The sequence below is a fragment of the Brassica napus genome, chromosome C1, assembly GCF_020379485.1.
Source record: "Brassica napus cultivar Da-Ae chromosome C1, Da-Ae, whole genome shotgun sequence".
NCBI classification, from domain to species: domain Eukaryota; kingdom Viridiplantae; phylum Streptophyta; class Magnoliopsida; order Brassicales; family Brassicaceae; genus Brassica; species Brassica napus.
In genome coordinates, this window is record NC_063444.1 from 10,990,280 (window position 1) to 11,108,600 (window position 118,321).

Consider the following 118,321-nt stretch of genomic DNA (forward strand, 5'->3'; position numbering starts at 1 on the left):
CTCTTGCTACAAAACAAACATAATTTAATAAGTAAATATATTTAAAAAAATGTAAAAACTTTAAAAAAATGAAGAGTTACTATACCGCAAACTGACAAAACCACAACTCTCGTTTGTCGGAAGGGATCACACTCCACTTTGGATATCCAAAACGGAGCATGGAGTACATCATCTGGTTGATGCTCCGGCTAATGCCATTTTTCGACTTGGTGAACCTTTAAAAAAAATACAAGTTAGCAAGTTAATTAAAGGAAAAAAACATAATGGTACAAATAAAAAAAATACTAACAAAGTGCTATGTCCTCGTCGTGGGTTGGGTTGGAGAACCGGGAGATGCTCTCGACCTGGTTGTTGAACCAATAGTTGAACTGGCATGACCCCCAGATCCTGTTGAGCAGCAGCGCGAGGGGCAGCGGGAGCTGGAGCGGGAATATATGCGGGAACCGAGTCATGAGACAATCCCGATGCACGGGAACTGCTCACCGAACTACGTCGAAGACGGGCTCCGGGGCGGGGTTCATCCTCGGCCCTAAAAAAAATTAATACATCAAAAATATTTTCAAATCATTTCTATTTTTAATGTTTTCATTTATATATTTACAAAACGTTTTATAAACGTTTTAAAAAAAACTATTAAACCTTTTATTATACATAGTTTATTACTAGAAACTTATAAAAAATAATAAAAAATTTAAAATTTTTTATTATACATGATTTATATATATATATATATATATATATATGTATACAAAATTATAAAAAATTTATAAATGTAGAAAAATGTTGTTAAATATTTATAAATTTTTTTTAAAAAACGTTTTATTATACATAGTTTATTAGTGGAAACTTATAAAAAATTATAAAAATTTTTAAAATTTTTATTATACATGATATATATATATATATATATATATGTATACAAAATTATAAAAATTTTATAAATATCGCAAAATGTTGTTAAAAAACGTTTTTAAAAAATCAAAAAACGTTTTATTATATATATTTCATTACTGGAAACTTGAAAAAAGTTTTTAAAAATCAAAAAACGTTTTAAAAATATTAAAACGTTTTGAATTTTAACAAAAAAAAAAATTCCAAAAAAAACTAAAACAACAATCCAAACAACAATCCTAACTTATATATCCTAAACTATCCATTCAATCCTAAAATTTTCAATCAAACAACCTAAAATCCGAGATCTAACTTCCAAAACCCTAAACAATTGATATAAAAGAAGGTTTGGGATGATTCTTACATGATTTGGGGTTTGGGGAAGAGATATGAGGGTGAGAAGAGGATTCGCCGGTGAAGAGAGGTGGAGAAGGGCCGGAATCGCCGGAGAGATGGAGAAATCGCCGGTGAAGAGATCGTTTTGAGAGAGGCGGAAATAACGAAGAAGGAAGAAGAAGGGTTATTATATCCGAAGATTCCGACGGACACGGGTTCGTCAGTATTCCGTCGGTATAATTAAAATATACCAAATGGCGATTCGCGAAAATTTTCACGCGGTTTGGTTCTCCCGGGCAAATTGGATTTCCGACGGAATGTGTCCGTCAGTATGTTCCAACGGAATGTGTCCGTCAGTATATTCCGACGGAATTCCGACGACTTAGTGTTTAGGGTGTTGATTACAAGTTTCTAAATGCAAAATCCATATCTTTGATAAGATATATAGTATTTGCATAAAGATTTAACAATAAAAATGTTTTTATAACATGATTTTACACAACAACATTTTTTGTAATGTAAGATTATATGAATATGATTGTATAAGTATATGAGTGTTAAGATGAGATGTTATGAAAACAATGATATGCATACATAAATATTTTAATGAGTTGTTATATTTGAACGGTTGTGATCTAATACTATACTAAACACTTATTATGTGTTATTTTCATAGTTTTGGCATCTAAATTTATAGATTTTTATGATTGAAATTTTTTAGAAGTAAAGGTCGTCGGTATATTTCGACGAATTACCGACGACCTCTACAAACTTCAACGAAACCCTTGGTCGTCGCTATGTCGTCGGTATATTGGGAGGGATTTCCGACGGACCAATAAAAAAAAAACTAATCAGAATCTTCTGAATCTTCATCAAACTCCCCAACCTCGGCTTCTGGCTCCGAATGTACAACAACATCATGTCCAAACACAGTCAAATTCTCAACAAGTTGAACATTTTCCAAATCTTCAACTGCCTGGGCGTTGCTGGTAGACTCTGGTTGCAATGGTTCATCATCATCAGAAGTTCCATCCACTCGTCCTCTTGGGTTGATTTGCGTTACAGTAACCCATGGATCGTCTCTGTACGTCACCCGAGGGTGACATATGTAGCACACCTATACATATCAATTATACAAGTATTAGTAAAATATATAACATTAATTAATTATATTGGTAAAAAATTATGAATAGATTGACATACCTGATCAGCTTGCGAACCAAGAATGAAGGGATCATAATATTGAAGTTTCCGCCGCGAATGAACTGATGTAACACCAAACGCATCAATCTTCACTCCTCTATCTGGGGTGGTGTCATACCAATCACAATAGAATACTACACAACGCAATCCAACCATTCCAGGAAATTGGATTTCCAATATTTCTTTTATGTTGCCATAGTAGACATCGTCATCGGAAGAAGATGAAACACCAGCATCATATGTTGTCTTAGAATGACCTTTCCTTGTGAATGCATATCCTCGCGTACAAAATTTAGGATATGATTTGACCACATAGTTTGGTTCCTGCACAAATTCGCGTATCCAATCATCGAACACAAGACCTCTGGCCAAACCATCATTCACCTATAAATTAAAAACATATATGATTGAAAAATTAATTAGTTTATATTAAGTTTAAACTAATCATTTGCATAGGGTAATATGATATATGACTCACATAACTACGAAGCCACACAGCAAATCCGTTATCTCTAAGTTGTCGAAGCTCATCTTCTGTTGCATGCCTGTGAGTCATACGCAACTCCGCTATATATACACTATATACAAAAATATTATCAATATGAAATAAATTTATTGAATATTAATCTAACAATAAATGAATAAATATTTTTACCTCTCATATTGTAGAACATCTTCACAGTTGGTGAGCAAATATGTTTGCAAATGAGCGTGCTCAGTGTCCGTAAGTCTCCGCTTCATGAATTTTCCACTAAGTCGTCCTATTTCCTTGAACATGCTTGGGACAGTAACATGATATGTTGCTATCTCCCCTCTATCATCATGCCGAGCAGGTCTTCGGTGTTTTGTATGCACTTCTGGTGGAAAATAATTTTCAGCAAAGATTGCAGTTTCTTCATTGATCACCTGTGCCACTATAGATCCTTCCACCCTGCTTTGATTTTTGACCATCTTCTTCAGATGATGCATATAACGCTCAAAAATATACATCCATCTGTACTGCACAGGACCACCAAGTTCCAATTCTCTTGCGAGATGAATAGCAAGATGTTCCATTACATCAAAAAATGATGGAGGAAATATCTTCTCAAGGTTGCACATGCTGACTGGTGCGTTTGTTTTCAAATTATTAATACCCTCTTCAGTCACTACTCTGCTGCATAAGTCGCGGAAGAAAACACTAATCCCTACATAGATAAAAGACGTAATTTTCGTAAGTATTAAGTTTTTATAAGCATAATTGTTAAATATAAAAATAAATTAAATTGTAAAAATATAAGATACCTGCAATTGCTTCATGAACATTACGTGGCAATAATGCTGAAAAAGCAAACGGAAGGAGGCGCTGCATAATTACATGACAATCATGACTCTTCAAGCCAGTAAACTTTCCTTCGCTTCTATCAATGCAGTTCCCCAAATTTGATGCATATCCGTGAGAAAATTTCACTTTATCTGTAATCCAATCGAAGAACTCTTCTTTTCTAGCACCATCCAGCCGATAAATGGGAAAAGGGGCCGTACCGTTCTCATCAACGTGAAGTTCAGAACGATCACAAATATCGACTAAATCCAACCTTAACTTCAAATTATCCTTCGTTTTACCTTGGATGTTAAGGACTGTGTTCATCAGATTGTCGAAGAAGTTCTTCTCAATATGCATGACATCTAAATTATGTCGCAATAGATGACTCTCCCAATATGGCAGATCCCAGAAAATACTCTTTTTGTGCTAGTTATGTAGCTCTCCAACCGCACTGACTCGAATGTTTTCATGTCCACCTACATTTGGCGTCCTTTCTGCATCAAAATACCTAAACTGCTTCAACAAATCTTTCCCACTAATTCCTCAGGTGGATCATCAAACACCTGCTTGTTCTTCGTAAACGAAGTCTTACTCCTGCGGTATGGATGATCAGGTGGTAGAAATCGTCTGTGACAGTCAAACCAACACGTCAAACCAAATCGTCTGAAATTCGGTGTGTTATTTATAAAATAAATTATAATCACTATTATATATAGATTTATAAAATTTAAATATTTTAAATTAGATAACTATTTGAGAAATATCATTTTAAAACTAGATTGAATAATTTATGAAATATCATTTTTTATTTTTATTACATGTATAAAAGTGTTAAAAACTTTTATATGGATGTTATAAATTGATTAGGCGTTTAAGCACACACCAATTGACCTAATATGCCAACAATACCACAATCGAATGGTATGTCATTGTAGCATTTTAGGGTCGAATCCACGAGGAACTAATGATTTATAACACCAAGAATACACAAGCTTCCTTAATCTAAGCAAACAAGAATATGAATGATTTTGTAACAAGCTAATGTCCCAGGAAAATAAACAACGTGATCTCAAATCCAATCAAGAAATACATGCAAAAACTTTCAATCAAGTGCTAAGGATGGATCCATGGACAAAGATAATTGATATAAGGTGATCAAAGTTCAATCTAGGATGTTCAAACAAAACAATCAACAAGTCTATAGGTCTAGATCTCATTCAAAATAGATTAATCCACTCCCGTGATAATAATCCCTATGCTAGTCATGCATCAAACATCAACTCCCGTTGGCTAACACATTCAAGCATGCATAAATCACAAGTCTACTAACCACTTAAACATCTCGGACATCAACTGTCGTTGGCCAAATATGTAAAAGACAATGCTAACTTCATTCAAGCATTTTAACAAACATCTTCCGGACGTAAAATAGCTTAAGGTCTAGATGAGAGTGATCAAGTCTAATCTAGCATTAAGAACACTTAGCAAGCATAAAACAATGTTAATCGTAATAAACATCCTAAATATCGACTTAATTACCCTAATCTATCTAACCCATGAATCACAAGGTGACTACTCACTAATCTCCATAAGAAACCTCCATAAGAAACCTTAAACGCATGTAAGGATCAAGGCTAATCATGTTAACGAACAAGAGAAATACAAATATAAGATGAAGTACTTCCTTAGATTATCAAAAGATTCAAGCTTTTACAAGTTTAGACAAAGTCTTGAGAGAAAATGAGATAAGAATAAGATTTTTAGGTCTAAATCTATTTATAGAGGTCTAAAACTCGTGTTGGTTTGATTGAATTAAACCAAGTCAAACCGGAATAAACCGGTCAACATTTTGAAATCGCATCTTGGCTTCTCCATCTCGACTGAACCGCGGACTGCCCACCTCCGCGACGTCTGGCCGCGGTGTCACCTCATATGAACTCGACTCTCTGCCGTGAATCCCCGGATGGCTCTCTCCCGCGTCGTATACCGCGGGTTGCTCTAAGCCGCCTCCGTCCTCCGCGGTTCTCCCTGGAACTTCTCTGCCACTAAACTGCGGCTCGCCTTAACCTGCGGTGGTCATCCGCGTCTTGATCTTCCAACACTGGCTCGATTCGTGAAAAAACCACAGCAAGAAAGCTCCAAATCAAACTTCTTCGACGAGTCTTTGCTCCACCTCGTGTTAACCGTCGCGGCCAAGCTTCTTCGTTCTCGCCGTAACCGGAGACGTCGCAGATCAGTTCATCTACGCCGCTTATCTCCACCACGGAAGCTCATGTTCAGGCCTGTCTCTGCTCCTCTGTTGCCGTCGTCACCGTGGTCTCAGCCAATCGCCGGTGTCACGTCTCTCGCAGGTGAAAGCTTGAGGAGCAATAATGACCAACTCTTGGCCTTTTGCAAAACAGGTCCTCAACTTCTGGTTCTTTACAACTCGGCCCCAAACTTCAAAAATAGCAGAAACGTCCTTAATTTCTCCCCTTCACTTTGATTGTGACAAATAGACCCGCGAGTATTCTGTCTTTTGCACCATTGGTCCCTGCATTTTCTTCTTATTTTGTTATGGCCCCAGCAGTTTCTAAATTGCGTAAATAACCCTCCAATGTCTCCCCAAAACTTCTAATTGGGCATTCCAAACCCTAACGCACATAAATGAACAAATGTATGCAATGTAGACACCTAAATGCAATCTAAAATGATCATAATAAGCTAAATTTTGAATCTAAAACTCTTCAAAATCACTAGATATCATAAATTTAATAAGGATACAATAGAATTGTCGTTGCATAGTGGTAAGTAAGACTATAATATCTCTGCGAGACCAATGTTCGATTCCCAACAAGCAAACTTTTTTAAAAGTTTCTCCATTACACTAACATAACTATTGACTAGCGCGGTGTTAGTCAATGTAGATTTATGCACACGATTCAGAGTTCAGGTCTATAATTTAAATTAATATTTAGTTTATGTCGTATTTATCTTTTGTTTAGGTATAATAAGGCACGATACGAATAGCAAGGGTCGAAAAAATGCTCTTTTCCCGAAGTCACACCGTTCAAACATCTGTTAAAAAGCATGAGGATTAAAAATAACCAGAAACTATGGAAACGTTAATTCCTATTGACTTCTGTAGTTGAAGAAGAAAAACATTTAGCCGCCTCTATCTCTGTTCCACATCCACGGTTCCCTCGTCCGCGATCCGTTAATTGTAAGCGAGCCTTTCTAGCGCCCTTTATTGAATTGTTATTTTTTTGTTTTCACCTTCACTACAAGAAAACACATGCTTAACGACGAAAATTAACGAGGAAAAACAATCCTCGTAAATTTGCGTCGAGTTTACGATGAATTTACGTGAAAAACTAAAGTCATCGTTATTTCCTCATAACGTAACGACAAAACTGTTTCGTCGTAAAGTGGATGTAACTTTACGAGTATTTTACGAGGAAAAACTATTTCCTCGTAAATACGACGTAAACTTTGCGTGGTATTTACGAGGGAATAGTTTACGTGTATTTAGCGAGGAAATTTTTGAATCCACCAACTTTATAGGTGTTACACGTTTTTTTTGCCCACCTAATTAATTTTCGTCGTAAATTCATAGCAAAATTACAACTACCAGATTCTAATTTTCCTATAAATATGGATGTTTAAACATCATTTTAAACACACCAACAACAAAAAACGTGAAAGAAAAAAAAATGGCTGGCTCCGGGAATATTTACGAGTTGCGGAAGTGGATGTATATGCATAGAGATGCTAACGGGAGAGTGACGAAAGAATACCTTGCGGGTCTGGAGACATTTATGCATCAAGCAGATTCAACACCGCTCGCCCAAGAAAGTGGTAAGATGTTCTGTCCTTGTCGGAAATGCAACAATTCGAAACTGGCAAACCGTGAAAATGTTTGGAAGCATTTAATAAATAGAGGTTTCACGGCAAATTACTATATCTGGTTTCAACATGGAGAAGGTTTTAATTATGATCAGAATGAAGCTAGTAGTAGTAATAGCAATTTTCAGGAAAAAGAACCGGTTGATCATCATTTGCATAATGAACATAGTTACCAGCAGGAGGAGATGGTAGATTATGATAGGGTTCATGATATGGTAGCTGATGCATTCGTAGCTCATGATGGAGATGAAGAACCTAATATAGATGCAAAAAAGTTTTACGAAATGTTAAACGCGGCGAATCAACCACTTTACAGTGGTTGTAGAGAAGGTCTCTCTAAATTGTCGTTAGCTGCTAGAATGATGAATATTAAAACTGATCACAATCTACCTGAAAGTTGCATGAACGAATGGGCGGACTTGTTTAAAGAGTATTTGCCGGAAGACAATGTGTCTGCTGATTCTTATTATGAGATTCAGAAACTGGTTTATAGTCTTGGGTTGCCTTCGGAGATGATAGATGTTTGCATCGACAACTGCATGATCTATTGGGGAGATGATGAGAAGCTAGAAGAATGTCGATTCTGCAAGAAGCCACGATTCAAGCCGCAAGGACGGGGACGTAATAGGGTACCGTACCAAAGGATGTGGTACCTACCAATTACAGACAGATTGAAAAGATTGTATCAATCAGAGCAGACTGCTGGAAAGATGAGATGGCATGCCGAGCATACTCAGACGGATGGTGAGATGACTCATCCATCAGATGCAAGAGCCTGGAAACATTTCAACAAAGTACATCCAGATTTCGCTAGCAATATCCGGAATGTGTATCTCGGATTATGCACAGATGGATTTAGTCCGTTCGGAATGTCAGGGAGACAATATTCATTGTGGCCAGTCTTTCTTACTCCATACAACCTGCCACCGGAGATGTGCATGCAACGGGAGTTACTATTCTTGACCATATTAATACCTGGTCCGAACCATCCAAAAAGGTCCCTGGATGTTTTCCTACAACCACTGATAAAAGAGTTGAAGGATTTGTGGTCAACAGGGGTGAGGACGTATGACTGTTCAACGAAGACGAATTTTACGATGCGAGCGATGCTTTTGTGGACCATAAGTGATTTCCCTGCCTATGGGATGTTGTCTGGATGGACTACACATGGGAGATTAGCTTGTCCATATTGTAATGGAACGACAGATGCGTTTCAACTGAAGAATGGTAGGAAGACAAGTTGGTTTGATTGTCACCGTCGATTTCTTCCCATTGGCCATCCTTACCGAAGAAACAAGAATTTGTTTAGGCACAAAAGGGTTGTGAGAGACACTCCTCCTCCATATCTAACTGGAGAACAAATTGAAGCGCAAATCGACTACTACGGAGCTAACGAAACAGTTCGTTGGGGTGGTAATTGGCATGTCCCTCGTAATATGCCAGATTCTTACGGTGTTCATCACAACTGGCACAAGAAGAGTATATTTTGGGAGTTGCCATATTGGAAGGATCTTCTTCTGCGCCACAACCTCGATGTGATGCATATAGAGAAGAATTTCTTTGAGAACATCATGAATACAATATTGAATGTCCCAGGGAAGACAAAAGACAACATAAAATCGAGGTTGGACTTGCCGGATATTTGCTCAAGAAGCGAGTTACATATTAAAAGCAATGGACAAGTTCCCGTTCCGATATTCAGATTATCTTCAGAAAAAAAGTCGGTGTTGTTCAACTGGGTGGCATCAGAAGTGAAGTTCCCCGATGGGTATGTTTCGAATCTCTCTAGATGTGTTGAAAAGGGTCAAAAGTTCTCCGGGATGAAGAGTCATGATTGTCATGTATTTATGCAACGACTACTGCCCTTTGCATTTGCGGAGCTACTTCCAACAAACGTACATGAAGCACTTGCAGGTACGTAGTGTATTATATCACAATAATTTACAAAATAATATATGACTAACAATGTGTTTAATTTTTTTTGAATATAAAAGGCATTGGAGCATTTTTCAGGGATCTGAGCACACGCACTCTTAAAGAAGAAGTTGTGGAACAGCTTCAGGAGAACATTCCCATCTTATTGTGCAACTTGGAGAAGATATTTCCTCCCGGATTTTTTGACGTCATGGAGCATCTAGCTGTCCACCTCCCATATGAGGCATTGCTTCGTGGACCTGTACATTACGGATGGATGTATCAGTATGAGCGAGCCATGAAATATTTGAAGGGAAAAGCAAAGAACCTCGCCAAAGTTGAAGGTTCTATAATTGCTGGAAGTTTGACGGAAGAAGTTTCTCACTTCACATCGTACTACTTTGCGTCAAAAGTACGTACACGGAGAAGAGCTCCAAGAAGATATGATGATGGTGGTGTTGCGCCAACATATGCAGTTGCTGGTGTTCCAGACATCTTTAGCCAGATTGGGCGACTCGGTGGGAAGTGTAAAGAGGTTTGGTGGTCGAGTGAAGAAGACGCTCATAGTGCACACACCTATATTCTACTCAATTGCGAAGATCCATTGATGCGTTATTTTGAAAGGTAACATATATTGACACTTCGAAACACATATAAGTATAATTAATTGTATAATTGCGAGAGATTCATTCCTATAAAATGTGATTTTACAGCCTATTTGTTTCTCAAGTCGAAGAAACATTTCCTGGTATATCCACAAGTGACGTAGACAAAAGGAAAGATCAACACTTCATTAAGTGGTTGCGGAATCAGGTATTAACTAAAACTTTTTTTTCATACATTATCTGTATTTCATTAACATTCTCTTTATTTTTGCAGGTTGATTATGACGACGACGATGCAGATTATCCTAAGTGGTTACACGAAGTAATTCAATCTCCACTTGTAAAGGTCACCACATCACAGATGTATTTCACACGAGGCTATACTTTTCATACATATGACTATGGTAGACAGCGGGCGACCAGTAACTATGGAATATGTGTGAAAGGGGAAACAGATTTCTACGGGATCTTGACGGAGATTATTGAAGTCGAATTTCCAGGGATACTGAAGCTGAAATGCGTCCTCTTCAAATGTGAATGGTTCGACCCCGTCGTCAACAGAGGTGTTCGGTCTAACAAATTCGGTGTAGTTGATGTCAACGGTGGACGAAGGTACAACAAATTCGAGCCTTTCATCTTAGCTTCACAAGCAGACCAAGTTAGCTTCCTTCCATACCCTCGGATGAGAGATTCAGGTATAAATTGGTTAGCAGTGATCAAAGTTACACCTCGAGGACGAATCATCAGTGGAGAAGAACCACCATTGCAAGAAGAACAGATAAATGAAGTCGAGGAACCTGAACAAGAAATTGATGACATCCTTCTCATTGATCCGCATAATCACGAGTACGAAGATCTTACCGATGATGCCACAGACGAAGCTGTTGAAGACGAGTTTAATGAAAATGATGATGTTTCTAGTGATGACGAGAATGTCGATGTATCCGATTGATGTATTTGTTTTATGAATAAGATGAGGGAGTTTGTTTTATGAATAAGATAATGTGGGGTTTGTTTTATGAATAAGGTAATGCCGGGAGTTTGTTTTATGAATAAGCAAATGTGGGAATTGTGGTTTGGAATGGAAATAAAGATGGAGTTTGGAATATATGAAGTAGAAAATAAGGAATATGGGGTTTCGGGTTTTTGGTTTCGGGTTTCGGGTTTTGGGTTTTGGGTTTCGGGTTTGGGCTTTCGGGTTTCGGGGTTTGGGGTTCTAGGGATATATATATGAAGTAGAAAATTAAAGATGGGGGTTTGGAATATATGAAGTAGAAAATTAAAGATGGGGGTTTGGGTTTCGGGTTTCGGGTTTGGGGTTTCAGGTTTGGGGTTTCGGGTTTGGGGTTTCGGGTTTAGGGTATGGGGTTTGGGGGTTGGGGTTTCGGGTTTCGGGTTTCTGATTCTAGGGATTTAAACATAACACTCGTTAATTCCACGTAAGCACAAATCGTCGTAAAGTCCACGCAGGATTAAATCGTCGTAAAGTCCACGTAGGATGAAATCGTCGTAAAGTCCAAGTAGCATAAAATCGTCGTAAAGTCCACGTAGGATTAAATCGTCGTAAAAACCACGTAAGACAACGAGGAAATAACGACGAAACCTAAAATTAAATATGGGGTTTGGAATATATGAAGTAGAAAATTAAAGATGGGGGTTTGGAATATATGAAGTAGAAAATAAGGAATATGGGGTTTGGGGTTTGGGGTTTTGGGTTTCAGGTTTCGGGTTTGGGGTTTCGGGTTTCGGGTTTCAGGTTTCGGGTTTGGGGTTCTAGGGATATATGAAGTAGAAAATTAAAGATGGGGGTTTGGAATATATGAAGTAGAAAATTAAAGATGGGGGTTTGGGTTTCGGGTTTCGGGTTTGGGGTTTCGGGTTTGGGGTTTCGGGTTTCGGGTTTTGGGTTTCGGGTTTCGGGTTTAGGGTTTCGGGTATGGGGTTTCGGGGTTGGGGTTTCGGGTTTCGGGTTTCTGATTCTAGGGATTTAAACATAACACTCGTTAATTCCACGTAAGCACAAATCGTCGTAAAGTCCACGCAGGATGAAATCGTCGTAAAGTCCACGTAGGATGAAATCGTCGTAAAGTCCACGTAGCATGAAATCGTCGTAAAGTCCACGTAGGATTAAATCGTCGTAAAAACCACGTAAGACAACGAGGAAATAACGACGAAACCTAAAATTAAATATGGGGTTTGGAATATATGAAGTAGAAAATTAAAGATGGGGGTTTGGAATATATGAAGTAGAAAAAAAGGAATATGGGGTTTCGGGTTTCGGGTTTGGGGTTTCGGGTTTCGGGTTTGGGGTTTAGGGTTTCGGGTTTCGGGTTTCGGGGTTGGGGTTTCGGGTTTGGGGTTTCGAGTTTCGGGTTTCGGGTTTGGTGTTTCGGGTTTCGGGTTTCGGGTTTCGGGGTTGGGGTTTCGGGTTTGGGGTTTCGGGTTTCGGGTTTGGGGTTTGGAATATATGAAGTAGAAAATTAAAGATGGGGGTTTGGAATATATGAAGTAGAAAATAAGGAATATGGGGTTTGGGGTTTCAGGTTTCGGGTTTCGGGTTTGGGGTTTCGGGATTCGGGTTTGGGGTTTGGAATATATGAAGTAGAAAATTAAAGATGGGGGTTTGGAATATATGAAGTAGAAAATAAGGAATATGGGGTTTGGGGTTTCAGGTTTCGGGTTTCGGGTTTGGGGTTTCGGGATTCGGGTTTGGGGTTTGGAATATATGAAGTAGAAAATTAAAGATGGGGTTTGGAATATATGAAGTAGAAAATAAGGAATATGGGGTTTGGGTTTCGGGTTTGGGGTTTCGGGTTTCGGGTTTGGGGTTTCGGGTTTGGGGTTCTAGGGATTTAAACATAACACTCGTTAATTCCACGTAGGATGAAATCGTCGTAAAGACCACGTAAAAAGATTTAAACATAAATCACGTTAATTCCTCGTAAGCAAAATCGTCGTAAAGTCCACGTAAAGAAAAACACGGGCCTTTGTGATTCCTCGCCATTTCCTCGTAAAAAAAAACATGGGCCTTTGTAACTGCTCGCTATTTCGTCGTAAATTTACGACGAATTTGCGACGATATGTAATCTTATATATACACCCGACCGCTCACTCTTTCTTTCCTCTCTACTTTCTCTCTACTTCCTCTCCATTTCGTAGCAATGGTAAGCCTCTCTGATTCCTCTCTAATTTGGTTAGTTTAGGATAGATTAGGTGGTTAGTATAGGGAATTTAGATAGGTTTGCGGATTTTATGTTATTTAGTGTTGATTAGGTGGATAATGTTGGAAAATATATTGTTGATGTTAATTTTAAAAATTTCATTTTTTTTCCAGGTTCGAAAAGGAAGACTTACTGCCCATTACAGAGAGATCTTCGGTGAGTCGGGTAGTCGTTTAGACCCGGCCTCTTCTTCCGCTCCCAGTTCTTCGGGCCAGGAGACTGTCCCCGAGACTCAGTACACTCAGAGAGTCTCTGGGTCTACTTCTTCTAGTGCACCATCGGCTCCTCATGTGCCTCCTCCGATGCCTCCTCCTGTGCCTCCTCCGATGGCACCTCCGATGGCCGCTGATATTCATCCTGATCTGATGGTGCCTCCGAGTGCTCCTTACTCGCAGTACACGGTAGAGGACATTCTCAGTCTGCCAGGCAGAGAAGGTTTACCAGTCATCGACCCAGACCGACCGGACGGAACGTTGTGGTATGTTGCATTAATTTTTTTAATTCGTTTAAATATCTTTTATAACATTAAAAAATAATTTATATTTTAAAATTGTATTTTCCAGGTGGGGGGTTGACGGATGTCTTGCATCGGACGTAACCGACACGATCAAGGGTTACTTCTCCATGGCACATCCAAACTGGAGTAAGACGCCTCACTACGTCAGAAAGACGTGGTTCAAAATTTACGCTGTAAGTTTCTATTAATTAATTATATATATTTTAATTTTTTCATGATTTATATATATACTTTCTAAAAAACTAATTGTTAATTTATTTTTTCCAACAGCAAAAATATAATTGGGCTTTGGGGATCACTGAGAGGGTGAGGAAGAAGTTTAACGCGAAAGCGAAAGTTCGCTTGTTGGACACGGTCTCCAACTGGAAGGGTGACTGGATCGTGAAGGGGTATGAGCGTGGCAAACCCGCTGAGCTCACCACGGACGTGTGGGATGGCCTCATCCGTTATTGGCGCCTTCCTGATTCGATTAGAATCGCCCAGGCTTGCTCTAACTCCCGTAACACGGTCGATGAGCACGGGAACGGGCCGATGCTTCACACTACGGGCCAAAAACCCCACGCCGGTGTCCGTTTGGAAATGGTAATTAAATATTTTATTAAATAATTTTTTAATAATTATATTAATTTATTCTAACTTTCTTAACTGTTTTTTAGGCCAAAGAGACGGGACATCTCCCGTCTCTTATGGAACTTTACGAGAGGACCCACAAGAACAAGGCGGGCGTATTTGTAGATGGCAAGTCCGAGCAAATCTACAACGACGTAGTTGCTCGGGTTGAAGACCGCCAGACTCAGCTGACCCAGCAGTCTACCGACGGATTACCCGTCACCTTATCCACACTTGAAGTGGATAAGATTTACGAGGAGGTAAATTTTCAAAAAAATTAATTTTTAATTATTCATTTAATTTAACTTTAAATATTTACTTACAATGTTCATTTTTTGTTTTTAAGGTTGTCCCTAAAAAAAAGGGACGGACGTTGGGTATTGGTTCCGTCAACGATGTTCCGAGAGCGACATCGTCTTATGGTCAGCGACGGGATGATGAAGTCACGGAGCTGCGTAGAGAGTCCGCTCAGCTGCGTAACGAGTTGACCGCGACAAAATCTCGTATGGGTGGAGTTGAGGGCTTCTTAGACGTTATTGCGGCCGCAAATCCGGAATGGGAGTCCATGTTGAGGAACATGCGACAACAACATCCCATTCATGGCGAGTCATCCGACGACGTACATAACGAGGCGGATGTTACGAGGAGGAGTGATGAATTCTACCGGGCGATGAACGACCCTTAGTTTTTTTTTTGTTGTTGTATTATATAAATTCAAAACTTATTTATTTATAAAATATTTTCATATGAATTTATTTTTATTTTGAATTTTAATTTATTATTAAATTAAATAATTTTAATTATTTTTTAATTATATTTTAAAATTCTGTAAAATAATTAAAACGAAGTAAATTTGTAGCTAATGTACGACCTCTTTACGTGGAAATCTTACGAGGAAATGACGAGAAACAGTTTACGAGTATTTTACGAGGAATTATTTACGAGGAAATAACGAGGAAATGTTTACGACCATTTTACGAGGAAATCATTTCGTGGTTGTTACGTGTATTTTGCGAGGAAAATCTTTCAAGGTATTTACTTGTAGATTACGAGGAACTGTTTTCGAGTTATTTACGAGGAATTGTAGCGACGTCCTTACGAGGAATTGTAGCGACGTCTTTACGACGAATCGTTTTACCTCGTCTTTACGACGAAATATATTTCTCGCTAAGTTACGACGAATTAGCGAGGAAATATGTGTTACGACGGACGTGTAACGAGCAAACGCGTTTCCTCGCTAATTCGTCGTAAAGCCTCTTTTACGACGAAATAACGAGGAAAACCGCCCTCGTTAAGATTATGTTTTCTTGTAGTGCTTTTTAGCCCGCCTTGAAATGTTACGAAAATGCACGTTCATTCGTTGGAATATGGTTGAAGCTGCAACAAAAAGATTCCAATGCGAAGGTGGATTCCGGCGAGGTTAGCTGGATGAGTTAAGTTTCTATAACATGTTACAAAAGTTAAAGAGTTCATGGGCGAGGTTCACTTAGTCACTTCACTTAAACCGGTTAGGATGCATGCAACCTCCGAAATTGGACGGATACGGCACGAATACATCCGTATATGAATTAAAGATTTTTTTAACTGAATGTTATATTATTCAATATGTTATATTATTCAAATAAAGTCGTTTGGTTAGAAACTGAATGGTTGAGGACTTGGTCTCGCTAGAAACTAGAGCTGAAAAATACCATACTCTCCGGGGGAAAAAATCAATAAAGCATCAACATCATATCATCTTGTAGTGGAACGCGTAATTTGGGCAAGAAGACTTTTCGAGTCACTTCGGTCCACTTGATTTTAGGCCAGCCTTTACATCCAGTGTCGGTCCAACATTTTCAAAATTTTCTTGATGCCCTAAGTTCATTTAAAATTTTATGTCCATGCTATTTGTGTAATTTTTTTTATAGTACCAAATATATGCCTAAAATTGTTTAAAATCATGATACCCTAAGTGGTCAGTTGCTTTGCCTATACTTCGGACCGGCCGGCCATGTTTACATTAGAGGCTTTCCAGCACTAAGAAGCTGTTGGCTTAACGATTCTTTCTTCAAACCTTTTGCGCCCGCCTGTCTCACTTTTGCGCCGGAGGGAATGGGATTCAAACCCATGATACAATATTCTTGTATGTCGATTTAGCAAACCAATGCCTTACCTCATATGATAACAAGCACCCACATAAAAGATGGCGCAAATCATGACAATCATACATAAAACAAAATTTGAAAGTGGGAGTCAATTCTACGCAACGCAACTATTCTCACGCCTACAATAAAAATTGATATCTGTAATGATCACCATCTGTCTTTTATCCATTGGCTTCTAGCAATTTAGTATACCACCCATGTCGTCAGTATTCTGGGTCCAAATTAGAAATTCAAGATTATTATTATATAACGTTGACTTTTGACTTACCGTGCCGTTTGAAAGTTTGAGGATCACTGATTTCAGAGAAACTTCCATTTGCTGTTTTAAGCTTGTAAGAAACGAACATATACTAAAGCAAAATATTTTGCTTTCGCTACAATCTTAAAGAGATTATGAAGCAGTGGAGTTTGTTTTCAATCCTCTGTTTTGTCCTAATAAGCTTTGGCATTGCTTCGGTTTCAGCACAAACATGTATGGATAATGATGGGCATTTCAGGCCCAACGGTACTTACGACACAAACCGGCGTCTTATCCTCTCTTCACTTCCTTCCAACGTCACGACTCAAGAGGGCCTCTTCTTCAACGGTTCCATCGGACAAGAACCCAACCGTGTCTACGCAATAGGGATGTGCATCCCAGGCTCAACTCCACAGGACTGTTCTGATTGTATCAAGTCCGCGTCTGATGGTTTGATACAGAGTTGTCCTAACCAAACAAACGCGTTTACATGGCCCGGTGACCCCACGCTTTGCTATGTTCGCTACTCCAACACTTCTTTCTTAGGATCTTCGGATCTGGACCCGCGTCCACTGTTCTTCAACACAGGAGATATAACCTCAAATCTAACCGAGTTCACGACAATATGGGAAGGCTTAGTTGTTCGTATGATTGATGCAGCCTCCACCGCAAAAAGCACACCATCCTCTAGTAATAATCATTATAAAGCTGATATGGCACTCTTGACTGCTCTTGAGAACATATATGCTTTGATGCAATGCACGCCAGATCTTTCCTCTGGTGATTGTGATAACTGTCTGCGGCAGAGCGCAAGGGACTACCAGTCATGCTGTGGTCAGAAGCAAGGAGGCGTTGTTATGCGGCCAAGCTGCTTTTTCAGGTGGGACTTGTATAAATACTCTAAGGCCTTTGATAATATCACGGTGGCTTCTTCTCCTCCTCCTCTTCCTCCTATGGCTTCTCCTTCTCCTGGAGATGATCAGGCCAGAAGGACCAATAATGGTAAGTTTTTCAAACTGAAGAAAAATTTATGATTATATGAATAACTGAAACATATGACATTATTTATTATGTGATTATGAGAAGATAGCAAAGGAATCTCACCTGGAGTTGTCGCGGCTATTACAGTTCCAACCGTCATTATACTTCTTGTTCTAGGAGTTGTTCTTTGTAGGAGAAGAATGTCAATGCAAAGAACTGACGTCGAATGTTAGTTTCTTGTGTTTAGCTCTCGTTGTTTCCTTTCATTATAAGCATATATTGCTCCTTAATCCAAGAGAAAAACATGAAGCAGAACTAATACACATTTGCATTGCAGCTGATAGTGATATCTCAACTGCACAATCATCCCAATACGACTTAAAAACAATTGAAGCTGCAACAAACAAGTTTTTGATGAGTAATAAGCTTGGTGAAGGTGGATTCGGCGAGGTTTACAAGGTAAAGAGGTCTCTGTTTTTCATTTTTCTAATTTACTGTACATTATTTTTATGCAACATTTCTCATAGTTTGTAATATCATACTCTTCCAGTGTTAAAAATAAAGAAGTTATTATAGGTTATGAGAATAACCAGCTATGCTTGTTTCATTCATTGCATTGTAGGGTACACTTTCAAATGGAACTGAAGTGGCTGTGAAGCGACTGTCGAAAAAGTCAGGACAAGGGATAAGAGAGTTCAAGAACGAGGCCGTCCTTGTCTCAAAACTTCAACACAGGAATTTGGTTAGACTTCTTGGATTCTGTTTGGAAGGAGATGAAAAGATTCTGATCTACGAGTTTGTCCCCAACAAAAGCCTTAACCATTTCCTATTTGGTATGGCTCCAATAGTTTTTTCTTAATTTTGGAAGGATTCTTGTTCAGTTTTAAAGTGACTGATCGTACATGGACATGAGCAGACCCTAAGAAGCAAAGCCAACTAAACTGGACTAAGCGATACAAGATCATTGGAGGGATAGCTAGAGGAATTCTTTATCTTCATCAAGATTCACAGCTCACAATCATACACCGTGACCTCAAAGCCAGCAACATTCTGTTAGATGCCAATATGAACCCAAAAATTTCAGATTTTGGGTTGTCGACAATCTTTGGAATGGAGCAAACTCGAGGAAATACCAGCAGAATTGCTGGAACATAGTAAGTTCTTCTCACAATAGCTGACAACACACAGAGTTTATCTAACCTTTTTAACGGCATATTAACCCGAGTTGAATGTTTTCAGTGGTTACATGTCTCCTGAGTATGCAATGCATGGTCAATACTCCATGAAATCTGATATTTACAGCTTTGGAGTCTTAGTACTCGAGATTATAAGTGGCAAGAAAAACAGCAGAGCTTACCAGATGGATGAAACTAGCACTCCTGGCAACTTGGTCACTTATGTGAGTATGAAGAAAAACAACAATTTTTGTCTCTATAATAACATATAACAACGTATGACCGAGTTTCTTGATTGTTCATTATGTTAGGCTTGGAGGCTTTGGAGAAATGGATCGCCACTTGAGCTGGTGGATCCGGCTATTGGAAGGAACTATCAGAGTAATGAAGTCACTAGATGCATCCATATCGCACTCTTATGTGTACAAGAAAATCCAGAAGACCGACCAATGTTATCAACTATCATCTTGATGCTCACTAGCAACACAATCACTCTACCAGTGCCTCGCCTACCAAGTTTCATCCCTCGGAGCAGGGACGAACTGGACCAGATATCTGAGGGACTAGAATCAAGTCAATCTACAGGAAGATCTGTCGGTCATTCTGTGAATGACGTGTCAATAACTGATTTAGACCCTCGTTAAAGATAGAAGTATTCTCTATGTGCAAACTTGTATGGGACTTGTATAATCTTATTTCATGTATTCTCTCTGTTTAGAATTTAAGTATTTAGCATTCATATAGATGACTGGAATATTCTCTTTTCAATGCAAAAATCATAGTAACACGTTTTAGGCTGTTTTAGCCATTGGAAAATCTTTAGTATCCAAAAGCGGAAAGTATATCAATATATGAAACAGGACAAAAACAGAAGTAGTAATGTTTGTGAGTTGTCTTTTAATAAGATCTCCTTGTTTCACACGGCAACAATTCTGTTACTCCCAACGCTGTTTCTTAAACAAGTGTTGCACTCAGCATTTGATTATAAAGCAGCTGATATCTTATTACTTAGCACATAAGTGACTGGAGTATTCTCCTTTCAATGCAAAAAAAAAAAGTGTAACACATTTTCGCCATTGGAGGATTTTCGATATCAAAATTGGGAAAGCATATTCATTCTATGAAACAGGACAAAAACAGAGTGTTTAGTACTGTTCTTGAATTGTTATTTTTGTTTTCACCTTTTTAGCTCGCCGTGAATCTTACGAAAATGCACGTGCATTCGTTGGAATATGGTTGGAGCTGCAACAAATAAGATTCCAAAGTGAAGGTGGATTCCGGCGAGGTTAAGCAAAGTTTCTATTACATGTTAATGAAAGTTAAGACGCTTGTCTGTGCGAGGTTGACTTAGAGCATCATTATCCCTGAAACCCAGATGCGGTTTCTTAATTTTTTTTATTTTTTTTTTTACTTTTTCAAATTAAAAAAAAAAACGAATCAATCGTGAGCTGCCACGTATTAGTGGGACCCGCGAACAGTGTAAGAAACCCTTAAGAACCGACTACTATTTAATAGTTTTTGTAACCGGTTTCTTTAAAAAAAGTGGGTCCTACGCGGGACCCACACGCTAAGAAACCCTCTAGTATCCCCGGATAAAGATGCTCTTAGTCACTTCACTTAAACCGGTTAGGATGCATGCTATATCCGTACATGAATTAACTTTCTTTTTTTTTTTTGATTGAATGTTAGATTATACAAATAAAGTCGTTTGGTTAGAGACGGAATCGTTGAGGACTTGGTCTCACTATAAACTAGAGCTGGAAATTTGAAAGTGGGGGTGGTCAATTCCACACAACGCAACTTTTCTCACGTCTACGATAAACGTTGATGTACGTAACGATCATCGTATGTCTTTTAGTCAAAATGGCTTCTAGTAATAATAGTATCACCTATGTCGTCAGTATTATGGATCCACACTAGAAAATCCAACATTATCGTTACTGATGTTGACTTTTGACTTATCGTGACGTTTCTGAAAGCTTGAGGATCATTATCAGATAAACTTCCATATACTGTTTAAAGGTTGTAAGAAACGAACAGATGCGTTTGCTTTTGCTACAACCTTATAGTGAATCATAAAGCAGATGAGTTTGTTTTCTATACTCTGTTTTGTCCTAATAACTAGCTTTGGCGTTGCTTCGGTTTCAGCACAAAGATGTATGAATAGAAAAGGGAATTTCATGCCCAATGGTACCTACGACGTAAACCGCCGTCTCATCCTCTCTTCACTTCCTTCCAACGTCACAAGCAAAGAAGGCCTCTTCTTCAACGGTTCCATCGGACAAGAACCCAACCGTGTCTACGCAGTAGGGATGTGCATCCCTGGATCAACTTCAGATGACTGTTCTGTTTGTATCAAGCTCGCATCTGATCGTTTGATAAAGAATTGTACTAACCAAACAAACGCGTTTGCTTGGCCAGCTGACCCCACGCTTTGCCATGTGCGCTACTCCAACACTTCTTTCTTAGGATCTGCGGATCTGAAACCGCGTGTACTGCTTCCCAAAGAAGGAGATATCATCTCAAATCTAACAGAGTTCACAAAAACATGGGAAGACTTAGTTGTTCGTATGATTGATGCAGCCTCAGCAGCAAAAAGCACACCATCATCTAGTAATAACCATTACAGGGCTGATGTTGCACCCTTGACAGTTCTCCAGAACATATACGCTTTGATGCAATGCACGCCTGATCTTTCCTCTGGTGATTGTGATACCTGTCTGCGACAGAGCGCAAGGGCCTACCAGTCATGCTGTGGTCAGAAGCAAGGAGGCGTTGTTACGCGGCCAAGCTGCTTTTTCAGGTGGGACTTGTATGCATTCTCTAAGGCCTTTGATAATATTACTGTGGCTTCTCTTCCTCCTCCTCGTCTTCCTCCTGTGGCTTCTCCTCCTCCTGCATATGATCACGCCAGAACGACCGATAATAGTAAGTGTTTTCACATTGAAGAAAATTTATGATTGTATGAATAACTGAAACATATGAAATTATTTTATGTGATTATGAGAAGATAGCAAAGGAATCTCATCTGGAGTTGTCGCAGCTATTACAGTTCCAACTGTTGTTACCGTCTTTATACTGCTTGTTCTAGGATTTGTTCTTTGTCGGAGGAGAGAGTCAATGCAAAGAACTGAAGTTGAGTGTTAGTTTCTTGTCTTGTTGTTTCCTTTCATTATAACCATATTTTGTTCTTTAAGCCAAGAGAAGAAAACATGAAGCAGAACTAATAAACCTTTGCTTTGCAGCTGATAGTGATATTTCAACTCCACAGTCATCCCAATACGACTTTAAGACAGTTGAAGCTGCAACAAACAAGTTTTCGAGGCATAATAAGCTCGGTGAAGGTGGATTCGGTGAGGTTTACAAGGTGAGGAGTTATCTATTTTTCATTTTTTGGAAGTTAGTATAGATAATTAAAATAACTGGCTGTGCTTGTTTCATTCAATGGTTATTGTAGGGTACACTTTCAAATGGAACAGAAGTGGCTGTGAAGCGACTGTCAGAAAAGTCAGGACAAGGGATAAGAGAGTTCAAGAACGAAGCTGTTCTTGTCTCAAAACTTCAACATAGGAATTTGGTTAAGCTTCTTGGATTCTGTCTGGAAGGAGAAGAAAAGATTCTGATCTATGAGTTTGTCCCCAACAAAAGCCTTGACTATTTCCTATTTGGTATGGTTCCTTTCAATAGCTTTTCTTATTGGAATGATTCTTCTTCAGGTTTTAAACTGATTAATCTTACATATGGAGATGAACAGACCCTGAAGAGCAAGACCAGCTTCATTGGACTCAGCGGTACAAAATTATTGGAGGCATTGCTAGAGGGATTCTTTATCTTCATCAAGATTCACAGCTCACAGTCATACACCGTGATCTCAAAGCCAGCAACATTCTTTTAGATGCCAATATGAACCCAAAAATTTCAGATTTTGGATTGTCGACAATCTTTGGAATGGAGCAAACTCGAGGCAATACCAGCAGAATAGCTGGAACCTAGTAAGTTCAGCTCACAATGTTTGTTGAACTTTTTTTCTAATGGCATATTAGCCCTGAGTTGCATGTTTTTAGTGGTTACATGTCTCCCGAGTATGCAATGCAAGGTCAATACTCCATGAAATCTGACATTTACAGCTTTGGAGTCTTAGTTCTTGAGATTATTAGCGGCAAGAAAAACGGCGGAGTTTACCAGATGGATGAAACTAGTACTCCTGGCAACTTGGTCACTTACGTGAGCATAATGCCCAATTTTTTTAAATAACATATTTCAAGATATGACTGATTTTCTTGATTGTTCATTGTGTTAGGCTTGGAGGCTTTGGAAAAATGGATCACCACTAGAGATGGTGGATCTAGCCATTGGAAGGAATTACGAGATTAATGAAGTCACTAGATGCATCCACATTGCGCTCTTATGTGTACAAGACAATCCAGAAGACCGTCCAATGTTATCAACTATCATATTGATGCTCACTAGTAACACAATCACTCTACCAGTGCCTCGCCTACCAAGTTTCATCCCTCGGAGCAGGCACGAACTGGACCAGGTATCTGAGGGACTAGAATCAAGTCGATCTACAGGAAGATATGTTGGTCATTCTGTAAATGACGTGTCAATAACTGATTTAGAGGCTCGTTAAAGATGGAAGTATTCTCTATATGTACAAAGTTGCGTGATGCTTTGTATAATCTTATTCCATGTATTCTCTCTGTTTAGAATTTAATATTTAGCATTCATATAGGTGACTGGAATATTTTATTTTCAGTATTAAAATCATGGTAACACATTCTCGCCATTGGAGGATCTTCACTATCAAAATCCGGAAAGCTTATCAATATATATGAAACAGGATGAAAACAGAGTAGTAATGTTTGTGAATCGTCTTTTAACAGACCTCCTTGTTTCACACCACACGGCAACAATTCTGATGATCCCCAAAGCTGTTTCTCAAACAAGTGTTGCAATAAACATTTGATTATAAAGTAGATGATAACCATACCTTGAAGTTGAAACTACACGTTCATTCGTTTCAATATGGTTGAAGCTGCGTGCAACAAACAATATTCCAAGGTGATGGTGGGTTCCACCGAGGTTAAGCTAAGTTTCTCATTGTATAACCACTCTTGGTACAGAGGGTTATTCTTTAGATCGGAATATCTAAAAGTTAACTCGGATACTGAGAGAGTTTATGACTTCCACCATTGCTTTGCTAATACATATAGATGCTAAACCTTGTTACCAGATTTTTTTTTTTTTTTTTTGTTGTTGCTCAAACCGGTTAACTGCTAAACCGAGATGGCATGAACCGGACACAAAAGCTATTAACCATGATTTCTGCCCTCTCCCTCCCCCAGCCCCGCCTCAAATCGTTCCTCTAGCGGATTCTCATTCTTATGCGGTAAAGAGAGAGGGAATAACATTCTGGTTCGAATGGTGTTTTTAGGATATTGCTTAGGGTTTGGAGTTTCAATTCATCGAAACTAGGTTATCATCTGTCTGTTTAGAACTCTCCATTGCGGCTCACACTAACACTTACTGTGCTGCTCTGTTTGCATCCATTGAAAGTTGAAAACTTTTGCAGAAGAATTAAACGCCTGAGTAAATCTGGAATCAATTACGTTGAAATCCGATGTTAGGAGAATACTAAATGAGCAAAGTTCAGTTCTTGTAATTAATTTGCATTTGAAATGTCTTCTTTTTGATGTTCCACTTTTGAACAGGTGGAATCTTGCTAAGTCTTGTGATGATAAAGTCTGTGGCTTCTCCTTGCAGTGTATGTAATAGAATCTCTTTCCACTCTTGTGTCTTGTTATTCAATCAACGTGGTCTAATTAACTTTTAATTTAATCCAGAAGCTTGTCGTTGACCATTTGAGTCTTGTGATGATGACACACCTTATATATTTACTACTTTGTTTAGGGATTTGTATCTCAGAAACTCAAGTTTGACAGATCTTGTAAGAAAGTGAAGCAGAGAGCAGTAAGAATGGAACTCACAATCACTCAACCTGATGACTGGCATCTTCATCTCCGTGATGGCGATCTTCTTCAGGCTGTTGTTCCCCACAGGTCTTATAACTTCCTGCATTTGCATTTGTTTTTTACTGATGTATGGTTTCTCTTGATGGAGTTTAATTGTGTCTTGTGCTGTTGTGCATTTTTCACTTCACTGCTTTGATGCTTGTGTTTTGTCTGATGGGGTGTGGGTTGTGTTGCATTTGTGTGTAGTGCGAGTAATTTTAGGAGAGCGATTGTGATGCCGAATCTGAAGCCGCCTGTTACAACCACTTCAGTTGCCATTACTAACCGTGAATCTATCATGAAAGCTTTGCCACATGGGAGTAGCTTTGATCCGCTAATGACTCTTTATTTGATTGACAAAACCCATCCTGATGAGATCAAGCTTGCCCGTATGTTCCTTTGCCATTGTTTCTTCCTCATGCTTCAAGTAGTCAGATACATTGAATTGAGATTCTATTGGAGGGAGTTTCAGTTTATGTTCAATATAATCTCATTTTTTTAAAGGAGAAAGTGGTGTGGTTTATGCGGTGAAGCTGTACCCTGCTGGAGCAACAACCAACTCTCAAGATGGTGTCACAGACCTCTTTGGAAAATGCTTACCAGTACTAGAAGAGATGGTCAAACAAAACATGCCTCTCCTGGTAAAATAAATCACACACAGCAGCAGACTAGACTTTGTATATTTTAGACTTTCTTGTCTAAGGAATGTTTTTGGTTAGGTTCATGGGGAGGTCACAGATCTGAAAATCGATGTCTTCGACCGCGAGAGAATATCTTCATTGAGACAGTTCTGCAGCCTCTAATCCAGCGCCTTCCACAGCTTAAAGTAGTGATGGAACACATCACCACCATGGATGCTGTGAACTTTGTTCAATCTTGCCAAGAAGGTTTTCTAACTCACCTTAGCTTTCATTCATTGTCTTTTTGGTTTTGTGCTCAAACCCCTTTAGTTGGGGTTTGTGGGAGCAACAGTCACACCACAACATCTCCTTCTCAACAGGAACGCTCTTTTCCAAGGAGGATTACAACCGCACAACTACTGCCTTCCCGTTCTCAAAAGAGAGATTCACCGTATGTTCTGTTCTTCACTCTCCCTCATTGAGATTCACTGAGGTTTCATTTCTTACAGCTTTTACTTCAAATTTTAACAGGAGAAGCCATTGTTAAAGCTGTAACTAGTGGAAGCAAGAAGTTCTTCCTAGGCACAGATAGTGCACCACACGAACGAAGGAGAAAAGAATCATCCTGCGGATGTGCTGGTATTTACAGCGCTCCCGTTGCCTTGTCCTTATACGCAAAGGTCTTTGATGAGGTGAAGCAACAAACAATAGTGTGCTTTCTCATTTTTGAAGTTTCCTTCTTATGTTTCATATCTGTTCGTTAATGTATATAGGCTGGTTCGCTTGACAAGTTGGAAGCTTTCACAAGCTTCAATGGACCTGACTTCTATGGCCTACCGAGAAACTCGTCAAAGATTACTCTCAAGAAAGATCCTTGGAAGGTTCCAGAGGCTTTCTCCTTCTCCTTTGGGGATATCATTCCCATGTTTGCTGGAGAAACCCTTCAATGGAAACCATTCTTCGAATGAAATTGTCCAAATAGGAGTACTTGTTTTGTATCTTTTGGATTGGATTCTCTTATGAATGAGGAATAAAAAGCAAGAATGTTGTTTATTATGTGTGTTTTGAATCTGTAGTTTTTCTCCATTGAATCTAATTGACAGTAGTACAAATGTACAATCCTCAATCAGAGTGTGCATGATGCCTACTCTCTCCGATCCGAAGAAGATGTCCCATTCTCATAAACTCTAGATGGACTCATTGGCCAAGGTATGTCGTCCTCCATATTCACCGATCCAGCTAGATTCTGGCTGTGTCCATATGGAGACGTGTAAGAGTCTTCTGCTCCAGTTTCATCATCGGTTGTCATGTCCGTAGCTGTTTGCATTTGTCTAGGAGTCTCGTCTTCCTCGTAAGACTTTGTATATGAAGTTTCTCTGCTCGTGGATTCTGAACACGTTCTCTGCAACATATATGCATCATGTTTTACATATTTCTTCTTGAAGAAACCTAAAGATTAGAGATACCTGAAGCTGCTGTGTGAGAGAAGAATCTTCTTGAATTGGCTCTACAGCTTGAGATTCGTTTGTTCTTCTAATTTCTGAAGCTTGTTTTCTAGTTTCATCGCGCTTCTTAATGTCCATTTCTTTACTGGGAGTGTACTTTGGTAGAGAAGATGGATCACAAGCCAATGGCTCAGTGTTGAAGTACTGTTTCACGGTGGAAGAAGCTATTAAGAACAACAAAACCAAGGGAACATGTAAAAGATTCAAATCCAAGTACCTCGCTGTTGAGAGCAGTAGCTGCAGTGCCTCGACGATCTGGATCTATTGAGAGCAGAGTCTCTAGAAGAGAAATAACAGGAACCGGAAACTCTTTGAATGTCTCTGCTATATTTGATCCATATGGAAACATTGGTCTTAACGGAGCCGAGAGCTTTATCTTAGTCCAATAATCCTCTGAAGGTGATCCACACAACTCAAATATCTTTTGCAGTTGGTCTGTCTTAACACAGATAAAAAAAAAAAAAAAAGGTTCTGAGACTTTGCTTATCTGGTTAAAAGAACAAGACTGGTTTTGAATGTAATAATTGCTTACCTCTTTTTTACCAGGAAGGATAGGCTTTCCAGCGTATATCTCACCTATTACACAGCCTGTGCTCCACATGTCGATGCCAACACTGTAACGAGAAGCTCCAAGCAAAAGCTCAGGAGGTCGGTACCATAGAGTTACAACGTTTGTAGTCAAAGGAACACTGTTGTGAGGATCAAAGAACGTTGATAGTCCAAAATCAGCAATCTTGAGGACTCCATGTTGGTTTATGAGAAGATTAGAGCTTTTTATATCTCTATGGAGTACATGGTTAGTGTGACAATGATCAAGCCCTCTTAAGAGCTGCGTCATGTAGCATTTAACCTGAAAGAGATTGATAAGAATAGAGAGATGTGGTGATTGATGGGTACAAAGATGTTATGAAAAAAGGTACCTGAGGTTCTGAGAATTCAACACCGAGTAGTGAAGAGAGTCCTAAGAGGTCATGCTCCATGTATTCGAAGATCATGTAGAGGATAGAGGAGTCGTGTTCTACAAGCATTAGCCCTTCTAGTTTGATGATGTTTGGATGGTCTAGCTTGCGGAGGATTGTGATCTCTCTGGCTATGCACTTGATGCTTTCTGAGTCGGTGACATCGAATCTGATTCTCTTCAGAGCTACGGTCTTGTTGCGGAGAAGATCTCTAGCTTTGAACACCTTGCTGAATGTTCCTCTCCCAATCTGTTTATCAAACGAGAATCAATAAGGAGAGGGAGAGTCTTATAAAGAGAAGGGAGAAGAGAGAGAGACTTGTTCTTGCTTCTCGAAGTGAGATTCACGGCGAGGAATCCAACCAACCAGAGCTTCACCAGCGACGGAGATAAGCCACGGCGGCCAACCGGAGGCAGCTAACTCCGTTGAGCGAGGAGGAGGATTAACAACAAGAACGCTCTCTTCTCTCTTCAGCTCCTTAAGACCTAACTTATTATCACTTACCTTCAACAACTCTGAAACATTTTGAGCTTGATCATCACCATCACCCTCAGCTATAACCATTCTTGATGGAGGCATGTGGAAGCGAGGACGGTGTTCCGGCGACTCTTGTGTTGCCGGTTTCTTTCTCCGAGAAGAAATGATACAACCCATGATGATAAAAGCTTGAAACACACGGCACTGAATGAATGTGTTAACATTGTGAATATGATGGAGAAGAGACAGAATATAGAAATTGCCAATAAAGTAACACAAATAAAAAAGCGGAAAGGAGGAAATGTCTGAAGGCTGTTCAGAACCAAATTCGCCGGAAAGTGACAGGACCCAACCTTAACTTTTTCCTTTTAAAGGAAAACAAACATATTTGTTTGGGATGAATTTGCATCTCCTCAAGGCCCATTAGACATTGACCTAGGCTCGTATTGCTAGGAAGCTCTAGGCTTCATCTTTCTATAAATAAGAAACTACTTTCTTCTTAGAAAGGATCTTCTTCTCCCTTTCATCTAGACTTATAACACTTCTTACAAAAAGTTTATGGATTCTTAGATTTAATTTACATTCGTAATCATACATGTAATATAATCTTTGATCAATAAACTCTTTTTGATATTCATTTTTCATTTGATTTCTATGTTAATTTCTCTTAAACCTCAAGAATCTAAGAAATCTATTTCTTAAATTCTTTATTGTAAGAAATCAAGATCCACGGTTTGGAGCCAGAAGAGAGATGAAGACGACCATGATTCGAACTTCGTTGATGTTATTGGTTTCAGAACGGTGATGTCATCCTTCTCGGGTGAGAGAAACAGAGGCGGTTGTGGGCTGTTTCTCCACACATCTTGTCGACAAATTGACTCAGGAGAGAGCTTTATCAGCTCACGATGAAGCTTACGAGATAGAGAAACTGTCCATGAAACTAGAGTTTTCTCTTAATCATTTGTTGAAGTTCAAGAGAGCTCCCATGCTCGGCCAAGCGGTGTGACGATGTTCGGATCGAGACTTCAATGCTCTCATGTCCGTCAACAGCATCAGGTTGCCGAGATTAGTTCTGAGAATGAGGCCTCCACCAACGGCAACGTCTCCGAGTTCTCCGCGAGTTACAACAGAGACCACAGTGGTTTTCAGATAAAGGAAGAAGCTTTCTCAGAGATTCAATGGTTTGTCGATGTCAGGGCATCGAACTCGTGGCCACAGGAAGAGGACGATGACATAGATCGACGAAGCCAAAGTCGTAACTTCTCTGATACGGAACGTTGAGAAAGACGGTCAGAAGCGCTCAGACGCCATTGATAGACAGGTCATAGGCTCTGAGGTTCCTCAGAAGCTCGTGTTGAACAAGATGAAGAGCGGCCTTTTCCAGAGCAAAGAACATGAGAGAGATGCTGAGGAAGTTCTCGATTTTGGGTCTGCACACGCCTTGTTTGACGAATTGACTCAGAGAGCTTCTAACTGCATTGCTTCTCCTACTTCCTCCGATGTCACCACCGCGACCACACTTGCGCCGGCTGTTTCTCTGGCGAGTTTGGTTTATTCAGATAAGGCCTCTGTCAAGTCTATGGAGATGTTCACACGCGATACGTTTGCGACCAAGGTGGTAGAACACGAGAACGTCTACGTCAGGATGCGAAGAAGGCTCCATCATCAACAAAGATGGTCTACATGATTCAATACTATCTACGGCTCTCGATCCTGAGTTCTCTGCACGATCTCATCAAGCTCTTGCCTCTACGTCACAAAATCTCCACGACTTGAAGAAGAACATGAAGAAGTGTGGTCACGTTAGGCCTGGGCGTTTGGGTCTTCGGGTCTTCGGGTCGGGTTCGGGCCGGTTCCTTTCGGGTCCGGGTCTTTTCGGGTCCTAAATATTTAGACCCAATAGGTACTTAGAAATTTTCGGTTCGGGTTCAGGTCGGTTCTTCTCGGTCCGGGTCGGTTCGGGTCGGTTCTTCTCGGGTCCGAGTCGGTTCGGGTCTATAATTAAAATACCCATGAAATACCCGTAATTTTTCGGGTCCATATCGGGTCCGGGTCGGGTTCGGGTATTTAGGATCTGAAAATGACATGATATACTCAATTCCATCAACTTTAGTTGAATATTTGTCATATATATCTAAAATTTTACAAAACAACTTAAATGAAACTATTAATAATTAAAATAAAACATTTTAAAACTCTAAATTTTACATTTTAAAGCTTTTTATTACTTTAAAAATGTTAAAAAATAATAACAAATGTTGTTAACAAAAGATATTTCAACTAAATCATAAAATAATATATATAAAATAGAACACAAAAACATCATAGTTTTAGATATACATGTTTTTAAGTCGGGTACAAATCGGTTCTTATCGGGTCGGGTCTATTCGGGTCGGTTCTTTTCGGGTCCGGGTTTATTCGGGTCGGTTCCTTTTCGGTTCTGGTTCTTTCGGGTAAAAAAATTTAGACCCAAAAGGTACTTGTAAATTTTCGGTCCGGTTCCGAATCAGGTATTTTTGGGTCGGTTCCGGTTCGGGTCTTCGGGTCCAGGTTAAAATGCCCAGGCCTCACGTCAGCTCTGGATACGGTTTTAGCGGAGAGCATCGCCACCTTAGCCCTCACAATTTGATCTCCGCATCATGATAAGCTTACCGCAACCGGTACGAGCTTCTCATCAAAGTGTAAAGGAGGCACAACCTCTTAGCATCTATCAGTGACGACGTTCTCAAGCTCCATCCCGAGCTCTGTTTTTAGAATCTTGGTGCATTATCTTCCAACTCCAAAATCTTGCAGTCACAGTTACGATTTGTTTCATCTCCACCGCAAAGTTATGACAACACCAAGGTCTTGAAGCGATGTCTGCGATAGCTTCTTCACCAAGAAACAAACAAAGCTCGACGGACGTTTGTTTCATCTTAAGCCAAAGATAAATTATTCTTATTAAATCATCACATGCTTTAGTCACTTTTAAATTAGTGTTACGGTTGACATTGTGGCTTTGGTTTAAATTATTAAACAACTCATTTTCATATAATTTTTATGAGATGACTTCGTGTTATTGCTTTGATGTTGGTAGTCTATGATATTAATAAGTTGACAATTATTATATCATGATGCACAACTCACTAGCTTAAGTAAAATCAAGTTCAATCGGTTGTTTGTTAATTATGCAACTGTTGGTTATTTCTTTTGGTTCATATTGGTCTAATCATGATCATGCTTTTTGTGAACCAGAGTCAAAGAGAAAAACAGAGCCAACAACCGGTTGCCACCACCATATGTCCTCATGCTTCAAAAGATGGCTCTCAGCTACGAGCTTGTCAGAAGCAGCACAAGCCGGCGCTTTCTCACGTCATCATGCCTGACGAACACACAAGCCAACAACTTGCTCGGCACACACGATCTCAACACGAGACTTCGGGTCGGCAATAGTTCGGTAAATTTGTATTTTAGGCATGAGTTTAAATTGAACTTGCTTGTTATTAGGCACGAATTTGCAGGCGACTCGCTTATCGTTAGACACGAGTTTACAAAAACTCATCTTTGGCTAGGCATGAGTTTACAGAAACTCTCCTTCTACTAGGCACGAGTTCTCAGTAAAATCGCCTTTGTCTCAGCATGAGTACAGTAAACTCGTCTTTCGCTAAGCACGAGTTTAAAGCAAATTCGCCTTTTACTAGGCACAAGTTCAAAGTAAACTCACCTAAATATTCATAGGCATGAATGTGTCTAGTTAATTGTCTAATAAACCCTATTCGTAAAATTCATAGAGATCGATTTCATCTCTCTCTACGAACTTGGGGGGCTTACTGTTGGGGGTGGATTTACATCCTCCCTCAAGACCCATTAGACAATAAATTAGACACATTTTAATGTGAAGCCCTAGGCTTCTTCCTTCTATAAATAAGGAATTATCTCCTTATTAGAAAGGCTCTTCTTTTCTCTTTCATCTAGACTTAGAACACTTTTTACAAAGAGTTTATGGATTCTTAGACTTATTTACACTTGTAATCATACATGTAAAACAACCTTTGATCTATAAATTCTTTTTGATGTTCATTTCTCATTTGATTCTTTCAAAATTTCTCATAAACTTCAAGAATCTAATCTTTTTATCTTTAGATTCTTTATTTGATTGATTCCAACAATAATCACCAGCATAAACACCATTTTTGGATCAAACAGTTGGAGCTAGAAGGAGGTTGCTAAAGACACTATCTTCAAAGCATATCAATCTTGGAAAAATCCTAAATCTAGGGTAAAAAAAAATCAAAATCAAAATCGACTCTAGATCGGGGAAGATACGAGTCTACAGAAGGGAGGAAGCTTTCTTCGAAACCTTGCTGTTGAGGTCACGAAAGAGCCCAAGATTCTCATGAGCTCGCCGGCTCGTCAAGCTGAGAACTTGTCGTTATGGTCCCATCTCGGCATCTCGCCTCCATGGGTGACGAACTCGTCAATTCGCTTCTCCACCACCACGTCGAGTCCAATCACACGCCAAACTCAACCCGTGTTTGATCCCGGCCTGTAACATCCATGCGATCCACAATGAAACTTGCCAAGAACAGGTCGCACATGAACAATCGCGATCTGCTCCAGGTCATTAAATCTAATGGCGAAGAAACCAGCGGTGGAGAGTGACGGGGTCGCATCCTCAGCTCTTCACGAAGAAGCTGTTCGCGGCGGAGAAGTACGGTGTCGGGGTTGTGATCGGGAAATCTGAAAAGACCATGATCGGCGGCTGTGGAGCTGGATTCGTTGGGTTTAGGAGCATCTAAACCAAAAGACTTCTCCTCTTCTCGTCATGTTGATGAGATGACCTTTGTTGCCAAGAGCAACTCTTAGCTTTGTCGGGAGAAAGTCTTGAGCTTCAGAGACTCTGTTCACAAGAGACCCAAGCGACCTTATCTGGCTCAAAAACAAGTCTTAGTATCTGAAAGAGATGGCGTAGATTGAATCAGCTTCAGTTACTTGATCTCTCTCATAACCACCTCAAAGGCTGATTGCCTTCAGAGATCCCCAAGCTGCGGCAGCTTCAACATCAAGGCGAGCTCAGTGGTTGCAAGGCCTTGTGTCTTCGTTCAAGGTCTCAAGACAAGCATTACACCGAGAACTTCAAGCTTACCATCCGTTGCAAGATGAATCGGTTCTCTGTCATGATCTCCCGAGCAGCTCAAAGGTGTTATCAGCTTTCCTCTCCATGGCTCTTCCGCAAGCTCCGAGATGAGAACAAGCTCAAGCTCAGTCGCGATCTCTAGAGCAGTTCAAAAGTTCGAGGACGCCAACACCGAGAAGCCCAAACTGGACGTCAAAAACAGAGCTCAGATCTTATCTTGGGGTTAAAGAGCTTTGGTGAAGGTGTTATGGTATCATCAACCTCTCGATTCTATTTCAAGAAAGCTCTCCCAAGAGACATGACCACAACATCGGGTCCACCTCGAAACAATTCTCCTCCAGCTAAAAGATAAGTGTTTTATTACTTATGAGATAACCCATATTATTATTGCTCGTAGCCTATACATGTTAATAACTAATAATTGTCATGTTAACGAGAAACTAGCTCCACCGCTTGCTTAATATTGAAACAAAACTTGTTCTTTTTTTTTGGATTTTGTTTGATCTAATCATGATTGTGGTTTTGATGAACCAGAGTCAATCACGATTGTCAAGCCCAAAAGAAAAATCAGAACCGGGAGTAACGCGGAGTCCTAAAGCCACCTCGCCACAAGAGACGTCCGGAGGCTCGAGACGAAACCTTCTCAGCATATTTGTGATCTCTACAATCGAGAAGCAGACAAGTGACCCGCACCAAGAATGACGAGCTCAAATTCTCTCAACGAGCTTGCCGCAACCGGCACAAGCTCAAGACGAACTCATTTTAAGCTCGGCTTGGATAAGAGATAACCACACCATCTCATCTCGGCGAGGTCTCTTCTTGATCCATGGCTGTCCATCTCGGAGAGGTCTCCTCTCGATTCATAGCTATCCGTCTCGACAAGATCTCCATCTCAGCAAGTCGTTCGTTGGTCTCTTTGGTGGCTCTTCATTCCGGTCGTGTTAGCACCGTCACTACTGATTTAGTGGACTTGCTCAAGTGGTCAAGTGATTCAGAGTAACATCACGTTCTGGTCAAGTGGAAACCAAGAAGGCTTTCGGTAACATGTGTGGTGGAGATGATGACTCGATCACGGTTCATACGGTTGCCTACATGAGACCGAAGAAGAAAGGAGTTCGAGCTCATTGTCTCTCTCTCGGCAACCACTCCATCTTCTCCACCGCAAAAAGATAAGTTCTTGTCTTGAATTATCACATGTTTTAATAACTTTTAAATTTATGCTACGGTAAACATTGTGGCATTAATCTAAATTATTAAACAATTTTGAGCAGTTCATTCTCATATAATCTTTATGAGATGACTGCATCTCATGTCATCGCTTTATTGTTGGTAACCTATGATACTAATAATTAATGATTATCATGTCATCATGTGCAACTCACTACCGTTAAGTGAAAACAAGTTCAACCTAGCTTGCTTATTAATTATGCAACTGTTGGTTATTTCTTTTGGTTTATATTGATCTAATCATGATCAAGCTTTTTGTGAACCAGAGTCAAAGAGAAAAACAGAGCCAACAAGCGCTCACCACCGTCATATCATCATGCTTCGAAAGACGGTTCTCAGCTTCGAGCTTGTTGAAAGCAGTACAAGCAGCATAAGTCGGCACATCTCTCAGCATCATCATACCCTGACGAGCATACACACCAACTACTTATTCGACACACACGATCTCAACACGAAACTTCGGGTCGGCAATAGTTCGGTAAACGTGTACTTTAGGCACAAGTTTAAATTGAACTTGCTTTTTATTAGGCACGAGTTTGCGGTCGACTCGCTTATTATTAGACATGAGTTTACAAAAACTCGTCTTTGACTAGGCATGAGTTTACAGAAACTCTCCTTCTACTAGGCACGAGTTCTCAGTAAATTCGCTTCTGGCTCAGCATGAGTCAAGTAAACTCGTCTTTCACTAAGCACGAGTTTAAAGCAAACTCGCCTTTTACTAGGCACAAGTTCGAAGTAAATTCGCCTAAACCATCATAGGCATGAATGTGTCTAGTTCATTGTCTAATAAACCTTATTCGTAAAATTCACAGAGATCGACTTTATCTCTCTCTACGAACTTGGGGGGACTTACTGTTGGGGATGGATTTACATCCTCTTCAAGGCCCATTAGACATTGAACTACGCTCATATTGCTAGGAAGTCCTAGGCTTCATCTTTCTATAAATAAGAAACTACTTCCTTCTTAGAAAGGATCTTCTTCTCTCTTTCATCTAGACTTAGAACACTTCTTAGAAAGAGTTTATGGATTCTTAGATTTAATCTACACTTGTAATCATACATGTAATACAATCTTTGATCAATAAACTCTTTTTGATGTTCATTCCATTTGATTTCTATGTTGATTTCTCTTAAGCCTCAAGAATCTAAGAAATCTATTTCTTAAATTCTTTATTGTATGAATCTGACAAACGCACTGTTTTCGGTTCAAACAATATTGACGTGGACCCCAATCCAGAAGGCTAAGTGGCTTATCATTTTTATTCTCTTTAGGTTACGTTAACTTGAAGAACAATCTAATGGTTAACCGATTCGGTTTAGTTCAGTTTGTTTGATGTATGCTGGTACTTTGAGAATCAGAGTTACTTTGTAGTTTTTTTTTGAATTGAATGTTTAATTTAATTTAAAAGCAAAAGATTTTTTTTACATCACGTATGTTCTTTTTTAATCTTGAATCAAAATAAAAACTCTAACTTTCTCCTCCTATATTAACTTCTCAAATAAACTTTAAAATGAAACTTCTATCTTGTATCAAACTAATGTTACATCCCTTCTCCAATCTCTCTATCTCCATTTCTCTGAATTAATGTGAGCTTGTTTCTCATATTTTTTTGTAAAGAAGCTTTATCAATAGGACTGCTGGAGCTTCAACTTCCCCATGTCTCCTTCTATTCTGCTCTCTCCAAACCATATACAGTCGCTTGAAACATATACTTAATGAGAAACAAATGCATATTCCTCCTCGTCGAGTCCCTCATAATTCTCAGTAACTCTTCCCATCTCACTGTGTACTTATCTCTCAAAATATCCTTCATCAAAGCCTCCCAAATCTGAGCAGAATAAGCACATTCAAAAAATAAATGCTCAAGAGTTTCCAATGGCTCAGTGCATAAGACACAAGAAACATTGACATTCCCATTCCAATGTCTCATCCGATCTCCAGTAGCAAGTCTTCCTTTCATTGCCGTCCATAATATGAATGAATATTTCGGTGTTGCATATTTGAACCACACTTCATTGTACCAATCAGCAGAGTTGATGTCTTTCTCTAGTGAACTGCCATGTTTCTCTCGATGAGAAAGACCTTTTATAGTTGATGCTTTTTTTTTTCAAATTAGAAGTGTTATGAAATTAGTACATGAGGTTCTGAGAATTCGACACCGAGTAGTGAAGAGAGTCTTAAGAGGTCATGTTCCATGTATTGGAAGGGATCCTTAGTAATATATAAGATGGATGAGCCACTCCACTTATCACCAATTGGTTTTAGATTGGAAGCCCATCTAGCTTAACATGGTATCAGAGACCGATCCATGCAGTCCAATCCGATCCATCATCGATCCAGCCCAAATTCGGCCCATCGATCCTTACCCGAACATTCCGAGATTGACGCTCAAAGAGCAATCATCTCAAGGGGGCGTATTAGGGATAAATGTCCCACATCGGATATTGGAAAGGATCCTTAGTAATATATAAGACGGATGGGCACTCCACTTATCACCAATTGGTTTTAGGTTGGAAGCTCATCTAGCTTAACACCATGTACTCGAAGACCATGTAGATGATCGAGAGTCGTGTTCTACAAGCATTAGCCCTTCTAGTTTGATGATGTTCGGATGGTCTAGCTTGCGGAGGATTGTGATCTCTCTGGCTATGCACTTGATGCTTTCTGAGTCGGTGACATCGAAACGGATTCTCTTGAGAGCTACGGTCTTGTTGCGGGGAAGATCTCTAGCTTTGAACACCTTGCTGAATGTTCCTCTTCCAATCTGTTTATCAAATGAGAATCAATAAGGAGAGGGAGTCTTAAAAAGAGAAGAGAGAGAGAGAAAGACTTGTTCTTGCTTCTCGAAGTGAGATTCACGGCGAGGAATCCAACCAACAAGGGCTTCACCAGCGACGGAGATAAGCCACGGCGGCCAACCGGAGTCAGCTAGTTCCGATGAACGAGGAGGAGGATTAACAACAAGAACGCTCTCTTCTCTCTTCAGCTCCTTAAGACCTAATTTATCACTCACCTTTTCTGAGACTTTCTGTGCTTGATCATCATCATCATTAGCGATGATTGTTGCTGGTGGAGAAACTTGGAAGCGAGGACGGTGTTCCGGCGACACCGGTTTCTTTTTTCGAGAAGAGATGATGCAACCCATATGTTGACAAAAGCTTGAAACCCACGACAGTGGAGATACATTGTAATATGAGTGAATATAGAAATTGCAGTTAAAGGAAAGCCAAAAAAAAAAAAGGCAGGTAAAGAGAGGGAGATGTCTAAAGTCTGTACAGAATCAAATTCGCCGGAAAGTGACAGGCACTTGAATGTCTTCACTTTTTCTTTTATGGAAAAACACACACATAATTGACGTGGACCCAAATCCAGAAGGCTTAGTGGTGGGCTAATCATTTTTATTCTCTTTAGATTTACGTTAACTTGAGAAACAAGCTAATTGTTAACCAATTCGGTTTAGTCCGCGTTATTCTCTTTAGACTACGTTAACTTGAAAAACAACCTAATGGTTAACCTATTCGGTTTACATGAAACATTTTTTTTTTATTTTAACTCCTTAACCAGTTAAATACACAATGTAATAGGTATTTAACTTATTGACATCTCAGACTTTTGGAAGAAAATATATATAATAAGGTTCATAAATAACACACGTTCTTGATGATTAGTTTTGAGGAGGGATTTTCTTCCATTGTCTTGTCTCAGGAGGTCCAATGAACAAACCGGTCTCCACTTCCATGTTGCCATTGTCATCCATGTTCACTTCTGCTGATGATAAGGTTGATGATGATGATGCTACTACTATTGCTCCCATCCCATGCAACTTTTATTTACAATTCACCAAAGCTCTTAATCAGCAAACATTTTCATTTCATTACAGTAGTAACATTTACCACTAGAGGAAAACATATGCATACCTTCTCCTTCAGCTCTGTATTTTCCTTAATGAGATTCCTCTCCTAAGATTTTGACAAGGAACAGAGAACTTTTTCTTACTTAAAGTATTGAAAATCGGAAAAAAAACATTACTTACTTATATTAGTATATAAATAGATGTGTTCATACGAATTAGAGAAATAATAAGAGTAAATGTGAATTTTGTTTTACCTCTTCCTTCAACTTCTCGATTTCTTCACGGAGTAGTTGGTACTGAAAACAATTGAATATACAAATATATGTAAGCAAAAATTTGCATAGTTAAATAATTTAGTGAATATATACACCTTCGCATGTACATTCCAGTGTATCTTTAAGCCATATATCCACACTAGATGTAGTTGCGTTGTAGATACTCTTTATTAATTACAATATTATCTTGAGATTGATAACATCATTAGTGAAGGCATGCAAATCATGCACATAGACGGCAACGATATACTCAAGCATGGAACTCCACAGACCGAAATTTAATATCATTAGTGAAGGCATGCAAATCATGCACATAGACGGCAACGATATACTCAAACATGGAACTTCACAGACCGAAATTAAACAGCATATTAGATGTTTAATAGAAGGACATATATTGTTCTACATAAATATATATATAAAAAATCATATATACATTTATAGTGTGATTGTCAATAAGATTTACCTTCTTGGCTCTTATCCTGGTCAAGCCTCGCTCTAATTGATTCTCTAACTGTTGCAGCTCCTCAATAGAACATGCATCAATACCTTCTCCAAGCAATTTCCTGCAATTGATATACAAGTTACATGATATGACAGTTTCTAATTCAAATCAGTAAATAATTTGCTCATCCGATATTAACAGTTCCAAACCGTTTAGATATCTCTAGCTGCTCAATTTTTTTTGTTAAACCATATATCTCGTCTCTTGCTTGCTGTCAACCAAAATATGAATGAGAATTAATTCGAAGCATAACTAAAATCAAAGATTCATAAAGAGTTATGATTACCTGAGAATTATCATCTCTCTTGTGATTAAGTCCAGTTTCTTTGACTCGTCTCTGGTATCGTTCTATTGTGTTTGCGATACTGAAAATAATTAAGTGAAAACCAAAGAGAGTCAAAAACAAAACTTAATTAGGATATGATCTCATGTTGTGATAAGAAAAACAAAGAGAATTAATCATGTAAATAATGCTTAGTTGCATTGTTACCAAAAGTTAGGATATGATCTCATGTGTTCGAGGATGATATGTTATATATATGACTAATATATTTTAACCATTTTTCGTTTCGGATACCCTCTAATTTTGAAACAAAATCTTCTCATTTGATTAAATGAAAACAGAAAATTCGTTCCTCTTGTTCTATGTAAAGATTTGTTCCCATTTACTTCAAAATGCAAAAGATAGTAAATACCATAGCAACACATACATACAGACTGTATATATAGATGCACATGGACATGCTCAAATCGATGCTGAAATAAATAACCTTCGCCCTTTAAATATAATTAAACACTGTGTTAACACTATGATTATGTGGTTAAGAATGCCTAGTTAATTGTGATTAACCTCTCTTGGCTTTGCTCAAAAGACACGTGAGTACACGTATATTCTTGAAGTGTCTAATCGTTTTACTCTATATATATGTTTAATCAGCATCAAACAAAATGATCAGAAAAATTATAACTAAATTAAATACATAAAAATAAGAGAAAACATAGAATGAATATAATTCTGATCTACACACATGCGCCGACTCCTTCACTGTCATTGCTGAAGTAAAGCGTTTGTGTGTGAAAAGTGAAGCAAAATCTCTCTTTGTTGCCACATTTTCACATATTTATATACATTTAGATAATACATTCATATACACACATATCAAAAGAAGCATGTAGCCTCGCATATTTATCAGAGTACAAATGTTTTACATCATGTACTCACCATGCTTACACATGTCTGTTCATACATAAATGAGTAATCCATCCATTATTTTCAAACGTTCGTAAGAAAAAAAAACATATATGTATATACTAATGTGTATATTTTATATATAATTACCTATAGAGAGAACCCCACACACACACACTTGTAACATGTCTAAATAAGGAAACATACTGGTACTTCCAAGTATGGTATTTTGCCAAATTCATGAGCATTCTGATAAAAACATATAGGCCTAGTTTGAGTAACTAGAGGACACTACTACTATGCTCAAAACTCACATATAAGAAACTAACTCGATTTTGCTCAAAAAGAAAAACTAACTAGATATCATATGTAGGATAGCATTGACTTTTCTTTGTTATACTTATAAATGGATAAACATTAAAGTTTCCAGATCAAAAATATCTCATCAGAGAGAGAGAGAGAGTGTGTGTGTGTTAGTCGGATAGATCAAGTCATCTACAGCAAGAAGTGGATGGCTCACACAAGTACACATATATACATATATATACATCATAGGTTGCAGTGCCATGTAAATCTGGTTACTAAACTACAATCCTACCAAAAGTACTCCAGTTTCTTTCTCCGATCTACTTTTAATAACAAAAATCACCACTGAAACACTCTCTATCACGACTTTGACAATCACATAACCAAATTTAATCCATTGAATCTCTGGTAACATCGGACCGGATTACCCCTAAGTCCTAATCGATCGGTGAGGTTTAGCTCAAGTAGATGGATAAAATAGAGAAGAGGATAAGATACACATATGTACGTACCCAGAGCTAGAGAACTCATAGAGTTTGGAACTTGGAGAGAAGATGATCAAAGCAACTTCAGCATCACAAAGGACTGATAACTCGAAGGCTTTCTTCAAAAGTCCATTTCTTCTCTTGGAGAAGGTCACTTGCCTGCTCGTTGCGTTCTCTATCCTCTTCATCTCAGTCTTTCCCCTCACCATCCTTATTTAATCCTTATCAAAATAATCTTCTGCTTTTTAGTTTAATCACAAAACAGATTAATTTCACTCTATAAAATAAGAATACTATCTAAATGTTAAAATTAATTAGATGAATTATGTATGGTTCACAATAACATGAACAGCGAAAAGGATGAAATCTTAAAACTAAAATCGACTTGTAGAAGGAAAAAGGAAGCTATTTATAAATAGAAATTAATGGATCAACGAAAAACTTAAAGACGGATATCAAGATTTAACCTCTTGATTTGTATGTGTATGCGCTTGGATTGATGTGTTTTTCTATTTGTGTGTATATTTATATCTATTTATCTTATCGATCGGTAGAGGTAGATAAAGAGAAGAAGAGAGATTTTGGGAGGAGGGCGTGTGATACAGATTTCTGGGAACTTCTCTCAGAAACCCTAGATTTATCATGAATGAGGGGAGAGAGAAAACAAAATAAAATTTGATATTTTTATGCTTAATATTCGGTAATCGTCTTTATTATTATTATTATTTCAATGCTTTTTATTAAATTTGCCATTTTATGTTATGCCTATAGTGATCTATATAACCTAGACCTGACTCACTAGTAGTCTTGTACATTGCACTTATATTTTTAGAAACAGCATTACGTAATTTCTTTCTTCTTTTGGTAAAAGCTTTAAATTCATTTTAAGGCCACTACGTTTTTTTTTTTATCAAAGGGCCACCGCATATAATTGTATAGCATAGTGTAATCATTCTGTGCGGGGAATAAAAAAGCTTCCAATAGATAACAAGTTTGATTTCACTATTGTGAAAATTTTCTTTTGGATTTTAATTTTTCAGTTCAGTAGTTTTTTTTTTTTTTTTTCAGTTCAGTAGTTATTAAATTATAACTTTGTCTTGATAGTACGACGCATATATATCTGTTTATACATAAGTAATAAAATCAGAATTGCTTATAACATTCTAGTATATCATTCCGTGAACACTATGGTATTAGTAAATGATGCTCTTGTAGTTGCAGATTTAGCATCTCTGCAAGTAAGAAGTGAGGTAAAGGGGTCTTAGAGCACCATTATCCCTCAACCCCATAGATATCTTATTTTTTTTAATTGTATTTAATCAATAAAGTTGATTAAGAGACTTGATTAAGAAACTATATATTTGTATGCCTCCATTACAAGTCTCTTATTTTGTGTTTCTTAAAAATAAAATAATGTTAAACATTTTATTAAAATTAAAAATTTTATATTACATAAAACATAATAAAAGATAACATTTTAAACAAAGACTTTAAAATAAAAACATGAAAACAAAGATTATTACAATAAACGAACAATATTTGAAAGAAGCATGGGAGATTAGTTGTTGTCATCGTCACGTCCAAATCTACGCCAAATATGTTGAACCAAATCATATTTCAGTTGTTGATGCATTTATCTATCACGAATCTTTGTTCGAACACCCACCATATTTGCGATATTTGAAGGGATATATGTAAAATATGTGAGGTCGACATGTGAACTTTCGTGGTCTTCTCCTTGTTGGAACTCTAAAACATTAAATTGAGTGTATCCATCTCGTTCGTCTTGTACAATCATATTATGGAGTATGACACATGCTCTCATTATCTTTCCAATTTTGGCTTTATCCCAAAACAACGCTGAATTTTTAACAATGGCAAAGCGAGCTTGCAAGACTCCAAAAGCACGCTCGACATCTTTTCGGACAGCTTCTTGACGTTGAGCAAATAAAACTGCTTGCGGACCTTGTGGTATTGGAATAGATTGGATAAAAGTTGCTCATTTCGGATAAATACCATCGGTAAGATAGTAAGTCATATGATACTCTCTTCCATTGACGGTGAAAGTGACATTTGGAGCTTGACCTTTTATTATGTCATCAAAAATAGGTGAGCGATCAAGAACATTGATATCATTTAAGGTACCTGGAGGTCCAAATAACGCATGTCATATCCAAAGATCATACGAAGCAACCGCCTCTAAAACGATTGTTGGTTTACCCGAACCACGAGGATATTGCCCTTTCCAAGCGGTGGGACAATTCTTCCACTCCCAATGCATACAATCGATGCTGCCTATCATCCCGGGAAATCCACGATACTCTCCAACATCAAGTAGACGTTGAAGATCAGCCGGTGTAGGTCTTCGTAAGTACTCATCGCCGAACAAATATATTATCCCTTCCACAAAATTTTCCACACATAACCGAGTTGTTGTTTCACCGAGCCAGAGGTATTCGTCGACCGTATCAGCTGCGGAACCATACGCCAAGACACGAATGACTGCAGTACACTTTTGAAGGGGAGATAGACTAATCCTTCCGATAGCATCTTTCGTTTCCCGAAAATATTCAACTTCGTTGGAGAGTCGATCAACAATGTGCATGAACAATGGCTTGTTCATTCTAAAACGGCGTCTGAATAAATTATCAGGATACGTTGGAGTATCACTGAAATAATCATTCCATAAACGAATATGCCCTTCTTCACGATTTCTTTCGATTTAAGCTCGTTTTTTTCTTTTTTTTCTTCGTTCTTCTCGGTCTCCTTGAATAGTAAACTTCTCAAACGCTTGATCAAAATATTGATCAAATTGTTGATCAAAGAGCTCATCAAATGCATCATCAAACTCCTCGTGTAAAGTGTTTTGAGAAGAAGAAGCCATAGGGGTGAAAAAAAAATATAGAGAAACTTGTGAAAAAGAGTTTATATAGAGAGACTTGAGAGTTTGTTTAAGAATAATAAGAGAGAATATAGAGAGAGTTGAGAGTTTGTTTAAGTTTTCTTCTCGGTTTATAGAAGATAAAAGAGAATATAGAGAGTGTTGAGAGTTTATTTAAGAATCAAAAGAGAGACTATAGGGAGACTTGAGAGTTTGTTTAAGTGTTCTTCTCGGTTTATAAATGATAAAAGAGAGAATATAGAGAGTGTTGAGAGTTTATAAATGAGTTACAAGTCGAGAGATATGTGAGTGTTGAGAGTTTATAAATGAGTTACAAGAAACGAGTCACAAGACATTACAAAAGTGACATTACAAGAGTCACAAGACACTACAAGACACAAGTCTTAACACGACACAACCAGTACAAGACACTACAAGAGTACAAGACACAAAGTCCGTGACACTACACCACTTCAAACAACAAGTCCGTGATCCTTCAAACGTTTCTGATCTTCTCTATACTTGTCTCTTCTGACACTACACCACTTCAAACAACAAGTCCATGATCCTTCACTTTTCTGTCATCGACCAATGCTCCTGCAATGAAGATGAACAAGACCATTTTAAATAAAATTGACCGGAACATTAATATAAACACAATTTTAAGAACAAGAGCAGAGAACATTATATTAAGACAAGCGTTTATATTAAAACTAGAGAACATTATACATAAGATGAAACAGGGAAACCAACATGAAGATGAAACATACCGAGACTTAACATGAAAATTAAAGATGAAACAATACATAACATGAAACTTAAACATTACACTTAATCTAACTAGGAATCAACTCAGCTATGAGTTTCTTCTTCAAAGCTTCATCATAATCAGCTAACGGTGATGGCTTTGCAACAAGACTCTCAAGCATCCTCATCTTGGAAAGCCTTTCCTTCAGTTGCAAATCCGCCTTCTTAAGGCTCCACATAGACTGGAAGTCAGACAGCTCCTTCCCCTCAACCACCGGCCTCTTTCCACGGGCCTTTGCTGCCTTAACACCTATGGAATGATTCGTTCCCTCATCGTTTTCATTTACTTGCGAGCTTGCAGAATGTGAACCATCCCCACACTTTCTCCTTTTCGAGCTGCTTTCATTTTTAGTTGTAGAAGATTCACACCACTTCTGGTCATGGCGAAGCTCATGCCAAGCATGTTCAAGTGTGAACCTCTTCTTATGGTTGGAGACGAAGATCTCGTGGGCTAATTTTATAACATCATTCTCGTTCATACCACTACTTTTCTCCCTGGTAGCTGCTTCACAAGCCCCGCAAAACTTGCAAACTAGATCATTTAGCTTGTGCCAACGTTGCTTGCACGTAGATCCCTCTCGTCTTTCACAGCCCGCAAGCTTAGGACTATAGGACAAGTATGTTGCAACTCGCTCCCAGAAGGCGAGTGACTTTTGCTCATTGCCAACAACGGAGTCTTTGCTAGTGTTAAGCCATGAGCTGATTAGCACTATGTCATCTGTTGGCGTCCAGGTCCTTCGTTCCTTACGCTCTGGACGAGGCTTGCCACCTTTTTTAGGAACTTCCGATGATGAGAGGGAAACGGTATCTGATAAGTTACCGAAGATAACTTTTTGTTGACTATTTAATAGTTCAACAAAGTTAGAAGAGTCCTCAAACGGATTGAAATCCATTTGCGAAGTGAAAGAGAGAGGAGAAAGAGGAGAAAGAGGAGAAAGAGGAGAAAGCGGAGAAAGAGAAGGCAGAGGAGAAAGAGGAGACAGAGGAGAAGGAGAGTGATTGTGCATTCAAGTTTCGTATGTGGAAGAGAAACACATAGATTCGAATTTATGCAAGAAAGAGGGAGAAAAGAGATTGCGCATTCAACACACTCAACCAACGCATTCAACTTTTCTATTTCAAAAGCATCAACTAGAACATCGCTTCTATTAATTACCAACAACCAACACTCAACCAACACTAAATTCAATTCGAAACTAAAGTAATTCGTTTCAGACAAGAGAACAAAACCAATTCAATTCAAAACTAAAGCAATTGAAAACTAAAAACAACCAATTCGTTTCAGACAGTATCACAGAACCAACTCAAATCATCACAGAAGAAGCTAACTAAATTCATCACACAATTCCTAGCTTACCATTAATCACACAAGATACATAACCAACTCATCACGGAACCTAACTCAATTCATCACATAAACACACTCAAAACATCACAGAATGGTAGCACTAACCTGTATTGTAATTGTAGTCCTTTGTTCGAAGAACCTTCCTCGTGTCTCATTCCACAGAACAAATCAAAGCGTATGTGATCCAACCATCCCAGAACACAAAGACAGAAACAAAAAATTGAATCAACATCCACAAACCAAATCAATATTAATAAAGTAGCAACAAAATGTCAATCGATCCAACACAACAAACAAATCAATCCACAGACAGTATCGAACACAACTATAAAATCAATCTCCTAACAGAAGAACCACAATCTAAGACATGCACTACAAGAAAACAGCGGTATTCTGACGGACATTCCGACGAAAAATGAAATCCTCGGAATATCCCGAGGAAATTCCGAGGAAACACAAAATTTGGTTTCCTCGGAATTTCCTCGGAATATACCGACGGAATTACGAGGAAATATTAATCCGTCGGAATATTCTTATGGAATACCGAGGAAAAATGTATTCCTCGGAAAAAAACGATGAATTCCGAGGATATATTATAGCCGTTAGAGAGCCGTTGGGAGATTTTAAAAATTCCGAGGAAATTCCGACGAACTAGCCGTTGGCGTCGGAATTCCGACGGAATTTCCTCGGGCTGTCGGTAGGATTTCAACTACAAATACAAGCACCACTCTTCCTCTTCATTCACTCCATATCTTCATCCTCCCTCTTACTCTCTTTACACACGAATTTGATTCATAAAAAACATGTCTTCTTCAAATTATTTTCGTTCTTGGATCGATCGACCTCATTTGGATCCGAACACAAGATTGCTTACGGAAGAATACCAACGAGGTATTACCGAATTCATGGGGTTAGTTCACCGACAACCGGAAGCAAAAACAGGTATGTTAAGATGTCCTTGCTCTAATTGTAAAAATAGAAAGGTTATTAAAGAGTGGGATGTTTGGACTCATCTATATTTGAGTAGGTTTACACGAAGTTACAAAATTTGCTATCATCATGGGGAAACTGATTATGAACATGGTACTACTAGCGAACCTCAGCCAGCGGTTAGATTAGAAGAACTAATTAGAAGGGATGTAGATTATGGTGTAGGTACTGTGCAGATGGTAAATGATCATTTTAGAGGGAAAGATTTACCCAATGCACAAGCTAGGAGATTTTATGATATGTTGGATGCTGGAAAGCAATCATTGTACGAAGGTTGCAGAGATGGTCATTCAGCTTTATCATCTGCTACAAGATTGATGGACATTAAAACAGATTATAATTTGGCTGAAGACTGTGTAGATGCGATTGCTGATTTTGTAAAAGGTATTCTACCCGAGGATAATGTAGCTCCTGGTTCATACTACGAGGTTCAGAAACTCATAGCTGGTCTTGGTTTATCGTATCAGGTAATAGATGTATGCAGCGATAACTGCATGATTTATTGGAGGGCGGATGAACAGCGGGTTACATACAAATTTTGTGGAAAGCCTCGTTATAAAGATACGAGTGGAAGAGTTCCAGTGCCATATAAAAGGATGTGATATTTTCCTTTGACGGAAAGGTTACAGAGGTTGTATCTGTCTGAACGCACAGCGCAACCAATGAGATGGCATGCGGAGCACTCAACAGATGGTGAGATCAGACATCCTTCAGATGCAAAAGCGTGGAAGCATTTCCAATCAAAGTATCCCAACTTTGCGCATGAGAGAAGAAATGTCTACCTTGGATTATGTACTGATGGTTTCAGCACGTTTGGCAAGAGTGGAAGACAATATTCTTACACCATACAACATACCCCCAAACTTGTGCTTGCGACGAGAGTTTTTGTTTCTCTCGATTCTCGTTCCCGGACCAGAGCATCTTAAGAGATCACTTGATGTGTTTCTTCAGCCACTAATATATGAGTTGCAACAACTATGGGCTCAAGGTGCTGAAACATACGATGTTTCGTGTAAAGAAAACTTTCAAATGCGGGCAGTACTAATGTGGACAATAAGTGATTTTCCAGCATATGGTATGTTATCTGGATGGACAACGCATGGAAGGCTATCATGTCCATATTGTCAAGATAACACTGATGCTTTCCAACTAAAACACGGAAGAAAAACGTGTTGGTTTGATTGTCACAGGAGATTCCTACCACCTGATCATCCATATCGTAGGAGTAGGAATTTGTTTACGAAGAACAAGAGGGTGTTTGACAGTCCACCTCCGGAAATTTGTGGGAAAGATTTGAAGACACAACTAAGAGATTTTGGTGCAGAAAGGACGCCAGACGTCGGTGGACATGAGCGTTTTCCGGTAGATGCTGTTGGAGACCTACATAACTGGCACAAAAAAAATTATTTTCTGGGATCTGCCATACTGGGAGGATCATCTACTAAGGCATAATTTAGATGTCATGCATATTGAGAAGAAACTTTTTGACAATCTCATGAACACGATCCTTAATGTTCAAGGTAAAACAAATGACAATTTGAAGTCAAGACTAGATTTAGTCGATATATGTGGTCGTTCAGAACTTCATGTTGATGAGAATGGTAGGTCTCCTTTTCCCATATACCGACTTGATGCAGAGGGAAAAGATGCGTTCTTTGATTGGATTTTAAACGATGTGGAATTTCCAGACGGTTACGCATCTAATTTGTGTAACTGTATCGACAGAAAGGAAGGAAAGTTTACTGGCTTGAAAAGCCACAATTGCCATGTAATGATACAGCGCCTCCTTCTGTTTGCCTTCAAGGAAATATTACCACAAAATGTTCATGAAGCAATTGCAGGGATAAGTGGTTTCTTCCGCGATTTATACGAGATCAGTGACTCTTGAAGGTATTAAAAATTTAAAGACTAACATAGCTGTGATTCAGTGCAACCTTGAGAAGATATTTCCTCCCTCATTTTTTGATGTTATGGAGCATCTTGTTATTCACCTGTCAAGAGAATTGGAACTTGGTGGTCCTGTGCAGTATAGATGGATGTATCTGTATGAGCGGTATATGTTCCATTTGAAGAAGATGGTGAAAAATTTAAGTAGGGTGGAAGGTTCTATAGTCGCACAGATGATCAATGAAGAAACTTCAAACTTTGCCGAGTACTACTTTCCAGCAGAAGTTCAGACCAAAAATAGAAGACCTGCTCGGCATGTTGATAGAGGCGAATGGGCAACATATCATGTTACGGTTCCAGACATTTTCACAGACGTTGGACGACTTAGCGGAAAACCAAATGACCGTCGACTTACTGAGCAGGAGCGCAGTAATTTGCAAACATATTTGCTCACCATCTGCGAAGATGTTCTTCAATATGAAAGGTAAATAAATTAGCTTACAAATTTTTATTTTAACAAGTTGAAATTTAAATCTTAATTAATTACATTATTGTCATCATATGTACAGGATTTTCATGGCAGAAAAGCGGTTCGAATATAGATACGCTACAGAGGACGAGCTAGAAGAAATGAAGCAGATAAAATTTTCTGGATGGATGTTTACTTATGTGAGTGCTTTAAACAAATTAAAATATCATTTATCACATATTTATACTAATTCAAATTTATTGATATAACATATATATGTGTTATTAATATAGGTGTCTGCTGGTTTGGCCAGAGGTGAAACATTTGACGATTGGATACGCGAGATGGTTGTTGGACCAAAATTTGTTGTGAAGTCATATCCGAGATTTTGTACTCGAGGATATGCATTCACAACTCAGAAGAGGAGACGTTCGAGTACGACTTATGATGCTGGCGTTTGTTCTGCATCAGGAGATGATGTATACTACGGACACATACGTGAGATTTTGGAAATCAAGTATTTGGGCATGGTTGGATTGCGCTGTACTGTTTTTTATTGTGATTGGCACGACAACACTCTAGATCGATGTGTGAGAACAGATGCATTTGGTGTTACATCAGTAAATTCGAGGCGAAAGCTGCAATATTATGATCCTTTCATTCTTGCTTCTTAGGCCGATCAGGTAATTAAATGTTAATTATTTAGAATGATTCATCATCATGTGTATTAATTTATAATTTTACTAATAATTTTTTAAATGTTACAGGTTTGTTATATCAAGTACCCCCGGGTAAGGAACAGAGATGTTCCATGGGTTACTGTTACAAGACTCAACCCGAGAGGCCGAGTTCAGGGAAGTTCTGAGCTGGAAGACCCACTACAACCAAGCACATCCGGCAACTTAAGTGCAGCAGAAGATTTAGCTGGAGTTGGCCTTGTAGTCGATTTAACCGACTTCGGAGAGGAATCCGTCGTTCACGTAGAGGATGAACCAGTGATTGGAGAGTTTCACCAAGATCCAGATTCAGATTCATCTGTTGATGATGACTCGGAAACAGACTAGCATCGATTTTTTTTTTTTTAATAGATATTCCTACGGAATTCCGAGGAAGATAAGGGTTTCCTCGGAATTCCCTCGGAGTATTCCGAGGAAATTCCGAGGAAATAAGGTTTTTAAACCGAAAACAACGTTTTGCGGTTTGAATAACACTTATATAACCCTTATTAAGTGTCTTAGACTAATTATGAAGTCAAAAATTTGTTCCTTACCCTATAATAAACACTTTTTCGATTGTATGAACGAAATCCCCACAACATAAGAGAAACACTTATACACTTTAATGAACAGTAAAGGGAATACTTTCAATTCGTTTTGAAATTTGTTCTTTCATGGTTTATGATCATCTATACAAAGAATCCTCAATGGTATGCATTACAATTGTATAAGAAATGAAATACGGCAAAAAAAATTGATGTTTTGAAACCCCAAACACTAGTTCCTCGGAATTTCCTCGGAATATTCCGACGGAATTCGGAGGAAGATAAGGGTTTCCTCGGAATTTCCTCGGAATATTCCGAGGAAATAGGGATTTAAAACCGAAAACAACGTTTTGCGGTTTGAATAACACTTATATAACCCTTATTAAGTGTCTTAGACTGATTATGAAGTCAAAAATTTGTTCCTTACCCTATAATAAACATTTTTTCGATTGTATGAACGAAATCCCCACAACATAAGAGAAACACTTATACACTTTAATGAACGGTAAAGGGAATACTTTCAATTCGTTTTGAAATTTGTTATTTCATGGTTTATGATCATCTATACAAAGAATCCTCAATGGTATGCATTACAATTGTATTAGAAATGAAATACGGCAAAAAAAATTGATGTTTTGAAACCCCAAACACTAGTTCCTCGGTATTTCCTCGGAATATTCCGACGGAATTCCGAGGGATATTTAAGTATCCGTCGAAATTTCTTCGGAATATTTTCATTTAACCGGGCAAATATTTCGCGAAAATTGAAATTGGAATTCCGATGGAATTCCGACGGATACTATCCGTCGGACCCTAGGTTTTATAACCACGAGCCGCTTCTTCTTCCCCATTTCTCTCTTCTTCCTCTGCGCCTCCTCTCCCTCCTCTCCGGCGATTTGCCCCTTCTCTCCGACGATATCTCCGGCGATCTCCCCCTTCTCTTACACAAATCATGTAAGGACCCTATCCCACTCTCTTAGGTTCTATTTGTTAGGTTTTTGTGTAGATTTGATAGATTTTTGTTAGGGTGATTGGTTAGGATTGTGATTTGGTTGTATAATAGGTTTAGAATTGTGATTTGGTTGAATAATTTGTTTTGTTGAATTGATTTAGAATTTTTTTATAAATTTTTTATTTTTTTGTATTTATAAAATCGATTTTTGTATATCAATTCGATTTTTGTGTATAAATTCGATTTTTGTATTATTCAAAACGATTTTTGTATATAAATTTGATTTTTTAGATTTTACAAAACGTTTTTTGTATATAAATTCGATTTTTTGGATTTTACAAAACATTTTTAATATCTATAAAACTTTTTTGTGATTAAAAACTATTATTTGGGATTTAAAAAAATATATATATATAAATATATGTATTTAATATAAATTTCTATATTTTATTAAACATTTTTAATATTATTATAACTATTTTTTGTAATGATTAAACTATTTTTTATTTATTAAAACTATTTTTTGTTTATTAGAACTATTTTTATATATTTATTAAACATTTTTAATGTCTATAAAATTTTTTTTGTGATTAAAAACTATTATTTGGGATTTAAAAAAAAAATATATTTTATATTATATAAATTTCTATATTTATTAAACATTTTTAATATTATTAAAACTATTTTTTGCAATTATTAAACTATTTTTTATTTATTAAAACTATTTTTTGTTTATTAGAACTATTTTTATATATTTATTAAACATTTTTAATATCTATAAAACTTTTTTTGTGATTAAAAACTATTATTTGAGATTTTTTGTTTTTTAAAAATAATTTCTATATTTCTATATTTATTAAAAAAAAATTTTAATTTACAGGTCGCATGATGATCATACCCGGCCTCGACAGCGTCGTGGTCGTGGTGGTACGGGGAGCCAGTCTCGGGATTCCAGCCATTTTCAGGATTCCCCTTCGCCCCACAGCTCCTACCATACATCTCCCTCTGCTGCACCCGCTCATGCTCCTCTCGCTCCCGCTGCTGCACCCGCTCCTGCTCCTCCGGGTCCTCTGAGCGTGATGAGTGTTGCGGAGTTGGTTCGACAGCCCGGTCGTGACCATCTTCCCTATCTCACTCCGTATCCACATGGACGGAGTCAAACATGGTAATTAAACATATTTTTTTTTCATTAAAATTTGATTCATTATTAAGTGTTTGTTCTTTTTATTAGGTTCAACCGATCCAGGAATGGGATCAGCGCATGGATCAACCGTATGATGTACTCGACCCTCGACAAGGGACATCCGACTTTCACTGACTTCCCTACCGACAAGCAGCATCTGTGGTTTCGTCAGTTTGTGGTAAGTATTCTAATTTTTTACTCAATTTTTAATCTTTAATATAAATTTTCTACTAATTGTGTTTTTTTTTCCAGCAAGAATTCAACTGGAATTCCGATGAGACGCTCTTTATTTATCACCACTTCGTCCATAAAGTTATGGACAACTATGGGAAGCAGATCCACGAGTGGAAGAAGAAGTGGGAAATCAATATGGTTCGATTTAATTTATTAAACAATTTTTTAATTTATTAAACTATTTTTTAATTTATTAAACTATTTTCTTTTTTTTTTTATTAAAAGGTCCCAAAGTCGATAAACAACACGGTCTGGACGGAGTTGTGTGCGCATTGGGATAAGGAAGAGACGAAAGAAACTTCTTCCACCAACTCCACCAACCGCAGGTAAAGGGAAGGACGTCTTCAAGCATAACTTGGGTGCTCAATCTATTGCATCTCTGGGAGATCGCATGGTAAGTTCAGCTGCTTTTTCTTCAATTATTTAAGTTTTGAAATTTTATTTTTTGTTCATTTCTTCTAATTTCTAATGTTTCTTTAATTTATGTTTTTTTTCAAGGCGGAAGAAAATGATGGCGAGTCGGTTGATGATCTCGCCCTAATGAAGAGGGCGTATACCAACAAGAAGACCGGCCAGATTGATGACGGTCTTGTGAGGGAAGTGGTCAGCCTGGTCCAAACTCAGGTGCAAGACGAAGTCTCTCAGCTTCAAACCAAGGATGATGCTTCGACGGCTTCGACCAACTTGTCCCGGTTTCGAATCAACGAAATCGTTGAATCCGTAAGTTCTTTTTTTTTTTTAAGTTCAATTCATTTATTTCTTGATTTAAATTTGTAAATTTGGCTATTTTCTATTTCAGTCGGTTCCAAAGAAGAAGGGACGTTTGGTCGGTTTGGGTCGTCGCACCCGGTCGGTTCCTCCTTCTTCTGCACCACCGTCCTTTGTTGATCCAGAAGTACTTACGGCTCAGTTGAAGGACAAGGATGATCGCATATCCTTGTTGGAGACCCAGATGGCGGCTCAACAGGCGGGCTATGAGGCACAAAGGAGGCTGAACCAGCAAAAGATGGAGATGATGCAGAGGATGTACCCGAACGAGGTGTTCCCGGACGTGCCAGACCCGTAGTTTTTTTTTTTCCAAAAACTCGGAATGTTTTATTTTTATTTGTACAACTTTGAATATTAACTAATATGATTTCAATTTTAATTTTAATTTTATATTTTCAAATTTAAATTTCAAAATTTTATTTTTTTAAAAAAAATTATTTTTTTTAAAATTCCGAGGAAATGAACCCTCGGAATATACCGAGGGTTCATTTCCTCGGAATTTTCCGATGAAAATTCCGAGGAACATTTCGTCGGAACTTCCGAGGATTGGACCATCGGAAAGTCCATCGAAATATCCCGAGGAAGTTCTCCCTCGGTATATTCCGAGGAGCTTTCCGACGAACTGGTGGTCTTCGGAATTTCCTCGGAAATTTATTTCCTCGGAATTCCGTCGGAAAATTCCTAGGGATTTCCGAGGAAAAATGAATTTTCGAGGAGTTATTTTCGAGGACTTGTTTCGTCGGTATGTCGTCGGAATAACGTTATTCCGACGACATACCGACGATTTTTTCCCTCAGTATGTCGCTGTTTTCTTGTAGTGATGCTTGATTCAAGAAGGCGATTCATAAGGTTTACCTTTTGATTCGAACTGACCCACCGCAGAGAGCGATCGTCGCCGCCGTAGAGAGCCACCGAGAGACAGAATCTAACCCACTAAAACATATCAAACATTCGATCAGAGCAAGAAGAAGCCTCATCAAAGACGTGCATGATTGAACACCACAAGAACAACTTTACCTTTCGATTCGCGGAGCGAGACAGAGATATAGAACCGTCGACGTCGAGGAGAACCACGGCGATGGACAGAAACAGCCGGAGCCGTTTCGTCAAGGAGCCACCGAAAGCGACAGAGTCGCCTTTTCCATCGCATGCAGAGAAATTTCGAGAGAGAGAGAGAGAGAAGAATGAAACGACGCCAATGGAAGAAACCGCTCCTCTGGGCTCCCACATGCCTACACGTGTCCACGAACATACGCCTCTTCCGTCCCCATATTAAGACAGTCCCCATATTAAGACACGGCTCCACCTTAATTATGTGTTTTCCATTTATTTTTAATCACAAAATATCATAAGATACACCCTTAAATACGGTGATAATGATGCTCTTACAGATATAAAATGAGATGTGGACAAAAAGAGATATTCTATAAGATCTTGACACGTGTCCATGATAACTGACAACCTACAGATCCGGTGTCCGTCAAAGTGAGTTTCCCCAGTACATCTGTGGACAACCAGCATCTCTGTCGGTTGCCAGCTCCTCTCGGACAAGATGTGCTTAATTATTTAATCAAAACAAATTGAATTAGTACTAAGTTTTGAAGTAAATGGGTAAAAGTTTAAGATAAAAAGTCACGGAAACAATCGTAATTTATTAACATTGCTTTGTTTGGTGCGCTTTCTTGCTTTTGCTTTATTCGTTCCCGGCGTTTTTTTTAGTCATTTAATTATTGTAACTAGTCTGCGTGACCAAGTGGTTATCCACTATTGGATGTTTTTTAAGCTAATAGTATTTAATACATTTAAATACTAACATTTGCATTTATTCATCTTTTCATATCTCGGTACAGGTGTCGCACGCTGCAAGGACCACATCGTTTTCACAGTTTTGAGTTCAGTATTGGGGATTTTGCCTTTACTTACATTAAAAAAAACAAAACCTATCCAACTTTTACTTTGCACAAAAAAAAACTATCCAACTTTTACAAATAATTATAATGATAACAGCATTTGCCGATAAACGAAAACAGATCTTGTATAAGTAGTAGTTACATCAAATGATCAAATGAACGTATTGCCACATTTATTCTCTCTGTATAATTTTGAAAATCTAACACAAGTATTTTCTTTTGTTGAGTTTCATCATATGCTGCTGATTCTTAGACTATTGATCAGCACCAATGTAAATCTATAATATGATCATTAGATCACAGCTAAGTTTGTGCTAAGTGATTATTTATGGTTCAAATTAATTTTTAGTGGATGGAGAAATTAATGAGTATAGTATGTATATCAACAGTTGTTTGCCTGATAAATAAATTAACAAGTCAAAAGAGAGAGATCAAACAACAATCTCAAAGGAGAACTAGAAATTAAAATAACGACAACAAAATCAAGAAGCCAAATCCGAATGAAAGTATTAAGTAAATCACAAATGTAGTGATGACTTAACAACTTAGGAAACTAAAGATTAACAATGCAACTTGCGTGCTTCCCGAAAGTAGTCGCCTTAATATGATTTGAGCCTTGCTCAAACTTCAACATGGTTTCATCGCAGTCATAGCTCAGTGTACCTTCCTCTGTCTCCTCCCTACAATCCGTAAGTGACAACCGCGATCCAAACCGCAAATCAGTCCTCTCTTTTATAGCCTCCATAATCTCTCCCATGCCAGCTGCACCTCCCAAATCTTCTTCAGTAGCAGCCGCAGAAATATTGAGAAGTTGAGGCATGCCTACTTCGAGTTTCCCGTAACTACAAATAAATCATACATAAGATTTGAAATCAGGATATTAAAATGGTTTCAAACAATAATAACTACCAATAAAAAATGAACTTCCAATAAAACCTTTGGACAGAGGACGTAACAAGAGTAACATTCTTGTAAAGAAAAGAGGCTTGGAGGTTTCCTTGGAGGCATATGTAATCACCAACAAGTTTTCCAGGCACTCTTATCAGTAAATCCCATCTAGCACTAACTAGAGGAAGATAATGAACTTGTTGTGTTGTACTATTATTATTAAGCTCGGTTGTAAAACTCATATGAACTATTTTGATCTCGGGCACTAGCATACTGAAAAGTATCAAAAACCAACATATCACGAGGACAAAATAGCAGAGTATGAAGCATGCTCTCAGGTCCTCTTTTCGTTGTTTCATCTCTTCTACTGTAAGGGGTTTTGGCTGATCTTCTAGTGTTTCAGATTCCGATCTCATTGTATTATTTTGACTGATCAAAAGAAAAGAGGAGAAAGAAGATATGATAACAGAGAGATTGATATTTAATTGAAGTCTTAGGAAATCCTATAATGATGATTTCTACATATATATACAATAAACAAGAGGATACAGCATGCCCAATTAACCACAAAATTTATTGGTTCAATTCATTGTAGAAAGATATATTTAGAAAAAAACTAAATGATATAACTAGTTGACAAAAAGATATAGTAAATAATAGGGTTGATTGGTTAGTGATGTAACTTTGTTTTTTTTTTTTCCTTTTAAAGACTATGCTGTAGATATTTTGACTGATTTAATTAAAAATTGCTGTGATTTCTTTGGAAAGATATCCAAAGCACTAAAATAAAAGCTATAGAAAATCTGATTTCCAGAACTAGTATATTTTCTTTTCTAATTTTTTTTGGCTCTAAAATTCATTTTTGAAAATTACAGCATGATTGCCTACAGTCCTTTTCCAAAAAATATTTTTGTTTAGATTTTATTTTATAAGAAGGGTTTAAACTTTACTGTCTATTTAGTCTAATTTAATGTGTATTCAGTTTCAAAGACTTAATGAAAAAACAAGATATTTAATACACTGAAATTAATAGATTATTTAAAGTAAAAAAACTTACAAAATACAAATGAACCAATAGAGTGAGACTAAAATCCATATTTTATAAAAATGATTATGTTAGATTTAAATTTAGTTTAACCAATTAATTAAGTGAAATTACCTTTTTTCTTATAAAAATGAAAATCCTCAACTGTTGTAAGTTGTAACCAAAGTATAGTTTGAGTTTTAATTTAAATTTAGTTTAACCAATGTATAATTTTTTTTAAAAAAAATATATAGTTTGAGTATTAAATAAATTATATTTTACTTTGAAGCAAAATAATAAAATAATGAGTAGTAAACAAGATTACCTATTTTTGTAGTGAAAATGAAGTGAATTTAAAAAAGATTTTACTGTAAAGTGTGGAGTGAAAACTAAAGTAGTGTCGAATGTGAAGTCAATATCTCTGTAAGCGGTTGAGTAAACCATAGATGCTATTAATATCGGTTTGGTTAGTCCCGGTTTTGTATCGTGGCCAAACCATTCGAAAATCAATACTCTCGTTGCTTATATCGTCTTATGTACTTCCTTGCTTCCTTTGACTCAATTTCTTCACAAATTCCACGAAAGAAAAAATCGCTTCTCCGATTGAAACTGACTTTGACGTAAGAGGAGGCGATTCATCAAAGCACTTTGTAATGGCGATCGATTTCTCCCAACTTCCTCCTCCGACTTCGAATTTTCCCGCCAAAAAGAAGCAGACGAATCAGATTCAGGCCTCCTCGCAGAACGAAGCTGGGAAGAATCTCAGTTACAAAACGAAGGAGATCAAGTTTCGTAAGCGAGATAGGCAGATCGTTCTCCAGAGCGAGAACGGACCGTGTCCTCTGATCGCCATTTGTATGCGCCTCTTCTTCTCTCCCTTTAGTTTTCGCTTTCGCTAGGGTTTATGAACTTTGATCGAATAGGGAAGAACAAGTGCCCAATCGGCTGTGTCATCGTTTGATTTGTGTTGTATGCAAATGCAACAGGTAACGTTCTGATCTTGAGAAACGAGATGAATCTATATCCTGATCGTGATCGATTCCAAGTATCTCAAGAGAGGCTGCTGAGTCTTGTGGCAGACGTATTGTTTGATGTAAAGTTTTTCTTTGCTTCATTATCTTAATCTCTGACCATATGATGATGATGATAGTACATGAGAGAATCTGTTTTATTTCTCATTCTCATGGCAGAGCGATCATGATGATGATGATGATGAGTTTACTGAGAACCAGCAACACAGAATTGCTGACGCCATTAATCTCCTTCCACGTTTGGCGGATGGCATTAATGTCAATATTAGATTCAGGAGGTTTAATCTAATCCTCTCTATCCTCTGTTTAGTAATGGAGATTTCATAATCGTTAACCGCAAAATGTTTCCTTGCTTGCAGGATTGATGACTTTGAGTCTACACCTGAGCTAGCTATATTTGATTTACTCAGTATTCCCTTATTTCACGGATGGATTGTTGATCCCCATGTTATGATTCTTTCTTTATCCAATAGCATCCTCCATTTGTAAATTTTGAATGCTGACTGATTCTCCTCTGTTTGTCTCCAGGATTTTGAAACCGCTAATGCAATTGGATGCAAATCTTATAATGATTTGATGACTGGACTTGTTACTTTGGAGACACAGACTCTAAAGGCTCGAATCGGCTCTAAAGAATGCTCTCTTGATTTTACTGCTACGTTTACTCCAACTCAACGTTGTTTGAAGAAAACAAGATCTTTTGCTGACTCTACACCTACATCTGCTGAGCATAGTCAACTCGGAAGGGGAGATATTGAAGAGGAAAGAGTGTTGCTGCGAGCCTTGAGGTTCTCTGAAAGGGAAAATCTGGGTATTTATACTCGCAGAGACTCGAGCAGTGGAGGAGACTCTGTGTCTGGATACTCAGATGTATATCTTATGTCTGAGAGTGACTCATTAGTAGATTCTATGGACGCTGGATCTCCTTGTACTAGCACCCCTGGAAGTGGTAATACCTGTCAGAAGTCTAAATGTAATGATCAGGTTTCTTCTAAGGAATCAGGAGATGAGACAGTTTGTGTTCTTGGGAATAAGTTTGATGTGGCGGAAGAGACACATTCTTCAACACCAGGCGCTCTTGCAAGTGAGCAGCTGTCTTCAACGGAATTGGGAGATGAGACGGCTTCTGATGTCGAGAGTAACATCAAAATGGTTGATGTGCATGTTATTTTGGAGAAGAATAATCAGGAGTCAACCAAAAGCGCTAGCAGCTCTGAGATTCAATTCAAGTCTGAAGCTGTAACTTTTGTTAACACAGGTAAACTCATTAAGCTATGTTTATGAACTGGCTCATAGTACAGTATGAATTTGTGTTTGATCTGAAGTTTCTTACTCAATTATGATCACTGTATTCCCAGATCTTACGGACAGATCCCAGGATGATGATAATGTAGCCATGTATGAAGCTGAGAAATCTGTAACCTTAGGCTCTCCAGTGTATAAAGGCCAGTCACCTCTTGGCCAAAGCTCTTCTGAAGGGAAAGATACAAATGGGGTCACGCCAAGAGAGGGTAAGTTTCAAACATATGAGTTATATCTATTGCGCATAGAGACAACTCTGTACGTGTTTCTTTCTTAAGAAAACTTCACCATGGTTGAATTTTCAGGTGAAGTGATCAAGAACTTCTTGAATAATAATGCCAGCCAATTGACGTTTCCCGGGTGCGTGATGGCATTGTTTTCTTAGGGAAGATTGTATGTAACTGGATACATTGTTTTTATCTTTTATAGTCACTGACTTATCATTTCCTCCAGTCTCTTTTTCTTAGAACAAGGCGTTGAAGAAGGTGAACTTTGTGTCTTCTTTCGCAACAATCACTTCTACACCATGCTTAAGGTTATTACACTTATATGTAAAGCTGTAGCTTTTCTTTCCCTGGTATTTTGGATCGATAAGAGGCGATTTCAAGAGTTTATACATTAACAGATAACAGTCTAGAAGGTTAATTCTGATTGGATCTCTCTTTTCTTTTTTCATTTTGCAGTATGACAATGAACTCTATAATCTGGTTACTGATCAAGGCTATTTGAATGAGCGAGACTTGGTTTGGGAGAAACTAAACGAGGTATTTGCGAATTATGTATATGTTATATTTTGTAGAAAGAAGACTGAGTTTTGGTGTATTTTAAAGTCTCACTGATTACTATTTGCTATGTTGTATGGTTTCAAAATTTTCAGGTGAATGGCGATTCAGTTTTCGTGGATGGTGACTTCAAGGTCTTCAGGTGTGAGAGTGGCAACTGGGATCAACAATATGCACTTAGTAGTACTGCGGTATGAACACACTTCCTCTCCTGCTTCTGGAGTATTTTTTAACACGTTCTTGGCATTTACTAATTTTGGATCTTTGCTTTATCAGGATTATATCTACAGCATCAACAGTGCATCAAAAGAAGGCATGGAGGTTGAGTATGTATTCTGATCTCTGATCTTTTTAGACCATTTTCCCCTTTATGTCTAAACCTATAATCATATTCAATAAGTTCATTTTCTTGGTTATACGCAGTCCCGATCTTAAAATGGCGATGGAGTTGCAGGAACAAGAGTTGGGTGAAGACATTGGTTTTGAGGTACTTTAAAGTGATTTCAATGATAACAAAGTCCTCATAACATCAGAATTTAGATCTATACTAAACATGTTGAGAAGGTATAAGGAAAACACGTCTCATTTTACATACATACTCTGTTACTTTTTAGTACAACCATATACGTTTTCTCGTCTTTCCACAAAACATAAGAAGACAGAAAGAAACTTATGCCCATTTTATCCTCTTTTGTCTCCTAAGCTTCTGCTTGTCTTTTGTTATGTTTAACATGAAGAACATGACCAGGGACCTCTTGGTGCAGAGTATGTTCTTGTACCAAAACCTACCAAAATTTCAGTAACGAATAAAATTCCAAAACTCGCAGAAGAATTACCTTAATATCTAAACGAAACTTACCTCAAAAATATCCAACCACAAGATACCAATTAAACTACAATGTAACATGGAGTCATTAACGAAACCAAAATAGCGTTTGATTACATTTCTTCTGCGTAAACTTCAGGAGGATTGTGAAATATTACACACCAAATGACCAAGCATTCTATTCGTGATAAGTTGTGTGTTCAAGGGAGACTGATTGAAGAGGGATGAATGTTAGTCATCAGATGTGTAAACGTGTGTAATATCTCTGCAGGTACCAATGAAGAAGCAGTCACATGTCTTCTTCTTCTTCTTCAGTACAAGAAGTGAGAGCAGTCCAACGATGGTCCAAAGATGGCATATGTACAATCATGAATGTAAATTCTCCTCCTTGCCCTGTAAAGGTTAGCTTCTTTTTCTTTCCATTGATTTTGATTGTTTGGGTTTACAAATAAATTATAGATTTAGCTAAATCAATCAGAGCTTTTCGATTCTTGCTTGGTTGTAGTTGACTATCATTCCTTGGTCCTTTGTAATTTTGTTTCTTTAGTCAAATTTTTGTAGTGAATTTTTATTCAATCGTGTAAATGGAATCAATGAATGTATGAATATTTTGAGAGTACTTTTTGCAATTGTATCAAAAAGTAAGGTGGATTCAGTTCATTGTGAGAATCCCTCTTTTCCTAATATGTCTGTTGAAAAGAAAACGATAAGAAGATAAACATACCTTCAAATAGCTTGAATTCAGCTGTATCATACTCATCTAACGTTCGATGGCTGACCAACACTCTACCAAGATGCTAAATGTCATATAATTCACATGTTCTACTTCGACGAGACAGTGTGATGAAGCTGATATAGAACAGTCAATTCATAAAACAAAAAAAAATTATAGCTGTAACCTGAATAATCAATGTATGTTAAATACACACAAATTGATCTGTGAATTACTAACACTTATATAACATGAAATTCTAAGAGAATTGTAAACCATGTGATAATCTTTTTACAAATTGATCAGAAATAAGAAAAAAGAGAGGTGGAATATCTTCTATATCTCTATACTCTTTCTTTCCCTTGTGTTGGATATAACCCTCAAGTCTAAGAAGATGAAGATGAAGATGAAGAAGAGCTTCAACTCGTTTTTTCTTCATACCCGTTGAAGAACCCTCAAGTCTAAGAAGATGAAGATGAAGGAATAAGAGCTTCGAGTCCTTTTTTCCTTGTGATACCAGTTGGTACACCATAACAGACCGGCGCAGCCCCAATCAAGTATGGCAACGTACACACTTCTCTAGCCGCAGCCATGAACGAACCTATTTTGCGTTCATGCTTGTGGTTGCACTCAGTCTTCCCTGACCTATCAACATTCGATTGAGCTGCCTTGTTACGCGAAGACGGCTTCCTTGTCCTTTTGGTGTTGTTGCCCTTCAGATTCATGGCTGCAAGTTCGTTAGCTAATAACTCACACTGGCTGCAACCACCCTCTGAAGGAGAAGAAGAAGAATCTGATCTCTCTCTCAACCAAGCTTCCAACAACGCTTTCCCAAACCGATCAATGTCTCGGTCTGTTACGTCCCACAGGTTCGCCACAATGGCTGGAGATCCAGCTAAGAGATATGAGAGTGGTATGCCTTGTGGGATGTAGCAGCCTTTTAGCCATAGTGAACCACTACTGCATCCCATAAGAAAAGTTGCAGAACAGTTATCTAGCTTCTCTATTTCGCGACTAGACAGATACTGTGCTCCTGCAGTAGAAGATCTGATTAGAAAATAAGTAAACGAACATCGCATCAAAGATTTACTGTAACGATTAAACGGCTAAAGAATTTTTTTTCAGGAGTGTTCAAGGAATCATCATACCACTTCCATGACCGAAATATAGAAATAGATCATGATTTTGTAATGCTTCTGTCAACTCTTCAGCACTTGGTACTGATCCAGCTTTCCCCTGAAAGTATACGCAAAAAAAAGTAAGCATCAAGAAAAAGGTTAACTACAAGCATGCTGGCTCTATTCATATGTTACCTCAAAGTTTTGATCTCTGAACCAACTCTCAAATTCTCCTTGTGTCTCGCTGAGATCACCACCAGGATTCAACAAGTAAAATGAATCTAGCGGATCTATAAGAGGGAAGGAAGCAGCATGAGCTCTTGCTGGCTCTCCTTGGAGAAAGCGCTTCTTTAGCACAGCAGATATGCTACCAACAGAAGGCATTCGGTACACCTCCTGTTTCCTTAATATTGGAATATTCTCCCAAGGAAGCATCTAACCAAAAATCAGAAGAAAGTTGCAGGTAAGCAAATCTATACACGCACGGAAAGATATACTCTTCTTTGTCATAGAAACCAATACACATAAAACTAAGCCTGTCAATATTTTACATTCATCAAACACAATGACTGATCTCATGCAATAACTATAGTATATTTCACTGGTAAGATATACGTTGTTCAGCCTTTGAACCGCAACAGATAAACCAAGCAGAGAGTCAAACGTTGTAATACATATGCAGTGAAGTGATAAGGATGTAAATTACGAACCTGAACCTCAGGATCTAACACCAAAATGATAGGCTCTCTATTTTCATTTTCGTCATGTTTCTCTAGTTTGGTTGCTGCTTCATGTATCAGCTGTAATGCCAACCCATGCCTGCTTTCAGAAATATTAGGCGCGGCAGTAGGAGTTTTGCAGCTATCTTCTTCATAAAGATAGCCCCCTCTACCTACATAGCAACCATTTCTTAAAGAAAGCTGAGCCACACATGCTTCTCCTTTAAAGTCTTCCACCCCACCTCCAAGAATAACCTTCAAAAGCATCTCATTAACTTCCATTTTGCACTTGGACTTGAGATCTTTTACCAGTTTTTTCTGTACAGAGTCAGGCAAGTTGAAGTTTGACAAGTCTCCAAGAAGCAGACATCTCCAGGGACCCAGCCAGGAATCTTCTAGAGTCCTGGAACAAAAGAGTGGATACTCAAAGTTGTTAACAAAAACGCAGACTCGTGCTTAGTTGTGGATTGGATTACAAACAGTCCTGTGTATGTCATAGTTTGAAATTTTAAGAAGACACATTAAGATATAAAATCTTTTGGTGGCATGACATTACAAATGTCAAGAAATACGTCAAGAAGTGATCGATCTTTTCTGAACTGTTTAATAGACCGATATCTACACGAGTTATAGAAAGAAAGCCAGCTAACCTTACGAACTTCCTGAGATGATGATCAAGTTTCTTTCTCTTTTTCCACCACAAATGTCTATGCACTCTCGTGTCTTCTACGAGAGATCCAGAAGATGCGTGGCTTTCCTCCAATATTGATCTAAATACTGGAGCTACATCATCTACCACGGAGGAACCCCATGGACAAAGCCAGCGACTCTCCAAATTCTCGACTTGAGTCGCTTCCGTAGAACTAAGATTTCTGCTGTCATCGGACATGTCTACTGATCCAAAAAAATCATGAGTACAAATAGGAAACTCAATAAATCAACCAGTAAGCAGTTCATCTTGTACCTCCTATAACCGAATCTACAGGCAGGAGAGTGGCTACCGGTTGACTTTTCAAGTTGAGGCGTGATATGAGCACCCAGGCACAAACAGGTGAACGGATTCGCATTAGCTCCTGTAACAATTGACAGAAAGCGCCTCCAAGCAAACTAATGCAGACGATTGTTGAGCTTGGAAGATTGTTAAAGAACTCTTCAGCAAATTGTACAAGATCTTGAGTACGCTCAGGAGCAAGCCTACAGTAGCAAGGAAGAAAGAAAATAGAGTAAGCCAACAGAAAAGTATATAGCATGTCTAGTTGCTTAAGGTAACTCATCTCATACCTGGGTAAGTCCAACGCCCCAGGAACCATGCAACTCAAGCAAGTAGCTTCTGTACCCTGAAAATACAAGATGTCAGATAAGAGAAGCAACACGTACTTCTAAATATGAAATTGAAAGTACATAAAATATCATCAATAATACTGAGGCTACAGGAGTTAATCCACCAACTGACAAGTTGAAAATACCTCTCCAACCTCTGTCTCTTACCTCTTTATCTGATTGGCACCGTGATTTGTGTCTTCGGCTCAAATTCGAAATGAATTGATAACTAATATGGGTACCAAGCGAGCCTTGATGGAAATATGAAACCCAGTGACTTGCAGACAGCTCCTTCCCATCACATTCGAATGAGAATTCATCACTTGAGGAAGAAAGCATGTATAAAGAAGCAAGCAATCTTGAAACCTTCGGGAAACAAAAAAGAGAGAGAGTAGTTACACCAGAGAGTAATTAAGACTGAAACAGAGGGCCATCAAATAAGCTGACCATTTACCTTCTGAAATACTATTGGAACCTCTCTGCTGAGTATAAATGCTAACTTCAACCATGCCACCAGTTTTGTGAAAGGAACATGAGACAGATCACAGCAAATAGACCTGTTAGAAGCAACAATCAGGAGGCCAAGGAGGATGATATGTACACAATATTAAAGGGTATATTTGATCAATTTAGTATACGACTTTTATCATGCCACAAAAAATTCGCATAAGAAAGGGCAAAGCTTAAGCATGACAAAACTGACAAGAGTACAACCAATAGATGTCACACATACCTGCTCTCCGTGCAATGGTAATTCCGCAAACTCAACCAGCACAAGTTGTAAAGTATTACTGCCCGATCAATGGCAAATACATCCCTTGTAGCTTCTTTCCCAATAAATTCCAGCAACTGACTGACAGAAGGTTGGTTGTGGCTGAACCGGTTACTTTTAAATAAAACACAGATACTATGCAGTAATGCTTCATGAGCTAGATGAACTCTACCAGAGTCCGCCAAACATTTTCCTGAAATGGAAAATGAGATTGTAAGCAGATATACACTTCTTCTAACGATTCTCAGTGACTGAGATGTTTTTGCCAGAGAATAAACAAAAGAGCGGCAGGCACATCTGTCATGCTTAAACAGGGGAATGGCCAGAAAAAACACAAACATGGAAATGGAGAATAAGATCAAACTAGTGTTGGCTCGAAACTCCCTCAAGGTTTCCATGACCCTTTACTTTTTTATCAACAATGGGCGAATTTAAAGGTTACTACAAATACTGAAACTCAGTTCTCATCTACCCCATTAAGCTATTAGATTGTTTTCAACAGGAAACGGTCAAAAGGCCAACTTCATATTGCATGAGCAGATTCATAAAGTGTAAGAGCATACCGAGGTCAACAAGTATTGAGGACGCAAGCCTCCTATGGCAGAGTTCCCATTTCAGACTTACTAAAGTGTTGAGAGACCCTGGTTCCGTTACTTTCTCAGAGAGGCACTGCATACATTTTCCCTTGTAGCAAATGCAAAAGCCATGGCCTGTGTTTTTTGTGTCTAAGAACACCCTTTCACACCCAGAACCATCAGATGTATCACAGAAGCCAGCCTTCCTTGAACCAACTTCATGCACATTAGAACGATTTTGGCATTGCTCTTTAAGTGACTGACGCATTGAGCGAGTTAACCTTGAAGTTGGCTCAGATATTAAATCATGATCCTTTGACACACGAGTTTGGGAACTTCTAGCTCTCCGACCCCTCCTGGAGCCTTTGCTTTCAGTTGGCTCCTTATTTATACGGAGTTTTGTTTTGCCTGAATTATATCCTATAGCTTCCCCTCCATTTTTATCAATCGCTTTAACCTCATCAAGTTCTTCTCCATCAGATCTAATGAAGCTTTTCCATGCTGGACAACAGATTTTCCCGAGGGCAGCAGTAAGCAAGCCTTCAGCATGCAAGAATCCATCTGTCTGGGAAACTCTTTCAAGTTTTTTTCGAGATATCTCTCCAATTTGCTTATCCAATGTAACTTCTAACTTCAGTTTGCACTTTCCGCACGAAAAATCTCGCTTATTGGCATTCAATATCTCTTTTACATTTTGGAGTTCCTTTTCTGCCAGATCCAAACTCTGCCTTTTGTGGTAAAAAGTTCCTTGTGAAATTAAAGAAGAAAGACAATAAAAAAGATCAAGTGGCTTACAGACAAAAGTAATAAGTAAAGATACAAGAAAAGACAGTACAGTTGAAAAAAGAGCGATTTCATACCTAAAGCAGAAGAAAAAGCAACCACAAAAGGGAATAGACTTTGAGAGCATGAAATGGCTTTGCCCCATGATAGAAGGGATTCTGCCTCTAGCCCATTCCCTATCAGCTCATTAACAATTCCAACCTGCACATTTTAGCACCAAATTGAGAAACAGAGAAGTGATGAAACCCTACTAGACTAGAAGCTCTGAGCATAAATAGAACCTGAAGGGTGCTTTCCAAATAACATTGGAGTACATTCCAACGACTTAAGTAGCAGCGATTGATGTCCCAAGAAAAATCTCCGCATGGCCAAAAATCAGTTGCTAACGATCTGTACACTTCGAAATTTGTAATGCTATAAGTCCGTATCTCTGATATTTTCCCTGCGTCATTGTGTTTTTCCAGCTGCTTCTCAGCTGTATACTTATATTTCTCTTGAAATAAAAGAGTTCGTATTCTATAGGCTTCTTTTGCATAAGAAAGAGCCTGCAAAATAAAACCGCTTAACATCAAGAGACTGCAACAATGAACCTGGAAAAAATTTTATTGCAATATTTTTTTGGAAAAAAATGTAAAATACGTATAATAATTTCACCTCAGAAAGCTTTCCAAATGACATGAGCCTTTCACAGAGATCATAATAGAGATATGCAGCTACGAAAGATGAATGACCAGAGAGTGAGGCCTGAAATAACATTCATTAGCAAAATCTGATATCACCATGAATAATATTTGGTGACAAAAAAATTTACAGATAAGATAAATCTCTTACACTTGAAATAAGTTCTGAAGCTGCATCTGTAATATCATCTATCGTGATGTCTGATTGAAAGGGGCCTTTATCCTTAACGGAGGTACGCAAGAAATCGTTATATAATTCATGAAAGTTCTGCTGGAACCCAATTAGCTTTGCTTTTGAATCTTTCAGGCAATCTATCCAGAAATCCATGCACGTGGATTTGTCACCACAATTCTCTGATAAGCTCAAGATAAAGGCATTACTTATGGGGGAAGGGCATAAGGCGTGACTTAGCCTTCTACATTCCCACAGCATTGCAAGACAGGTCTCCAATTTGACATGCTTCTGTTTAAATAATCGGAAAATCAGCTGGTATGTATGATGATGGAGCTCCGTGCATCCCTAGACATGGAAAAAGGTATCAAGGGCCAGATAGATATAAACCAGGTACACAGTATGCCACTAAAAACCCATAATCCAGATAGATTATAGGAAAAAGATACCTTCACTGACATCAAATCGATCATATTGTAAAGTAACGGAATTATGTCTTCTGTTGGTAGACTGTCCCCACTATCATCTAGACTTAGCATCCCCAGCCATAGATTTAGGGAAGTGCTAATGTCTTGAAAGACTATCTGCGCAAAGGAGACGAGGCAAAATATTTCGAAGTTAAATTAAAAAGTGATCCACAAACCACCAAATGAAAAATAAACTATTAACAATTAGAGACTATTTTTTATGTTTGCACCTTTGAGTTTGGTTCAGCTTCATGGGTACAAAAAGCTCTCAGGCAATACGCAATAGGTAACTGGTGTGAAGATGGAGCACCCTCTTTGTTTGGTCCATGATGTACCTCACTCTGCTTTCGTACATAGAAGAAATCGGTCAAGAAATATTTCAAGTAATTAACGAGCTGTTAATTCTGACGTAGTGAGAGGTATACCAATATAGAGATTGCTTCTGATAGAAAACGAATGCAGTAAACTAGATGTTCAGTTCCAGATGCCCTTGCCATTCTTGCTTTCCATATTAAGACTGTTGCTCTCTCTATATGCATATCCTCTGTGACATAAACATTCTTCAAAAGGATATCTGCTATTTCGATTCGCATTTGTTGACCTAGATTTGAGCTCAAAGAGAACATTTCATAGGCCAGAAGCTCCTGCAAGCATTAATAGAGAAGAGAAAAGGCAAATTTAAAAAGAATACCAATATCATCTTCATAAATTTTACAAATGTGTAAAGTACAAACTTTATCCAAACAATAACTGAAAGGCTGTTAGGATCCCACCTGCTGTAGAATTTTTCCAAAAGCCCTATTTGACCGTCTTTTGGAAGATGATAGCAATGAGTACAAAGTTGTACAAGAATCAACCGCATCCAGATTCGTGTGACATTCCCGTTCTATCTGTTGACAGCACACATTCAGATGCTTGAAGTTCAAGATATTATATATGCAAAGGAAAGTAAGTAATTAACAATTTACCTTAACCCACTGTTTTACAACTGCCGCAGGCCCTGGTAGCCTTCTGATCAGATGTTCAGCTGAAAGCCAATTTTCTAGAATATATACGATAGTCTGTCTAATCTTACATCTGCTACATTGCTGGAGTACATCCAGGTAGAATGCACTCCTTTTACATGTTTCGCCCACAAAATCCACAATGGCATCTTCTGACAGGTCATTTTCAGATGAACTAGATTGATTTACAAACATATGACAATCTAGTTCAACACATCTCCATGAGGCCTTCGAGCACAGCTTGAGCGCCTCACATGCCTGCAAGGTAGAACACTTAATCTATAAAATGTACGAAGAAAAAAAAGGAAGAATATATTATAAAGCAGAAAAGTAGAATACATCGTAAGTTTGTAACGCATAAGTCCACACAAATAAAGCAGGAGCAGATTTTTATCCAGTCTTCTACTTGTTTGCATGTAAAATATATAAGAAGTCGAAAAGCAGGTACTCACCTTTTTTAGCTCCTTATTTCTGTACAAAACGACACCAACATTGTATAGCGACGCTAATAGATACTTGAGTTCTTGAGATCGGATCCATGGACTGTCAATTACACCCTCAAGTAGATGGACACTGATCTGGAAAGGCAGATGTTGGATCACTAAGTTAGATAATGATGACATGTTCAGTAACTTGAACAAGATACTTTCCATTGAATTATATGCACTGCAAATAAATACCAAACCTCCAATTTAAGCTGGATTCTCAATGAGACAATGAAAGCAGCCATAGCCACGTTTAGCAAAGCTTTATTATTGTCAATTTCTCTACCTCCCTTGTCAGCCGTGCATCTAAGAAGTGGGCAAAGGAGAGGTGAGAAATGCATTCAACCCATATACAAAGACTTCACAAAATAATTAAGATAATTTCCAGTATCCAAGCGCATTGAAGATTTAAACCTCATCTCAACTGCCAATGTTTTGCATATTAACATGATAAAAAGGGGAAAATATAGTAGACAGATAATGCATTTACAGTTGCATGAAATCAACAACTTGAAAGAAGTACGATTCTAAAATTCCCTCAAATATATTTACGTTATTTCCACCATGTGACAAACAAAACAATCTTCCCGAAGAGCACGATCCTGATTAAAAGCTACAGAATTTAGCGTAAGAGAGAAAATGATGGTCACCTTACCTCTGAAGGAAGAGACACCCATCACAAAATTGGAGAAAGGCATCATGAATAGTAGACAAATGAGCCGAAGCGTAGGACATCTCCGAGTTCAACACAATCTTTCTTTTCACTGAATTTATTAAGTTCGCAAGCGGTTGGCACAAGAATTTCATGGCATCTACATATTGTACCGAATAAGCCTTCTTGTTTATGTCTGTACATCTATCATTTGTTTTCTTTGTATAGTTTCTATGTCCACCAACCAATGATAGATCAGTCTGGTTGCCCTCATTCCCTGAGTAACTATCAACCATACCAAGTAAAGAAACTAAACTATGCCATCTAGTCTCATCCTCAAGCAAAGCTTGAATCTTCCAATCATCAGTTGCATCTTTAACCTTGCTGTCTCCAAACTTGGAATCGTAAACCGTGATGGACAACCCGGACGAATAAAGTCTAAGAATCAGAGTAAGTTGTGGTATTGCCTGCAAAACAGTAAAACTATAAACTAACTCCCTGAATAAGTTGAGGCGGGTTTACATGCCAAAGAGAGTAAAATTACCTCGGAAAAAATAGCTGCCATCTCATTTAACTTTTTTGAAACTTTAACGCAGTACATGTCTTCTGCTGATCGAAACTTGTGAGCACAGTAAGAGACTAGCTCAACAAAATCCACAATATCCTCATCAGTCCCAGCCTGAAAAAGGAGCAGAGTATTATAAGACATTGCAAGTCTGCGGTAGAGCTTCAACTAAGAAGCTAGCAAAAACCTAAAAGTCACCCAGTTCCAGCAATAGACACGAGAGTAGGCGACACCACAACAAATGGAAGAGTTACAATACAACGCAAGGCCTTTTGTACAAACCTCGAGCTGACAAGATAAGCTGCGCAGCAAAGACATTGAAATGTCAATGGTCACTGACATTCTTCTTTCCTTAACTCCAAACAGAACAGAAAGCACCTCGCGCGCAAACTGGAAACAGGCATTGCGTTTACTTTAATTCATCAAATGATAGCAGCTAAAAGAGAAAAAAAATCAAAGTACGAAAGTCACCTTAAAAATTCTATCTTTAGACACTGCAAAATCATAATGTTCCTTCACAGTCGTGTTGCAGAAAGAACGCACAAAGTCCAAATCAAAACGTTCAGCTTCTCTAACCAGAGAAACAGCACACTTACCCAAATTCGTCACGAGCAATCTAAGCAACTTCTCATACGCCTTCGCATCTAAAACCCTACACAGTAACAAAACTTCAATCTCTACAACTTCTTAAAAGAAAGCAGCACTGATCTATAATAATAATAATCCCACACTAACCTGAACCAAGCTCTAACCTCATCAAGCAAGACAACTACTTTTCTATACATCTTATCATCCCTTTGCTGACTCATCGCCACAGCCTTAAAAATAGCCGTTACAGCCTCTACCAAAACCATCGCCAGCTCCGCCTCTCCGTCTTTAACCTCCGGCAACAACCGGGACTTAACACCGGATCCCCTCAGCTTCTCCAGAACCTTAAACGCTTGAGTATTAACACTCTCGTGAAACCCCCAAGCATCGAGACAGCAAACCATTCTCAGCCGCTGAAGCTGAACGGTGTGAGGCTTGCAAGCTAACTGCGCGGAGAACGACTCTAAGCAATCCAAGCAGAGCTCGTACGCTCGGAAGAGATCTCTCGCTGAATCGCGAGATTTCTCGTCGGAATTCGCGGCGGTGGAGGAGAGGCGTCTGGGTAGAATCGAGATGGATTTGTTGAGGAAAGGGAGGAACTGCTTGCCGAGTGAGCGGAGGTTAAGCGCTGGGTCTTCCTTGCGGGAATTTGATTGGAGAGTGGTGAAAGGTCGGAGGTAATCGGAGACGGAGGCGAAGACGTCGCCGGCGTGGGAGGATTCGATTAGAGAGAGGAGACGGACGTCATCGGATGACGTCATCTCTTTGTGGTTTCGAATTGTGTGAGAAGTTTCGGAACTCCCGCTAATCAAAGATTGCACATTTGTGGATTTGAATATGGGCTTCTTGTACAAAGATTGTTTCCGTTTTCTGGGCTCGGATATGACTTTAAAGCCCATTCTATGTGTTTCATTAAAAAAATTCCTTTTTGACATGCTAAAACTAAAAGCATCCCAATTCCCAACCTTAAAACTTCAATGTTAACTTTTATACTTATCATTTTAGTCTTAAAAATTTATATTATTAATAGTACATCAAATAAAATATTCTTTATTTTATATCCAAACTAAATGAAATAAGTTTCTGCTTGTAGAATATAAAATAATTAGTTTTGATATATATCAAAAAAATATTATAAAATTTTTGACTTGTAAATAATTACAATGAAAAAAATGTCATAATTTGAATAACCAACAATTTTACAACACATGTTTTAGCTCTTAATTGTTTTAAAAGTAAATTCCATCCTCGATACCGATGAAACACATGTCATTGTCTATAAGTAACCAAACTGCTTCAGATACGACTGGTTTGGAGTTTTAATTTTAATACGATATACTTGTAGGTACAGATTTTAATTTTCGACTGGTTTGGACTTTTCAACAGAACTGAATTCACGTAATTATAGGACATGTTCTGTTCTGAGCTGCTGAGAGAAGAAGATAAACTTGGATTGGTAGATCATGTAATGCGCAATAAAAGGTACGACCGTACGAGGTTAAAAGATATCATAACTTGGTGCTTGTCAATATGTGCTTGTCAAACTCACTTTTCAATCAACCAAATATTTAATCTTGAGAGAACGTAATGGCAGTTTGAACAAGCAGCCTCGTCACTCAGTAAGTGAATTACCAGACATCATTTATAATCATATCAGCAATTGAATGAAGTCATTAAAGCAAAGCTTTCAGATACTGAGGATGAAAACAAGTCAGTTGGGTTATAGGCTCAAGAATTCCAAGTCAATTGAAAATCATTGTTAAAATTCAATTTTAAACTTCTAAACAGTTTTTTATCTGTTTTTGTAAACTATCTTTTATTGTTATATATGGATATTACATTTTCAGCAGAAAAAATGTAAACATAACTTAAAAATGCTTAACTCCTAAGAAAAGGGTATAGCTCATACCTTACATTACAGTCTGTGCCCAAAACTCTCGCTCCTTTTTTAATGTCATCGTTCTTGAAAAGCTTTGTGATACTCCATGCCAAACATCTTTTACAATCTATTCTTAGATCTAAACATTGCACCATTGCATATAATTTATTTTTACCGAGCTTCTTTTCCCCCGCAGAGTAAAATATGAGTCTATACTTGGTGGTTTTCTCGACTTGAAGTATTAGCTCAGACAAAAAATCCTTCGCCCTCATGGCGAACAGTTTTGCGTCCCCTCTCACGTTATTTGGGTTGTGCATAGAAAAAATATTCTTGTAATTAGTCTTGATTGGAATTTTTTCTTTGATCGTACTAATATAGAGAAGACATTGATTGTACCATATTATTCCTCCTTTGTTACTTGGACATCTCTGACGAAACTGCAATATAGAACCATATATGTTTTATATAATTTTAAATGATGATTTAATATTTCAGTGAAAGATTTCTTCTCCTAATTATTTGTATAGGAAATGATTGTTTTGATGATTTGGAGAATGTTAAAAATTAAGGATTTACAGAAACCACTGTATAAACAAACCTTTAGTAACATAGTTGCACTTAATAAAAACATCTTCGATATAATTTGATTTCTACACAATTTATGATAAATTTTAATATCTATATAACTAGGGTGAAGAAAAATTTGGATATATGAAATTTCAGGATTTTCAGATCCATCAAAATATCCATATCCGAATCCGTGATTTTGTGATATTTAGATAATAGATATCAATCTAAATTTGGACACAAATACATAAAAATAATGATAAATCATTTATAATAATATTAAACTAAATTTTTATAGCATAATATAAAATAAAAAGAAATATTCCAAAATAAAATATAATATTTTAAAAAGTAAAAGTAATATTACAAAATGATTTAAAAATAAATTTTATCTATAGTATTTATGTTATTTAAAAAAATATTAAAAATATATATATTAAACATACTTACAGAATCCGAATATCCAGATTTTAAATTAAGGCGTCCGAATCTGGATCTGGTATTTACTGAACGAAATTATATTATACAGATAAAAACTTCAGGATAGATGGATATTTGGTAATTGTCTCATCGCTATCTTTAACAAATGTCAAAATTTGTCATCTGATATTTTTTCAAATAAGTGTAATCTGGTTTTTGTTTCATGTACACATTTCTGTTTTGGCTCAAAGATAAGATTTTACATCACTGAAAATGATGTGTTCTTCATATCTAAAAATATGACAACTCATTTACCCCTGTAATTGCTGTGTCAATGCATGCACGGCAATTAGACTCATAAGTGTCACCACGACACTGGGAAGTGACGACAACAAAATCGGTTGTCGTTTTTCCAACACTTATGTGTGAGAAACCGGTAATAGCATAAAGACCTGTACGAATTTCACGGAAGATCCAGTTGAGGTTGTCCTCGTACTGACTTCCAGAGTTATATTTCCCTTGATTAAGAATGCATTTGTGGTTGAGATACTCATTGGTAAGGTTTAATGACGAAACACTATGTATGATGAGGAATTGTATAGCTAAAATAGGAGGAAAAGATCGCTTGGATAGGGAATATGAAAATTTCATTGTTATTGATTGTTTATTACTTTTAAGTAAAGGTTTACTTTTATAATGAAGTGTTAATATTGGCATGTTTATATAGGAACTCAGAAGAATTTTAATTGATTTTCTCATTGGATAGAAGAGAAAAGAGTTTGTAAATTTTCTCGGCGACGGAAATGAAGGAACAAAGAAAAAGTCTAAAGTAAAAATGTTTTACTAAGTTTAAACTGCTATAAATATAAACATCTTGTGCACCAATCTTAAATTGAGTAGGCTTTTTGATATTTCCTTTGTTTTAAAATGATTTATATTTTAGAATTTTTAATAATAAATATATTACTTTGTGATAAACACTATTAATTTTACAAGGTTTACATTTTTTTATTAACTCATTCTTTTGGTTTTTCTTTTAATCTCTTATACATTAATACCAAATCATTTTTAAAATGACAACATTTAGTATAATATTTAGATGTCAGTCTCACAGCTATATTGAGATTCCCTTATTAAATATAAAGAAACCAAAATTTATGCATATGACACTGTTAAACTATCATCTTATTTTTGTTATTAAAAATCTATTATAAGTTTTGTACTTCTATTCATTTTAGATCTAAAATTTAATGTTATAATAATTTTATTTAATTATTTGTTATCTTATTTTAACCAAAGTTCTTATCTGGTATTAAAAATTAATTAAAAAATTTATTTTATGGTGGATGAAAATTAAAATACCTGATAAAATTTTAAATGTTTATTATATTTTGTAAATAAAATTTGGTATCATCTTATATTTTTAATAGTTAATAATATTATGTTTATGTATGGGAAAATGTCATTTAAATCCTCAACTTTTAAATTTAGTTGAAATAAAGCACCAACTTTTAAGTGAACTAAAAAAACATTTAACTTTTGTTGACAAACCATTTTAATCATAAACATTTGTTGAACATATCATTTTAGTCTTATCATTAGTCAACATTTATAGTTGACTAACAATAGGCCTAAAATGACTTTTAAAGTTGATGATTTTTTTGGCACTAATATATTTTTAATAGCTATAACACTAATAATAAAACTTTAGATATGAAATAACTCAAACCAAAATATATAAGTTTTTCATTTTCTCAGAGTAAAAATTTCCTTTTATTTTCATTTTTATTATAAAATAATTAGTTAACATATAGTTAATTGAGTATTTAGTTATAATATGAGCATGAAGAACTCTTATTATTACTTAAGATCAATTTTCGTAACTAATTATACAAACTTATTTGGATTATGTTTTATACAAAACTTCAATCTCTACAATTTCTTTAAAAAAAGCAGCACTGATCTATAATAATAATCCCACACTGACCTGAACCAAGCTCTGACCTCACCAAGCAAGACAATTACTTTTCTATACATCTTATCATCCCTTTGCTGACTCATCGCCACAGCCTTAAAAATAGCCGTTACAGCCTCTACCAAAACCATCCCCAGCTCCGCCTCTCCGTCTTTAACCTCCGGCAACAACGGGAGCTAGCATCAGATCCTCTCAGCTTCTCCAGAACCTTAAACGCTTGGATGTTAACACTCTCGTGAAACCCCCAAGCATCGAGACAGTAAACCATTCTTAGTCGCTGAAGCTGAACGGTGTGAGGCTTGCAAGCTAACTGCGCGGAGAACGACTCTAAGCAATCCAATCATAGCTCGTACGCTTGGAAGAGATCTCTCGCTGAATCGCGAGATTCCTCGTCGGAATCAATAAGCGGCGGCGGAGAGGCGTTTGGGTAGAAGCGAGATCGATTTGTTGGGGAAAGGGAGGAACTGCTTGCCGAGGGAGCGGAGGGTGAGTGTTGGGTCCTTTACGGGAAGTTGATTGGAGAGTGGAGAAAGGTCGGAGGTAATCGGAGACCGAGGCGAAGATATCGCCGGCGTGGGAGGATTCGATTAGAGAGAGGAGGCCGACGTCATCCGGTGACGTCATTTAATTTTTGGGTTTCCAATTGTGTGAAAACTCAGCCAAGGGCATCTCCAATGTCCATCTTTATAATGCTCCTATTTATAGATGAAAAAATAGAAAAAAATTACTTTTTGTTTCCAACCTTATAAATAAAGGAACACGTTATAACATTTTCACCTGTATAACAGAGTTTCTAAAAAATATAGAAATAGAAATAGAAATGAGTTGGAAATAGTGTAATGGAAGATGCACATTCTATAAGAGACTCTCTTTACAAGATTGATTTATGTTTCTTGAGTTTGGATTATTAGTTTAACTAATATTATTATTTTAAATTTATTTATATATATATATAATATTTTTTTTTACAAAATATATTTTAAAATGTATACTTGTCATGATATTTAAATAAATAGATATTAGCAATTAACAATCCATATCTTTATTAATAAAGTAGAGATATCTGCTCTCTCAGACCAGCACATCAGCAAGAAGGGTGGGGGGTTTTTGCGCCACCTGGCACTATAAAAAATTAAGACATCGACTGATTTTGTAACTCATATGTGCTGGACCATTGCATCCTTTTCATAATCTCTCACCCAACAAATTCAACAAAGCAGCCTAACTCTAAAACCTCGACAAAGCCCATTTGTTGAAACCCTTCTTCTTTGATTGTCTTCGCCCGATCACATCCTCCTCACTCACGGCGATAACAAATTGGAGTTGTAACGTCTTTCGTCCTCATTGAATCCTTTTCATAAATTTTACCCACTAACTCTTTCATTCAAATTCTCCCAAGACGTTGCTTTTAGTTTCCCATGACCTCAGCCCCACCGCAAATCCCTAATTTCTACTACTATAAATAGGGATGCAGAATTCTCGAAATCTCACAGCTTCACTCGATTCAACCTTCTGCCTCCTCACACACACAAGCAGCAACTATGATTTCATCCCATATATTTCTCTATAATTTGAAGCCCAGTTGTTGTTCTCAAACGGTGGTAGCGCGTCTTCTGTGTTTCGGGGAAGCACGCAACGTCAAGAAAGGAGGGGATCTGATGGGAGTTGACATAGTGCTTCTTGATGAGTAAGTTTGTCTCATTTTTTTACTTTGTCTATGTAGTAACATCTTCTCTGTTCGTTCACAAGTAGTTACAGCTATTACCTTCATTCTATTTATGTAGCCAAAAATATTTGGCGGGAAAACACAATTTCTCGGTTTCAGCGGGAAAACACAATTTCTCGGTTTTGGCGGGAAAACGCAATTTCTCGGTTTCGGTGGGAAAACGTAATTTCTCGGTTTTGGCAGAAAAACGCAATTTTTGGTTTTGGCGGGAAAACACAATTTCTCGGTTTTGGCGGGAAAACACAATTTCTCGGTTTCGGTGGGAAAGCGTAATTTCTCGGTTTTTTGCGGGAAAACACAATTTTCGGTTTTGGCGGGAAAACGAATTTCTGGTTTTGGCGGGAAAACGTAATTTCTCGGTTTCGACGGAAAAATGAAATTTCTCGATTTTGAAAGGAAAGCATAGTTTTACAGTTTTGACAAGAAATTTTTTTTTTTATAATTTTGGAAAGTAAACATAATTTCAAAATTTTAGAAATAAGATCTAGACTAATAATTAAAAAATAATTATAAATTTTATTGGGTGTCCATGGGCATACCCATTTGGACATGGTCTCTATTGGTATTGGACATTTGTTTGGACCATTGTCCAATATGGACCACCCATTAGTGCCCAAAACTGAAATGGTCCAACTGGTCATGCCCATTTGGACCATGGACGGACCATTTGACAGCTATAGATAGATCTGTGACTAATCTACTACTTTTGTCTAAGATTTTGTCAAATACTTATAAATATTTAGCTCAAGTAATTTTTTATTTGATATGTATGCCATGTATTGTTACAATTTGTAACCAGATATATAGATAGATCTGTGACTAATCTACTACTTTTGTCTAAGATTTTTTCAAATACTTATAAACTGTGTATTATGTTTTGACTCCCCACAGTCCACACTGCTGCAAGGGTGCACCGGCTTCACACTTTCAAACACCTTCTGAAAGAGGGAGACATTTAGGAGATCAGTGGCTTTCATGTTGCAAGAACTATCACCCACTTCAAGCTGTCAGATTCAACCGTAGTCCAAATATTGAAACAACCAATGGCTGGGTCTACATTTCATGCTCAAAATGTTCTCGGAAGCTTCAGCGTGGCCTATCTTGATTCACATGTACATCATGTCACACTAGCGCCGTAATCGGACCTTAACTACATTGAACGCTTTAAATACTACCTCATTTTTTATAATCCCCATATCACAGCTTACACCTTTTTTTTTCGTTTTCAAATTTAAGGTATCGTGTGGAAATTTCCATGACAGATGCGACAGACTCGGCTGTGTTTGTGTTGTTTGACTAAGAGATGTCTAAGTTAGTGTGCTTGCGGCAGAAGTCGTCGAGTTCATGGTGTGTCCCCTTAAAATCATTTTCACTACAAGAAAACAGCGATATTCTGACGGACATTCCGACGGAAAATGAAATCCTCGGAATATATCGAGGAATTTCCGAGGAAATTCCGAGGAAACACAAAATTGGGTTTCCTCGGAATTTCCTCGGAATATACCGACGGGATTCCGAGGAAACTACAGTCCGTCGGAATATTCCGAGGAAATTCCGAGGAAAACTCTGTTCCTCGGAAAAAACCGATGAATTCCGAGGAAATATTATAGCCGTTGGAGAGCCGTTGGGGGATTTTACAAAATTCCGAGGAAATTCCGACGAACTAGTTTTGTCCGTCGGAATTCCGTCGGAATTTCCTCGGTATGTCGGCAGGATTTAAACTATAAATACAAGCACTCCTCTTCCTCTTCATTCACTTCATATCTTCATCCTCCCTCTTACTCTATTTACACACGAATTTGATTCATAAAAAATATGTCTTCTTCAAATTATTTTCGTTCTTGGATCGATCGACCTCATTTGGATCCGAACACGAGATTGCTTACGGAAGAATACCAACGAGGTATAACTGAATTCATGGGGTTAGTTCACCGACAACCGGAAGCAAAAACAGGTATGTTAAGATGTCCTTGCTCTAATTGTAAAAATAGAAAGGTTATTAAAGAGTGGGATGTTTGGACTCATCTATATTTGAGTGGGTTTACACGAAGTTACAAAATTTGGTATCATCATGGGGAAACTGATTATGAACATGGTAGTACTAGTGAACCTCAGCCAGCGGTTAGATTAGAAGAACCAATTAGAACGGATGTAGATTATGGTGTAGGTACTGAGCAGATGGTAAATGATCATTTTAGAGGGGAAGATTTACCCAATGCAGAAGCTAGGAGATTTTATGATATGTTGGATGCTGGAAAGCAACCATTGTACGAAGGTTGCAGAGATGGTCATTCAGCTTTATCATCTGCTACAAGATTGATGGGCATTAAAACAGATTATAATTTGGCTGAAGACTGTGTGGATGCGATTGCTGATTTTGTAAAAGGTATTCTACCCGAGGATAATGTAGCTCCTGGTTCATACTACGAGGTTCAGAAACTCGTAGCTGGTCTTGGTTTATCGTATCAGGTAATAGATGTATGCAGCGACAACTGCATGATTTATTGGAGGGTGGATGAACAGCGGGTTACATGCAAATTTTGTGGAAAGCCTCGTTATAAAGATACAATTGGAAGAGTTCCAGTGCCATATAAAAGGATGTGGTATTTACCTTTGACGGAAAGGTTGCAGAGGTTGTATCTGTCTGAACGCACAGCGCAACCAATGAGATGGCATGCGGAGCACTCAACAGATGGTGAGATCAGACATCCTTCAGATGCAAAAGCGTGGAAGCATTTCCAATCAAAGTATCCCGACTTTGCGTATGAGAGAAGAAATGTCTACCTTGGATTATGTACTGATGGTTTCAGTCCGTTTGGCAAGAGTGGAAGACAGTATTCTCTATGGCCCGTCATTCTTACACCATACAACCTCCCCCCAAACTTGTGCTTGCGACGAGAGTTTTTGTTTCTCTCGATTCTCGTTCCCGGACCAGAGCATCCTAAGAGATCACTTGATGTGTTTCTTCAGCCACTAATATATGAGTTGCAACAACTATGGGCTCAAGGTGCTGAAACATACGATGTTTCGTGTAAAGAAAACTTTCAAATGCGGGCAGTACTAATGTGGACAATAAGTGATTTTCCAGCATATGGTATGTTGTCTGGATGGACAACGCATGGAAGGCTATCATGTCCATATTGTCAAGATAACACTGATGCTTTCCAACTAAAGCACGGAAGGAAAACGTGTTGGTTTGACTGTCACAGGAGATTCCTACCACCTGATCATCCATATCGTAGGAGTAGGAATTTGTTTACGAAGAACAAGAGGGTGTTTGACAGTCCACCTCCGGAAATTTGTGGGAAAGATTTGAAGATACAACTAAGAGATTTTGGTGCAGAAAGGACGCCAGAAGTCGGTGGACATGAGCGTTTTCCGGTAGATGCTGTTGGAGAACTACATAACTGGCACAAAAAAAGTATTTTCTGGGATCTGCCATACTGGGAGGATCATCTGCTAAGGCATAATTTAGATGTCATGCATATTGAGAAGAACTTTTTTGACAATCTCATGAACACGATCCTTAATGTTCAAGGTAAAACAAAGGATAATTTGAAGTCAAGACTGGATTTAGTCGATATATGTGCTCGTTCAGAACTTCATGTTGATGAGAATGGTAGGGCTCCTTTTCCCATATACCGACTTGATGCAGCGGGAAAAGATGCGTTCTTTGATTGGATTTCAAACGATGTGGAATTTCCAGACGGTTACGCATCAAATTTGCGTAACTGTATCGACAGAAAGGAAGGAAAGTTTACTGGCTTGAAAAGCCACGATTGCCATGTAATGATGCAGCGCCTCCTTCCGTTCGCCTTCAAGGAAATATTACCACGAAATGTTCATGAAGCAATTGCAGGGATAAGTGGTTTCTTCCGCGATTTATGCACGAGATCAGTGACTCTTGAAGGTATTGAAAATTTGAAGACTAACATAGCCGTGATTCAGTGCAACCTTGAGAAGATATTTCCTCCCTCATTTTTTGATGTTATGGAGCATCTTGTTATTCACCTGGCAAGAGAATTGGAACTTGGTGGTCCTGTGCAGTATAGATGGATGTATCTGTATGAGCGGTATATGTTCCATTTGAAGAAGATGGTGAAAAATTTAAGTAGGGTGGAAGGTTCTATAGTCGCACAGATGATCAATGAAGAAACTTCAAACTTTGCCGAGTACTACTTTCCAGCAGAAGTTCAGACCAAAAACAGAAGACCTGCTCGGCATGATGATAGAGGCGAACGGGCAACATATCATGTTACGGTTCCAGACATTTTCACAGACGTTGGACGACTTAGCGGAAAACCAAAGGACCGTCGACTTACTGAGCAGGAGCGCAGTCATTTGCAAACATATTTGCTCACCAACTGCGAAGACGTTCTTCAATATGAGAGGTAAATAAATGAGCTTACAAATTTTTATTTTAACAAGTTGAAATTTAAATCTTAATTAATTACATTATTGTCATCATATACAGGATTTTCATGGCAGAAAAGCGGTTCGAGTATAGATACGCCACAGAGGACGAACTAGAAGAAATGAAGCAGAGAGAATTTACTGGATGGATGTTTACTTATGTGAGTGCTTTAAACAAATTAAAATATATTTTATCACATATTTATACTAATTCACATTTATTGATATAATATATATATATGTGCTATTAATAGGTGTCTGCTGGTTTGGCCAGAGGTGAAACATTTGACGATTGGATACGTGAGATGGTCGTTGGACCAAACTTTGTTGTGAAGTCATATCCGAGATTTTGTACTCGAGGATATGCATTCACAACTCAGAAGAGGAGACGTTCGAGTACGACTTATGATGCTGGCGTTTGTTCTGCATCAGGAGATGATGTATACTACGGACACATACATGAGATTTTGGAAATCAAGTATTTGGGCATGGTTGGATTGCGCTGTACTGTTTTCTATTGTGATTGGCACGACAACACCCCAGATCGAGGTGTGAGAACAGATGCATTTGGTGTTATATCAGTAAATTCGAGGCGAAAGCTGCAATATTATGATCCTTTCATTCTTGCTTCCCAGGCCGATCAGGTAATTAAATGTTAATTATTCAGAATGATTCATCATCATGTGTATTAATTTATAATTTTTCTAAATGTTACAGGTTTGTTATATCAAGTACCCCCGGGTAAGGAACAGAGATGATCCATGGGTTACTGTTACAAGACTCAACCCGAGAGGCCGAGTTCAGGGAAGTTCTGAGCTGGAAGACCCACTACAACCAAGCACATCCGGCAACTGTAGTGCAGCAGAAGATTTAGCTGGAGTTGGCCTTGTAGTCGATTTAACCGACTTTGGAGAGGAAGCCGTCGTTCACGTAGAGGATGAACCAGTAATTGGAGAGTTTCACCAAGATCCAGATTCAGATTCATCTGGTGATGATGACTCGGAAACAGACTACCATTGAACTTATTTTTTTTTTTTTAAGAAATACCGAGGAAATTCCGAGGAACACTTGATATAACCTCTTTCCTTGGATAATAGTTATTTGGTTTATCTAGCAAGGCAAAGCTGAATACGAATTAAAAGCTACACAAAACACAACCAAATAAAACAAAGAAACCATGTAAAAGAAATACGAACTCATAATTAAGAAACCTAAAAAAAAACTCAGTTCAAAATTAACAGAAAATAAGACCATAAAACGTTAGAATAGAAAAGAAAATAAAATAGCCGGTGATAGCTCCTACTCCTCGTCTCCTGCTCCAGATGTTCCTGCATCGTTGGGTCTCTTGGACCTCTTTCTTACCATGTGTGTACCACTCGAACCCGAACCAGAGCTGGATGGAGAGTTGTCCCGATGAACTACATCATCCTTTTGGCAACGACACGGCCTGATACGTGAAATGGCAGCCCAGATCTTGTGTAGCATGTCGTTGTTTGTCTTTATGCTCTGATCTCTCCAATGTTGTTGCTGGCGCGAAGTGGCGTTCGGTGGAAGCTCTTGCAGCTTGTACTGGCTGGAGTCTGATGGGAGTAGCTGATGGGGTTGTGAATCATCTGGAATGGCTTGTGCAGCCTCATCTTGTCCTTCTTCATCAACCACGCCCTTGCCTTTGGTCTGATATTTTGGCGTGAAGAAGGATGGCTTGTCTACTAGTGCGGTAGCAGGGGGTAGAAACTCAACTGCAGCCTCTGAAAGTAGAGCAGTCAGGCCGATCTGAGGCAGGTGGCAGTAGAGTGTTTTCTTCGCTCGGTCCTGGAATACGTAGACGTAAGGACCATCCCGATCGATCCTCGAGTGGGGACCAGCTATGAACTCCTTACTTACTAGAGAAATGACATCCAGGTAGTTCCAAGCAATGTTGTTCGATCTGTCCAGTGCTACCTGGTGGTTCTCACAGTCTACACCCACATGTCTAAGGATCCGAGTAATCACTGCACCAAATCCACATGCATTGCTCTTGGATTTGGTTACTTTCCCCTTGTATCCTGCTAAGTTTGCGGCCAGCACCGCTCCCATGTTGAAGGCAGTAGCAGGTGGGAATGTAGAGTTTCCAAATGCCGGTAGCAAATGCCTCACACCTTGGTACAGGAGGCACAACTCCCATTGCGTGACTGATGCGGCTGTGGTTGTCCCGTATAGCAATGAGCCAATGAGGCGTGTCGCATATCTCAGTACTGGGCTCCGGATAAGTGACTCCTTTGCCTGAGAAGATCTATAAACCCCTGTGCCAATCGTTTCCCAGAAGTTCAACAGCTCTGAAGTCCAATAAAGACCATATGTCCTCTCCCCCGCACTCAATCCAAATAGTCCGCAGAGGTCTGTGAAAGATACCTCATAGTATACTTTCTGCACTACGAATGCCAGAAAACCTTCCTGATGGCTATCATCGGGACGGGTGACGTATGCGGATGCTATGAACTGGCGTACCAACTCCGGATAAGTGGGTTCCTTGAGGTTGCATAGTTGGCCTAGACCCATGTTCTGGAACAGTCCTTCAATGTCTGCTTTGATTCCCAATATTGTCATCGTCTCAGGACATGCTAGTTGTGTAGCCGGAACGGCTACCTTCTTCATGTTGTTGTAGTGGGTGGTATCAGACTTATCCCACTTCTTTGGCCTTTGCTCTCTCGCTGAGACGAACCCTCTTCTTGTGTGTTTTTCTTTGCTGATGTTTTCGTGCGCTTCATTCTCTACAAAATAGAATCATTGCTCTCAACATGGTTATAATCAATTAAGAACTCAAAGCAACATGAAAATGAAAAGCGAAATCGAGTTGTGATAAAAAAAACGAAATTGAAAAAAATTCTCAATCCCTAAATCATCTCAATCATGTTCCAAACTCGTTGATCACAGACAATTGTGTTCTATTCCATGTTTAAACATCTGTTTCATGCATATTTGATCAAGGAATCAACACGGAAATAAGAAATTCACAAAACCCAAAAATTGCTCAAGAACACGATTTCAGAATGTGGAGATTCGCGGAGTATACCTGTCTTAGGGTGAAGACGAGTGTAGGAATCAGGTAGAGCTCGAAAAATCAAGTGGAATAGAGCCCAAAATTGTTCAAATCGGATGATTATAGAGAGAGAAAGGGGGGGGCGAATTATAGGGGAAATCGGAGGGGATGAGAGTTCTAAGGTTTAGATCCAAAAAAGGTCGGGTTTTGCCTTATAATTCTGTTTTCCGAACACGCATCGATCGATGCGTTTTGTTTCTATAACGCATCGATCGATCACATTCTTACGGCCCGGGCCATCTTGGTAATCGATCGATGCGTTTTTGTTCTATAACGCATCGATCGATGCGTTTTTAAAAAAACATACAAGATTTTCCGAGGAAATTCCGAGGAACAATTCAGATTGTCGATCGATCGATGGGATACTCTCATCGATCGATCACAATCTAACGGCCCGGTCCATCCTTGTAATCGATCGATGCGTTTGTGTTCTATAACGCATCGATCGATGCATTTTAAAAAAAACATACAAGATTTTCCGACGAAATCCGAGGAACAATTCAGATTGTCGATAGATCGATGGGTTACTCTCATCGATCGATCACAATCTTACGGCCCCGTAAATCCTAGTAATCGATCGATGCGTTTTTGTTCTATAACGCATCGATCGATGCGTTTTTAAAAAAACATACAAGATTTTCCGAGGAAATTCCGAGGAACAATTCAGATTGTCGATCGATCGATGGGATACTCTCATCGATCGATCACAATCTAACGGCCCGGTCCATCCTTGTAATCGATCGATGCGTTTGTGTTCTATAACGCATCGATCGATGCATTTTAAAAAAACATACAAGATTTTCCGACGAAATGCCGAGGAACAATTCAGATTGTCGATAGATCGATGGGTTACTCTCATCGATCGATCACAATCTTACGGCCCCGTAAATCCTAGTAATCGATCGATGCGTTTTTGTTCTATAACGCATCGATCGATGCATTTTTAAAAAAACATACAAGATTTTCCGATGAAATTCCGAGGAACAATTCAGATTGTCGATAGATCGATGGGTTAATCTCATCGATCGATCACAATCTTACGGCCCGGTCCATCCTAGTAATCGATCGATGCGTTTTTGTTCTATAACGCATCGATCGATGCATTTTAAAAAAACATACAAGATTTTCCGAGGAAATTCCGAGGAACAATTCAGATTGTCGATAGATCGATGGGATACTCTCATCGATCGATCACAATCTTACGGCCCGGGCCATCTTAGTAATCGATCGATTTGTTTTTGTTCAAAAACGCATCGATCGATGCGTTTTTTTAAAAAAATTACGTTTTGAAACCCCAAACACTAGTTCGTCGGAATTTCCTCGGAATATTCCGAGGAAATTTCGAGGAAGAAGAGGGTTTCCTCGGAGTTCCCTCGGAATAATCCGAGGAAATTCCGAGGAAATAGGGTTTTTAAACCGAAAACAACGTTTTGCCGTTTGAATAACACCTATATAACCCTTATTAAGTGTCTTACGTTCATTATGAAGTCAAAAATTTGTTCCTTACCGTATAATTAACACTTTTCCGATTGTATGAACGAAATCTCGCAACATAAGAGAAACACTTATACCTTTTAACGAACGGTAAAGGGAATACTTTCAATTAGTTTTGAAATTTGTTATTTCATGGTTTATGCTCATGTATACAAAGAATCCTCAATGGTATGCATTACAATTGTATAAGAAATGAAATACGGCAAAAAAAATTGATGTTTTGAAACCCCAAACACTAGTTCCTCGGTATTTCCTCGGAATATTCCGAGGAAATTCCGACGGATATTTTACTATCCGTCGGAATTTCCTCGGAATATTTTCATTTTACCGGGCAAATATTTCGCGAAAATTGAAATTAGAATTCCGACGGAATTCCGACGGATAATGTCCGTCGGACCCTAGGTTTTATAACCACGAGCCCCTTCTTCTTCCCCATTTCTCTCTTCTTCCTCTGCGCCTCCTCTCCTCCTCTCCGGCGATTTCCCCCTGAAATCCGACGATATCTCCGGCGATCTCCCTCTTCTCTTACACAAATCATGTAAGGACCCTATCCCACTCTCTTAGGTTCTATTTGTTAGGTTTTTGTGTAGTTTTGATAGATTTTTGTTAGGGTGATTGGTTAGGATTGTGATTTGGTTGTATAATAGGTTTAGAATTGTGATTTGGTTGAATAATTTGTTTTGTTGAATTGATTTAGAATTTTTTTATAATTTTTTTATTTTTTGTATTTATAAAATCGATTTTTGTATATAAAATCGATTTTTGTATTTTACAAAACGATTTTTCTATATAAATTCGATTTTTTGGATTTTACAAAAAAAAATTCTATATAAATTCGATTTTTTGGATTTTACAAAACATTTTAAATATCTATAAAACTTTTTTGTGATTAAATACTATTATTTGGGATTTAAAAATATTTTTCATATATATATATATTATTAAAACTATTTTTTGTAATTATTAAACAATTTTTATTTATTAAAACTATTTTTGTTTATTAGAACTATTTTTATATATTTATTAAAAAAATTTAATATATATAAATCTTTTTCTGTGATTAAATTATTTGGGATTTTTTTTTAATAAAAAAAATTAATTTATATATTTCTGTATTTATTAAATATATTTTTTTAATTTACAGGTCTCATGATGATCAGACCCGGCCTCGACAGCGTCGTGGTCGTGGTGGTACGGGGAGCCAGTCTCGGGATTCCAGCCATTTTCAGGATTCCCCTTCGCCCCACAGCTCCAACCATACATCTCCCTCTGCTGCACCCGCTCATGCTCCTCTCGCTCCCGCTGCTGCATCCGCTCCTGTTCCTCCGGGTCCTCCGGGAGTGATGAGGGTTGCGGAGTTGGTTCAACAGCCCGGTCGTGACCATCTTCCGTATCTCACTCCGTATCCACATGGACGGGGTCAAACATGGTAATTAAACATTTTTTTTCTTTAAATTTGGATTCATTATTAACCGTTTGTTCTTTTAATAAGGTTCAACCGATCCGGGAACGGGATCAGCGCATGGATCAACCGTATGATGTACTCGGCCCTCGACAGTGGACATCCGACTTTCACTCACTTCCCAACCGACAAGCAGGTTCTGTGGTTTCGTCAGTTTGCGGTAAGTATTCTAATTTTTTACTTATATTTTTAATCTTTAATATAAATTTTCTACTAATTGTGTTTTTTTTCAGCAAGAGTTCAACTGGAATTCCGATGAGACGCTCTTTATCTATCACCACTTCGTCCATAAAGTAATGGACAACTATGGGAAGCAGATCCACGAGTGGAAGAAGAAGTGGGAAATCAATAAGGTTCGATTTAATTTATTAAACAATTTTTTAATTTATTAAACTATTTTTTAATTTATTAAACTTTTTCTTTTTTTTTAATTAAAAGGTCCCAAAGTCGATGAACGATACGGTCTGGAAGGAGTTGTGTGCGCATTGGGATAAGGAGGAGACGAAAGAAACTTCTTCCACCAACTCCACCAACCGCAGGAGCGACCGTAAAGGGAAGGGCATCTACAAGCATAACTTGGGTGCTCAATCTATTGCCACTCTCGGAGATCGCATGGTAAGTTCAACCGCTTTTTCTTCAATTATTTGAGTTTCAGAATTTAAATTTATTGTGCATTTCTTCTAATTTCTAATGTTTCTTTAATTTTATGTTTTTTTTCAAGGCGGAAGAAAATGATGGCGAGCCGGTCGATGATCTCGCCCTAATGAGGAGGGCGTATACCAACAAGAAGACCGGCCAGATTGATGACGGTCTTGTGAGGGACGTGGTCGACCTGGTCCAAACTCAGGTGGTAGACGAAGTGTCTCAGCTTCAAACCGAGGATGACGCTTCGACGGCTTCGACCAACTTGTCCCGGTTTCGAATCAACGAAATCGTTGAATCCGTAAGTTCTTTTTTTTTTAAGTTCAATTCATTTATTTCTTGGTTTAAATTTCTAAATTTGGCTTTTTTCTATTCAGTCGGTTCCAAAGAAGAAGGGACGTTTGTTCGGTTTGGGTCGTCGCACCCGGTCGGTTCCTCCTTCTTCTGCACCACCGCCCTTTGTTGATCCAGAAGTACTTACGGCTCAGTTGAAGGACAAAGATGATCGAATATCTTTGTTGGAGACCCAGATGGCGGCTCAACAGGCGGGCTATGAGGCACAGAGGAGGCTGAACCAGCAAATGATGGAGATGATGCAGAGGATGTACCCGAACGAGGTGTTCCCGGACGTGCCAGACCCGTAGTTTTTTTTTCCCCAATCTCGGAATGTTTTATTTTTATTTGTGAAACTTTGAATATTAATTAGTATGATTTCAATTTTACTTTTAATTTCATATTTTCGAATTTAAATTTCAGAAATTTTATTTTTTCAAAAAAATTAATATTTTTTACATTTCGAGGAAATTAATTATATTTTTCACTACATCGATCGATGCGTTTTGAACAAAAACGCATCGATCGATCCGTTTTTTTTAAAAAATATAGCGAGGGACATTTCCCTCGGAATTTTCCGAGGGACAACTCCCTCGGAAAATTCCGAGGAACGGATCCCTCGGAATATACCGAGGGAACAGTTCCTCGGAATAAACCGAGGAAAAAGTCCGTCGGTATACTCCTATCGATCGATGTATATATGTCCAAACACGCATCGATCGATGAACTTCCGAGGAATTATCCCGACGAAGTTCTACCTCGGTATATTCCGAGGACTTTTCCGACAAACAAGGGATCCTCGGAATTTCCTCGGAAATTTATTTCCTCGGAATTCCGTCGGAAAATTCCGAGGGATTTCAGAGGAAAAAAGAAATTCCGAGGAATTATTTCCGACGACGTATTTCGTCGGAATTGCGTCGGAATAACGATATTCCGACGAAATTCCGACGATTTTTTCCCTCAGAATCCTTGATGTTTTCTTGTAGTGTTTATCTTACGTTATTTTTTTTTACTAGAAAGGGATCTACATAATGTTTGTTGCTAAGCAGGTTGCAGGTGTTGGCGACCCCCTTGAGCTTCCACCTTTTACCTAAGAAAGTGTTGGGAAAACATACAAGTTCCAGCTGAGCTACTAAAGTTCAATTTTTCCACAAAGCATCAGACCTTCACTGTGTCACACATCTTTGATATGCCATTATCGCAAATCACGTAAGCCTTATTAAACTAATAACTTTGCACTCTTCTGCATTAACATGTTATAAGGGAAATGGACAGAGAGGGAACTATTTTCCAGGAGATGAAATGCCTGGTGCTAAATGTCTCTCTTGCAACTGCACTGATGGTCGAAGGTCAAGTGGTAATGTCCAGAGCAACAAAATTGATGGAAAACCTTCGGACCAGGCGAGCCCATGAGAAGTTTCAGCTGCACAACACAATTGGGAGGGGAGCGTTCTAGATGCAGACCCGGTTCAAGTTGCATGCAACAAACACCCCCAAAGAAGTCATGCACCGGATAGTTGATTAATCTATTGACCTTGAGACCTCACTCTTTCTCTTTTGGCTCATTGCAGTGTTGTTTTACATGTCTGGTATTTCTCTCAAGCTCCATTTAAATGATGTTTTTGTATCTAAAAATCTCAGTTTTATGGTTTCCTCACCTTTGTTTTTAACTTCCACCATGGAAATTAAATACGGGTTGGCACTTATTCCACACAGATGTTGATTTATATATTTATTAAGCTCCATTTTAATGCTGGTATTTGTTATCTTAAAGTCTCACTTTATGCTTTCCTCGACTTTGTTTTAAACTCCCACCATATAAATTTAAAACGTATTTGCACTTACTGCGCACATACGTTTGTTTATATATTCTGAAACAGTTGTTTATAGTCTACTTAAACTACTTTGGTGGTCATATAAATGAAATCAACAACAAACTTATACACCAGTTCCATTATTTTAAAAACTTGCAATCAAAACCACCAGCTGATTTCTCTTTACTCCTTTATTTATTATTATCAGAAATGGATTACAAGATGCTTGATCGAAACGGTCACTCGAGACTCATGGAGTCTACTAACATTAACATACAAAGCATGACTCTACTCTTTACTCTAGCTTCCTTTTATACTTCATCTTCATTCTTAGCTTAGCTTTCATCTTGACAAACTGAATGACATACAATTTTTGTGGCTCACTGAGACTAAATTTTATTTACCCTTATTGGACAATCCCACATTCCGTATGTCAACCTACAACAACTTGATAAGTAACACGTATGTGGTGAATAAAACCACCTTTTTAACACATTTTTCCTATATTTCAACATCCATATACTCATACCTTCACCACGTTTATAAACGTTCAAAAGAGACCAACCAACCCCATCTCACCACGGCAATTTACTATCACGGTCCGAATGACAGAACTACAAAAGAAATCTACCACCAATAACAAAACAAGAATAACAAATAAATTAACACAAATCCTAATTCCGCGCGACCCCTAGTTAATAATATCATTAACAATCCATATTAACAGTCTATATTAACAATCCATATTAACAATATCTAAAGACAACCTTAAATTTTCAAATATTTTGACAATAAAAATTTTATATTTGAAGTTTTACTGTTCAAAACATTATATTTAAAGTTTCATATCTTTTAGCTTTTACTGTTATGTATCTTTCAAATAACATTGCCAACTTTTATACTTTACATATTAGTTTTGGATAATTTTAAGGTTTATTTACCAAGTTATCAAACAATTATTTTATTTTTACTATGGACAGTCCGCGTTACGTGCAGAATATCTTATATTTGTGTTATGAACATTTGCATATTGTTTTGTCGATTTTGATGTTTTAAATATACATTTGTTTATGCATAAGATAGTAGTGTTTGTTTAATTTATTTTTATAATGTGTGATGAATTTTCAGTGTTAATGGTAAATTTGTTATTTTTATTGATTTAATGTAGTAATTGTATAAGATGAATTAGTAGGTTATTTCATGGTCTACGTTGAGTGATGAATAATATAGATTATTGAATTTTGTTAGGAGTTTATGAAAATAAATTGTGCTTTTGAGAAATATTAGTTTCTTCTAAAATTCTACTAATTTATTAAAATTGATATTTTGTTTAATGTAACATTTTTGTAATGACCACCATCTTTAAATAAAACAATGTAAATTATGAAAACCAAATGCTTGTTTCGTTAAAACTATCAGTTTTTTTAAATGATATAGATCTATAAACAAAGTTTGTTTTATTAACTATAATAATGTGTAAGAACTATCTATATATATTTTTCTTGGTGAAATGTACTATCAAATTAGTTTCTCTATTGTTGGTCTTGAACTCTTGATAGTTGCTATCATGTAATAATAATTGTGGTATACTTAATATAGTGGTTTTTTGGGATGATAGCATTGAATGGGTTTGTCTCATAAAATGAAACAAAATTTCAAGGGAAAACAGAAATTGAAAAGAAAATCAGGAATGATAGCATTGAATGGGTTTGTCTCATAAGACTCACGCTCAAATGTAGTCAACAAGGAACAGAATTGTGACGCCGACTTAAGCATATATGTCTCCAAACGGCGGAGACCAAAGAATGATAAGAACCTTAAGGATGAATCTAACCGTTCAGAGAACGCTTGAGCAACTCGAAACCAACCGCATTAAATTCTAAAAACAAAGCCCAAACGAAGACAAGACCTATAATACATTCAGACACTTTACTAAATGCATTGTTTTAAAAAAATTGGACATGTGTCAAGTTCTAGTACCTCCATTTGATGAGATATCTTATAATGATTTTAATCAAATTTAACATTCTATCCCACTAATTTTATCTTATACTCTTTTACAATTTTGAAATTATATATTAATAAAATATTCAATTGAAATGAAAATTAAAAACAAATTACGCAGAAATAAAAACAAATACAAAATTAAAATAAAAAAAATTATTAATAATAACAACAAATATTAATAAAATATCTTTTTATGTCAAAACCAAATGAAATAAATCTCTGATTGCAGACTATAAAATATAAATAAAATATATGTTAATTTTTATATATATCAAAATTTAGCTCTAAAAATGGCTTCTAAATTAATGAAAAAATGTCATAATTTTCAATAACCAATGATATTAGAACTCATGTTTTTATTTTTTAAAACTAGCTAGTTTTGATGCTCATACAATGAAACACATGTCATTATATATAACCAAATTGTTTCAGATAAAAGACATACAACACTTGTGAACACAAATTTTAATTTTCAACTGGTTCAACGTTTTAGAATTCACGTAAGTTATGAGAATTGTTCTGCTCAGAACTACTGAGAGAAGATGAACCTGGGCTGGACTGGTAGATCATGCAATGCACAATAAAGCATACGAGGATAAATGAGCATGACATGGTGCCTGTTAAACTCACTTTTCAATCAACCAAATATTTAATCTGGAAAAAACCTTAATCGCAGTAAGAACCAGTAGCCTCATCACTCAGTAAGAGAGTTACCAAACATCATATTCATAATCATATCAACTATCAACTGAAGTCATCAAAGCAAAGCTTTCAGATACTGAGGTTGAAAACAAGTCAGTTGGGTTATAGGCTCAAGAATTCCAACCCATTCGAAAATCATTGTTTTTGAAAATTCAGTTTTGATCTTTTAAACTTTTGTTTTGAATAAATGTTAAATTTATTCGAATTAAAAAAAAATTAACAAATGATGTGTCATTTTTGCTTCTAAGAATATCTTTGGATCTTCTTTTGTAAACACTCTTTTTATTGATATATGTATATTGCATTTTAGCAACAAAAAGAAAAAGTAAACATAACTTAAAAATGCTTAACTTCTAAGAAAAGGGTATAGCTCATACCTTACATTACAATTTGTACCCAAAACTCTCCCACCTTGTTTAATGTCGTTGTTTTTAAAAAGCTTTGTGATACTCCATGCCAAACAACTTTTACAATCTCTTGTTAGTTCTATACATTGCACCATTGCATATAATTTATTTTTCCCGAGCTTCTTTTCTCCCGCCGAGTAAAAATTGAGAAGACCATTATTGGTGATTTTCTTGACTTTAAGTGTTAGCTCAGAGAAAAAATCCCTCACCCTCATAGCAAACAGTTTTGCATCCTCTCTCACGTTATCTGGGTTGTGCATAGAAAAAATGTTCTCGTAATTAATCTTGAATGGACTCTTTTCTTTGATTGTAGTAATATAGAGAAGACATTGATCGTACCATACTATTCCTCCTTTGTTACTCGGACATCTCTTACGAAGATGCAATATACAGCATGTATGTTTAAATCATTTTAAATTATGATTTGATATTTCAGTAATTTGCAACCTTTAGTAACATAGTTGCATATAATAAAAAACATTTTTAATATAATTCTAAGTCTACATAATTTATAAAAAAATCGTGATATATATAACTAGGGTTGAGAAGAGTTTGGATATTAGAAATTTTAGGATATCAGAATCCATCATTACCATGTTAGACTATCCATATCCGGATCGGTGATTTTGGAAAATCTAGATGATGGATATCAACATAGCAGTGCATATTCATATTCGGACACAAATTCAAAAAATAATGATAAAAATATTTATAATAATATTAAACTATTTTTTATAGATTATATAAATGAAACGAAATATGCCAAAATAAAATATAATATTTTAAAGGGTAAGAGTAAAATTACAAAAATAATTAAAAAATAACTTTTATCTATAAAATTTACGTTATCTTTAGAAAGCAATCAATAACATATATTTTAAACATATTTACAGAATCATGATATCTAGACTTTAAAATCAAGATATCTGGATCTGGATCCAGTATATATTGATCCAAGATTCTATTATACATATCAGACCTTCTGAATATTTGGAGTGGAGCCAGAGCGGATCTCACATCGGATCCCAGATATTTGATAATTGTTCCATTCCTATCTTTAAAAAATGTCAAACATTTTCAGCTAATACTTTTTCTAATTACAATAATCTGGCTTATGTTTCATGTATTCATTTATATTTTAAGATACACTTTTACATCACTGAATAAAACATAATCTTTATTTTTAAATATACAGCTCGTTTACCCCCGAAATTGCAGTGTCAACGCATTTACGGCAATTAGATCTATAAGAGTCACCACGACACTGGAGACACTGTAGAGTGAGAGTAACAGAATCGGCTGTCGTTTTTCCAAGACTTGCGTCTAAGAAACCGGTTTCAGCATAATCACTAGTAGAAAAGTCATGAAAGATCGAGTTGAGATTGTTCTCGTACTCACTTCCGGAGTTATATTTCCCTTGATTGAGGCATTTGTGGTTGAGATACTCATTGGTAAGGTTCAGTGACGAAACACTTTGTATGATGAGGAATTGCATGACCAAAATAGGGATCGAAAATTGTTTGGATAGAGAATATGGACATTTCATTATTAAAGATTTTTATTTCACTTAAGTAAATTGTGGTTTTTATAAATGAAGTGTAAAGATTGACATATTTATATAAGAACTGAGATGGATTTTGATTGATTGGCTTATTGGATAAAAGAGAAAAGAATTTGCATATTTTCGGCGGCATAAATGGAGGGACGAAGAAAAAGTCTAAATTCAATTTTGTTACTAAGTTTAAACTCCTAAAAATAAAACCAAACTGATACAAGACATTTTGTGCACCAGTCTTTTGCTTAAATAGGATTTTTAATACTTCATGTGTTTAAAAACAATTTATGTTTTAGAGTTATCAAACCTATTAATAAACAAATTAAAGTTTAATTATAAATGCATTAATTTGTGATTAATTATTTCTTGCAGTTTTTAGCTTACCAAAATCCGAAGACACAAATTAACCTATACGTAGTTTACCATTTTTTTGATCAATTCATTCTTTTTGTTTTCCTTTCAATTCTTTGTTACATTTGATGTAATAAATATTTTTTATGCAATAAATTTAACCTTCAATCAGAAACAAGTAAAAAAGTATGTTATTATTTGTTAAACTTTCAATTTTGTACAAAATTAATAATTTATTATTAATAGCTAATAAACACATTTAAAAAAGCTAATAAACATATTAAATGTAAAATGTATTTTTTTTTTAAAATCATGGATTATTTTGAAACGTAGTATGTTATAATTTTGTTAAGTATAATAAGAATTTTTTTAAAAGCTTCCGCATTTTAATTTACAAATGACCACAAATCTACTTAAAATTTGCTACTATTATACGTGGATTTAGAATATCTCCAAAAGAAACTATATAACATCAAATATGGAATTTTTTACTCTCTAAAAATAAACTTCAAAACTTTAAATTTAAAGTTTTGGGAGTTGAAGTTTCACTATTCAAAACTTCAAATTTGAAATTTCATTTTTTCATTTGCATTTTGGTCCTTATATTAATTACACATTACATTTATAATTTATAAGCATTTTTTATTTATCGTTTTAATCCTTAAATTTTTATATCTCATAAATGTTTTAAATTTTTCTTTATAAATTAAATTTTTACACATAAAATTAAATAGTTTTTAAAAAAAAAATTTATATTATTTAAAACTAGAAATAAACAACAAGAATATTACAAAGAAAAATTAATAACTAAAAAAAATTTACATGAATACATATTATTACACAAATTTAAATATTACAACAACACTAATAGTCTGGTAAATTTACTCTGAAATCTCCAAAATCTCCAAAATATTGTCCAAACAAATTTTGTTTAACCAAAATAGAGCATTACTGAAATAATTTTATGGAATAATGTGGTATTTTGCTTGTAGGTTGATATTTAATTAAGTATTTCTATTTATAATTTTATATTTTAGTGTAAGATTTTATTAATTAATATTGTTATAATATTTTTTATATATGTGCTAGCTATTTATAAAATTTTTATGGGTTTAAATTAATTATAAAAAATATAAAGACCATAGAATAAAATATAAATAAGTTTGAAGTTAAGTTTGAAATTTTGATTTTGAAAAGAAAATCATAGAATTTCAAATGTAAGAACTTTAAAATAGAGTCTTTGAAGATGCTCTTAGTGCTTGTGCACATTAATTCTGCGTAATTAAGATCACATATTTCTCAAAAAAGGGAGGAACTGGTTGCCAAGGGACCGGAGGGTGAGTGTTGGGTTTTGTTTACGGTAAGTTGATTGGAGAGTGGTGAAAGGTCGGAGGTAAGAGCATCTCAAGTTCTCAACCTTGAACAACCTCAAATTCTTAAATAGGATATGACATACGAAACTTGTAGGCACATATTTTAATTTTCAACTGGTTCAGAGTTTTCAACAGAATTGAATTCACGTAAATTATTGGACATGTTCTGTTCTGAGGTGCTGAAAGAAGATAACACTTGGATTGGTAGATCATGCCATGCACAATAAAAGATACGAGGTTAGACGAGCATGACTTTGGTGCTTTTCAAACTCACTTTTCAATCAACCAAATATTTGATATTGAGAGAACGTAATGCCAGTACTCAGTCAGAACAAGCAGCCTCATCATTCAGTAAGTAGTTACCAAACATCATTCATAAGCATACAGCAAGTCATTAAAAAAAGCTTTCAGATACTACGGATGAAAACAAGTCAGTTGGGTTATAGGCTCAAGATTCCAAGTCAGTTGAAAATCATAGTTAATATTCAATTTTGAACTTCTAAACAAATTCTTTGGATCTGTTTTTTGTAAACAATCTTTTTATTGATAAATGGATATTACATTTCAGCAAAAAAAAAAAAAATATAACTTAAAATGCTTAACTCCTAAGGAAAGGGTATAGCTCATACCTTAAATCACAGTCCGTACCCAAAACTCGCGCTCCTTGTTTAATCTCGTTGTTTTCGAAAAGCTTTAAGATACTCCAAGTCAAACAACCTTTGCAATCCATTGTTAGTTGTAAACATTGCACCATTGCATATAATTTATTTTTTCCGAGCTTCTTTTCCCCTGCCGCGTAAAATATGAGGCTATACTTGGTGGTTTTCTTGACTTTAAGTGTTAGCTCAGAGAAAAAATCCATCACCCTCATGGCGAACAGTTTTGCATCCCCTCTCACATTATTTGGGTTGTGCATAGAAAAAATATTCTTGTAATTAGTCGGGGCTGGATCTTTTTCTTTGATCGTATTAATATAGAGAAGACATTGATCGTACCATATTATTCCTCCTTTGTTACTCGGACATCTCTTACGAAACTGCAATATACAACCATATATATGTATGTTTTATATCATTTTAAATGATGATTTAATATTTCAGTAAAAGCTCTATTCTCCTATTTATTTGTATAGCAAAAGATTGTTTTGATGATTTGAAGAATGTCAATAATTAAGGATTTAAAGAACCACCCTTATATAAATAATTTGCAACCTTGAGTAACATAGTAGCATTTAATAAAACATCTTCAATATAATTCAATTAATACACAATTTATCATGATAAATTGTGATATTTATCTAACTAGAATTTAGACGAATTTGGATATCATAAATATTAGGATATTCAGATCCGTAAAAACCATGTTTGATTATCCATATCATATTCGTGATTTTGTGAGATCTTGATAATAGATATCAAACTAAATATTAAGCTAGCAATGGATTTTAATATTTGGACACAATTTCATAAAAATAATGATAAAACATTTATAATAACGTTAAAATTAACTTTTATAGAATTATATAAAACAAAACAAAATATGCCAAAATAAAATATAATATTTTAAAAAGTAAAATTAATATTACAATAATTTAAAATACATTTTTATCTATAAAATTTATGTTATTTTCAAAAAGTTATTAATAAAATATATTTTAAATATACTTACATAATTATGATATCCAGACTTTAAAATCAAGATATCTGAATCTCGATCCGGTATTTATTGATCTGAGATTCAATTATACAGACCTGATCTTCCAGATATCTCGATATTTAGAGTGGTGCCGTAGCGGATCTCACTAGATACCATCTACTTAGATAGTTGTCTCATCCCTATCTTTAACAAATGTCAAACTTTGTCAGCTGATATTTTTTTCAAATTACTTCAATCTTGTTTTTGTTTCACGTAGACATTTATGTTTTGGCTTAAAAGATAACATTTTACATCACTCAAAAAATTGTAATCTTCATATTTAAATATATGACAGCTTATTTACCCCTGAAATTACGGTATCAATGCATGTACGGCATTTAGACTCATAAATGTCACCACGACACTGGGAAGTGACAGCAACAAAATCGGCTGGTGTTTTTTCAACACTTAAGTGTGAGAAACCGGTTAAAGCATAAGGACTTGTACGGATATCATCGAAGATCCAGTTGAGGTTTTCCTCGTATTGACTTCCAGACTTATATTTCCCTTGATTAAGGAAGCATTTGTGGTTGAGATACTCATTGGTAAGGTTTAATGATGAAACACTATGTATGATGAGGAATTGTAGGATCAAAATAGGCAAAGAAAATCGTTTGGATAGAGAATATGAAAATTTCATTGTTATGGATTTTTTACGTAAATAGTGATTTCTATAATGAAGTGCTAAGATTGACATATTTATATAGGAACTCAAAAGAATTTTAATGGATTGGTTCATTGGATAGAAGAGAAAGGAGTTTGTATCTTTTCGGCGGCAGAAATGGAGGGACAAAGAAAAAGTCTAAAGTAAAAATGTTTTATTAAGTTTAAACCACTAAAATAAAATCAAACTCATGCAAAATATTTTGTGAACCATTCTTGAATGAAATAGGTTTCTGATACTTCATTTGTTTTAAAATGATTTATGTTTTAGAGTTTTCAAACATATTAATAAAATTTATTATCTTTTAATTATAAATGTATAATTTTTGTGATGAACTATTCCTCTTAGTTTTTAGCCAATCAAAATTTGATAAACACAATTAATTTTTATGAAGTTTGCGATTTTTTCTTATTAACTCATTCTTTTGGTTTTTCTTTCAATTCTTTGTTACACTTGATGTAATAAATATTTTTGCGGAATACATTTGACATTCATTCAGAAAAAAAGAAGTAAAAAGTTGATGTTATGTGTTACACTTTCAGTTTTTTTTACTAAGTTTGCAATTTACTATTATTAACTAATAAAAGTATTAAAATATAAAATGTATCTTTTTGATTTTTTAAACGTGGATTATTTTGAAACAGAGTATTTATAATTTTGTAAGTATGATAAAAATTTGGAAAAAAAATCCTTCGCTTTTAATTTACAAATGACCATAAATCTACTTAATATTTGTTAATATTAAATGTGGACTAGTGTTTATGCACCTTTGGCACATGTCAAGAACCGGACATTAACTTTTTGTAAGTAAGTTCACATATTATATGATTTTATATTAACTTCTTTTGACATTATATTAACTTCTTAATTAAAATTTACAAATAATCAACCTATGTAACGTAAGCGAAACAAAATTGGTCCATTAAGCACACTAATAAATCATATTAAATCATTACTCCGCTTGTTTTTTCAACAATCATTACACTATTTCTTACTTTTTGCGGTAGGGGTGGACGCAAAACGGATACTTACTTTTTTTACGTATACTTGATACTTGATTTACCTTGAACGAGTAATGAATTTTTCGATTTGTACTTGACTTGTCAGAAACGAATACTTGTTATTTCGAGTACTTGTCCAAAAATATGTTTCTTGCAAATTACTTGTCTTGTTCGATTACTTGCTACTTACAAGTATTTATTAATTACTTGGATATATTTTCAAGTTTCTAAAAATTATTTGATAGATAATATTTTACGAGAAAAGTTTATGAAAGTTTTTTTTATTTACTTGACTTGGTAAAAACAAGAGAGTTATTTTAAATAAAATATTTGCGCCAAATATAAAAAAAAGATGAAATTCGAAAAGAAAGTATTGTTTACTTCTTATAACAAAGAAATATTTGTTACTGCGATCATAAGGCAGATTGATAAGGCAATCCGTTACGGGATATTGTCACTGAAGTACAGTGGAAACCATAAGCTGGAGGGGTTGTTTCGCAGATGGATGGAAGTTTATGTCCATCGAAAGGACTAGTTTTTTTTTTATTCTTTGACACTCCAAACCTTACTATAGAGTTTTAGTCCCCTATCACTTTCTTTGTAAATGTTCTTTAATTCTTTGATTAATAAATATAAAATTTAATTAAAAAAACATAATTTTATAATTAGACTAAATATGAAAAAGTTTGTATCTATCTATCTATATCATTATTTAAGAAGTAAATTTGCTGATTTGTAATATTATCCTTCTTTTTAGGTAATTTTGCTTATTTTTCATGTTTTTATTAGGTTTTACCTAAATCATTGATTTATTATTTGTTTTTAACTACGTCACTAATTTAAAAAATACCCTTAATGAATCATATCTATTAAAAACGATTTTATTTTAATAATATTAAATTTATATGTTATATTAAAATTTAGTTAGTTTTTCTTATTTGTCATATTTTTATTAGGTTTTAGACTTTTAGCTAGGTTATTGATTTATTATTTTTTTTCTCAATGATTCACTAATTATTAATTTAAACAATACACTTAATTAATTTTATATATAATTAAAAGCGAATTTTATTTTAATAATATAAAATTTATATGTTATATTAAATGATTGATTCTAAAATAATATAATAAAATTATCAAAAAAAATTTTAAAAAGATAATTCTTATATCTATTTTGCTGCTATATGAAAACAGTAACATTAGTCAAAAAAATCATTTATATAAAGATATTTTCTAAACTATTTCTAAGATATGAGTGTTTTAAAAATTTAACACAATAATAAGTACATATTTTGATACAAAAATATTTGACATATGTAAATGCTTTGATGTTTGATTTAAGTATTCGAAAACATAAATAATAACTTATTATGTTGGTTTTAGATGATTTCGGAACCAGAAGAATGACCAGCATTTGAAAGCTATTTGGAAGATATCAAGCTTCTCAAAGAAGCTTCCTCAACTCAGACATCGTACATGTACCTCGGACGGCGAACCTTCGGGCGGATAGCTTAGCATGTAATGCACGCAAGCAATTGTCCTTTGTCGTTCACATGGATGCGAAGTTACCAATATGATTTACAGAGTCTAACATGAGGTAAATTTCTTGCTGAAAAAAAAAATGCTGGTTTTAGATTAAATCAGACATAAAAAGTATCGACAAAACATCTTATAAAACTTTATTTAAATATAAAAAGTACTGGATGACAAGTACTTTTCTATACATCTTATCATCGCCTTGCTGACTCATCGCCACAGCCTTAAAAATAATCGTCATAGCCTCTACCAAAACCATCGCCAGCTCCGCCTCTCCTTTAACCTCCGGCTAACTAACATCGGATCCTCTCGGCTTCTCCAGAAAGTTAAACGCTTGGGTGTTAACACACTCGTAAAACCCCCAAGCCTGAAGCTGAACGGTGTGAGGCTTGCAAGCTAATTGCGCGGAGAACGATTCCAGGCAGAGCTCGTACGCTCGGAAGAGATCTCTCGTTGAGTCGCGAGATTGATTATCGGAATTCGCGGAGGCGGAGAGGCGTTTGGGTAGAATCGAGATGGATTTGTTGAGAAAAGGGAGAAACTGTGTGAGACCCTATTTTCCAAAATAAATAATAAAAATAATAATCCTGAAATCCTCAATCTTCATGAATCATCTCTAAACACTATAAATCAAATAAATAGCCATAAATTCAAATAACATAATAATTTCCGAAAATATCAATAAATGCATAAAAACCGTAAGTCTGAAAAAAAAAAAAATAAAACTCGCAAAGCACCAATCCGATAGCAATTACTCTTGCTCGTCAGTCTCATCTGAAAGGGGAAAGAAATGAGGGGTGAGTAACAGGAGAGTTACTCCGTGAGGTATGAGATGCTAAATACGCAAATCACTGACTTGAGTAAATAGAACTTCCACTATGGAAGTTTAGCTCTAACATGAACAAACAAGACGCCTAAAGCATCACACAAACACAACACAAACAATGCGATGATAGCATATAGCTATTCCATACACCCCGCATCTCATCATACGGATATATATACATATGCTGCGTCGCTAGTACAGTCTGTCTTTGTACCCCCGCCCACCAAAGCTGCGTCGAATGCAAACGTCTCTGCACCCACGCCCCACACAATCTGCGTCGCTAGCCCATACGTCTCTGAGCCCCCGCCCACCAAAGTTGCGTCGCTAGTCCAGACATCTCTGGACCCCCGCCCTCGCACATAGTCCCTACTCATACCTATGTATACATATATATATATATATATATATCGCATCTTTTAGCATCACACAGTCAAATCAACGGTTGAATCCTCTAGACCCCTAGTTTCAGTTTACAATGAATAAACTAACTAACAATCAAGACTCAAACAGACGGATCATGATTCGAAATCTAAACTAGCATAGAGAGAATTCTACATTCGTACGGGATTTACGGAATAGATCCTCACCTTAGCCAATATTATAGATTCATGGGATAATACTCGGGAACTGATATGCCTGGTCAAACGTCTAGGCTTCAGAGAGAATGACTTGGCAAACAAATCACCCATAAGGTCTTTGATTCCTTCCTACGCATGCCATGTCAAAAGTGTACGTTAAATATATTTCTTGTATCACAAGAAACAACTTATGTCACAATTAACCTTTTCGGAAATAGCTACGGTTCGAACGTCTAGATCTTTGGTGACACGGCTCAGCTCCCCGGTGGCTAACGGTTCATGGCAAGGCAGATCGGTGGTCGTCGATGAAGAGGCTGTGGCTCAAGGCTTACAACGGTGGATCCGATCGGTGCCGCAGTGGTGAGACGGTGGCTCCGTCTTTGTGCATCTCCTTCTCACGTCATATATACATCTCTTGAGTTCGATGCCAGGCAACAACATGTCTGTTTTGACCACTGATGGCGAGGCTGTCTCTCTCTCTGACATGGCGATAGCTCCAAGACGACGGGAAGAGCCGGCGGTGCAAGCGGTGGATCAAAGTTTGGAGGTGAACGATGGGTGCGTCCCGTCTCGGCTTCTATGATAGACATATGCACACATGGAGAAGAAGTGAAACATGTGATGAGCGAGAAAGATGGGAAGGAGGTGATAAATCGTGAGACGTGAAGGTATGCGGCTAGGTTTTATGGAGATGGAGATGTATACGATCTATATAGTTGCATACACGGTTTGGTTAAACCAAAAAGGAAATTGAATTGGGTTTTTTGTAAATTAATTAAAATAAAAACAAACCAATTCGGTTGATACACTACAAGAAAACATCGGTATTCTGACGGACATTCCGACGGAAAATGAAATCCTCGGAATATCCCGAGGAATTTCTCGGAATATACCGACGGAATTCCGAGGAAATATCAATCCGTCGGAATATTCTTATGGAATACCGAGGAAAAATGTATTCCTCGGAAAAAACCGATGAATTCCGAGGATATATTATAGCCGTTAGAGAGCCGTTGGAGAGCCGTTGGGGGATTTTAAAAATTCCGAGGAAATTTCGACGAACTAGCCGTTGTCGTCAGAATTCCGTCGGAATTTCGTCGGTCTGTCGGCAGGATTTCAACTATAAATACAAGCACCCCTCTTCCTCTTCATTCACTCCATATCTTCATCTTCCCTCTTACTCTCTTTACACATGAATTTGATTCATAAAAAAACATGTCTTCTTCAAATTATTTTCGTTCTTGGATCGATCGACCTCATTTGGATCCGAACACAAGATTGCTTACGGAAGAATACCAACGAGGTATAACCGAATTCATGAGGTTAGTCCACCGACAACCGGAAGCAAAAACATGTATGTTAAGATGTCCTTGCGCTAATTGTAAAAATAGAAAGGTTATTAAAGAGTGGGATGTTTGGACTCATCTATATTTGAGTGGGTTTACACGAAGTTACAAAATTTGGTATCATCATGGGGAAACTGATTATGAACATGGTAGTACTAGCGAACCTCAGCCAGCGGTTAGATTAGAAGAACCAATTAGAACGGATGTAGATTATGGTGTAGGTACTGAGCAGATGGTAAATGATCATTTTAGAGGGAAAGATTTACCCAATGCACAAGCTAGGAGATTTTATGATATGTTGGATGCTGGAAAGCAACCATCAGGAGATGATGTATACTACAGACACATACATGAGATTTTGGAAATCAAGTATTTTGGCATGGTTGGATTGCGCTGTACTGTTTTCTATTGTGATTGGCACGACAACACTCTAGATCGAGGTGTGAGAACAGATGCATTTGGTGTTACATCAGTAAATTCGAGGCGAAAGCTGCAATATTATGATCCTTTCATTCTTGCTTCTCAGGCCGATCAGGTAATTAAATGTTAATTATTCAGAATGATTCATCATCATGTGTATTAATTTATAATTTTACTAATAATATTTTAAATGTTACAGGTTTGTTATATCAAGTACCCCCGGGTAAGGAACAGAGATGATCCATGGGTTACTGTTATAAGACTCAACCCGAGAGGCCGAGTTCAGGGAAGTTCTGAGCTGGAAGACCCACTACAACCAAGCACATCCGGCAACTTAAGTGCAGCAGAAGATTTAGCTGGAGTTGGCCTTGTAGTCGATTTAACCGACTTCGGAGAGGAAGCCGTCGTTCACGTAGAAGATGAACCAGTGATTGGAGAGTTTCACCAAGATCCAGATTCAGATTCATCTGGTGATGATGACTCGGAAACAGACTAGCATCGATTTTTTTTTAATAGAAATACCGAGGAAATTCCGAGGGAAGATAGGTTTTCCTCAGAATTTCCTCGGAATAGACCTTGTTGATTTAGGGATTTGATTATAGAGTCTAGTTCCTCGGAATTTCCTCAGAATATTCCGACGGAATTCCGAGGAAGATAAAGGTTTTCTCGGAATTCCCTCGGAATATTCCGAGGACATTCTGAGGAACTATGGGTTTTTAACCGAAAACAACGTTTTGCGGATTGAATAACACGTATATAACTTTCATTACGTGTCTTAACCAGATTATGAAGTCAAACTTTGGTGTTTTACCCAATAACAAACACTTTTACGATTGCATGAACGAAAACCACACAACATAAGAGAAACACTTACACACTTTAATAAACGGTAAAAGGAATACTTACAATTATTTTTGAAATTTTGTTATTTCATGGTTTATGATCATCTATACAAAGAATCCTCAATGGTATGCATTACAATTGTATAAGAAATGAAATACGGCAAAAAAATCGATGTTTTGAAACTCCAAACCCTAGTTCCTCGGAATTTCCTCGGAATACTCCGACGGAATTCCGAGGAATAATATCCGAGGAAATTCCGACGGATATTTAAGTGTCCGTCGGAATTTCCTCGGAATATTTTCATTTAACCGGGCAAACCAGCCGCGAAATATTTCGAGAAAATTGAAATTGAAAATACCGAGGAAATTCCGACGGATAGTTTCCGTCGGACCCTAGGTTTTATAAAGACGAAACACTTCTTCTTCTCCATTTCTCTCTTCTTCCTCTCCGGCTCCTCTCCCTCCTCTACGGCGATCTCCCCTTTCTCTCCCGACGATCTCTCCGGCGAATCCTCTCCAAACCTACACAAATCATGTAAGGACTCTATCTCACTCTCTTTGTTAGGTTTTTGTGTAGATTTGATGATTTTAGAAGTTTTTTGATAGATTTTTGTTAGGGTGATTGGTTAGGATTGTGATTTGGTTGTATACTAGGTTTAGAATTGTGATTTGGTTGGATAATTTGTTGTGTTGAATTGATTTTGAATTTTTTTATTATTTCGTATTTATAAAATCGATTTTTGTATATAAATTTGATTTTTGTAGATAAATTCGATTTTGTATTTTACAAAACGATTTTTGTATATAAATTCGATTTTTTGGATTTTACAAAACATTTTTTTGTATATAAATTTGATTTTTGGATTTATAAAAGATGATTTCATATTTATAAAACTATTTCTTTGTAATTATTAAACTATTTTTTATTTATTAAAACTTATTTTTGTAATTATTAAACTATTTTTTATTTATTGAAACTATTTTTTGTAATTATTAAACCTTTTTAATATTATTAAAACTATTTTTTAAATATGTGTTTTTTATTTATTAAATTATTAGAACTAATTTTTAAATATGTTTTTTTTTAATTTAAAGGTCTAATGATGATCAGACCCGGCCTCGACAACGTCGTGGTCGTGGTGGTACGGGGAGCCAGTCTCGGGATTCCAGCCAGATTCAGGATTCCGCTTCGCCCCACAGCTCCTACCATACATCTCCCTCTCCATTTCCCGCTTCTGCTCCTCTCGCTCCCCCTGCTTCACCCGCTCCTGCTCCTCCGGATCCTCCGGGAGTGATGAGTGTTGCGGAGTTGGTTCGACAGCCCGGTCGTGACCATCTTCCCTATCTCACTCCGTATCCACATGGACGGGGTCAAACATGGTAATTAAAAGTATTTTTTTTCATTAAAATTTGATTCATTATTAATAATTTGTTCTTTTTATTAGGTTCAACCGATCCGGGAACGAGATCAGCGCATGGATCAACCGTATGATGTACTCGGCCCTCGACAAGGGACATCCGATTTTCACTGACTTCCCTACCGAGAAGCAGCATCTGTGGTTTCGTCAGTTTGCGGTAAGTATTTTAATTTTTTACATATATTTTTAATCTTTAATATAAATTTTCTACTAATTGTGTTTTTTTTTTCAGCAAGAATTCAACTGGAATTCCGATGAGACACTCTTTATCTGTCACCACTTCGTCCATAAAGTTATGGACAACTATGGGAAGGAGATCCATGAGTGGAAGAAGAAGTGGGAAATCAACAAGGTTGTTTTTAATTTATTAAACAATTTTTTAATTTATTAAACTATTTTTTATTTTTTTTTATTAATAGGTCCCAAAGTCGATCAACAACACGGTCTGGACGGAGTTGTGTGCGCATTGGGATAAGGAAGAGACGAAAGAAACTTCTTCCACCAACTCCACCAACCGCAGGAGCGACCGTAAAGGGAAGGGCGTCTTCAAGCATAACTTGGGTGCTCAATCTATTGCCACTCTGGGGATCGCATGGTAAGTTCAACCGCTTTTTCTTCAATTATTTAAGTTTTGAAATTTTATTTTTTTTGCATTTCTTCTAATTTCTAATGTTTGTTTAATTTATGTTTTTTTCAAGTCGGAAGAAAATGATGGCGAGCCGGTTGATGATCTCGCCCTAATGAAGAGGGCGTATACCAACAAGAAGACCGGCCAGATTGATGACGGTCTTGTGAGGGAAGTGGTCACCCTGGTCCAAACTCAGGTGCAAGACGAAGTGTCTCAGCTCCAAACCGAGGATGACGATTCGACGGCTTCGACCAACTTGTCCCGGTTTCGAATCAACGAAATCGTTGAATCGGTAAGTTCTTTTTTTAAAGTTCAATTCATTTATTTCTTGATTTTTATTTTATCATCTTTTTATATTATTTAAATTTGGCTATTTTCTATTTCAGTCGGTTCCAAAGAAGAAGGGACGTTTGGTCGGTTTGGGTCGTCGCACCCGGTCGGTTCCTCTTTCTTCTGCGCTACCGCCCTTTGTTGATCCAGAAGTACTTACGGCTCAGTTGAAGGACAAGGATGATCGCATATCTTTGTTGGAGACCCAGATGGCGGCTCAACAGACGGGCTATGAGGCACATAAGAGGCTGAACCAGCAAATGATGGAGATGAAGCAGAGGATGTACCCGAACGTGCAAGACCCGTAGTTTTTTTTTTTTTCAAAAACTCGGAATGTTTTATTTTTATTTGTACAACTTTGAATATTATCTAATATGTTTTCAATTTTAATTTTAATTTTATATTTTCGAATTTAAATTTCAAAAATTTTATTTTTTAAAAAAAAATTAATTTTTTTTGAAATTCCGAGGAAATGAACCCTCGGAAATTTCCGACGAACATTTCCTCGGAATATACCGAGGGACTCCTTCCTCGGAATATACCGAGGGACCCATTCCTCGGAATTTTCCGGGGGCTCCGTTCCTCGGAAATTTCCGATGAAAATTCTGAGGAACATTTCGTCGGAACTTCCGAGGATTGGACCATCGGAAAGTCCATCGAAATATCCCGAGGAAGTTCTCCCTCGCTATATTCCGAGGACCTTTCCGACGAACTGGTGGTCCTCGGAGTTTCCTCGGAAATTCATTTCCTCGGAATTCCGTCGGAAATTTCCGAGGGATTTCCGAGGAAAAATGAATTTCCGAGGAGTTATTTCCGAGGACTTGTTTCGTCGGTATGTCGTCGGAATAACGTTATTCCGACGACATACCGACGATTTTTTCCCTCGGTATTCTGCTGTTTTCTTGTAGTGATAATCCCGGGTCGTTACAAACTGCTTGCCAAGTGAGCGGAGGTTGAGCGCTGGGTCTTCCTTGCGCGAAGTTGATTGGAGAGTAGTGAAAGATCGGAGACCAAGGCGAAAAATACTCTTTTTATTTATGGATATTACATTCCAGCAAAAAAAAAGTAAATATAACTAAAAACATAAGTTAAAAATGTTTAACTCCTAAGAAAAGGGTATAGCTCATACCTTACATCACACTCCGTACCCAAAACTCTCCCTCCTTGTTTAATGTTGTTGTTTTCGAAAATCTTTGAGATACTCCATGTCAAACAACTTTTACAATCCTTTATATGTTCTAAACATTGCACCATTGCATATAATTTATTTTTTCCGAGCTTTTTTTCTCCTGCCGCGTAAAATATGATACGACTATCCATCGCCCTCATGGCAAACAGTTTTGCATCCCCCCTCGCGTTATTTGGGTTGTGCATAGAAAAAGTGTTGTTATAGTTAGTCGGGACTGGATTTTTTTCTTCAATCGTACTAATATAGAGAAGACATTGATCGTACCATGCATATTATTCCTCCTTTGTTTTTTTTTTTTTTTTGACTAAAAGCTTTCAAATTAAATATAAACGAACCATTACATGATAAGACGAAGGTCTTATAGCTGGATAAAGTTTGCATGAAAGTGGTTGAATCTCCTCCTATGAAAAAACAGAGAAAGAGACTAGAGTAACCAACAATACATGAAAGACAAAAGCTAGTGATAGGATCCATGGCCGCGACGACCACATTTTCCTCGTCCTCTAACTGTCTTCCAATCCATGTCTTGGTATTTGGTTGGGAGTTTTATTTCCCTTCCACCTCTTGTCAAGCTGAGTGAGCTAGAAGGCTCTGTCACAACTTCATCCACATCTCCTAACAATGTGAAACGAGAGGGGCTCTCAAAAGCACAAGCGTTAGATGATGTGGTTAAGGGATCAACAACTAAAGTTATTCCTCCTTTGTTACTCGGACATCTCTTACGAAACTGCAATATACAACCACATATGTTTTATATAATTTGAAATGATGATCTAATATTTCAGTGAAACCTCTCTTCTCATATTTATTTGTATAGGAAATGAATGTTTTTATGTTTTGGAGAATGTAAATAACTAAGGATTTAAATAACAGCACTTGTATAAATAATTTGCAGCCTTGAGTAAGATAGTTGCATTTAATAAAAACATCTTTAATATTAATTCTATTTCTACACAATTTATGATAAATTATTATAAATGGAGGAGCAAAGAAAAAGTCTAGAGTAAAAATGTTTTACTAAGTTTAAACTACTAAAAATAAAATCAAAATCGTGAATGAAATAGGTTTTATAATACTTCATCTGTTTTAAAATGATTTATGTTTTAGAGTTTTCAACCATATTAATAAAATTTATTAAATTTTAATTATAAATGTATTTTTTTTTGTGATGAACTACTCCCAACTTTTAGCCAATCAAAATTCGATAAATGCAATTAATTTTAACAAAGTTTACAAAAATAAATGATTAACTCTTTCTTTTGGTTTTTATTCCAATTCTTTGTTACACATGATGTAATAAATAATTACGCAGAATAAATTTAATATTCATTCAAAAAATAGTAAAAAGTAGGTATTTTATGTTACACTTTCAGTTTTTTACGAAGTTTACAATTTACTATTATTAACTAATAAAAAGTATTAAAATATAAAAATGTATTTTTGAGTTTCAAAACGTGGATTATTTTGAAACAGAGTATGTTATAATTTTGTAAGTATAATAATAATAATTTGAAAAAGGCCATAGCTTTTAATTTAAACTAAAACTTGACCCGCATGTCCATGCGGGTGTTTGATTTAATTTTTATGTACATTAATATTATTTATGTGTTTAGTGGTTAATATTTTTAATATTTACCATATATTTAAATTTTTATATGACTTTTTAAATATAAAAATTGAATAAGTTACATGATATAATTTAATTTACGTGAAAGGAAAAAGTTGGTTTGGTCAATTTTTTGTTTGCTTGTCACATGGATATTATAGGTAGAGCTAAAAATAAACTAATTTGTTTACTTGTCACAAAATTAATAATTTTTAGGATGAAAAAAAAAGAATGAAAATCTGTGGATATATTATCATGGTTAGCAATTAATGATGAAATTATGAAGAGTGAAATAAGAAAGAAAAAGTGTAATAAAATTGTTGAAAAATATTTTGTACTTCAGTTTTAATAAGATGAATTTTAATTCATTGGCTAATTGGATATAAGAGAAAAGAGTTTGCATATTTTCGGCAGCATAAATAGAGGAGCAAAGAAAAAGTCTAAAGTAAAAATGTTTTACTAAGTTTAAACTACTAAAAATAAAATCAAAATTTTGAATGAAATAGGTTTTCTAATATTTCATCCGTTTTAAAATAATTTATGTTTTAGAGTTTTCAAACATATTAATAAATTTTATTAAATTTTAAACTATAAACGTATTTTTTTGTGTGATCAACTACTCTCCTTAACTTTTAGCCAATCAAAATTTGATAAATGCAGTTAATTTTAACAAAGGTTACAAAAAAACTTATTACTCATTCTTTGTTACACTTGATGTAATAAATATTTTAGGCAGAATAAATTTAATATTCATTCAAAGACCTAATGCACCTTTGGCACAGACCAAGAACCGGACATTAACTATATGTAAGTTCACATATTATATGATTTCATATTAACTGCTTTTGACATTATCTTAACTTCTTAATTAACAAATAATCAAACCTATGTACGTAACGTAAGCGAAGCAAAATTGGTCCATTAAGCACACTAATAAATCATATTAAATCATAGGCAATTCTCCATAATAGCATCTTTTTAGTTTTTGTTTCAAAAATAGGATGGCAAGGTAAAAGTCACAAAAATAACATTCATTAACTGTTCAAATGACTCTAATACCCTTAATAAATAATACAACTAACAAAAAAAAACGCGTCTTCTCGGCGTCATCTCCTACGATCTCTCTCTCTCACGACGGTGGCACCAAGACGACGAGCACTGTCATCAATTCCGGCGACGACGAGCATTGTCATCATCTCCGACGAAAGCACGAAGATTTGATTATATTCTCTCTGATCTCTCTCTTACGACGGCGGCACCAAGGCGACGAAATCCCAATTAACTTCGGCGACGACAAGCAATATCATCAACTCATACGAAATGACGAAGCTTTGATTCTCCAACGCCATCTCGGTATGATTCCAAAATCTAGAATTTTAAGATTCAAATATGAGGCTTCAATCTTCAATGATAATGGTTTGAGAACTAATAAGTTTGTTTTGTTGTATTGATTGAACAGATAGAACAAAGCAATTCAGGATTCACTTTGAGCAGTACAAAAGCTAAGGTAATCCATCTTATCTTCTCCAAAAAGTTTCTATCTTAATGGGATTTGGTTATGCCCTTAACATGTTCAATAGAATGACAAAGCCTTTCTGTGTCATTTTTAAAGCACTGATTGAGAAATATGATTAATGATCCTCTTGAGCTGTGTTGAACACTCAGGTCTTGCTATTATCTCCCGACCTCTTGCCATCATTGCTGCTGCTCTTACTGTCTTGAGCTTAGCTTTCCTAAGTGACAAGTTATTTTGATTTCTTCTTTAATTTCTACTTTTATATCCCTGCTTACATATTCATTTGTTGTTTGTTTGCATCTATTGAATGGGTTTAGGAAATGTTACTTATGACATTGTTAGTCCCTTGTTGCTTGTGCTTGTGAAGCTGTCTATTGTTCAGAAAAATTTCAGGAAGCATTTGTGTAGTTTCAGGAAAGCCTTCCAGAAAATCGGATGGTAAAAAAATTTTGAAACTTTTTTGCTTGGTGTCTTGTTCTGCTTAGGCATGTTGATATCTTTAGTAGGCTCTTGAATTTTCTTATGAGTCTCTTGTTGCTTGTGCTTGTGAAGCTGTCTAGTGTTCAGAAAAATTTCAGGAAGCATTTGTATAGTTTCAGGAAAGTCTTCCAGAAAACCAGATGATATTTTTCCTTCTTTACGCAAGATAAGAACAAGATGGGAGATTCTGATTTCGGATGGACTAGGCTTGATAAAGAGGATGATACACACGTCAGCACCAAAGAAAAGTCAAGATATAGGTATGCAAATCTATGCATATTAATCAATATGGTATACATATACTTCGTAGTTAGATCATGTAGATAATACACATACAGATTTGTGAATGTGAGATAGGAGAAATCATATATCCGTGTCGTTTACATAGCTAGCTCTTGTTTTTTGCTCTTGCAGATATGATGGGATGCTAGATACAAAAACAGTGACCAATCCCACATACAGAACTGTGGCTCATTTGCTGAAGCATCCCAAGGAAACAAAAGAAAGTTGTGAAGGGTATACTTCGTCCCATGCCATTTTATAATCGTTCATATAGAGCTTTACACAGATTTATTGTTAACTTAATACTCAGGTGTTGATTTTGTCATCACTCAGTTTAGGTTGATGTGTTAAAGAGGAGCTTGAGGTATTCCGAAGAGTAGCCAACATCTCTCTGCATGTCTAGAAACAATCTCCTCTTTGGTCCTTTCATGTGAAGCTCTTATTCTTGTATTAGTTGTTTTGTTTTGTGACTTGTTGAATACCCCTTCTTATTACACGTACCTCCATGAGAACTACATTTTGGAAAACTCATGAAGTTTGTTTGCCCTTACATGTTTCTCTTTCAAAACCAGATTTGGTATCATATTCCAATTGTATGCAATCACTAAAAACAAAAAAAACTTCTCATATCAATCAGTCTAAATTAAAGGAGAAGTAAAAAATGTCACATGCTGTAATGAATTTGCCTTTTCTTGAGTTGATGCATTGGTATGTGAAGAAAGACCCAACATGTTCTTTACTGTATGCGATGTTCACAACCTGTTTCTTGTTCAAACCATTATATATTGATTAATATGCATAGTCTTTGTTATGGATGGATGACTATCCTGAATTGAAACTTAATCTTCCAGAACAACCAAAACAAAACAACATAATCAAAACCTATAAAAAAATTCATTGGCTATAGAAATCACGAAATAGAGCTCATTGTCTACAAAACACATATCAAACAGAGAACATGGAAATAAGATAAGTTGAAGCATTTTCAGTAATTCTATCAAGAAAGTGTTAAATGTGGTATCATTATAAAACACACATGTTCTCTAGGATAGCTTGTAAAACTTTCAGGAGGGGTTTCCAAAAAAAAAAAATGAATGTGTTTTCTTGCATAAGTCTGTTTTCGAAGAGAATCAAAAGCGTGTAAGGAATGTTAGAGAGTCCTTGTTCAGGATGGCTATCTTGAATTGGAACTTAATCTTCCAGAACAACCAAAACAAAACAACATAATCAAAATCTATAAGAAAATTCATTGGCTATAGAATCTCCAAATAGAGTTCATTGTCTACAAAACAGAGAACACATATCAAACATAGAACATGGAAATATGATAGCTTGAAGCATTTTCAGTAATTCTATCAAGAAAGTGTTAAATGTGGTATATCATTATAAAACACACATGTTATCTAGGATAACTTATGGAACTTTCAGGATGGGTTTCCAGAAAATAAAATGAGTATGTTTTCTTGCATAATTATGTTTTCGAAGAGAATCAAAAGCGTGTAAGGAATGTTAGACAATCCTTGTTCAGGATGGCTATCCTGAATTGGAACTTAATTTTCCAGAACAACCAAAACAAAACAACATAATCAAAATCTATAAGAATATTCATTGGCTATAGAAATCTCCAAATAGAGTTCACTGTCTACAACAGAAAACATGGAAATAGGATAGCTTGAAGCATTTCGGTAATTCTATCAAGAAAGTGTTAAATGCGGTATATCATTATAAACACACACAAGTTATCTAGAATAGCTTGTGGAACTTTCAGGATGAGTTTCCAGAAAATAAAATGAGTGTATTTTCTTGAATAAGTCTGTTTTTGAAGAGAATCAAAAGAGTGTAAGGAATGTTAGACAGTAGGCCTGGGACGGATCCGGATATCCGGGAAATTCGGGGTACCCGGATCCGGATCCGTCGGATCCGTGAACTTAATATCCGGATCCGGATTCGTAGTTTCTGGATATCCGGATTTCGGATATCCGTCCCGATATTCAATAACCCCGGATATCCGGATCCGTAAAAATAATTAAAAATAATATTTTTTAAAAAAAATACTTATTTTTTTAAGAGAAAAAGACAAAAATAGCACTAAATCAAGTTTATGTTCCCAAACTAGCACTCAAGGTCAAAAGTCACAAAAATAGCACTTAATGTTTTATCAAAAGTCACAAACTTAAGGTTTAGAGTTAAAGGGTGGGGTTTAGGATTTAGGGTTTAGGGTTTAGGGTTTAGGGTTTAGATTTTAGGGTTTAGGGTTTAGGGTTTAGAGTTTAGGGTTTAGGGTTTAGAGTTTAGGGTTTAGGGTTTAGGGTTTAGAGTTTAGGGTTTAGGGTTTAGAGTTTAGGGTTTAGGGTTTAGAGTTGAGAAATGAGGTTTTGGGGATAAGATTTCAAATTTTGAAAAATAAAAAAATTAAAATTTTCAAAGGATAAACTTAGAATGGTGCTATTTTGGTCATTTTAGTTTTTGAGTGCTATTTTTGTGATATAAACTTAGAAATGTGCTATTTTGGAGATTTGCCATTTTTTTAATATAATATATAAATCAAATATTTATAAATATATTTATATATGTCTATAATATTGTAAAAACCAAAATATAATATTATAAGATTAATTTATGTATAAATATTAATGAAATTTAAAAATTTAATGTGATTTAAAAATTTAATGTGTTTTAAAAATACGGATCCGGATCCGGATATCCGGACCTAAAAATTAAGAGATCCGGATTCGGATTCGGTTTGGACGGATCCATGATTTTACTATCCGGATTCGGATCCGGGCACCCCGAGAATCCTATTTTCGGAGCGGATCAGGAACGAATCTTGGATCGAATCCGGATCTCGGATAATAAGTCCCAGGCCTATTAGACAGTCTTTGTTCTGAATGGCTATCCTGAATTGGAACTTAATCTTCCAAAACAACCAAAACAAAACAACATAATCAAAATTTATAAGAAAATTCATTGGCTATAGAAATCTCCAAATAGAGTTCATTGTCTACAAAACAGAGAACACAAATCAAACATAGAACATGGAAATAGGATAG

General features: G+C 36.8%; 12 protein-coding genes, 1 long non-coding RNA gene and 1 pseudogene across 16 annotated transcripts; 5 read left to right on the forward strand and 9 right to left on the reverse strand.

Moving 5' to 3' along the window:
* The first annotated feature begins 16,900 nt into the window (after positions 1-16,900).
* LOC106440729 (cysteine-rich receptor-like protein kinase 11) lies at positions 16,901-19,844 on the forward strand. Its single transcript, XM_013882468.3, has 7 exons — positions 16,901-17,874; positions 17,959-18,081; positions 18,191-18,312; positions 18,476-18,686; positions 18,770-19,007; positions 19,093-19,252; positions 19,340-19,844. The coding sequence occupies exons 1-7, from the start codon at positions 17,028-17,030 to the stop codon at positions 19,670-19,672; spliced, it is 2,034 nt and encodes a 677-aa protein (XP_013737922.2). The 5' UTR covers positions 16,901-17,027; the 3' UTR covers positions 19,673-19,844.
* Positions 19,845-21,102: 1,258 nt separating this feature from the next.
* On the forward strand, positions 21,103-23,817 carry LOC106375756 (cysteine-rich receptor-like protein kinase 11). Its single transcript, XM_022694694.2, has 7 exons — positions 21,103-21,956; positions 22,039-22,170; positions 22,274-22,395; positions 22,486-22,696; positions 22,783-23,020; positions 23,093-23,252; positions 23,329-23,817. Exons 1-7 carry the CDS (start codon positions 21,113-21,115, stop codon positions 23,659-23,661), a joined length of 2,040 nt encoding a protein of 679 aa, XP_022550415.1. The 5' UTR covers positions 21,103-21,112; the 3' UTR covers positions 23,662-23,817.
* A 229-nt stretch (positions 23,818-24,046) lies between these two features.
* On the forward strand, positions 24,047-26,715 carry LOC106375760 (annotated as a pseudogene).
* Positions 26,687-29,858, reverse strand: LOC106375759 (probable serine/threonine-protein kinase At1g09600). Its single transcript, XM_013815747.3, has 6 exons — positions 28,445-29,858; positions 28,088-28,375; positions 27,700-28,017; positions 27,385-27,606; positions 27,129-27,311; positions 26,687-27,064 (listed from the first exon to the last, which is right to left on the reverse strand). The coding sequence occupies exons 1-6, from the start codon at positions 28,778-28,780 to the stop codon at positions 26,807-26,809; spliced, it is 1,605 nt and encodes a 534-aa protein (XP_013671201.1). The 5' UTR covers positions 28,781-29,858; the 3' UTR covers positions 26,687-26,806.
* Positions 29,859-33,447: 3,589 nt separating this feature from the next.
* LOC106375761 (probable serine/threonine-protein kinase At1g09600) lies at positions 33,448-38,155 on the reverse strand. The gene is made up of 2 exons (XM_013815750.3): positions 37,778-38,155; positions 33,448-37,711 (listed from the first exon to the last, which is right to left on the reverse strand). Exons 1-2 carry the CDS (start codon positions 38,090-38,092, stop codon positions 37,475-37,477), a joined length of 552 nt encoding a protein of 183 aa, XP_013671204.1. The 5' UTR covers positions 38,093-38,155; the 3' UTR covers positions 33,448-37,474.
* A 215-nt stretch (positions 38,156-38,370) lies between these two features.
* LOC106374375 (agamous-like MADS-box protein AGL19) lies at positions 38,371-42,220 on the reverse strand. 2 transcript variants are annotated; one of them, XM_013814422.3, is made up of 8 exons: positions 42,028-42,220; positions 41,588-41,798; positions 39,867-39,945; positions 39,730-39,791; positions 39,542-39,641; positions 39,055-39,096; positions 38,865-38,906; positions 38,371-38,770 (listed from the first exon to the last, which is right to left on the reverse strand). In XM_013814422.3, exons 2-8 carry the CDS (start codon positions 41,767-41,769, stop codon positions 38,612-38,614), a joined length of 666 nt encoding a protein of 221 aa, XP_013669876.1. In that variant the 5' UTR covers positions 41,770-41,798; positions 42,028-42,220; the 3' UTR covers positions 38,371-38,611. The 2 variants fall into 2 exon arrangements, with proteins under 2 accessions (XP_013669876.1, XP_013669875.1); XM_013814421.3 differs by having other exon boundaries at positions 41,588-41,781; positions 42,028-42,219.
* A 3,057-nt stretch (positions 42,221-45,277) lies between these two features.
* LOC106373056 (glutathione S-transferase T3-like) lies at positions 45,278-46,141 on the reverse strand. The gene has a single exon (XM_013813287.2). It carries the CDS (start codon positions 46,139-46,141, stop codon positions 45,278-45,280), a length of 864 nt encoding a protein of 287 aa, XP_013668741.2.
* A 10,478-nt stretch (positions 46,142-56,619) lies between these two features.
* BNAC01G14450D lies at positions 56,620-58,106 on the reverse strand. Its single transcript, XM_013813288.3, has 2 exons — positions 57,187-58,106; positions 56,620-57,092 (listed from the first exon to the last, which is right to left on the reverse strand). Exons 1-2 carry the CDS (start codon positions 57,552-57,554, stop codon positions 56,804-56,806), a joined length of 657 nt encoding a protein of 218 aa, XP_013668742.1. The 5' UTR covers positions 57,555-58,106; the 3' UTR covers positions 56,620-56,803.
* A 595-nt stretch (positions 58,107-58,701) lies between these two features.
* LOC106375762 (ubiquitin carboxyl-terminal hydrolase MINDY-1-like) lies at positions 58,702-62,724 on the forward strand. Its single transcript, XM_013815752.3, has 13 exons — positions 58,702-59,017; positions 59,149-59,255; positions 59,353-59,471; positions 59,553-59,640; positions 59,722-60,451; positions 60,552-60,704; positions 60,801-60,855; positions 60,949-61,030; positions 61,179-61,259; positions 61,373-61,468; positions 61,554-61,603; positions 61,701-61,764; positions 62,375-62,724. Exons 1-13 carry the CDS (start codon positions 58,816-58,818, stop codon positions 62,507-62,509), a joined length of 1,962 nt encoding a protein of 653 aa, XP_013671206.3. The 5' UTR covers positions 58,702-58,815; the 3' UTR covers positions 62,510-62,724.
* Positions 62,725-62,970: 246 nt separating this feature from the next.
* Positions 62,971-73,595, reverse strand: LOC106375763 (separase-like). Of its 3 annotated transcripts, none has more exons than XM_013815753.3 (27): positions 72,863-73,578; positions 72,599-72,779; positions 72,410-72,517; positions 72,107-72,241; positions 71,566-72,029; positions 71,111-71,216; positions 70,878-71,003; positions 70,390-70,683; positions 70,195-70,311; positions 69,847-70,065; positions 69,652-69,762; positions 69,404-69,538; positions 68,934-69,302; positions 68,757-68,846; positions 68,384-68,647; positions 68,180-68,303; positions 67,308-68,066; positions 66,706-66,937; positions 66,427-66,529; positions 66,141-66,338; positions 65,934-65,989; positions 65,617-65,846; positions 65,303-65,546; positions 64,644-65,055; positions 64,129-64,368; positions 63,964-64,051; positions 62,971-63,848 (listed from the first exon to the last, which is right to left on the reverse strand). In XM_013815753.3, exons 1-27 carry the CDS (start codon positions 73,474-73,476, stop codon positions 63,277-63,279), a joined length of 6,591 nt encoding a protein of 2,196 aa, XP_013671207.2. In that variant the 5' UTR covers positions 73,477-73,578; the 3' UTR covers positions 62,971-63,276. The 3 variants fall into 3 exon arrangements, with proteins under 3 accessions (XP_013671207.2, XP_048601615.1, XP_048601616.1); XM_048745658.1 differs by having other exon boundaries at positions 65,303-65,543; positions 72,863-73,570; XM_048745659.1 differs by having other exon boundaries at positions 63,578-63,862; positions 72,863-73,595.
* A 389-nt stretch (positions 73,596-73,984) lies between these two features.
* LOC106375764 (putative cysteine-rich repeat secretory protein 37) lies at positions 73,985-77,533 on the reverse strand. The gene is made up of 2 exons (XM_013815754.3): positions 75,897-77,533; positions 73,985-75,031 (listed from the first exon to the last, which is right to left on the reverse strand). Exons 1-2 carry the CDS (start codon positions 76,338-76,340, stop codon positions 74,594-74,596), a joined length of 882 nt encoding a protein of 293 aa, XP_013671208.2. The 5' UTR covers positions 76,341-77,533; the 3' UTR covers positions 73,985-74,593.
* A 1,054-nt stretch (positions 77,534-78,587) lies between these two features.
* LOC111201887 lies at positions 78,588-92,356 on the forward strand. The gene is made up of 4 exons (XR_007318428.1): positions 78,588-79,243; positions 80,174-80,417; positions 80,519-80,629; positions 91,755-92,356. It is a non-coding gene; the product is annotated as an uncharacterized LOC111201887 (long non-coding RNA).
* On the reverse strand, positions 92,352-98,118 carry LOC106371712 (putative cysteine-rich repeat secretory protein 37). Its single transcript, XM_013811812.3, has 2 exons — positions 96,829-98,118; positions 92,352-96,004 (listed from the first exon to the last, which is right to left on the reverse strand). The coding sequence occupies exons 1-2, from the start codon at positions 97,179-97,181 to the stop codon at positions 95,575-95,577; spliced, it is 783 nt and encodes a 260-aa protein (XP_013667266.1). The 5' UTR covers positions 97,182-98,118; the 3' UTR covers positions 92,352-95,574.
* A 1,344-nt stretch (positions 98,119-99,462) lies between these two features.
* On the reverse strand, positions 99,463-101,709 carry LOC106371703 (putative cysteine-rich repeat secretory protein 37). Its single transcript, XM_013811800.3, has 2 exons — positions 100,914-101,709; positions 99,463-99,950 (listed from the first exon to the last, which is right to left on the reverse strand). The coding sequence occupies exons 1-2, from the start codon at positions 101,346-101,348 to the stop codon at positions 99,513-99,515; spliced, it is 873 nt and encodes a 290-aa protein (XP_013667254.2). The 5' UTR covers positions 101,349-101,709; the 3' UTR covers positions 99,463-99,512.
* Between the last annotated feature and the right edge of the window lie 16,612 nt (positions 101,710-118,321).

Coding starts and splice junctions, on each gene's coding strand:
- LOC106440729 (XM_013882468.3), top strand. CDS start 17,028: ATGAAGCAGTGGAGTTTGTTTTCAATCCTCTGTTTTGTCCTAATAAGC. Junction 18,313..18,475: donor GATTCGGCGAGGTTTACAAG/GTAAAGAGGTCT, acceptor ATTGCATTGTAG/GGTACACTTTCAAATGGAAC. Junction 18,687..18,769: donor CCTTAACCATTTCCTATTTG/GTATGGCTCCAA, acceptor GGACATGAGCAG/ACCCTAAGAAGCAAAGCCAA.
- LOC106375756 (XM_022694694.2), top strand. CDS start 21,113: ATGAGTTTGTTTTCTATACTCTGTTTTGTCCTAATAACTAGCTTTGGC. Junction 21,957..22,038: donor CGCCAGAACGACCGATAATA/GTAAGTGTTTTC, acceptor GATTATGAGAAG/ATAGCAAAGGAATCTCATCT. Junction 22,171..22,273: donor GCAAAGAACTGAAGTTGAGT/GTTAGTTTCTTG, acceptor TTTGCTTTGCAG/CTGATAGTGATATTTCAACT.
- LOC106375759 (XM_013815747.3), bottom strand. CDS start 28,780: ATGGGTTGTATCATTTCTTCTCGGAGAAAGAAACCGGCAACACAAGAG. Junction 28,018..28,087: donor TTGAATTCTCAGAACCTCAG/GTACCTTTTTTC, acceptor AATCTCTTTCAG/GTTAAATGCTACATGACGCA. Junction 27,607..27,699: donor TCCTTCCTGGTAAAAAAGAG/GTAAGCAATTAT, acceptor ATCTGTGTTAAG/ACAGACCAACTGCAAAAGAT.
- LOC106375761 (XM_013815750.3), bottom strand. CDS start 38,092: ATGGGTTGCATCATCTCTTCTCGAAAAAAGAAACCGGTGTCGCCGGAA. Junction 37,712..37,777: donor ACTTCGAGAAGCAAGAACAA/GTCTTTCTCTCT, acceptor TTTGATAAACAG/ATTGGAAGAGGAACATTCAG.
- LOC106374375 (XM_013814422.3), bottom strand. CDS start 41,769: ATGGTGAGGGGAAAGACTGAGATGAAGAGGATAGAGAACGCAACGAGC. Junction 39,792..39,866: donor AGAGAGATGATAATTCTCAG/GTAATCATAACT, acceptor TTTGGTTGACAG/CAAGCAAGAGACGAGATATA. Junction 39,642..39,729: donor CAGCTAGAGATATCTAAACG/GTTTGGAACTGT, acceptor TATCAATTGCAG/GAAATTGCTTGGAGAAGGTA.
- LOC106373056 (XM_013813287.2), bottom strand. CDS start 46,141: ATGGATTTCAATCCGTTTGAGGACTCTTCTAACTTTGTTGAACTATTA.
- BNAC01G14450D (XM_013813288.3), bottom strand. CDS start 57,554: ATGAGATCGGAATCTGAAACACTAGAAGATCAGCCAAAACCCCTTACA. Junction 57,093..57,186: donor GTTACGTCCTCTGTCCAAAG/GTTTTATTGGAA, acceptor ATTTATTTGTAG/TTACGGGAAACTCGAAGTAG.
- LOC106375762 (XM_013815752.3), top strand. CDS start 58,816: ATGGCGATCGATTTCTCCCAACTTCCTCCTCCGACTTCGAATTTTCCC. Junction 60,452..60,551: donor TGTAACTTTTGTTAACACAG/GTAAACTCATTA, acceptor CTGTATTCCCAG/ATCTTACGGACAGATCCCAG. Junction 61,469..61,553: donor ATGCACTTAGTAGTACTGCG/GTATGAACACAC, acceptor TTGCTTTATCAG/GATTATATCTACAGCATCAA.
- LOC106375763 (XM_013815753.3), bottom strand. CDS start 73,476: ATGACGTCATCCGATGACGTCCGTCTCCTCTCTCTAATCGAATCCTCC. Junction 72,780..72,862: donor GAGGTTAGAGCTTGGTTCAG/GTTAGTGTGGGA, acceptor GTTACTGTGTAG/GGTTTTAGATGCGAAGGCGT. Junction 72,030..72,106: donor TGGCAGCTATTTTTTCCGAG/GTAATTTTACTC, acceptor ACTGTTTTGCAG/GCAATACCACAACTTACTCT.
- LOC106375764 (XM_013815754.3), bottom strand. CDS start 76,340: ATGAGAAAATCAATTAAAATTCTTCTGAGTTCCTATATAAACATGCCA. Junction 75,032..75,896: donor TTGACACAGCAATTACAGGG/GTAAATGAGTTG, acceptor TCTATATTGCAG/TTTCGTCAGAGATGTCCAAG.
- LOC106371712 (XM_013811812.3), bottom strand. CDS start 97,181: ATGAAATGTCCATATTCTCTATCCAAACAATTTTCGATCCCTATTTTG. Junction 96,005..96,828: donor ATTTCGGGGGTAAACGAGCT/GTATATTTAAAA, acceptor TCTTCGTAAGAG/ATGTCCGAGTAACAAAGGAG.
- LOC106371703 (XM_013811800.3), bottom strand. CDS start 101,348: ATGAACCAATCCATTAAAATTCTTTTGAGTTCCTATATAAATATGTCA. Junction 99,951..100,913: donor TTGATACCGTAATTTCAGGG/GTAAATAAGCTG, acceptor TGTATATTGCAG/TTTCGTAAGAGATGTCCGAG.